This window comes from Rattus norvegicus, chromosome 4 (genome assembly GCF_021556685.1).
Source record: "Rattus norvegicus strain SHRSP/BbbUtx chromosome 4, alternate assembly SHRSP_T2T, whole genome shotgun sequence".
Taxonomy (NCBI): domain Eukaryota; kingdom Metazoa; phylum Chordata; class Mammalia; order Rodentia; family Muridae; genus Rattus; species Rattus norvegicus.
This window is the reverse complement of record NC_141537.1, coordinates 53,679,029-53,800,924: the sequence shown is the minus strand read 5'-3', so window position 1 is coordinate 53,800,924 and position 121,896 is coordinate 53,679,029. Positions and strand designations below refer to the sequence as shown.

General features: G+C 40.7%; 1 protein-coding gene across 2 annotated transcripts; it reads left to right on the top strand.

The window, feature by feature from the left end:
* Positions 1 to 234: 234 nt before the first annotated feature.
* Iqub (IQ motif and ubiquitin domain containing) lies at positions 235 to 62,906 on the top strand. 2 transcript variants are annotated; one of them, XM_087656501.1, is made up of 14 exons: positions 235 to 328; positions 5,282 to 5,676; positions 7,565 to 7,699; positions 9,718 to 9,824; positions 10,006 to 10,167; positions 10,254 to 10,426; positions 11,084 to 11,239; positions 17,752 to 17,962; positions 31,366 to 31,541; positions 50,736 to 50,906; positions 54,121 to 54,297; positions 57,610 to 57,858; positions 58,555 to 58,740; positions 62,109 to 62,906. In XM_087656501.1, the coding sequence occupies exons 5-14, from the start codon at positions 10,071 to 10,073 to the stop codon at positions 62,292 to 62,294; spliced, it is 1,782 nt and encodes a 593-aa protein (XP_087512627.1). In that variant the 5' UTR covers positions 235 to 328; positions 5,282 to 5,676; positions 7,565 to 7,699; positions 9,718 to 9,824; positions 10,006 to 10,070; the 3' UTR covers positions 62,295 to 62,906.
* Positions 62,907 to 121,896: the final 58,990 nt, after the last annotated feature.

Below are 121,896 nucleotides of genomic sequence, written 5' to 3'. Positions count from 1 at the left end.
GTTCATATTTGCATTTTTAAAGATGATAACCTGTGAGCTTAGACTGCTTACAGGACTGCCTTTCCAAAAGTGTGAGAGAGCTCCCAGAGAGAGGTTAACTTCAAATAATCTTAGGGTCTCGGTTCCTGGCAGCCAACAATTTCTACTTCTGGCTCCTCCGCTTTTGCTCTTGATGGCTGGTTCCTTTGCAACTGCGCGGGGGCGGTGCCCTGGCGGATGAAGCTGCCAGTTGCTAGGATACACCAGCAACAGAACATCTAAGCAGAAAGGAGCTGCTTAGGAGGACTGGGGAAACCTTTTGGTCGGTAATAGCTGTTTTCTTGAGCAGGTAAGAGGACACGTTTGGCAGCCCTCCCCTAGATGACCACTGGTTCTAAGTAGGGGTGAGTGACCCTGGGGTGCCAGACCTTGCAGGGGTGCCGATCTCTCTTGGACACGGGGCTCTCTGGTCAGAGGATAATGCTCCTTAACTTTACTTAAAAACAGAAAGCTTAAAAAGCGTCACACCTCTTTTGACCCCTCTCTGGTTACCCCCTCCCCACTGATTGATATTTTGAATGAGCAGGGTCAATATGGGATGTTTACATCACCCTGCCTCCTGAGCGCTGATGATGGTAACTCTCCTAGAGGAGAGGAGAGTGCCGGGTTCTGGCCCTGTGGAGACCATTTCCAGTCTGCAGGGAATTTGGCCTTTAGACTCCTTACCAGGCGTGCTGCTTTCCTCCAGTCATCTTCTCACCTACTAACAAAAACTTCAGTAGGCCTGTCCCATAGAAGATAAGACATAGTCTCTCTGCCTTACCAGCATTCTAGAGGTATTAGTCTTTAATGGGAAGAAATGAAATCATGCACTAGAGCTGAAGTGGCAGACGTTTTATATACAATCTTAATAGCTACTGAGTTTAATTTCTAAACCAAAGACTGAAACCTATTTGAATTATATATATAAAAATGAGGGAAATTCAGCATCCTCCGGGATGCATGCCCTTAGCCCTGGGGAGATGAAGGAAGGGGATGGCAAGTTTAAGGCCAGTCTGGAATGCACAGTGAGATGCTGTGTCAAGAGGTCCACGTCTCCATCAAATAGTGTGATAATCTGTCTTAATCATTGTTCTGTTGCTGTGAGGAGACATCATCACCAAGGCAACTCTTAGAAAAGAAAGCATTTAATTGGGGGCTTACTTACCGTTTCAGAGGTTAGTCCATTCTCATGGTGGGTGAGCAGACACATAGTACAAAAGCAAAAGGAAATATCACATCTGGATCCACAGAAAGAGAGAGAGAGAGAGAGAGAGTGAGAGAGAGACAGAGAGACAGAGAGACAGAGACAGAGAGAGACAGAGAAACAGAGACAGAGGCAGAGACAAAGGGAGAGACAGAGGGAGACAGAGGGAGAGACAGACATAGAGACAGAGACAGACAGAAACAGAGAGATAGGCAGAGACATAGAGATAGAGACAGAGAAGAGACACAGAGAGAGAGATAGAGGGAGAGACAGAACAGAGACATAGAGACAGAGACAGACAGGCAAAGAGCCATGGACTTTTGAAACCTCAAAACCCACCCCCAGTGACATACTTCTAACAAGGTCATACCTCCAAATTTTTCTAATTCTATCAAAAGGTTCTACTCCCTGGTGACTAAGGATTCAACTATAGGAGCCTGTAAGGGGCCATAAACATCTTAAATCATTTTAAACCTCCCCTCCACACAAAAGAAATATCAAAGGGCTAGAATATGGTGTCAAATTTTAAGAAAAGAATTTTATGGCATTTAAAGGAAATCTGCATGCCTTGACTTTTCACCTAATTACAGAAACTTCTTTTGTAGTGTGTTTAAATTTGTAAACAGGATGTAAATTTGTTGCAGTCCTACTTGTATAAAACTGAAGACACTTTAAATGTTCGTCAGTAGAGCAACAATAGAATATAATGTGGCTTACTTAGTTCTATAATGAAGTTACTAGACAATTGTTGAGAAAAATGAGGTAGAAATAAATGTTTTAAAACATTAAGTATAAAATGAGTAGGACCATCATCAATGTTTAAAAATGCAGAAAAGTTTATATATTTAAAGAGTTTATATATTTCAATTACAAACTCATTAATGAAAATTGTAGAATTACATTGCTTGATACTAAGAAATAAAACTAGAGTAACAACAGTAGAAGTTCATTTTACTGTTTATTCTCTCCCTTTCTGTTCTATTAGCCTAACTTTTCCCTTTTATTTATTTAATGTATATGAATATGTTGTAGCTGTCCTCGGACACACCAGAAGAGGGCATCACAGATCAAAATTAAGCAGACCCAAAATCTGTACAACTCAGTGAGCTTCTGCAGTGTTAGAACAGGCATTTGGAATGGAAGTCGGGGACCCTCACACTCAATTTGACACTTCTGGGATCAAATATATTTTATGTACTACTCCCCACTAAACCCCAAATCGTTCACAACAAAATTAGAATTACAAAATAGTTATTTTTAGATTCCCTTTCATGGCTTTTGTTATAAAAATTGTGATAAAGTTTATAAAGTTGAAAATTACCTTAAAAAAATCTTTCCAAATTGTAGCTGAGATGCTGGTGACACTGTTTACACTAGTAGCACCCCATCACTTCCAGCTCATCTCATATGTGGGCTTGATCATTTGCACGCAAAACCTGCGGCAGCGAGTGTTTATGCATATTTATGTGTGCAAGTGGAGTGTGTTAATAGACATGTGGGGAGTGTTAGGAATAGATATTAATTAGCAACTCGTCCTAGCTGAAGGAAGATTAAAACCTGCTGCGCGTCCTTTGTGTCATTCTAAACCATCCCCATGTTTCCGACGTAGAAATACATGAGTGTGAAGTTACTGTTAGCTTCTAGAGGTGACCACCTGTAGCATACATGGGGGCAAACAAATACTACCTTGTTCATGTGGATGAAATTAGCAGTCCCAAGAGCATTCCAGTCACTATGGTGCCGTCTGAAATGAAGTAATATAGCCAGAGGGTCCCTTGTCAGATTGGCGCCATGGTGCTTGGACTTTCAGTCTTCAGGACTGTGAGTTAGATTAGCTGCCTTTCTTTTTAAAACATCAATCTCGGGATCTTAGGATAACTACCTCGATCCCTCCCAAAGGGAGCACCCTGGTGACTTCCCATTAGGTTCCACCATTTAAAGGCCAGTCACTACCTTCCAGAATCATGTAAGGGCCAACCTTGCAAACACATGAAGCTCTGGGGTTAACCATTCAGTCCAAACCCACCCCAGTGTAGTAAGACTGCAAGAATGGCTACACATGGTACTCTTAAGGTTTTTTGTGGTAAACCAAAGAAAACCAGCTATTTGTTTGGGAAAGAGCTGCTGCTGCTGCTTCTTCTTCTTCTTCTTCTTCTTCTTCTTCTTCTTCTTCTTCTTCTTCTTCTTCTTCTTCTTCTTCTTCTTCTTCTTCTTCTTCTTCTCCTCCTCCTCCCTCCTCCTCCCTCCTCCTCCCCCTTCTCCTCCTCTTCCTCCTCCTCCTCCTCCTCCTCCCTCCTCTTCCTCCTCCTCCTCCCTCCTCTTCCTCCTCCTCCTCCCTCCTCTTCCTCCTCCTCCTCCCTCCTCTTCCTCTTCCTTCTCCTCCCTCCTCCTTCCTCCTCCCTCCTCCTCCTCCTTCTCCTCCTCCTCCCTCCTCCTCCCTCCTCCTCCCCCTTCTCCTCCTCCTCCTCCCTCCTCCTCCTCCTTCTCCTCCTCCTCCCCCTCCTCCTTCTTCTCTTTCTTCTCTTTCTTCTTCTCTTCTCTCCTCCTCCTCCTTGTTTATGGATTTTTTTCTTCAGTAAACCAAAACCCCAAAGTAATAGGCTAGGCTGTGGTCATAACCTCTGCGCTGTCTCAGAGTTAAGAGCAGGAAAGGACATCCAGGGTCTGTCTGTGGCAGATTTCCTCTGTCAGTGGGAAGCTTCATATCTTATCTGTTGATGTCAACAATTGTATATTTTATTCCAAACATACACATATATGCATTGGTATGTGCGCATCTTCTAGTATGGAGATAATTCGTTTCTAGTAGGGCGATAACGTTATTTCTTTTCCATAAGGATGGTATTTAAAATGGAAGACCCAGAAAAAGTTTTTACCCCTCACCATGACTGCTGGGTTTAATCTACACTGGGCAGAGCCATAGCAACTCAGCCTGTGGGTTGCAACCATCTCCTTTCTATTGATAGACTTCTTTCTGTCCTGGTCTGTGCCCCTCCTACTCTCAACCAGACCTTATGCAGCCTGGCTTTGGGATGACCTGGACCACACTGGGCTAAACACTGAGGCCTTGTCATTTTACTTCCCAAGGCCAAGTCCTTGGTTACTGTAACTTTGACTCCAATTACCTTGCCGCATGCCCTATATTTGACCTACATTTGATAGAATACCTATGTTAGGGGTCAGAGGTTGTTGAGGTCTCTGCATCTATTCGTGAGAGTAGAGCTAATGCAGAATATATATATATATATATATATATATATATATATATACACACACACACATTTCTTTTTTTTTTAAGATTTACCTATTTAATGTATATGAGCGCACTGTAGCTGTCTTCAGACACACCAGAAGAGGGCATCAGATCTCATTACAGATGGTTGTGAGCCACCATGTGGTTGCTGGGAATTGAACTCAGGACCTCTGGAAGAGCAGTCAGCACTGAGCCATCTCTCCAGCCCTAGAGTGTATTTTTGTTTTTATCCAGGGTACATTGGGTGGCTGGCTTTCTTGAAAAGTTGAATCCTTTCTATTGCCAAAAGCATAAATAGCACACCAGTTATATATTCCAAAAAAAAAAAAAAATCAGGAAGATCAGGTCCTTTCTTAAAGAGATGCGTCATTGAATAAGAAAGAAATAAGAAATAATATTTTCCACCAAATATTCTCAGAAAATAGCATATTCCAAATTCTATTTTTTAAGATTCTTGGTTATTTTGAATTTCCTGTAATTTTTAAAAATTAAAATCTCATCTGATGCCTATCACCAATAAGAAAATAAATTTTAAAAAATGTGTGTCAGTATTTTAAGTTTCTGAGAACTTTGTCTGCATATGTGTATGGGCACCACACGTGTAGCTGGTGCACTTGGAGGGCAGAAGAGAGCATCGGATGCCCTAGAACTGGAACTTCAGGCCTTTCTGAGACACATCTGTGGTGCTGGAAACCAAACCTAGGTCTGCTGCATGGTCAGCAAGTGCTCTTAACGAGCAACCTGTCCAGCCCCAGTGAAGAAACACTTAAATATGTAGTAACTTTAATTATGTCTTAATTTAGGAAAATGTCCGATACGGAGGAGAATGTCCTTGACTCCCCGGCCAGTGGTGAAGCGGCCGGCGAAGTCATCAGTATTCCTGGCCCTACAGACGAAGCAGAAGAGTCAGATATCTCACCAGAGCAAGAATACGAAATAGAGGGATTTACCACCGAGAGTGAGGAGACAGTGGAGCACTACAGTGATCTCAGTGTTTCAACCCCCAAATCTTACGACTCCAAACCCAGGGACGAGGTCGTGTCCCTTGGAAGTGCCACAGACTCTCATGAGCAAGAATACAGACTTGGAGATCTTGGAGGTGACCAGAGATCAGAAGAGGACGAGATGTCATTTCTTTATAAAATCAAAGCTATAAAGGAGAACTTGCAGTCGTCAGTGAAAGAGTGTATAGCCACAGGTACCAGCTGCCGCCACCAAACATTCTAGTTCCTTGTTTCATAGGGCAGCTTTTTGTTTCATTTAAACTTCAATGAAAAGGCTTAAAAATTCAATTTAAAATCTCTCTCTCTCTCTCTCTCTCTCTCTCTCTCTCTCTCTCTCTCTCTCTCTCTCTGATGTGAGCGCGCGCACGCGCACGCGTGTGTGTGTGTGTGTGTGTGTGTGTGTGTGTGTGTGTGTGTGTGTATTTCAAACAGAGTAAGAAGGAGCAACTTGTACGTATAACTGAAGTTTTCGGCTTGTAGATTGGGGTTAATTATTGCATGTAGCTAGCAAGATATAGCGTGGAACTGAGCCCAAACCCTCCTCTGCCTTTGGCATTCCCTTATACAACATGATGCTGCTTTTACATGGTTCGTTTTCCTGCTCGTTTTCTTTCTCTTTCTTTCTTTCTTTCTTTCTTTCTTTCTTTCTTTCTTTCTTTCTTTCTTTCTTTCTTTCTTTCTTTCTTTCTTCCTTCCTTCCTTCCTTCCTTCCTTCCTTCCTTCCTTCCTTCCTTCCTTCCTTCCTTCCTTTTTCTTTCTTTCTTGCTTGCTCCGCTTTGTTTTGTTTTGTTTTTGTCTGCCTGGTACAAACCATATATACAGCTCAGGAAAACACATTTCGGTTGTCTATTGTAGGTCAGTGTTGATGACACACGCAGAACAATGTGGACCTCATGGAGGCCGTGTCACGGCTCGATAAGAGCCTTGGGGGAGGGGCAGCAATGCAGGGATTGCATAGCTGCTGACTGCTCCTTTTCGTCTTTGCCAGTGAATGCCTGTGACAAGAAGAACATGGGATCTGATGTAACAGCAGTAACAGTGCCAGCGGGGAGGGGACAGAGATCTCCACAGTGTCATCCCGGGCACAGAATGGGTCCCCTCCAACTGTTAAATTCCTCAATTCAACTGAAGCCAAACTAGGATTTGTAACTTTAACGTAGAAAGCAGATTCATAACAAGCCACACTGGTGCAGAGTTGGAAACTTTATTAAAGATATTTCACTACAGGCTTTAAGCATGACGGTTAGAAGAAAGACACCTAGGGGTGAAACCAAGCTAAACCTGAGAGCGTGGGTGCGGGCTCCGGGAATTAGGTCCTAATTGATTGTCTTCATTTTTGTGGTTTTCAAGCAACACCTCAAAAAGTTGCTAAGAAACATCTATTTCCAGTTCTCTCTCTTTTGATTAGTGGGATTATAGGACGGCCCCAGAGATGCATTGGATGGGATGACAAAGTCTGAGAAAGCAGAATCAGAAGGAGTAGGATTCCATAACGGGACACGGTGCTTGTCCTTTCTTTGTATATGGGGTTTCTCGTGAGACTCCTAGAGGACTGCAGGTAAAGAGCGAAGCTGGGAGAAAGGCTGTAAGCAGTTGTGTCTCTACGTAAGCAGTTTGTGCTGGAGCGGGGTGGGGTGGGGAGGCGGTTTGCTCCGGTTTCCCCTGTCTTTCTATTCCACTTCAACAACAGCAATTTTTTTTATGAAATGTATGAAATGTAACTCTGGAATATAGAGAAGGCAGCTCAGAGAGGCCCAGCATGCTGTGTCTACACAAGGAGCAGGGCGAGAAGATGAAGTGAGCCAGTCTCACCAAACAGAACTCAGTAGCTCTCAATTTAGTTACTCCATGTGAATTTCTGGTGCCGTTCTGGATAGTTCAGTAATTCTTGACTTTGTAATTTATACCAAGCCTGCGGTGATATAATAATAATAATAATAATAATAATAATAATAATAATAATAATAATAGCAACAATAATAATAGTAATAATATTCTGTGTACTGCCACCCCTTCTCTAGATATAAGTTGCTGACCCTTACTGTATTTGATGACGATGTTTTTCTCTCTTTTTGTTTACAGTAAAAATTGTACTTATTCCTGCAGGCCAGGAAATTGTAATGCCTTTCAGAGTTGATGCTCCATTTAGATTCCTCAAGGAGCACTTTGCACACTTATTACGTATCCCCCATCATGTATTGCAAATGGCCTATACAGGTAAGTTTAAAGCCTAATGAGTTTATCAAGACTGTTCTGGCTTTAACTTGTAAGTCGCCAAAGATCTTTAATTTTAAAACTATCCTGATATTTCGCATTTCAGCGCTATATTGTGGTAGGTGGTAGTTCACTTAACACATTTTCATAAATGCGTCTTATTCTATATCCTTTGGATATAACTGAACATTTTCAGAGTCACATCCTCAAGTCATTGACGGACTAGCAAGGAAGGTGGGCATGAGGTAGCTATCAATATTTATCACGGAGATGCTTTCCTGGCAGTAGCCACCTACACTTGACGTTTACGGAGGAAGGAACCTGAGTGGCATTCCAGTCAATAAAAGCAACAATTATTGGAATAAGTCCCAAAGGGGTGGGGAAACTTGGTACTTTTAGGAAAGTAGCAAGAAGCTTTGTGTGGATGGAGGGGAATGAGGTTGAACAAGAGTGGGCAATGAAGAACTCATAGAGCATAAATAAAGGCAGTTCCTGAGTTTTCTATACGTTGAGGTAACTCTCACAATTACATTCTGCAGATGTTGCTGAGAATCTCTGCTTAAGCTCGTCAGTCATATGTTGTAATTAGATAACTTGTTTGTAACTGTGGTAGTCTGCCAGGTTAGCACAGCTAGTATGTTTATGTAGGACTCATATGAACCAATCCTAATGCTTTTATTAAAATAGTTTTTTTTACTGACTTATAAAGATATTATAAATAGTTTCCAAAAGAGCAAGTTTACCTCTAAATTAATTTGTAAGAGCTGGGGGGGTGGTATGATGGCACAACAGGTCAAGATACTTTAAACCTCACGTTTTGAGTTCTATCCCGGGAACCACATGGTGGAAGGAGAGAGCTGACTCCTACAAGTTGTCCACATCGCTCCTGTGTGACACACACACACACACACACACACACACACACACACACACACAGAATAAGTGAATAAAAATTCAATAAAAAGCTTTAAATGCCACAAGAGTGAATGAATGAACCCTGAGCGTTAAGATATATTGAAGTAGCCAGTCAATGGTTGGTGGTACAAACCAGGCCTGAGCTATGCATGACTATCAACAAAAATGGCAACGATGATCACAACGGTTGTCATGTTGAGTCCTTAAGCATGTTAGTCCTTCTCTGAAATACTCTGCTACAGGCTTGGTATAAGTTACACAACTACCCTTTTAAGGTAGTTTTACACCTTTTAAGGTACCCTTTTACACCATTGCTAAATCAGGTTACTGGAAAGTAAACTCAGGGAACCTCTATAAAGTCAATGTGCTAGTAAGCAGCCGAGTTTGGACTGTAGGATATCAAAGAGAGAAGTTTAAATATGGGCCATTAACTCAAACATGAAGCTTAAAATTGGATGCTCTACAGAGGGTAGAGATCCAGTAGAGGATAGAGACACTGAAGGGGCTCTACTTTTAGTGTTTATTCGTCTTTATAGTTACCACGACAACCACTGGGCAGTACCAAGTTCATGTCAGCACCAAACCGAGAAATGTGAGATTCTATACCAACCAAGCATCCTTCAAAACAGGTGCTTGCTTTATTCCACCATGAGGGCTGTAGTCAAGTTAAGTAGTCTGTGCCCCCTCTAGAGAAGAACACAGGAATGAGGCAAGCTTATGAAATGCGTGTCTAGGTGTGTCAGTCCATCTGGATTACGCAAACCTAGAAGGTCTTCGGGTGTGCTACCTTGCCTGAGTAGCCATGTTGCTGGATTAAAATTCCTCTACACTTTATATTTTATTAACTAGTAACCCCATACGTACTTACGATCCCATGATGCTTCAACAAGTTATATGAGTTGATTAAAGCAAGGTGATTGAAACTTCAATCCGTGTATTTTCCAATTATCTACAAAATATACTAAATTGCTTTTCACCGTAGTTCCTGTCTTGCGGACTTGTATGAACATTATAGCATGAGGTAGAAATCACTTATGTTACCTTTAGTAATTTACTGACATGTGTTCCTACGAGCAGCGTTGTTATTTTCCGTTTCCTTAAAATAGGAGCATCTGGTCGATCTCTGCATATAATGGTGACCATAGCTAACAGCATGCATTATATGCTTGAAAATTACTAATACAGTCAAATCGAAGTGTTCTCACCAAAGAAGGTAAGCGTGTAAGTAATGGCTCTGTTAGCTTCGTTTAGCCAGTTCACAGCATGGGCACATATTGATTGAAACATCATTTGTTACAAGTTTAGATCACGCAACTTTCCCCATTTAAAATAAAGAGTAAACAGAGACTTGCATTTCTCTGCCACAAAACACCCTAATATTTTCATGTTCCTAGGAATCAGTGTTGGGAATAATGAGTCCCTGATACAATATGGAGTCAAACCACGGGAAATCGTTCAAATGAATGTATTTTCCTCAGAACCCGACCAATATCCAGTCAGAAGAATAGAGGGCTTGAGTGAGGGCTCCAAGATCATAACGGTCACCATTCAGACCGGTGAGTCCTCTAATTTCTGCCAGACAAAGTGGTTGAGTGCTCCCCTGTGCTGAACTTTCCTGCAGCCTTGGCTTTCGTCTCCTTAGGCATCGAACGCTACGAGGAGGTAGCCGTGGAGATAGTAAAATCTGACTTCCACAAGCCATTTCTTGGTGGATTTAGACATAAAATAACAGGACTAGAATACCACAATGCTGGGACACAAACTGTACCCAAGAAGATTCCGGAAAAAGACAATCTGTTCTGTAGGGACACCCAGGTAACATTTTTAATCCTTCTGTTTGTTTATGTGTATGGCCATTGTATACTGGATTACCCCCTCGACTTTCTTCTTAATTGTGCCCCAATCTGCACAGCTTTGGGATTGACCTCACTGGGGTGACAGGTAATGAAGAGATGATGGGACATATGAGATCTGGTGAATCATGTGCTCTGATGGAGACAACCAGTGGCCCAGAGACTCGGTACATTTACTATGTATCACTGGATGGGCAGTCTACTGTGGAAGGCAGAGGTTTGCTTATTATATACAGCTGAATAAGGAGGCGTCTCATCTCTTAGGGGGTATCTAGGGGAACAGTTTCAGGCAGTAGCCATGAGAGGAGGAAGCTGGGAATGATATTTTCTTCACACCCCGTCTGCTTCCTTCCTTTGACCAATGGAAGGCTTTGCTACTGCTCTGATCTGACCTAGGGAAAGGCAGGCCATTCCCACGATATGAGGCACTGGGGTCCTTGCCCTACATTCACTCAGAATGCCGCCCACTCCCCACATAGTTACTATTAGGACAACTAAGATGATAAAAGATTAGTGCAACCACGTAGGAAAACACTCTCCACTTGCCGATGATTGTAAGATTTTTTTAACTATAGAATTTATGGAGTAGGTGCTTATTCTTAATTTTTTTTTACTTTAGACAGTTTTTCAGAAAAAGAAGCTGCAACAAACTATGAATACCACCTCCACTCAGATGACTAAAATCGGTGTATACGTATCAAACATGACTGATAAACTGCTCACGCCAGGAAGTTACTTTTCAGCTGCAGAGTACCACGCTCGAAGGTTGAACGCGGTAAGAAAGTGTTCGCTGGGGTGGGATGCTGGAAATTAGATGCCATGCCAATGTTCTCTGCGTATTTCCCAAAGCATAAGTGTGAGTCGCATTCTATTGAATATACCTCTACAGACATAACCAGAATTAAAAACTTAACTAACTTTCCGTCCCCTAAGGAACCTCCTCTGTTTTTGTGCAGCCTCTGGCCATTATGAGACTTCTCAACACTCTGTCTCTAACTTTTATGCCAGTACAGTCATATGGGGACTTCCCCAACTTACTAGGAGACAAGGAAGTTTGTCCTCTCTGATAAATATGTACTTGCTTCAATTTTTTTTAATCATGTGATGATCTTCCTTCCTTCCTTCCTTCCTTCCTTCCTTCCTTCCTTTCTTTCTTTCTTTCTTTCTTTCTTTCTTTCTTTCTTTCCTTCTTTCTTTCTCTCTTTCTTTTTACCATTTTCACCATTTCCAACCTAATTAATCTCTTACAGATAAATTACAATAGTATCTAACTATCATCTACCATCACTTGGGCATGAATAGAAATGACCTGAAATCAGGAATACACACACATACATGTACACACACACACACACACACACACACACACACACACACACACACACGTTCTGAAGCCAGCTCTTTTTCTACCCTAACCAGACCAAGATATCAGAAATGAACATGGAATACAAAAGCCTGTTAACGCTTTACCCCTATGGAAACTCTACCAAGGCCAATTCTAGGGTAGCTTACTACCTGGCCATATCAATGCCCACTGGGCCAACCTGATAGGGTTTTGACTTTTTAGACTAAACTAGGGAAAAGAGAGAGTTGCACAGAGTGTTGAGAAATTTCCTTAAGTGACGTTCTCTTGGCACTGTCAGTGCACAACAAAGCTGTTTGGAAATGGGCCAGCATCAGCTGCGGCAAGGACAAGGGTCTACTTCCTCCTTTGGAACAGCGAGAAGAGTTGTGACTGTGTCCATTCTCTGAAGATTAGCACCTCAGTTATAAACCAAGACTGTGTTTCTTTGTTAAAGAGTGTTAGATCCTCCAGGCAGGAGTCAGATGTTTCATTCTCACTGATCTCATTTCAAAGAGCAGAGTTCTTGACAGTTTATGATTTTAGAGAGAGAACAAAGTTTCTTAGTGAAGAAGGGAACAGTAGTCATTCAAAGAGAGGGGTTGCAACATGACATCTTGAAGGTGCACAGAGTCCTCGGAAGAAAGACTCTTTCTTTTTTTTTTTTTCCCCTTCAAGTGACATAACTTTATTTGTCTTTATTTTTTTTCTTTTCTTTTTTTTTTTTTTTTTTTTTTTTATTAACTTGAGTATTTCCCATATACATCTCGAGTGTCACTCCCCTTCCCGGTTTCCGGGCAAACATCCCCCTCCCCCCTCCCCTTCCTCATGGGCGCTCCCCTCCCAACCCTCCCCCCATTGCCGCCCTCTCCCCATAGACTAGTTCACTGGGGGTTCAGTCTTAGCAGGACCCAGGGCCTCCCCCTCCACCGGTGCCCTTACTAGGACATTCATTGCTACCTATGGGGTCAGAGTCCAGGGTCAGTCCATGTATAGTCCTTAGGTAGTGGCTTAGTCCCTGGAAGCTCTGGTTGCTTGGCACTGTTGTACTTTTGGGGTCTCGAGCCCCTTCAAGCTCTTCCATTTCCTTCTCTGATTCCTTCAATAGGGGACCTATTCTCAGTTCAGTGGTCTGCTGCTGGCATTCGCCTCTGCATTTGCTGTACTCTGGCTGTGTCTCTCAGGAGCGATCTACATCCGGCTCCTGTCGGTCTGCACTTCTTTGCTTCATCCATCCTGTCCAATTGGGTGGCTGTATATGTATGGGCCACATGTGGGGCAGGCTCCGAATGGGTGTTCCTTAAGTCTCTGTTTCAATCTTTGCCTCTCCCTTCCCTACCAAGGGTATTCTTTTTCCTCATTTAAAGAAGGAGTGAAGCATTCACATTTTGATCATCCGTCTTGAGTTTCGTTTGTTCTAGGGATCTAGGGTAATTCAAGCATTTGGGCTAATAGCCACTTATCAATGAGTGCATACCATGTATGTCTTTCTGTGATTGGGTTAGCTCACTCAGGATGATACTTTCCAGTTCCAACCATTTGCCTACGAATTTCATAAACTCGTTGTTTTTGATAGCTGAGTAATATTCCATTGTGTAGATGTACCACATTTTCTGTATCCATTCCTCTGTTGAAGGGCATCTGGGTTCTTTCCATTTTCTGGCTATTATAAATAAGGCTGCGATGAACATAGTGGAGCACGTGTCTCTTTTATATGTTGAGGCATCTTTTGGGTATATGCCCAAGAGAGGTATAGCTGGATCCTCAGGCAGTTCAATGTCCAATTTTCTGAGGAACCTCCAGACTGATTTCCAGAATGGTTGTACCAGTCTGCAATCCCACCAACAATGGAGGAGTGTTCCTCTTTCTCCGCATCCTCGCCAGCATCTGCTGTCACCTGAGTTTTTGATCTTAGCCATTCTCACTGGTGTGAGGTGAAATCTCAGGGTTGTTTTGATTTGCATTTCCCTTATGACTAAAGATGTTGAACATTTCTTTAGGTTTTTCTCAGCCATTCGGCATTCCTCAACTGTGAATTCTTTGTTTAGCTCTGAACCCCATTTTTTAATAGGGTTATTTGTTTCCCTGCGGTCTAACTTCTTGAGTTCTTTGTATATTTTGGATATAAGGCCTCTATCTGTTGTAGGATTGGTAAAGATCTTTTCCCAATCTGTTGGTTGCCGTTTTGTCTTAACCACAGTGTCCTTTGCCTTACAGAAGCTTTGCAGTTTTATGAGATCCCATTTGTCGATTCTTGATCTTAGAGCATAAGCCATTGGTGTTTTGTTCAGGAAATTTTTTCCAGTGCCCATGTGTTCCAGATGTTTCCCTAGTTTTTCTTCTATTAGTTTGAGTGTGTCTGGTTTGATGTGGAGGTCCTTGATCCACTTGGACTTAAGCTTTGTACAGGGTGATAAGCATGGATCGATCTGCATTCTTCTACATGTTGCCCTCCAGTTGAACCAGCACCATTTGCTGAAAATGCTATCTTTTTTCCGACTCTTTCTTTTCTTAGTCTGTAGCTGACTTCGTTAGTGCCATTAAGATTTCTAGCCCTTGGGTTTTTTCTTTTTAAATTTTATTTTTGAGATTACAGTATAATTGCATCTCTCCCTTCCCTTTCTCCCCTCCAAACCTTCCCATATACCTCACACACATACATACACACACACACGTACATGCACATACACACTGTGCGTGTGTCTTGTTCAGTTTGTATAATACTGCTTGTTATGTATGTTTTATTTTTAGAACTGACCATTTATTACTGGACAACCAATTTGTGTGCTTTTTTTCCCCCTAAGGAAGACCACTTCCCCTGTTCCCAGCTTTCCTCAAATGCCTATAGTTCTTTATGGGTTGAGGCCTTTTGGACTTTTCCAAATCTGTGTAAACTGACTACATGACTACTCCATGGTGTGAGTAAGGGCAAGTTTTGTTTTGTTTTGCTTTATCTTAGATATGAGGGATAAAACAACATAGGCATCAGGAAGAGTCCAGAAAGGGCAAAGAGAAGGTAGTAGACTGAACATGGTCAGTAGACTGGACCTGGCCAAGACAGAAGCAAGAACAGAGTAGAGAGACAGAAAGAATAGTGAGATACGAAGACAAAGAGAGGCCAGAGCATGGGAATGGAGAGCAATCAAGTGCAGAATATCAGGATACAGTTAATCTGGTCAGGGAAAGGGCAAAGTGGGAACTCTTTTGGAGGGAGAGAGAGCTAAGCAGAGAAGGATGAGGGTGAGGAGGAATATAAGGCTATATTTCTTGCATAGCAGAAATAGTAGGGTTAGAAGAATGGGCAGCTGGAGGTGGGGGGTGCCATGAACTTTAGAAGTTTAGGGAGAGGAGGAGGCTTAGTAACTTGAATATCTCCTTCAATGACTGTGACGTCAGTAGTCCTGAATGGTTAGCTAGGTTTCCAGTATCAGGGATGGTCATGTTGAGAAGATCTTAAGTCCAATTATGGAGGTGTGTGTGTCTGTGTGTGTATATGTGTGTGTGTGTATGTGTGTGTGTGTCTGTGTGTGTATGTGTATGTGTGTATGTGTGTGTATATGTGTGTGTATATGTGTGTGTATATGTGTGTATGTGTGTGTATATGTGTGTGTATGTGTGTGTATATGTGTGTGTATGTGTGTGTGTATGTGTGTGTATGTGTATGTGTGTGTATGTGTGTGTGTATGCGTGTGTATGTGTGTGTCTGTGTGTGTCTGTGTGTGTCTGTGTGTGTGTATGTGTACGTGTGTGTGTGTGTGTGTGTGTGTGTGACTACTACACTCTTATTGTTCCCACACTATGCTTGCCAATGGTGTGATCCATATGTAGGATCCACATCTGAGTAGGACTTTTGGTTATCTCCCTCCTTTGAAAGCTTGCATGGTGCCTTCTGATACCACGGAAGCCAGTCCTCAGGGAGGCAGCATTCAGGTGAGTTCCAACTCAGGGACTTTTGGGGCCTGCTTCTGAAGTGTATAGTCTCTTCAGCATCAGATTTACTGTCCACCAAGGGCAATAGCAACGAGCAAAGATCAGAGTACGTGAGGTAACCCAGACCTGAGGAGATGGATGTTGCGTGTTCTCTTTCACTGGAGGCTCTAGCTCCAAAGCATCAGACAGGAGGACGTAGCCTACAGTAACTATGGAAACTAAGAGAGTAAATCGGGACCACTGCCAGTGTCATGGGAATGGAGAGCAATCGAGTGCAGAATATCAGGATACAGTTAATCTGGTCAGGGAAAGGGCAAAGTGGGAACTCTTTTGGAGGGAGAGAGAACTAAGCAGAGAAGGGACGAGGGTGAGGAGGAATATAAGGCTAAAAGTGATCTGCAAGGGGCAGAGGGATAAAAAAGAGGCTCCCCAGGGAAAGTGGAGAGAGAATACAGAACAAGGGGGGAGACATTAATGTCTGAAAAAGCCACAAGTAATCGTTGTATTAGCCAGCTACTTACTTAAAAACTATAATGCACGCAATTCTCTCTCTCTCTCTCTCTCTCTCTCTCTCTCTCTCTGTATTTATAATTTTAATGAATTTTTCTAATCTAGGCTGATAATTCTCCCTCCAAAGAGCCGGAGACCACTGAACAACTGTCCCCCCTCCAATACCAGACACGAGAAGCCTTATTTTGAGGTGTTGTCTAAGGCTATCCAATAAACTACAAAAACATACAGCCCACTGGCATTGCCCTGGTTTCTTATGTAAGAGCAGGAAAGTCTTTGTACTATTTAAAAAGCTTCCACTGCAGCCTTAGATCACCCCATGGTAATACATATCCCATTTATTTACTGATTTTTCGAAATGTATTCGTTCTTTTAATATTGGCTGTTTTATGCTGACGTCTTTCCCTTTACTCTAAAGACACTAACCATGCTCAACCTGGTCTTGTTTCTGTCGTGTTTCACATCAGTAAAGTGGTTCAGAAGCTTCAGCTTTAGAATCCAGTGCAGAGCATGTTGGACGAGTGCTCTTGAGCACCTCTGGGGTGGCACCTGGGGGTTCACGCTGGCGGAGGTTTCCAGACAATCACTGGTGCCGTTAGCCTGGGCTCTACCCTGCTAACTGGTTTTACAAGCGACTATCTCCGTAAAAGTACATCGTTCTCGCTGTTCCAGTAGGCCCTTCTCTTTTCTTGGCTCTTTTAAAATGGACAATTAATCTTTGGTGTATACTTAAGCGAACTTCTGAAGTGGTTAGATAGATTCAAACAGAATGCTCTCCCCCTTGCCCCCCAAGGTTAATTTTTCCCGGGGACCCTGGGACATCTCTCACAATGTCATATAACTGTAGGGAAAAATATCATCTGGTTCAGGGAGACCATGGAGATTCCACTGGGTAGACTATATCTAGTGCAGGTCTACACAGGAGAACATTTACACAGAGGAAAATTTTTGTTAATGCTTCCAAATAAAATAATAGTCTTATCAGTTAGAGCCTCTGACCTGCTTTCTGATGATATACATGTGTACTTCCTGCTACGTGTTTAGAAAACACTATTCTGTTGTAAATATGTGTTTAAACTCATAGCCACTCCATAGGCTAGAAACATTTAACATTTCTAACTGCTGTAATGTTTACTGAACAACTCTTAGGCTAAAAACTTTCTATGTCTCCCACTACTGTCGAGCCAATAGTTAGTTACCCAAGGCCAGACAGGGAAGGAAAGCAGAAAGATGATTGGCCCTGGTTTTCCCTGTGGAATCTGTGCTCTTAAGCACATACAAATAGTCTTGGAGCAATGTATGGGTAGATTTGGAATCCAAAGAATAGTGGCACATTGCTCAGAGTTTTATATCACTGTGCAGAATAATATCTCAGAGAGAAACAGGGTCAGAAGGCCAGTGTTATTTTGTTGTGGAATCCAAGCTGAAACAATCCTTGGTACCTTTCTTTATGCTCGGATCAGCAAGTCAGTGACCCTTTCTGTTTCCTTTTGACTTAAACACAGGTGATAGTGATTCAGACTGCCTACAGGCGATGGCACGCTAAGTGCTATGTCGACAGCCTAAGACTACAAAAGAAAATGAGGTTGGAGTGGGAAAAAGAGGAAGAACTTAAGAAGATCCGAGAGAAGGAAGAATGGATACGAATGGACTATTACCGGAGGCACAATCCTAAAACAACCGAAGACTTTGAGCTCCTTTTCAATGCTCTAGAACGTAAGTGCCTCGGGAACTTTGAAGCACAGACAGGCTTGATGGGATGGAAAGAAAGACACCGTTGTCACAGGGAGTTCTCTTAGAGATCTGTTACAAAAATCTATAAAATTACATATAGATGTGTACATGTATATTTATGTACATATGTATGTGTATATTTATATACATACACATACACATGTACATATTTGGATATATATACACACAAGGACAGACACACAAATGCGTGCGTGCGCGCGCGCACACACACACACACACACACACACACACACACACACACACACAGACACGGCTGCCCTGGAACTCACTGTGTAGACTAGACTGGGCTCTGAGATCTGTTTGCCTCTGTGCTAGAATTAAAAGTATGCTCCAGCTCACTAACAAATGTGTTCTATTTGAGATGGGAATTAAGTGTCTCGAATAACAACACTGTGTATGTGGCTGTGAGAACCACGCAGTTCTAGTATATCCTTGCACTCCTGCTTTAGCCAATAGGTTAAAATGATTGCTCATCCAATTTTCTGATGCTTTGAGCAGCTTGTGAATTCAGAGTCATGAGTTGTTTAGTCCTTACACATTCTGTGTCATGGTGCTCTTTAGCAAGAGTCCTTTAACCTTCAGCGGCGGCGGCGGCGGCGGCGGCGGCGGCGGCGGCGGCGGCAGCAGCAGCAGCAGCAGCAGCAGCAGCAACAACAACAACTTTACCTTATTTCCTGTCTAGGGTGTGTGTTGGTTATAGATAAAAGCAAGGGTTTCCTTACTCCCAGTGTTAGGACCAGTGTCACCCTACTCAAAAGGTTTGTGCAGGCAACATGATGGAGGATAGAGAGTGAAGAAAGGGCACCAAGGAGGCGGAGGGGGATCTCCTGCCCTGGGTGAAGAGCCCCATGGCCTTCTCAAGTAATGAAATACACGAAGGTTGAGAACAAGTAAGGCAAGCGCTCTTACTTCTGGCCCTCCTCAGAACACGGGTACTCAAACCAACGTTCTTCAGCAGCGGGCATTCATGGGCATTCATGGGCATTCATGGGCATTCATGGGCATTCATGGGCATTCGGGTCAGTGGAATCAGCTCTACTGCACTGCTGGTGGCATCTGATGGTCCCCACTGCACCCAGGGTTTCCGTGTAGACTTCCTGATGCTCTGGTTATTACAGTCTTTCTGTCCCTTCTTCCACGATGCCCACGAGCCATAGTTGCAGGAACGGTGACAGACATGTATCTATTGGACTCCCCATGATCCTTGATGTGTTCGACATCATGTCTGGTTGTGGTTTTCTGTGATGTCTCCATTTTATGTGAGAGGGGCTTCTTGGATGGGGGTAGTAGCTACTCTTACCTGCTTTTGTGGTTACTACCTGTGTATGAGGATCAATTTTTAAAGATTTATTTATTTATTTTAAGCATAGCTGTCTTCAGACACACCAGAAGAGGGCATTGGATCCTATTACAGAGGATTGTGAGCCGCCTTGTGGTGCTGGGAATTGAACTCAGGACCTCTGGAAGAGCAGTCAGTGCTCTTAACCACCGAGCCATCTCTCCAGTCCAAGGATCAATCCTTAAATTGATGATACAGTAGAGAAGATTGGTAGCCACGTCTTGTTTTAAACCCTATAATCATAAGACTAATGTTCTCTTATAGCAGGAGTCTATGAGAATAATGTTTCAAATCATATATGAGTTAGGCAAAGATGTCATTATTCTGTCATGTTGATGGGCATTTGTGAAAAATATCAAAAAATACCAAATTATGCCTTGTTGTTAGTGTTATGTAGTACAAATCCCTCTCTTCTTGTAAACTTGTTTCCCTAACTCTGAAGAGAATACACAATTTCAGCCAAATCTTATTCAATAAAGTGAAAAGCACAGAATATGACACTTATGGAAATACATATGTGAGTTTCTCTTCTCTAGTGACTAATCTTAACCTGTGTTTAAATATGACTATACAAGAATTGTATAGAGACAATTAAAAAATAGAAATTTTTTACATAGGAAATTTATGTCAGTTCTACAGCTTAGAATTATGAATGAAAAGATTTAGAAGAGTTAAACAAACCGTGGGTGTCGTTACTCAACATCTGTTTCATGATCAGTATTTCTTGCCACTCTTCAATTTCATACAAGTTTTTCATGCTATTTCCCTAACTGCGCCTTGTAACTGCTGCCCTCTTGTGGCTCATAATGAGAATTGCATGGTTTGAACTGAAAATCGCAAATCCAAAGTTTTCTTTATAAAGACAGTCTTTTCTCAGAAGTAAAAGCAAAATGATATTTACCTAAGATGATAAACATTGCCATCTATTATACATCAGACAAGATTGTCTCCAGTTGATACCTGATATTTGTTTCTTTTTTATAGCAGTGTGGTAGGGCGGATTTTCACGAACTTGAATTTCCGTGAATGCCAAGAGCTGAAGGACATTGGTTTGAGTACCCGTATTCTTTTTTCAACATAATATTTTTATTGATTATTTTGGAATTTCATATAATGCACTCTGATTACACTCATTTCTCTCTCAGGTTTACACATCCTCTCAGGTCTGTCCCCCCACCCACATGACCACCCTCCCAAAAAAGAAGAAACACCCTCCCCGACCCCACCCCACCCCTGCTCAAAGTAAGTGCAATTTGTGTTGTTCATGTACTCAGTGGAGCATGGTCAAACTCCCATTGGCCAGCCCCTGAGTATCAGTTCCTAAGGAGGGCCTTGGGTACCAGGGCTCGTCTTGCATCTTTTCAATTTTTATGTAAGTAGAATTATGCAGAATGGATTTTTATGTCTGTCTTCTAGACTTCAATATTATAGTGTGAATTCTGTCTGTGTTATCATATGTGATTCAGGATTTCATCCTCATTTCTATAGGCTGTGCCATTGCAGAACAGGGTCACAATTATTTTTATCAGTTTCACTATTGATTTATACTCAGGCTCCATTTTTCAAAATATAAGTAGTGGCCTTTGTTGAAGAAAACAAGTGTGCATTTCTCTAGGGCTTAACGTGAGACAGGCATTTTCAGCTTTCGTGGGCTGGTGCCTTTCAAAGATCGTTCCAGTTTGTATTTCAAAGAAAAGTATAACCTTTAATTACTCCACCATCCTGTCTAATCTCGGGCATTTCTGTCTTCTTCATTGTGCTCCTTCTAGAGGATGCACAGCACTATTGCCCTGACTTATTTTCGCCTGAGAGCCTGAGAGATTAGATATCAGGATATCAACATCAGTGAAAGACATTCTGTTCCCCTCATAAGGATTTTATAGAAGAAATAGAGAACAAATCCTTGGCCCATGGACCACTCTGTAAGATCAAAGAAATAAAAAAGAAGGAAAGATAAGACGAGGCTAGTAAAAGTGTTTGTTATTTTTTATTTCTTAAAAGTGCTTCATTACTTTGAAGTAGTTCCCAAAAGGATTGCGAGAGGTATTTCAAGGGAGCCCTCTTGGGGGTCTTTGAAATACGCTCCTTTGGTTTGAGGAACACAGAGACTTGGTGGTAACCCCTGTCCCGGAAGGTTGGCGTCTGATTGCGTACGAGGCAGGATGCTAGGGATTTGGAAGAGAACATTGCTTGTACACGAGTCCCGGGATATTTTGAGCAGAAGCCCACAGTTGTCTATGAAACCACACAGGAGAAAGTCCTCCCCGGTCTTGGGTCAATTGGAGAAATAACGCGATTTCGTCAGTAAGAGGCTCAACGCGAACTGCCAGCACTCTTAGAAGCAGTTTACCTGGAGTTCAGGCATCTCTCTCAGGGCCGGTGACTTGGGGAATGGGTAGGTTTAGCTTAAGTGTTCCAGGGCAGTAAGCAGGAGTCGTGTCAGGCTGGAAGAAGAGGAGTTCTACTCAGCTAAGCCAGAATGCACATTCTCACCCTTCTCCCGAACACTGGGCAAAAGAAGCAGAGATTAGGGGAGCAAAGCTCCAGAGCCCGTCTATCCTTTCTTCAAACCTCCTCTGCGGGCTCTGTCCTTCACACCTTTGACATCTGTAGTCTCTGGATCAAAACAGTCCTGCTACTGTAGAGGGAGGGCTCACGAAGCTCAAAGAACCCACCAGCGGCTTACATCCCTGCGGCTCCTCCCGGAGCCATATAAGCAGGGTGTTATAATCATACAACAGTCGCTGGGCAGAGGAGGGGACTCCTCTAGTGTATCAAAACCTCCCACCGGTGCAGGGGACTGCCAGTCTCTCGGAGTCATCACTCAGGGTGCTAGGACATTTTGGTGATGCAGCCAGCCGCTCAAGTCGCTCAGGCAACTGTGATAAATAACTGGTCCCCCCAGATTTTGTTAATTTCTTTGGTCTGTCATTGTCCTTGTATCCAGGGCGAGTAGGCGTTTTGTAACAGCCTGTCTTTCATTCTTCTGGTGGTGTCTTGGCTAGAGCGAATGTCCTCACCTTTGATAAAGTTCAGTTTATCGATTTGTTTTTGTATAGATCATGTCCTTAGTGTTACGTATAAAACCTCTTTAAACTTGGGGTCACGTAGCTTCTCTTCTGTGTTTTCTTCTGAAGTTTTATAGGTTTATGTTTTACATTTAGATATATAATTCAATATGAAGAAATATATGAGTTACGCCTCACATAAGTTGAAGTTAATTTTGTTAATGCCTCGGTCTTGAGCGCCTGCTTGTTCTCTCTGTATTTGTTGAAAACACAGCCCTGTCCTCATGTCTTTGTCGATGCCTTACTCTTTTGTGGGCTCCTAAAAGCAAAATACTATAGGCTGTGTAGCTTACGAGCGATACATTCAAGGATGCGCTGCTTGTGTAGGCCTGAGTCATTAGTGCTTCGTCTTCATCTAATTAGTGAGCGTTCCATTACCTAGTCATTTCCTGGAAACCCAGACTAAGACCAATGCCTCGAGGAGACAAGTTCACATGTGAATTTTGGGACACACACACACACACACACACACACACACACACACTGACCACAGTCATAATCAGTCACTTTACTATACAGTATGTGTATAGATCGTTTTTTCTTTCTTTCTTTCTTTCTTTCTTTCTTTCTTTCTTTCTTTCTTTCTTTTTTTTTTTTTTTTTGCTGATTATCCCACCTCCGTCTCTGTCTCTTATTGACATGACGGTGTTGTGATTCTGTGTCTTGAAACTGAGGAATAAGTCTTCCCATTGTTCTTCTGTTCGTTCCGGTTCCTGTTTTTACACTCAGGTTTTGCAATCAGCTTTATTATATTAAAGAAAACGACTTGGCTGGGAGTTTGAACGGAGTCGTCGTGTTTAATCTATAGATACACACCGGGAAAACTGGCATCCTAACATTATCAAGCCTGCGCACTTGTTTCAATCTTTTCTGATTTCCTTTATCAGTGTTTTGCCTTTCAACATACAAACCCTTCAGACATTTTATTAACTTTTTCCTGTTACTTAATCGTTTTGGTATTATTTAAACAAATTCCAGCAGTAAGGTAAGGGTGTCATTTAGTGGCAGAATGCTTGCCTGGGTTAAATTCCAGCACTGGAAAAAGACATTTTAAATAAAGCTCCAGGTGCTTGTTTCTGCCACAGAGGAACACAATCGATCTATATACATTAATTTTATAGCCTCTGACTTGGCCAAACCCACTTACTCATTAATTGTGGATGCCTTCTTTCTTTTTATACAGACAATTAGGAACTCTTCCTTTAGGAAGTTTAAAAGTTTTACTGTCTGAACTAGTTAGTACTTCCAGTGTGAATAAGAATGAGAAGAAAGCATATTTTCTAATCCTAGAAAACGGGTTTGCCCATTTATTTGCATGTGTGGAAATCAATTTGTTTCAATGCAATTTGCTTTTAACTTTTTCTCCCTGAATAACCTTTTCTCCATTGGCATGATTTGCTTTTTCCTCTTTATCAGAAATCAGTTACCTGCCTACTTGTAGCTCTGTCTGCAAGCATCTAGGATCTTGATCCTGTCCCATTGAACCATCTGTCAATCTTCACACCTACACCATACTGTCTCAGTTGCCGTAGTTTTAGTTTTATGATTCTTTTTTTTTTTTTTTTGGTTCTTTTTTTTTTTTCGGAGCTGGGGACCGAACCCAGGGCCTTGCGCTTCCTAGGCAAGCGCTCTACCACTGAGCTAAATCCCCAACCCCTTAGTTTTATGATTCTTGAAACTGGCTATGATTCCTCTTGAGTGTATTTTGTTTTCAAAGTAGGTTTGACTATGCTAAGTCTTTTGCTTCTCTCTCTCTCTCTCTCTCTCTCTCTCTCTCTTTCTTCCTTTAACATTTTAAATGGCATATTGGCAGATCTCAGAAAGGTTTGAGGACCACAATCTATTAAGTATATTCAAAGTACAGCTTATGTTTAGAATGAGCCTGTAAATTTAAAAAAAAAGTCTGCTAGGAGTCTGAATTAGGGACGATTCACATTGATGTAACGCTAGGCAGAATGAATGCTGTTTATCACAATGGGCATTATTTTACCAGGGCATAGTGTTCAGCAAATATATTTCTGCATCACTCGAGTCCTAAATTCATCAAGGCTTGTCTTGTTTTCATACAAAATAGACTTTATTTTGAAAATGTTCTGTTGTACCTGAGAAGACTGTGTTGTCTGTTATAATTCGAAGAGGTGGTTGGTAAATATCAGTCACAACAATTTTGTTTAGAGTGTTGTGAAAATCAGTGTATTTACTAATTTCCCAAGTCTGTATTTACCAACTATCAGGAGAGAGGTATCTCAAGGCCACGCTTTCTTCTTGTCTTCTCTAATTTTCCTTTACTTTTCAATCAGATTTTGCTTGGTGTAGTTTGAATCTCTTGTTAGATGCAGAAATATTTAAAATGATGTGCTAATACATATACTAGAGACAGAATGAAATATTTTTTTTTTATTAACTTGAGTATTTCTTATATACATTTCGAGTGTTATTCCCTTTCCCGGTTTCCGGGCAAACATCCCCCTCCCCCCTCCCCTTCCTTATGGGTGTTCCCCTCCCAACCTTCCCCCCATTGCCGCCCTCCCCTCAACAGTCTAGTTCACTGGGGGTTCAGTCTTAGCGGGACCCAGGGCTTCCCCTTCCACTGGTGATCTTACTAGGATATTCATTGCTTCCTATGAGGTCAGAGTCCAGGGTCAGTCCATGTATAGTCTTTAGGTAGTGGCTTAGTCCCTGGAAGCTCTGGTTGCTTGGCATTGTTGTACACAGAATGAAATCTTAATCATTATGAATTTCATTATTTCTTGTATCATTGTTTTCTATGATAAACTTGGGCTGATATCAGTATATTCCTCTTTTCCCTCTCACCTTTTCTCCTTCCCTTTCTTTCCACCCTCCCTGCTTCCTTTTCTCCTTCTCTTACCCCACCCCCACACTCTCTCTCTCTCTCTCTCTCTCTCTCTCTCTCTCTCTCTCTCTGTTTTCTTCTGTTCATATCTTCTCCCTTTGTAACATAAGCTAGCTTAGAACTTGCGATTCTCCTGCCCATGTCCAAGTGTAGGTCTCAATGCCCAGCTCAGTTTTCTTTAGATCACTGTAGCATAATATACCTTCCTGTATTCTGTGACTTTTTAATCTTTGTGTCTTCATTTGGCTTTATCTTTAACACCTAATCAGATGACCTGTGCATTATCATTGGAATGTTGCGGTATAATTAAAAAAGAGCACGACTGGTTCCCCTGAGTCACCACTCCACGCTGGACCCCTGGTACTCTCTGAACCAGACGGTTGCTCACTGGCATTAGTTTTGTCACCATAAGGCCATACAGAGCTATCTTTATTTATCTCAGCTGCAGCTGGCTTCAGGGAGGCACCACACCATGTTAGCCTAGATACCTTCTGGCTCCAGCAGTCTCTCTGCTTCCATTGCTCGTCACCCTGGCCAACCCTGACCAGTCTGGAACTCTGGTTCCAGCTACCTGGTAATAGCAAGACTCAACAAACTGTAACCCAACAACCAGATTTTTATGTTAAATACTCAATGTACAATACATCCACACCATGAACTTACAACCAATTGAGAAGGATATAAACCACCCACCTAGATAAGATAAATTTGTCTACAGAAATCCATCCCAGCTACCTTGGCAATTCATGACCACCCGGATCTGGGTCATCCTTCTCAGTCTCCATTTTGATTCTCCCTCCTTCTCTTTCTCTCCCTACAAAAGCTTTGTCCCCACCTTATTCGTTTACTGCCCACTCATGGCCTTGATCTAATCTAACTTGGGCCAGCCCTCACTTATATAATGACATCAACCTACAGGAATGTTTGGATAGTAATTTGCATTTAATGTGTTATTGAAGCATTCATATATATATATATACACACACACACATATATATATATATATATATATATATATATAGTTTCTTACCATTTCTTCTATATTTGTCTTTATTTTAAAGGTCCATTTAATTTAGATGTTCATCTGTTTACTGTTGTGTGTTTAAATTTGCCTATCTTTCTCTACTACTTTTATCCTTTTATCTTTCAAGCTCCTCATTTGACAGTCTTGTTAGGCGTATGTTGTCCCCTTTCGGGCCATTTGGCCTTCCAGTTTATGATAAGAATTTTAAAATATGGGGTTGGGGATTTAGCTCAGTGGAAGGCCCTGGGTTCGGTCCCCAGCTCCGAAAAAAAAAAGAATTTTTAAAATATGTATGTACATAAACTGCCATGGGAGATAAACTATTGTAGCTCCCAAGACTTCTTTCTTAGAGACTGCAAGTTCAAATAAGATGTTTCAGAGTCAATATAGATAGTCACCCTAACTTGTCCAAAAATATAAACTTAAGGGACAAATCAACTTTGTTATTTCCAATTAACCAACCAAGCAAATCCATTTAACCAGTTTCTTTCATATTTTTTCCTCAAAATTATTTGTAGTTACTGTCTTCCTTATCAGTTAAAATTGCATTCCCCCCAAATTCTGATGTTGACATCTGAATTCCTTGTACCTCAAGTTGCTGTTTTATTTGGTGATTTTTTAAAAAAGAGCTAATAAAGAAAAATAGATATATAAGCATGCCTTACCATGATAAGAACTGGTGTGCCTATAAGAATATTTGTTTAGAATATCGGTAGTATATAGGGTGTAGCTTAGGAGAAAATGGCCACCAAAAGAGAGACTTCAGGAGCAAAGAAGGCTGGAGCATTTTGACCTCAGACTCACGCTCTCCAGAACTGTTGGGGAAATGGAATTTTGTTGTTTAACACATGAAGCTCTGTGGGTACTTTGTTGTGTCAGCCCCAGAAAACGAGCACAGCACTTCAGTGTCCTCGACTGTTTCATTGTCATCTCCAGGGAGCATAAGTCATATGAAAGGGGAGGATTCCCTCTTGACTTCCACACTCCCCACCTTGGTGTAGTTCAGATGACTCTGCCCTGTGACTTTCTACTACTCGTCAGTGGTTGGCACATTGTACTGATGTGTTTTATCGTCCAATGGAGAGCTTTTTCTTTTAATTAAAATTAAGACTCATTGTTTTCATTTCTAATTAGCTCAATAGTCAACTTTCATTTCAAACGTCATACCAATAAGCTAACAAAAACATGAAAATTGATTCTGTGTGAATGTGTGTCTGAATATACACGCATATTTCCAGATTTTAGCACGTCTTACGTATTGATACAGGGAAATAATATACCCCTCTTTAACATTTCCAGACTAATTTGTAGAATAACTTCATGACCTAGACTTAATTAGGCTCTGGATGCTTTAATGGAAAGCTGGGAAATAAAACAGGCTTCCTAATACCAGTCAGCTTTTATTTGCTTCCTGGGAGCAACTTCGTAATTCCATGAGATAAATATTCTCAGTTATTACTTCTACAAGAAAACAATTTCCCTTTATCCATCAACTGACTTTTGGTAGATGGGGTTTGTCATATTTCTTAAAGTTATTCTGGCTGGTGAAGCTACTTTTAAATAACAAACTCATCAATCACAGGTTTCCTGGACTTTCATAATATAATTTAGCTCTCAAATTTACAGTCCTTTTGACGAAGATAATTTAGCTTTTACATTTCAAAAATCCTCTTGCTGGATAGATTTAAGCTGTACAGTGTTTGAATAATGTATCTCTGATAAACGATAGAGTGGATTCCTACAAAGAGCTGGACCAGCAATCCTTGACCTGATTTGGGTGGTTTCAACTTGAAATATGAGAGGGCAAAGAAATATCCTGATAAAATTGCAAAGACACAGCATTGTAACATGCTGGGAGGCCAAAAAGCTCACACTCAAGTTCCAGACGCTCATTTTATAATTCCTACTGAGTATTAAAGTAAATCTGAATCTTTAATAAAAAAGCAAATGCTTTCTAACCGTGTCAGCTCATGTAAATGAAATACATGTTAAAATATTCCTCCAACCTTGTAAGAGTGTAACCACACCTGTAACACAGCAGTAGGGGAGTGCTTATGCTTGGATTATGTCTATCGAACAAGAAATAGACTCTTCTGTCAAGAGGTATATCAAACAAACTCTTAAATCCAATGGTGAGAAACGCTGGGCATTAGATGATGATAAATGGGAAGAGAAGCAGAAACTCTGTTCTTTTGTATTTATTTATTTTTTTACCACCCATACAATTAGAGAGAGTAGGAAATGTGTTAATTCCTTGAAGAGCAAGGTAAGGCCATCTCACTTTATGCACCCTAGAATCTTAGAGAGTTATGCTTACATAATAGCGACAGACACATTGGTGAGTATTTTTCATCGACAAACAAATGTTAGGATATTGGTAGGTACAATAACCATATAAAAGAGAAGGCTTATTAAAGAATAGGTTTCCTTGTGTGAGCAGAATGAATTTGGGGAGCTTTCTTAGAAATATCATCCTGATACTGTACTCACACGCAATTTCCATGCAGAGGGAAAAGTTTACCACTGAAGGGAAATCCTTGTTGTAAGCCAATTGGTAGGTTGCATGTTCAGAAAGCCATCGCAGCTTTTGATGGAAGAGTGTATCCCACACAGCTGACTTCCTGAGTTTGGATCCCTGCCCACTTTCTAGCTCTGTGGCCCTGGGCAGGTTGCACAGCACTGTTGACCTCAGTTTCTCTCTCACCAAGACGAGAGATGATAGCGCATACTTCATTGGCTTTTCAGGAGATTCAGCAAGATTCTATGTGTTCCGTGCTTACAAATAAACCAACTGCATTTTGTCTTTATAATGTAACATATGCTTACTACAGCTGTGTTTGTAACTGGTAGTTTCCCTTCACGGGAATGGCTAGAACATGATCACATGACTTTTGATATAAACATTAACTATAGTCAGGGCATAAAATGATCTTTTATGTCAGGTACTAGACTTTGAGTTTTTCCCTCTCGTTTCTTATATGAATGCTACATATTCTGATTTCATGTTGTTTCTCCCAGCCAACTTTCCATGTTTGAATTTCGGTGTCATTTTGTTTCAAGCATGCCTCCTGTGAGTATCGTGCCTGAGAGTACCATACAAGATTCCTCTACTTTGGGTGTTGGAAAGGTGGCCCAGGTGGTGAGGGATGCCTACCGCTTTCCTATAAGACTTGTCACCTATGTTGACTGGTCCACAACCACCTGCGACTCCAGATCTAGGGCATTTGTCAATCTTTTCTGGTCTTTCTGGACACATGTGGTATACTCACAAGACATATATGCACATAAATGAAAATGATTAGGAGAAATCTCCAAGGTTGTTCTGTTTAATCTCCAACAGAAATATGTAAATACAATCATTTCATATTTAAACATAACTTATTACCCATTATTTCCTCTCTCTCTCTCTCTCTCTCTCTCTCTCTCTCTCTCTCTCTCTCTCACTCACTCCAGTACAAACAAATACAGTTACTATTCTTTTCAACTATAATTTAAAACAGCTGACATTCTCTTTAGGTTTTTAAGGTATGGTCACTATCAAACACTTTCAAAAGCGACCTTTTTCTCTAGCTTCTACTCATGTTAATTAAGATTTACCACCCCCTTTTACAAAAATCACTTTGTGAGATGACACTGTTACAGTCCTTGGAACAGTGCTTGCAGATTCTGGGGACAGTTCACTTCCAATTTATTCACCCAAATAAATCTTCCTTATGTCTTTTGGGAATTCTGCCTGTCATTGACATATCAAATTCTTCTCATTTCTATTCCTGCTTTACATCTCCATCCTTTTCCCTCCTGCATATTTCTTGTCACTTCAGTTAGGAGATTGTGTGGAAGGCTGTGCAGAAGCCTCTATCTTGACAGAAATTTGACAGTCTATTTTGACTGGTGTGGTAGGAAACAGGGAAAGGTTGACCAAGATGTGAGAAGAAATTATGTCACATAATGTACAATTTAAAAATGAAAGTGTTTGTGTCTCAAGAAGGGAAAATGTAAGAGAGACATGACACAACCTTCAGTCACCCAAAGGGATGGCATGTAGCTCACGAAATTGGTTCCGTGGCAGGCAAATTATTCCTGTCCAAGTCACTGAGAGGAGGATGCGTGATCAAATGTAGGATTGAGCGATTTAATTTCTAAGGTATTTTCCTATCCGATGCTTCTGTCAGTGTAAGTCGGACACTTTTGAAATGTGAAATGAAAAAGAATTTTCTTCCCCACATTTACTTTATATAAGGATTTGACCAGTAGCCTTATTAAAAACATATCTCCATCTAGAAATTTTGATTGAAATTTGAGGTATGATGTAGAAATTCTTGTGTGACGATACAGGTCTGTATTCAGGTAGAATGAGTTTACTAAATTGTTTTCTTTGGGAATTTTATGTCTCGTGATATAGTCACACAACAGCATCGTTATTTATAGAGACCAATTCTTTAAAATTGTCTACAAGAGTATCATAGCATAAGGCACTGGTTTAAATACACAGTAAATGCAGTTAAATTCGGTGACTTGCTTTGGGGTTTTGTGAGGAATAGAAACATGATACAATGCATGTGGTAAGTAATATAAACTGTTCTGTATCCAGCTACTATTTTGGGTCATTAGAGCAGATACTAAGGTGGAATAAAAGGTAATCCAGAAAGGGCAGGGAGAGTAGAGGAAGTCAAAGGAAGCCTTTGGACTTGTAGAAGATGAAAAAGTAAATGGAAGAGGGTTGGTTGTGAAGGATGCAAAACTGTTAGGAATACTAAATGCTCTCGAGTTACAATTCTTTAGTAAAAGGCGAAAGATTTATACGATCTGAAGAGAAACCAGAGTATCGAGTTACAATTCTTATACATTATTCTAGTTTTGAGTGTTGGAGAGCAAGGACCTGCATCTGATTTCCAGGAATCACATAAGGTGGCTTCTAATCACCGGCAGCTCCAGCTCCAGAGAGATTGGACACATCTGGTCTGCACGGTGTGCACACCCACACACAACCGCGATTAAAAAAAATAAAAATAAATCTCTTCTTGGAAGAAAAATCTGCAAATTGTGACAACTCAAGAACCTTTCATGTCATCCCTCCAGTTTGGCGTCAAGAAGAAGTCACACAAGTTGAGCAATATTCAAGTGAGGCTGAAAGGAAAGCTGCTCTGTGCGAGCTTTTGGAAAAAGAGACGCAGATAATTGCTTCCATCGGGAGACATAGATACGTTGCTCAGTTGGAGAGACAGGATGTAGCTACACAAGCTTTTCTGGATAAGGTTAGTGAAGTTATTTTAATAGGCATGTATTTTCAGTTTAACCATGTGGAATAATAAACTACAGGAGAGACCTATACCACGAGAACGTCCATAAAATTTTAAAATTTATTTATTTATTTATTTATTTATTCTCCTTCCAGTCACCCCCGCCTCCTGAGAGTTCCACATCCCACACCTCCTCCCCACCCCTGGCACTCCCCCATCTCCACAAGGATGTCCCCACTCCACCCACCCCACCAGACCTCTAAACTTCCTGAGGCCTCCAGTCTCTTGAGGGTTGGGTGCATCTTCTCTGACTGAACCCAGACCTGGGTGTCCTCTGCTGTATGTGTTGGAGGCCTCATCTCAGCTGGTATATGCTGCCTGGTCGGTGACCCAGTGTCTGAGAGATCTCAGGGGTCCAGGTTAATTGAGACTGCTGGTCTTCCTACAGGATTGCCTTCCTCCTTGGCTTCCTCTAGCTTTTCCCTAATTCAACCAGAATGGGTAGCAGCTTCCGTTCATTGCTTGGACACACATACCTGCATCCAACTCTTTCAGCTGCTTGTTGTGTCTTTTGGAGAGCAGTCATGGTAGGTCCCTTTTTGTGAACTCCCCATAGCTTCATAGTGGGGTCAGGTCTTGGGCCTCCCCTTGAGCTGGATCCCACTTGGGGCTGTCGCTGGACTTTCTTTTCCTCAGGCTCTTCTCCATTTCCACCCATGCATTTCTTTCAGTCAGGAAGAATTATGCGTCAGAGCTTTGGCTGTGGGATAGCAACCCCATCCCTCACTTGATGCCCTGTCTTTCTGCTGGAGGTAGATTCAATAAATTCTGTCTCCCCATTGTAGGACCTTTCATCTAGGGTTCCCCATTTAGAGTCCTGAGAGTCTCTCACTTCCCAGGTCTTTGGTACATTCTAGAGAGTCCTCCCAACCTCCTTCCTCCTGAGGTGGCCAGTTTCCATTCTTTCTGCTGGCCCTCAGGGCTTCAGTCCTTTTCCCTAACCCAATACCAGATCATGTTCCCCTCTCCCCTCACCCCTCCCCTCACTTTTGGGTCTGAGTTACCTCACTCAGGATGACATTTTCTTTTTTTCTTTTCTTTTCTTTTATTTTATTTATTTTTTTTAACTTGAGTATTTCTTATTTACATTTCGAGTGTTATTCCCTTTCCCGGTTTACGGGCCAACATCCCCCTAATCCCTCCCCCTCCCCTTCTTTATGGGTGTTCCCCTCCCCATCCTCCCCCCATTGCTGCCCTCCCCCCAACAATCACGTTCAGTCTTAGCAGGACTCAGGACTTCCCCTTCCACTGGTGCTCTTACTAGGATATTCACTGCTACCTATGAGGTCAGAGTCCAGGGTCAGTCCATGTATAGTCTTTAGGTAGTGGCTTAGTCCCTGGAAGCTCTGGTTGGTAGGCATTGTTGTACATATGGGGTCTCGAGCCCCTTCAAGCTCTTCCAGTTCTTTCTCTGATTCCTTCAACGGGGGTCCTGTTCTCAGTTCAGTGGTTTGCTGCTGGCATTCGCCTATGGATTTGCTGTATTCTGGCTGTGTCTCTCAGGAGCGATCTATATCCGGCTCCTGTCGGACTGCACTTCTTTGCTTCATCCATCTTGTCTAATTGGGTGGCTGTATATGTATGGGCCACATGTGGGGCAGGCTCTGAATGGGTGTTCCTTCTGTGTCTGTTTTAATCTTTGCCTCTCTATTCCCTGCCAAGGGTATTCTTGTTCCCCTTTTAAAGAAGGAGTGAAGCATTCACATTTTGATCATCCGTCTTGAGTTTCATGTGTTCTAGGCATCTAGGGTAATTCAAGCATTTGGGCTAATAGCCACTTATCAATGAGTGCATACTATGTGTGTTTTTCTGTGATTGGGTTACCTCACTCAAGATATTTTCCAGTTCCAACCATTTGCCTATGAATTTCATAAAGGCATTGTTTTTGATAGCTGAGTAATATTCCATTGTGTAGATGTACCACATTTTCTGTATCCATTCCTCTGTTGAAGGGCATCTGGGTTCTTTCCAGCTTCTGGCTATTATAAATAAGGCTGCTATGAACATAGTGGAGCACGTGTCTTTTTTATATGTTGGGGCATCTTTTGGGTATATGTCCAAGAGAGGTATAGCTGGATCCTCAGGTAGTTCAATGTCCAATTTTCTGAGGAACCTCCAGACTGATTTCCAGAATGGTTGTACCAGTCTGCAATCCCACCAACAATAGAGAAGTGTTCCTCTTTCTCCACATCCTCGCCAGCATTTGCTGTCACCTGAGTTTTTGATCTTAGCCATTCTCACTGGTGTGAGGTGAAATCTCAGGGTTGTTTTGATTTGCATTTCCCTTATGACTAAAGATGTTGAACATTTCTTTAGGTGTTTCTCAGCCATTCGGCATTCCTCAGCTGTGAATTCTTTGTTTAGCTCTGAACCCCATTTTTTAATAGGGTTATTTGTCTCCCTGCGGTCTAACTAGGATGACATTTTCTAATTTCATCTATTTGCCTGCAAAACTCAGGATGTCCTCATTTTTTTGTTTTTTTGTTTTTTTTTTTTTTGGTTCTTTTTTTTTTTTTTCGGAGCTGGGGACCGAACCCAGGGCCTTGCGCTTCCTAGGTAAGCGCTCTACCACTGAGCTAAATCCCCAGCCGATGTCCTCATTTTTAATAGCTGAGTAGTGTTCCATTGTGTAAATGAACCACATTTTCTGTATCCATTCTTCTGTCCTGGGACATCTGTGTTATTTCCAGCTTCTGGCTATCACAAATATGGCTGCCGTGAACATATTGGAACATGTGCCCCTGTGGCATGGTGGGGCATCTTTGGGGTATATTCCCAAGAGAGGTATTTATGGGTTTTTAGGTAGGTCTATCTGAGGAACCTCCAAACTGATTTCCAGAGTAGTTGTACCAGTCTGCAATCCCACCAGGAATGGAAGAGTGTTCCTCTTTCTCCACATCCTCGCCAACAAGTGTTGTCACCTGAGGTTTTGATTTTAGCCATTCTGACTGGTGTAAGGTAGAATTTCAGGGTCATTTTGATTTGCATTTCTCTGATCACTAAGGACTTTGACCATTTCTTTAAGTGCTTCTCAACCATTCACTATTCCTCTATTGTGAACTCTTGGTTTAGTTTTATATCCCCATTTTTTGATTTTTTTTTTGTGGTAAGCTCTTGAGTTCTTTATATATTTTGGATATTAACCCTCTATCAGATGTGGGGTTAGTGAAGATTCTTTTTCCCCAATCTGTAGGATATCGATTTGTCTTATTCACTATGTCCTTTGCTTTACAGAAGCTTTCCAGTTTCAAGAGGTCTCATTTATCAATTCTTGATCTTCGAGCCTGAGCCATTGAGGTTCTGTTTAGGAAATTTCCCCTTGTGCCAATGAGTCCAAGGCTCTTTCCCTCTTTCTATTCTATTAGATTCAGTGTATCTGGTTTTATATTGAGGTCCTTGATCCACTTGGACTTGAGCTTTGTGCATGGTGACAAATATGGGTCTATTTTTATTTTTCTATATACAGACATCCAGTTAGGCCAGTGCCATTTATTGAAGATGCTTTCTTTTTTCCATTGTATATTTTTGGCTTCTTTGTCAAAGATCAAGTGTGCATAAGTGTGTGGTTTTATTTCTGGATCTTTAATCCTATTCCATTGATCAACCTTTCTGTCTCTGTACCAATACCATGCAGTTTTGGCTTTTTTTTAAAATCTCTATTGCTCTGTAGTAGAGCTTGAGGTCAGGGATGGTGATTCCCCCAGCCATTCTTTTATTGTTAAGAATTGTTTTTGCTATTCTGGGTTTTTTGCCTTTCCAGATGAATTTGAGAATTGCACTTTCTATGTCTTTGAAGAGTTGTGTTGGGATTTTGATGGAGATTGCACTGAATCTATAGATTGCCTTTGGTAAGATGGCCATTTTTACTATGTTAATTCTGCCAATCTATGAGCATGGGAAATCTCTTCATTTTCTGAGATCTTTGATTTCTTTCTTGAGAGACTTAAAGTTCTTATAAAGATCTTTCACTTGTTTGGTTAGAGTTACCCCAAGATATTTCATAATATCTGTGGCTATTATGAAGGGAATTATTTCCTTAATTTCTTTTTCAGCCTATTTTTCATTTGTATAAAGGAATATTACTGATAAATAAATTAATTAGTAATTTTATATCCGGCCACTTTGCTGAAATTGTTTATCAGCTGGAGAATTTTGGGGTCACTCATATCATCATCTGCAAATAGTGATGCCTTTAATTCTTCTTTGCCAATTTGTATCCTTTTGATCTCTTTTTGTTGTCTTACTTTTCTAGCTAGCACTTTGAGTTCTATATTGAATAGATATAGAGATAGTGGGCATCCTTGTCTTGTCCCAGATTTTAGCGAGATTGCTTCAAGTATCTCTATTTAATTTGATATTGGCTGTTGGTTTGCAGTAAATTGCTTTTATTATGTTTAGGTATGGGCCTTGAATTCCTGATCTCTCCAATACTTTTAACATGAATGGACGTTGTATTTTGTCAAATGCTTTTTCTGCATTTAAGGAGATGATCATGTGATTTTTTCTTTGAGTTTGTTTATATGGTAGATTATGTTAATGTATTTCTTGTATTGAACCAACCTTACATTTCTGGGATGAAGCCTACTTGATGGTGGTGAATGATGGTTTTGATGTGTTCTTGGATCCGGTTTGCGAGAATTTTATTGAGTATTTTTGCATCAATATTCATAAGTGAGATTGGTCTGAAGTTCTCTTTTTAGATAGGGTTCTTGTGTGGTTTTATAATAATTGTGACTTCATAGAATGAATTAGGTAGCGTTCCTTCTATATCTATTTTATGGAATAGTTAGAGGAATATTGATATCAGGTCTTCTTTGAAGGTCTGGTAGAATTCTGAACTAAATCCATCTGGTCCTGGGCTTTTTTTTAGTTGGGAGGTTATTTAATGACTTTTTCTATTTCCTTATGGGATATGGTCCTGTTTAGAAAGTTTACCTGCTCTTGATTTAACTTTGGTATGAGATATCTGTCTAGAAAACCATCCATTTTATCTAGATTTTCCAGTTTTGTTGAGTCTAGGCTTTTGTAGTAGGATCTGATGTTTTTTTGAATTCCCTCCATTTCTGTTGTTATGTCTCCCTTTTCATTTCTGATTTTGTTAATTTGGATACTGCCTCTGGGCCCTTTAGTTAGTTTGATTAGGGGTTTATCTATCTTGGACTCTCTCAAAGAGCCAGCTTTTAGTTTTGCTGATTCTTCGTATTGTTATCTTTGTTTCTATTTGGTTGATTTCAGCCCTGAGTTTGACTATTTTCTGCCTTCTACTCCTTTTGGATGAGTTTGCTTCTTTTTGTTCTAGAGTGTGTTGTTAAATTGCTAGTGTAAGATCTCTCCAGTTTCTTTACCAGTGCACTTAGTGCTATGAGTTTTCCTCTTAGCACTGCTTTCATTGTGTCCCATACGTTTTGGTATAATGTGTCAACATTTTTATTAAATTCCAGAAAGTCTTTAATTTCTTTCTTTTTAACACTGGGATAGTCTTTAGAATATCCTATATATTTGCTCTTTTACTACAGCTGACTATTCGAACTATGCCCTCAAATAAAGACTGATAGAGAACATGAGATTCTTATGTTCCTGACTAAGGGGATTTTGTTTAGGGGAGAAAATGTGGAGTGATTGTTTAAATTTGGAGAATTTTACACTCTGATAGTGTACAAAGTAGTAACGTTTTAGAATGTCTGGGTCTGGGGTACCCAGTGGTCACTACCTTGGTATTTAACTGGAGACCTATGTTTATGGTCTGGCTTACTAGTTCTAGTTGGCTGGACATTTTTGACCAATGACTATATAATTATTGAAAGGTAAGAAAACGTGCAATTAAGGGGGAAAGAAAATAATTATCCTTTTGTGGTCACACTGCCTGTTAATAATGAAAGCTTGTTTCCACAGTAACAAATTTCCTTTTGTAAATCTTATATTTCTAGAATGGAAAGCTAATCCATCCATCCATCCAGAAGACAAAAAGGATACAGTTTTCTGTGACACTTGTTGGTAGCAATTCTCCTTCTCTGACTCTTGTTATCTTAGAACATTTTTAAAAACTACATTGTTTATTCCTTTAGATGCCCTTCTGTCGTCTCATTTAGGCACTCTTCTATGTGACTTCAATCTTAGTGCCTTTAATTTTAGTTCTGGTTGTAGACTGGATCATTAGGAACCTTTAAATCATGCACCCAATTTCTCCTATCTCCTGCCTTTCGAAGATTCCAGGCACACACCTCAGGGTGATGTGGTAACCTGAACTCACCCTTACCTCTATATGAGCCCTGTTCTGTAGAGCTCATGTAACCTCTCTTTGTGAGTGCCTCAACTACTCACTTGCTCTAGATCAGCAGTTCTCAACCTGTGCTTTGGGACCCCTTTGGAAGTTAAAAAGCCCTGTCACAGGGGTCACCTAAGACCATTGTAAAGCACAGATATTTACATTGCAATTCATAACAGTAGCAAAACTATAGTTATGAAATAGCAACGAAAACATTTAGGGTTGGGGGGGTCACTACAACATGAGGAACTGTATTAAAGCGTTGCAGCATCAGGAAAGTTGAGGACCACTGCTCTAGATAGAAACATGTATGTTATTATTAACTTCTGCACCTGACTAGCAACCAGCTTTTGGCTGTTGCTGTATTCTTCCCTAATATTTCACATGTCCATCTCCAAACCTGCTTTCATTGACTTAGGGAAATGGCTCTGTTCTGCATCTTGATGGTGTTACATGTGTCAAACAGACTATGCCTGTAGGGCAAGACATCCACTACAGATGTCTGAATCTGATTGGAGTGCCTTGTAATCTTCCTGATACCATGAGGGTAGGAGGCCATAGTAGCTCCTCTCTTTCCCCCTCCCTGTCTCTCTAGGGAAATAATTATGAGGTAGAGTTGCCTTTCTTGTTTCTTGTACAATGGACACTGTAGAGTTCATGTAAACTTGCTCTGTGAGTGTCTCATCTACTCACTTGCTCTAACACAGCAGTCTTCAACCTGTGCATCATGACCCCTTTGGAGGACGAACAGACCTTTCACAGGGGTTGCCTAAGACCATTGAAAAGCATAGATATTTACTTTTCAATTCATAATAATAGCAATATTTAAGTGAATCTGGATATCCTTCTCATCTTGATTATTTCGTTTCCACATGAGGCCATGAACGTCTAAGTTCTCAGTGCTCTCTGTTCCATCACCCAATCGACCGCTAGAAAGACCTTCCTAGACACACCTGGATCCTGCCCTTCTGTATTTCCCTGTGGGAGCCATGATTTTAATCACCTCCTGTCTGTGCAGCCCCCTTATCCCATTGTTGTCTTATTATCATCTTTTTTATCTACTACATCTACACTGCCCCAGTCATGCTCAGTTGCTCGAAGGTCTCCAGAAAGACCACATACTTTTGATACGTTTTGCATCTGACTCAATTCTGTGTGATGCTTTCGCATCAGGCATGCACCTGATGGAGCCATTGTATTTGAAAGAGATGGATACACCTGCTTTATGACTAGGAACTGTGATTTTTCATGCTTCTAAGCAGTTTTTAAAATTATATCTGTGTGCAATTCATCAGTAGATCAAAGCCTAAATATGAAACTGACTCTAGAGTCAACCGATACCATTCTTTCTCATGAAGTACAGTATGCTAAGACAATTCTCAAAAGAACCTCATCCAAAATAAAGAAAAGATGAAGAGATATTGTTAAAAAGAATTTCCATGAGGAAGACCCTGTTTTGAATTCTAAATACTTCATAAAGAGTGGAATCCAAGGCCTTGAAGGACTCTATATTTAGTTTTAGTTGAAACTCATTTACTCCGACAACTGTGGGATCTATTGACAACGTTCTTTAAAAATCTCATACTGAACATGATTTCTCTGAATAAGGACGGACATGCTTCCATTAATGTAATTGGGAAATTGAAACAAATAGTTCCTACAGGTCTCATTCTTAATTTAAAAAAACTTTAAGGTTTATAAAAACATTAGTTAACTTGTAATTTATCACCTGGAATATTGACTTCTGCAGGTTATCAGACTTTAAGAACTGACAGGTATACTGATGTAAGGGAATTCAGGTCATGACATCTTAACGAAATGTTACCAGTGGCCTTCTGGCTTTAACATTTTGGATGCATTTTAACAAATTATATGAAGAGATCATTTGCATTTCTGCAAGAGAGATGATCCCTAGAGTTGAGACCATTCATTTCCCTTTTTTTTTTTTCATGCATCATTTCTCACAGTCACAAGCCCAAAGAAACCTGCAATTTATGTGAGCTGTGCCATGTAAATGCTTTTTCTCCATGCTCAGGTGGCCAACAGCTACTGGGATAGAAAATGCATCTGCCTCTCTCTCTCTCTGAGCTGTGCATTTAACAGGGGGTCACTGTGGATGAATAAAACCCTTTTGCTGTATAAAAGAAAAGTTGATCACTACCCAGTGGCTTTTTGGGGGCTTAACTTTGTGCTTAATTTGTACCCTTGGGGACCTGAGAACTAATTCAGGAAGAAGAAAGGAGCCATTCTCCCAGTGCAGCCATTTTTTTTTCTCCTGGGGAGGCCTGCTGATCTGGAAGCCTTTGTCCTCTCCCCACCTTCCAGTCCGTCCTGCTGTTCTTCAGTTGCTCTGTTCCACAGCCTCTGCTGTTTCATTTGTTGGCAGCTAAGTGGAATTTATTACGCTTCTATTTCTGAAGCCATTTAAGACCATGGTTGTTGTACATCTCTTATTATAGCGAAAGCATTCAAAGAAAAAGGAACCGTGGAAGGGAAATAAGCAAAGTTGACATTTTCCCTCATCAGAGGGGAGAAAAAAAAAACACCCTTAAGGCCTGAAATCAAAGAAGCCTGTTCTCGAAGATGAAGTTATCAGTGTTGGCAGAAGGACAGCCAAAGATAAAAACAGCTTTGCTGAACAGATTTATATATATCTTCTTTGTGCCAGCTTTTGGAAACTTGAACTTCATATGTAGGATTATCTGATTATATCATTCAGTTCTCTTAAATCTGGCTAACTCCTGTTTAGTCTCCTCTCTTCATCATAGACATAGTTTTCCTTTTAGGAGTTAAGTGCTTGATGGACAGCCCTTCCTTCCTGTCTATCTGAAGCATCAAGCATGCTCGCCCTCTAAATTTTAGTCATTTTCTTACCTTTCTATCTCACGAGACTTGAGTGCTTTTGACATCAAGATTGCCCTTTGTTTACGAAAGGCCCACTGCACTAACATACAGTAGACACAATAAATATTTGTTAGATGAATGGATAAGCACTGTAGACGCTTTGAGACACACAGAATGACTTGCGAAATTTACCTTTTATCATCTTTCTGGAAAATAAAATTTGAAAGCATAAAATTGTCGAGATTCAATGTCCTTTGCTACAGGTTACTGAAATGCAGACACAAGACACATGCACGTGCACCCACATGTGGGCACATTTGGGTGTTTATAACTGTAAACGGATTTCAAATGTGAGCAGTGCTATGGGTTCCAGCCGTAGTACTAGAGAACACCTTTTGGAAAATAGTAAGGTTGATTTCAGAGTTAAAATGTTAGAAGGGTTTGGACGTACATTTGAAAGAGTCTAAAACACTACTCTAGTATCTTGTACTCAATAGAACCACAAAAGACCTCGATTGTGATAGGCACTCATTTGGAAGTGGAAACAGTGTACTGACTGCCAACTTCTGATACATTAGATAAAGTTGATGCTTCAGCAACATGTTCTTAGAAGGATTATTACAAATGAAATAAGTTGCCAGCCTGCAGAGTAAAAGATATTGTCCTTACAAGTGGTAGGAAAGAAATTGTATTTTATAGAACCCTGCTGTGGAAATTAGCATATGGAGATGAAGATATTAGTTAGACTTGAGGATAATGCAGTATGAAATTTACCCTAATTAGTCTACATTTAAAAAAATGAGCTTTGAAACAAGCAGTGTAGTTGAGCAAAAATACACAATGTAAGGCTCTTTCAGTTGTAAAATTGCATTGTTTCTAAGTGATAACAATTACAGTATCTTATTACTAACCCATGTTATTTTTATAGCTATTCAGACAGCTCAACTCCAGCCTATCAGCTCTCTAATGTTACTTATTGTTCTGTTTCTTATAGGACATTATAAACCAGGGTTAGTCCTGTAGCATTTGCCAGATCAAAACTTAAACTAAGAATCTAAAGGTTATCAGGAATCTAGAGGTTATCACCTCTAAGAAACTTTTGTTTTGCTGACGATTTTAATGATACTGTTGTTTTGAAAATGTATTAAACATAATTGTAAGGGGGCAACTTTGTGTTTCTCAGTCTAACATGCAAACAATGGAGGTAAATTAATGTCATAACTAAAAACTTCTTTGTAAACGGTCATTCTAACTGCAGTGTGGTATCATTACAAATTTCTAATAATTTGCTCAAACACGTAGAGATTTCCCATTAAATTGAAAATTAAACCACATCTAAGATTTAAATGGTTGCAATTATGGCATAAATCAGGATACAAGGACCCCAAAGCAATGACTAGTTAGCCCACAAAAAACATCCAATATCTGAAAAGCCAGTAATTGTGATCAACACAGGCTTGTTTCTGAAGAACTGTAATCAGGCAAAGAAATAGAGCAGCTTTTTACTCTAAAGTAAAAGAGGAAAAAAGAAACACTAAGTTATCCCTGAGGGATATCTAGCTGAACCCTCTGCTCTTAAAGTCTTGATAGAAGGAGACGGATTAGTGCTAAGCACAGCGGCCATCCTTAAAAGCCATCCTGGAAGAAAAGGCTCCCTAGAGCAGATGAAAGAATCAGAGATGCCCACATTTAAGAGTCCCACCATTAAGAGTCCCACAGAAACATCAAGCTAACAACCATAACATACACGCAGAGGACCTAGCTCCGACCTGTGCTGCTTCAGTGTTTGTGAGCCCCTAAGAGCCCTACTTAGTTGGTGTCTGTGGCCATTGGGTTGCCTAGCCCAGCCTTGATATGAGGGTTTATGTCGTGTCTTATTGTATCTTGTTAGGCTGTGTTCAGTGGACATCCCTGGGAGGCCTGCTCTTTTCTAAAGGGAAATGGAGGATGAGGAGGAGGAAGAGGAAGAGGGAAGATGGGAAGTGGGGGTTGGAGGACAGGGAAGAGTGGAAGGAGGGGAGGCTGTGGTCAGGATGTATTAAAAACAAACAGTACAGCCACCCTGGCTCTATTCATTACACAGCTCAGACCCTGTTCTGTGTTTCTGTTCCATCATCCCAGGAATTCTTAGTCGAGTGTTAGGGCAAATGTACACTCATTTCCCACCCCTCAATTTAGGGTGTACACTAGGCTGGGGGTGCTGTATGCCATATTTGTTAATAGAAAGTGAGAATTTCTGGCAACACTTGGGTAGTAGTGATCATAGCACAGCTAAAACGCTTGTCCCTCATATGTGCGACAGATTGGTGCCCAGAGCCTGGGCAGCATTTCAACTGTTGCTCCAGTCATGTTTAAAAGGACACTATCTTTGCTTCTGATATATTTACATCCCTGTGTAGTTTACGTTATCGCCAGATTCCCTTTTTCTTTGTAAAATACTGGGGACTGAAGTTAGGGGTATATGCGTTCTAGGTAAGCACTCTACCACTGAGCTGTAGTCTAAGCTCCGGGTGACTTTTTAACACAGAATCCGTTATAAATACTGTGCAAATAATATATTGTTGTACTGACTTGTTTAGTGAGTAAGGACCAATCCCAAAATGGTCTATGTATGCTGTGCCCAGACACAGTTCTTGTGGTTTCGAGAGACTCTTCCTGAAGCTGAGGCTGGTCTCCAACAAACTGTAGAAACTGGCCTTGAACTCTTGTTCCTCCTGTCTCCACTTGTCAAGTGTTGGAATTACAGACATGTGGCATCATGCTCAAATGGACACTGTAGCTGAACTTTAGCTGCTTTGTGGGTTCTTTTTTATTCCACCCTTCTCTATCCCTTTTCAACCCTTTCAACCCCATAACACTGGATAAAGGATAGAGGAGAAAGGTTGACATCATTAGACTACATCCTACTATTAGGGCCGTCATGTTCCTTGGGAGCAAGTTTGATCTTCGACATCAGGATATCTAATTAATTCTTCTAGTCATTTCTTCTTTGTGCACGAATACTTAACAAACCGAGACCAACAGCAATCAACAGAAACCAACCCCTGACACTATTAATGATAGTCTGCTATGCTTGCAGATAGGACTTTTAGCATAACTGTCCTTTGCCCAGCAACTAATGAAGGCAGATGCAGAGACCTATGCCCATAGGTGTTGGGTAGAGCTCCAGGAGACTTATGCCAGGGGTAGTATTGGGGGAACCAGAGAGGTCAAGGACACCACAAGGAAACCTACAGAATCAACTATCCTGGGCCTGTAGGGGCTCACAGAGACTGGACCTCCAACCAAGGAGCATGCACATGATGGACCTCAGCTCCCTGCAAATTATGTGGCATATATGCAGCTTGGTCTTCATGTGGGGCCCATGGCAACCAGAGCAGGGGCCATATATGACTCTGCTGCCTGCCTTTGGATCCCTTTCCTCTAGCTGGGATGCTGTGTCTAAATCCTAGCCAGCACGTGCTGTCCCTTGAGTTTTTGATCTTAGCCATTCTGATTGGTGTACGATGAAATCCCAGAGATGCTTTGAATTTCATTTCCCAGACGATGAAGGTTGTCGAACATTTCTCTAAGTGTTTCTTGATTCTTTTGAGATTTCTCTGATTAGCTCTGTACCCAACTTTTTAATTAAGTTATTCGGCTTGTTGGTGCCTAACTTCTCTAGTTCTTTATATATTTTGCATTTTAGTCCTCTGTCAGAGGTAGGGCTGGTGAGGATCTTTTTCTATGCTGTGTGTTGCCATTTTGTCTTATTGACAGTGTGTTTTGCCTTTCAGAAACGTTTGAGTTTCATGAGGTCTTATTTATCAATTGCTGATCTTAGATCTGGTGCCATTGGTGTTCTGTTCAGGAAATTGTCCCCTCTGCCAATAAGTTCGAGGCTCTATCCCATTCTCTCTTCTATTAGATTCGGTGTATCTGTTTTTATCCTTGATTTTTGTGAACTTGAGTTTTGTGCAGGATGACATATGTATTTGCAGTCGTCAACATGCAGACATCAAGTTAGACCAGCATCACTTATTGAAGATGCTTTCTTTTTTTCATTGAATGGTTTTGTCTTCTTTGTCAAAAACCAAGTGTCCATAGGTGTGTGGGTTTATTTCTGGGTCTTTAATTCTACTGCATTGATCAACCTATCTGTTTCTACTCCAATATCATGCAATTCTTATTACTGTGGCTCTGTAGCACAACTTAAAATCAGGGATGGTGATACCTCCAAAATTCTTTTATTATACAGGGTTGTTTTAGCTATCCTGTTTTTTTTCCACATTAATTTGAAAATTCCTCTTTCATGGACTGTAAAGAATTGTGTTGTAATTTTGACAAGAATTGCATTGAATTTGTAAATTGCTTTTGGTAAAATGGTGATTTTCCCTATGTTAATCCTACTGGTCTATGAGCATAGGAGATTTTTTTCATTTTCTGTTATCTTCCTCAATTTCTTTCTTCAGAGACTTGAAATTCTTGTCATACAGGTCTTTCACTTGCTTGGTTAGAGTTACACCAAGATATTTTATATTATTTGTGGCTATTGTAAAGTATTGTTTTACTAATTTCTTTCTCAGCCTGTTTATCATTTGTATAAAAGAGGGCTATGATTTTTTATTTTAGTTAATTTTGCATCCAGCTACTTTGCTGAAGGTGTTTATCAACTGTAGGAGTTACCTCATAGAAATTTTAGGGTTACTTATTTATGGTATTATATCATCTGTGAATAGCAATCTTTTGATTTCTTCCTTTCTAATTTGTATCCCCTTGGTCTCCTTTGGTTGTCTTGTTGGATCTCAGAGGTGATGGGGCAGACCTCACGGCTGCTGAACTTGCCAGGGGACCCAGCTGGCAGGTGATTGGGGCATGGGGATATCACCTGGTTATCCTTGGTGGCAACAGGCTTCCAAGTATACAGGCAGAGCCGTGGCCTGGGAAATGGGATGCAGAGGGGACAGGGTAGAACTTGTTCTTCCAGGAAACAATTCTTGTAAAAAGTATTCTTTGATGCATGGTTAGTTGAATTTGAGGATGCAGAACGCATCTATTCAGAGATTCAATGATTCAGCTATTTCGCTATGGATACCAGCTTTCTGAAGAACTTTGAACTTGTTATAAACTTGTTCTATGCAAGGTCCTAAGACATAACTCCTGCATCCCCTTTCTGAGATGTCTGTAGGGGTCTTCAAATACTATGGATTACCACAACTGCTCTCTGAAAGTTGTCTTAATGTGTCAAGGCACTTGACCAAGACACATGAACACATACTCAAGTTAGAGCTAGGCAGAGAATGAAGTATACATGTTAAAATATATGCTGTTCTCCCTATGGAGTCAACGAGCAATTGCTAATATAAATTAAACCATTCTTTAGGCCAAGTAATATAAATCAGCCTCAAACTCAGTCTTGGAGATATGTTTTACTTTCTGCAGACTGAATAGTACCCCTCCACCACAAAGACTAACGGGGCACCCCCTATGCTGTGGAAGCACCTTTAAATGTTTCTAAGAGATTTAATTTTCAATGTGTTTATGTGCACCATGGGTGTGCAGGAGCCTATGGAGGCTAGAAGATTTGGATTGTCTAGAATTGAGATTAGAAGTAGTATGATCCATGACATAGGTACAGGGAATTGATCTGAACTTGGCAGCAGTGAACACTCTTCCATGAGCCATCTTCTCGGCCCCCAGGCTTGGTTACATGATATATTCAACAAGTCCAACCACATACTGCTCTGTCTTTCTTTCTCATCCCTGTCAAGGATGCTGGCTCCAGAGCAGGATACACTCTCTCCAGTCCCTAGTAAAATGTAATCCAGGGTACCATAAATTTAGGCCTAAACAATAGTCCTTACCTAGCATATAAGAAGCCCTAAGTTCAATCTTCAGTTCATCGAAGATAAATAGATGAATTAAAAAAAAAAGCTTTACTTTTCTATGGTCTATAAATTTGATTCTTTTCTGAATTTAATTTAATTATATTATTAATTTATTTATATTCCATATGTTGACACCCCCACCCTTTCTTGGGCCCTCTCCACGAGTTCTTCACCCTATCCTTCCCTTCCCCTTTGCCTTTGAGAGGGTGATTCCCCACCCACCCACGCACACACCTCACCCCTTCCTGGGGCATCAAGTTTCTACAGGATTAAGTGCATCCTTTCCCACTGAAGCCACACAAGGCAGTCCTCTGCTACATATGTAGTGGTGGGGGCTATGGATCAGCCCATCTTTGGTTGGTGGATTAGTCTCTGAACTCTGCAGTGTCTGGGTTAGTTGAAACTGTTGTCCTCGTATAGGGTTGTGACTCCCTTCAGCCCCTTCAGTCCTTCCCCTAACTCTTCCATGGGGGTGCCTGTGCTCAGTCCAATGGTTGGTTGTAAGTATCTGCATCTGTTTTAGTCAGCTACTGGTAGAGCGTCTCAGAGGATCGCTGTGCTAGGCTCCTGTCTTTAAATACAGCATGGCATCAGTGATAGTGTCAGGGTTTGGTGCCTGAGAGTGAGAGGAATCCCAAGTTGGGATGGTCTCTGTCTAGCCTTTATTTCAGTCTCTGCTTCATTTTTGTCCCTGAATTTCCTTTAGATATGAACAATTATGGGTCAAAAATTTTGAGGGTGGTTGCATGGCCCCATGTCTCAAATGGGGGCCATGTCTATCTACTGAAGATTCTCTCTTCAGGTTCCATCTCCCCACTATTGGGCATTTAGGCTAAGGTTATCCCCACTGGGTCCTGGGAGCCTCTCACATCCTTGGTGTCTTTGATTTTCTAGAGGTTTCTCTCCTCCCACCCCACACTGCTGCATTTTTCTATTCATTCTCCTGGTTCTCTGGGCTTCTCTCCTGTCTCACCCCAAACCTGATTCTGCCCCCATTTTCCCCTCTCCCTCTCAGGTCCCTCCTTCCTTCCACCTCCCAAGATTGTTTTGTTCTCCCCTTCTAAGAGAGATTGAAGTCTACACATTTGGGCTGTACTTCTTGTTAAGCTTCGTATGGTCTGTGAGTTGTATCATGGGTACTTTGAATTTTTTGGCTAATATGCACTTATCAGTGAATACATTCCATGTGTGTCCTTTTGACCTGGGTTACCTCACTCAGGATGATATTTTCTAGTTCCATCAGTTTGTCTGCAAAATTCATGATGTCCTCGTTTTTAATAGCTGAGTAGTATTCCAGTGTGTAAATGAACCACATTTTCTGTATATATTCTTCTATTGAGGGACATCTAGGTTGTTTCCAGCTTCTGACTATTATAAAGAATGCTGCTATGAATATAGTGGAGCACTTCCCTTGTGATATGAGCTTTTGGGTATATGCCCAGGTGCTATATCTGGGTTGTCAGGTTATTACCAATTTTCTGAGGAACCTCCAGATTGATTTCCACAGTGGTTGGATTAGTTTGCAATCCGACTAGCAATGGAGGAGTGGGATCTTTCCACATCCTCTCCAGCATCTGCTGTTACCTGAGTTTTTGATCTTAGCCATTCTGACTGGTGTGAGGTGGAATCTCAGGGTTGTTATGATTTGCATTTCCCTGATGACTAAGGGTGTTGGACGTTTCATTAAGTGCTTCTCTACCATTTGAGATTCCTCAGTTGAGAATTCTCTGTTTTTCTGTTCCCCATTTTAAAAGTTGGGTTATTTGATTTTCTGGACTCTTACTTCTTGAGTTCTTTGTATATTTTGGATATTAACTATCAGATGTAGGGTTGGTGACGAACTTTTCCCAATCTATAGGGTGCCGTTTCTGTCTTATTGATGGTGTCCTTGGCCTTACAGAAGATTTTCAGCTTCATGAGGTCCCATTTGTCAGTTATTAATCTTAGAACCTGAGTCATTGGTGTTCTGTTCAGAAAAATTTCTCCTGTGTCAATGCATTCAAGGTTATTTCCCACTTTCTCATCTATTAGATTCAGTGTATCTGGCTTTATGTGGAGGTCCTTGATTCACTTGGACTTGAGCTTTGTACAAGGAGATAAGTATGAATGGATTTTCATTTTTCTACATGTAGACTGCCACTTAGAGCAGCATTTGGTGAAGATGCTTTCTCTTTTCCACTGTATTATTTTGGCTTCTTTATCAAAGATCAAGTGTTGTCCATAGGTGTGTGGGTTTATTTCTGGGTCTTCAATTCTATTCCAATGATTGACCTGTCTGTCTCTGTTCCAATACCATGTGAGATATATATATATATATATATATATATATATATATATATATATATATATATATATATATATTTACTTTTAGGTCAGGTCCCCCAGAAGATCTTTTATTGTTGGTAATTGTTTTCAATATTCTGTTTTTTTCCATATGTAGTAGAGAATTGCTCTTCCCATGTCTATAAAGAATTGAGTTGGAATTTTGATGGGGATTGCATTGAATTTGTAGATTGCTTTTGGTAAGGTGGCCATTCTTACTATGTTAATCCTACTGATCCATGAACGTAGGAAGCCCTTCAATTTTCTGAAATATTTTTTGATTTCTTTCTTCAGAGATTTGAAGTTCTTGTCATACAGATCTTTCACTCTTTTGGTTAGAGTTACACCAAAATATTTTATATTATTTGTGACTATTGTGAAGGATGTTGTTTCTCTAATTTCTTTCTCAGCCCATTTATCCTTTGTGTAAAAGAAGGCTACCGATTTGTTTGAGTTAATTTTATATCCAGCCCCTTTTCTGAGTTTTTTTTAAATCAGGTTTAAGAGTTCTCTGGTGGTATTTTTCGGGTTGCTTATGCATACTGTCATATCGTCCACATATAGTGATACCTTGACCTCTTCTTTTCCAATTTGTATTCCTTTGACCCCCTTTTGTTGTCCAATTTCTCTGGCTAGAACTTTGAGCACTATATTGCATAGGTAGGGAGAGAGTGGGCAGCCTTGTCTAGTCCCTGATTTTAGTGGGATTGCTTCAGGTATCTCTCCATTTAATTATTTGTTGGCTGTTGGTTTGTTGCATATTACTTTTATTATATTTAGTTATGGGTCTTGAATTCCTGATCTTTCCAAGACTTTTATCACGAAGGGGTATTGTATTTTATCAAAGGCCTTTTCAGCATCTAATGAGATGATTGTGTGATTTTGTTTTCTTTCAGTTTATTTATATAGTGGTTATATTGATGGATTTCTGTGTATTGAAGCATCCTTGGGAGGAAGCCTATTTGATCATGGTGAATGCTCATTTTAATGTGTTCCTGAACTTGGTTTGTGAGAATTTTATTGAGTATTTTCGCATTGATATTCATAAGCGAAATTGGTCTTAGGTTCTCTTTGTTTGTTGGTTCTTTGTGTGGTTTATGTGTCAGAGTAACTGTGGCTTCATAGAATGAATTTGAGAGTGTTCCTTCTGTTCCTATTTTGTGGAATAGTTTGAGGAGTGTTGGTGTTATCTCTTCTTTGAAGGTCTGGTAGAATTCTGTACTAAAGCCATTTGGCTCGGGGTGGATTTTGGTTGGGAAACTTTTACTGACTCCTATTTCCTTAGGGGTTCTGGGCTTGTTTAGATAGTTTAAAAAACATCCATTTCATCTAGATTTTTCCAGTTTTGTTGAGTATAGGCTTTTGTAGTAAGATCTGATGATTTTTTAACTTCCTGTTTCTGTTATGTCTCTCTTTTCATTTCTGATTTTGTTAATTTGGATACAGTCTCTGTGCCCTTTAGTTAGTCTGGCTAAGGGTTTATCTTACTGATTTCTCAAAGAAGTAGCTGTTGGTTTTGTTGATTCTTTGTTCTCTTTGCTTCTAATTGGTTGATTTCAGCCCCAAGTTTGATTATTTCTTGCCTTCTACTCCTCTTGGGTGTGTTTCCTTCTTTTTGTTCTAAAGCTCTGGGTGTGCTCTTAAGTTGCTAGTGTAAGATATCTCCCATTTCTTCATGAAAGCACTTAGTACTATGAGTTTTGCTCCCAACACTGCTTTCATTTGATTATCTTTCTTAAACCTTAGTGATCTTTTCACTTATGACTGAGGATTGATTTCTAGTAGATGGGACAAAATGGCTGCTTTCCGTCTTTAGTTAATCATAATTGCAACAATAATATTATTTTCAAGTGTTCAGCTTCAAATACCTGGAGAAGACCTGATGGCCAAACCGTTGAAATGGACACACAGTTCACAATAAGAGCCAGAGAGCTGCAAAGCATCTACAAGTGTATCCTGCTGAAAAACCTCTCTCAAGATGAGAGGCTGGATATACTCCTGACACTGAAGCACACTGTGAAGGTATGTCAACTTCACCATCGGTGTAAAGATTAGCTGGATAACACACTCAGCAAGCTTCTTTTCATTAAGCAAATATACAACTATTAATAAATGCTTGCATACGTTAAATTGTATAAACAGCTAACTTCTTTTGTGTTAAGTGTGGGGATAGATATGCAATAAATGAATGGTTACCTAAAAGCCCTCAAAATCTGTGCTATGTTGATGACAATCATGTGCAAAGTCATGGGTACATTTTGCAAACAATTTCATAAATACTTTATGATAATATAATAAAATGTAAACATAGTATGTTCAAAATACAAATTCATCTTTATATGGCCATGTAACACAACGTGCCTTGAGAATTAAAAATACCCAGCAATTATTGTCTACATTTCACACAGTTTTCAATGAAAACTAATTTTAGTCATTAAAAATTTAACCTATTGTTATTGTTCGTGTGTGTGTGTGTGTGTGTGTGTGTGTGTGTGTGTGCTTCCTTCCTCTGAGTTGGGTAGGTGGAAGCCATATCGCATGCTTTCATTGCAAATGCTCTTACCCACTGAGCCATCCTGCTCTCCTGCTTTTTGGAGGTTGTAAAGCCACATTGATGTATGCTTGTTTTTTCCCCTCACACTATTAATTTTCTACTTTTAAATGAAAATTAAGATAGTGGATGATGCCATGTAGTCTGAAATTGACTTCCACATTAGTTTCGGTTCAGAAGTTTCCAGAGGCATGCTCAGGTATAGAAAGCAGATAAGACAATTGTCCTTGCTAGGAAGAGAAAAAAACTCCAGGGTTAATTTCGGACTCTTAGAACCGTAGCAGTCGCGATAGTTTCACCAGAATCTTGAAGTTGGACCCGCCTTGAGGATTTGCCCAGTGTCAGCGCAAGGGGTAGGACTGATCACTTGTTTCACTGAACTAAGGATTTGAGTTTGCCCTGGCCAACTAAACAAGTCTTCAGAAGCAGAGCTCCAAAGTGATCGAGTTGAGAGCTGTCTTCCCATGACTCACCATGAGGGGGCGAGTGAGAGCTTCCAATACCGCTACAGAACCCAGGTTGCTGCTGCTCTGACCTGACATCTACTTACTGCTTTGCAATCAGTTCCTACAATTTGCACAAATGCCTCCCCCCTTCCGATTCTCGGGAATAAAATTATAGTAGTGAGGTTAATGAACAAAGTACAGACTCTGCTGTACTTTCCGGCATCGCGGCCGCAGCAGATTCCCCTGTGTTTCTTCTTTTATACATTTTAATGTCTCCTCACCTTGGATTGAGAAGAATCAGAACCCAGATACACAAAGGTTTTAAGACACATTACAGAGTTAGGGAATTGGCTCACAGGTTTGTGTTTTTCTGCCCAGAGAGCAGAGGACATGCTGCCTTTGTTCTGGATTACCTTTGTAAAAGGTGGTGGTGGAAACCTCCTTAGATAGCAAAAGGGAAGCCAAGGTACAGAGGTAAGAAATAAGGGTCACCAAGTTCAGAGAGAGAGGGAGGGAGGGAGGGGGGGGAGGGAGGGAGGGAGGGAGAGAGAGAGAGAGAGAGAGAGAGAGAGAGAGAGAGAGAGAGAGAGAAGAAGAAGAAGAAGAGGAGGAGGAGGAGGAGGAGGAGGAGGAGGAGGAGGAGGAGGAGGAGGAGGAGGAGGAGGAGGAGGAGAGGAGAGGAGAGGAGAGGAGAGGAGAGGAGAGGAGAGGGAGGGAGAGAGAGAGAGAGAGAGAGAGAGAGAGAGAGAGAGAGAGAGAGAATGAATGTAGGAATACAGTAGAAATACTCCTACTTGACAATTAGGACCTTGTTGGCTAAACAGGCAAGGCATGAACTCCAAACACAATGCATGAATTTGAATTTGTTTAACTTAAGCTATCTGTATGTAAATTTATTTAGCAGTATTTTGAAGAAAGATAAAGGTATAAATGTAATTCAAATTCTGACTCTGTTCACTTGTTACAACCTTATATAAGCTACTTATGTATATGTGTCTACTCAAATATGTAGTAATAAAGACCAATGGATTTTAAACCTGAGTATACATTAGGATAACTTAGAGGTTCAGAGAGAGGAACACACATACACACACACACACACACACACACACACACACACACACACACACACCCCTACACAGAGATCATGAGTATGTGACTATATAAGTAAGGCACCATTTCAGAGAGCTAAACTAGATATTTAGGCATGAAAGCAGGATTAATGAAAAATCTGTTTTCTCCAAGGCCCTTCTAAAATGCTTTCCAGGGTGAGGCACCACTGATTTCAACTCTTCAACTTATTATTAATACCAAGTATGAGAAAGTAAGAAAGAGCATTGCCTTACAGTCAGTCCCCTCACCCGGTGTCTTTCCCACACAAACTGTGTTCCATCCAGGTTCCCCCCAAAGAGTGGAGTGGACATAAGTCTGTTTTACTGCTTAACAATACCATCGTAAGCCCCGAGCTCTCACGTTATGTTTAATTGTTCAAACCATCCAGTTTTAGTACTTTACTAAAAAAGTATTGGAGGGTATGACAGACGTGTGCAAAATACATAGTTTAGCAGTGTTGAACAGCACAACTCATCACTGTAAACTATATGTGTTTTGCACCCCTTTGCCACCTTTCTTCCTCCTTTTCGACTTCCTTTTGTCTCCTTGAAGTAATCACCAAGGGACAGCTATTTTCACCAGTGTCTTTTCTGTCTTTTCCTTGGTTTCTCTTAATGATTTTCACTCCTCTGTACAAGCCTATAAATAACTTGGCTCAGCATTTTCAGTTTTGACCGATTGTGAAATTATCCTGCGTGTACCAGTTCATACCTTCTTCATTTTGCTTACTTACTTTATAAGATTTAAACACTAAGATTTACAGCTATCCTATAGCTTACTCATTTCCATAAGGTCCATTAATTGATCAGCCTTTATATCTCTATCTCTATATCTATCTATCTACCTATCTATCGAATTTGCTAACAATTTACTCTAGTTGTTTCTAACTTTTGGCTACTGTGAACAATAGTTCTGCAGATACTTTTCTCAGGAGTCGCTGGGTTGGTTATATGTTGCCTATTATCAAACTAACTATTTAATACTAATTTGGCCTCTAACTGGTTGTGGCAATTTTTACTCCCATCACCTTTTAAAGTGTTTTGAAATGTGGATTCCAGTTTGTTTGGGTGGTAGTTTTAAAAATAGTGATTTAAAATAATTATACTGAGAACTTTTTCTTTTTTAGGAACATGAGTGTAAACTGACCCAAGAAATCCTAGAATTGATTGACAGAGAAGTTGACCTTATGATGAGAGGAGTTAAATCTCATAATCTCGAAGGACTCAGGAAAAGAATCACAACACTCTTTATTCACTATATCAAAACTCCTCTGTTTAACCCAGAAGTCGCAAAACACCTTAAGGTACTCTCCATACTGTACTGACTTTGAAGATCCTAAGATGTTAAATCATTAGTTGAAAGATAGTCTAAGTTTGTCCCTGCACTTTATTGAAAATCTAAGCAAGACTTTTTGCTGAGCTCTCCAGGCTTCTCATTCTGTAGACAAACTAAGCTCTCCTTTTAACCTCTTTGGCATGTGAATTTTCTGCCTCAATTCTTTTCTAAGGGCTGAACTGACTGTCCGGTTGTGGCGTAGTGTTGGAGGTGCTGTGGTCTCTCACACCCCCAGCCCTTGGACAAACAGTTGCCCCCACCTGGAATACTATGCTTAATTTGATCTTGCCAACTCTCACTCATTTTCAAAAATCAAACTCTTCATCCTCTCTCATGAGGTCTCAGAGAAAGTATGCCTTTCCATTTCTCCAATTCCCCCTACGTGCCATGTCTGTCAGTCTGTAGGACTTACCCAACTTATGGTAAGTGACTTATGGTATCAGTGACTGGAACCATAAAGACAGCCTGAAGAACTACAAATGGGGCTTGAATTTGAGTTACATTATGCCCTCTCATACCAGTATGATTAGGTCTCTGTCTGGAGCACGTGCATACCTCATTGTTTTCTTACAAAGCTATGTAAGACACTTTTAGTAAATTGGGAAGTTCCGCTAAAGAGTTATAGTGGTAAGATTATTTTTAGAATTATCATCTAGGAAGCTATCTTTAGAATGTTAGCGAAACAAAAAACCTTGTAATATAGACAAAATCTAGAAAAATAAAAAGCACTTACTGTTCATATTCTTCTTTAATTAATTAAACATGATTATGCTGTCCAGAAGACTGGGAGAAAAGTTTCCTATTGTATCACTTCAATTCTTCTCCTGTCTAAGTTGGTTTATAAATTTGCAGCAATGAAATGAGGATTTGTACTCTATATCATTATATCACGTTATATTACTGTTTCAGAAATTTCTTTGATAAAAAGTTCACCTCTTCCAGGTCAGTTTTAATAATACATAAAGTCACGTAACTAGCAATACATACAGTCCCAAGAAAATTTAGCCCTCACAGACAGCCCTGCTGTCAACTCTTAGCAGACATGTATTTTATTTTGATGGCTCTATTTGTCCCAGAATGCCTTGCAAATGGAATAATTCTCTCGTGGAATCACATGCAGTCTTCTAAGACGGGCTTCCTCCTACTCATTACATTTGAGGTTTGCCCATGCTCTGCTGCGTCACAGGCTGCTACAGTCCAGAAGCCGGAGAGACAGTCTGGAGATGCAGGAACCTGATTCTTTTCACTTAGAGGAACAACGCTTGTTTTCTGTTTTCTTACAATAGGTTTTTTTTTTTTTTCCCCATTCCGATTTACAACTGGGGCCTTAACTTATTTTGAGTTTTTTTTTTTTTTCTTCTTAAGCTACAAGGATTAGTCAAGTCAAAGTTTAACCTCATCAACCATTTTCGTAACTTTTTTTAAAAAGATAATTCTTCACCGAACTGTCATGACTCCTTGGTCATATATAACATCACTTTTTGAAATTTCTGGCCACCATGGGCTAGCTTGGAGTTGCCTACCTCCAAGCTAAAGTTTAAAGAAAGTTAAACAAGGTTTTTCAAGACATTAGCTGGAAGATTGTGGCTCCTGGAAGAAGGGAAATAAGTGAAATAAGCCTGTGCTGGTCACGTTTGATGAAGGAGAGCCTGCGCCGTGCTAGAGCACGAGGGTGAAGAGGAGGCTGCGGGGTCCTTAGGCTGGATTGAGAGAACGAGGCTGTCTATGTCCCTCACACCCATGTGACAGAAGCTTGAAGGGCACAGGACTGAAAATGAGTGGATTGCACAGGATAGAAGTTCACAGGACAACAGAGTCCCTCTTACATATTCATCTGAGTTCTCCCCCCCCCCCCGTGTCTGAATGTGAGGACAACAGGTGACGAGAGTCGCTCCTTAAAGGATAAATGGTAACAGCATTCAACACTTAACACAAAGCTAGTGACGTGTTGTCTGATCCCAAGGCAGAACGGAACACTCCAGTTCATGGAGTAACTGGCAGGCACACGGAGTGGACGGACTCAATATTGGGAAGTGATTAGCCCCAAATGAGGAGCTGCTTTACTCTTGATTTAAAAAAAAATACAAACTTAAAACCAAGACATTAACTAATCAAACCGCTATAAGTAATTTAACCAATCCTCAGAAAAATGTATAAGGCTATTAATGGGAATAAAAATATCCACAATTAAGGTAAACTTCGTAATGCCTACCATCCAAAACCAGATGAGATACATAAAATGTGATAAGTAAAACGTTACTTAAATCATTACTCAAATGACAAATGTTAGAATTAGCTGAAAACGACATTCTGTCAGTTCATAAGTTTTTATAGGTTCAGAAATTAAGTGAAGACATTCAAGATATGTCATAAAACTTCTGAAGAAGAAAACACTTGAGCTGGAAAACCACAGTTGATTAAATTAAGTGCAGATTGGTGACACTGATGAAGAAAACAGAAATCACTGAACCAGAAGACCACGATGGAAACTGTTCACACTGGCACATGTGGAGACAAATGAAAAGCCACGTGAACACCACCGAGCCGTGGGAAAAGTTCAATTACCTTAGCATATGTTAGAGGCTCGAATTTGAGTGAAGGATAAAGGAAACACTCTGTTAAAATAATGACCATCGTTTTTCTGAATTTGATGAACAAACTAAACCCCTTCAGGAGAGTCAGGAGAAGTCAGTGAAGCATGATGTACAGGGAACAAAGGGCACCAAGCCAAACCTCTGGCCAGGGAGAAAGAGCAGCTTGTACACAGTGGGACAAAAATAAGGACGGAAGCAGATTTCTCACTGGAAACATCACAGGGGAAAAGACAGCCAGACGGCCTCCGCGAAGCTCTCAGGTCAACCACAGCGAGATAAACGTTACCCTCTGCCTCTCCCACTTGAATTGATTTATTTTCCTTTCTTATCACACAGGAAACATCTTTCAATATAATACTGAATGAGATCACCGAGGGCAGACAGCCATTACTTGTTCCCAGTAGTAGATGAGAAAAATATATTTTAAAAAATGTGCTAAGAGTCAGTGATTTGATTTTCTAAAGACTCTCCCAACATCTGTCTAGCGGTTGGTGTGTAGCATAGATTTTTAATATTTTGGCTGGGAAAACCAATCTTGCTTGGAATTTAAGTCTCTCACACACAATAGATGTTTAAAAGAAAAATAAGACTTTTTAGAGTGAACGACTTCAGAATTAATTTTAAGCAGTCCTCATGCTTCTGCTTAGCACGTGTCTTGGATTTTTCATCTTTTTTCTTTCTATTAGGTCCCTCAAGACCCACTGAAGTTTTATGATAAGATTTACTTCTGCCACAGTTGCCAAATGTATTTGCCTTCTGTCGAGTTTTCCGTCTCACCCACCTCGCATCGTGTGTACCGCTGCCGGCACTGCATAAACCTGGAGAATGAGACTCAGAGGCGGGAATCATTTTTGAAATACAAGTGTTTACTTCAGCGGCTCTACTTCTCAGAAGCCAATTATGAGGATAACTCCCACATTGCTTATCTAATGCAGGTATGAGCTGTAAAAGGTGCTAATTATGAAATAGAGCTGGGGGCTAGAGAGATGGCTCAGTGGTTAAGAGCGCTGGCTGTTTATCCAAAGACCCAGGCAGGTTCCATTCCCACCACCCACGTGGCAGTTGACAAATCTTTCTAACTCCCGTCTGCGGGGAATCTGGCGCCCTCTTCTGGCCTCTATAGTCACCGCACAGACCACGCACTTGAAATTTATCAGAGAGGTCCTATGGGCTGTGGGAACCATATTAGGAGTCCCTAAAGCGGACAGCTATTGCATTTCTGAGCTTCGTGCAGAGATGTGTTCTTGGTGTTTACATTCTATATTACACTCTGAAAATTCACCGGTAAATCAGAAAGCACACCTTAGAAAAGAAGACAGGTGTTTAAAAAGAATGACAGCAAAGATGAGAAAAACATGCGGGCTATAAGAGACTGGCATTCCCAGTCAGGGAATAATATGTCTGAGATGTCTGATAGCAGATTTCATGTGGGCGATGTTGAAAGATGACAAAGTTTGTGCTGTGGCACCCCCTTCCCCCCCAAAAAAAAACCCTAAAGTCTTTCAGATGCTGTTCCCCTTCAAAAAATTTACTCATCAAGATTTAATTATTTCCCCAATTAACATGATGATATTTAAACTACTGACTCAGAAGGAAACAAAATGACTGTTTGAACTCCTTTTGGCCTATAGCTTCAGGATATTAAGTACTTGACAGAGAACATCTGGGCATCGCAGTCGGCCCTCAGCGCCTGGGATGACCTCAATGACCTGGTCATGGTCAGGTGGAACAAACACGTGGAGTGGTCGCCCTGGAACTGCATTCTGCTCACCAAGGATGAAGGCACAGCTCATCTCAAGCTAGAGAGCATCGAGAAGGTAAGACGCCGGACGTGGGGATTTTAGTTTAGCCAATCAGGTTGCAGCAGGGCATTTGGCGTGCCCTTTAGCATACCACTGCCAAACTGCTTCTGTTGAACCTACAGACAGTTATATGGCGTTATACAGAGTGACAACAGCAAAAGATGTAGACGGTGTGTATTGAAGATATGAAAATTAACAGGAAGCCAAAGTATATTGGGTAAAGATGAGGGATTTGACTATATAAACCTCTAGCATCATTTCGCTCTTACCTTACAAGTTCAAGCACATCCACTGCACATCGAGTTCTGGGAAGGACTTTGTCTCACTCACGTATTTCTATCCCTTTTGTACCTATAATAGCGCCTGCTGAAGACCAGGAGCTTGTTTAAGTATTTGTTGACAAGGATGTGTGTGTGTGTGTGTGTGTGTGTGTGTGTGTGTGTGTGTGTGTGTGTAGTGGGGGTGCATCCACTACAGAAATCAGTAGAGGTTCCTTGGAATACAAGTGATACAACTATCATATCATACAGCTATGGCACTTCTGAGCTTATGTCTGATGAGATCTAAGTCTGAACACCTCAGAGAGACCCGTAAACACGTGTGTGTGTGTGTGTGTGTGTGTGTGTGTGTGACTATTCACCACAGATAAGGTATAGAATTAACTTAGGTCCAATCAACTGATGAATGGATATACAAATGTTTATGTGGCTTGTGTGCATTAGAGTTTTATTCAGAATATAATGTTAAATAAGTCAGACTTGAAAAGATGAATAGCACATGTTTTCCTTCTACTTACGAAGTCTAAAATTTGAAAATAAAATTCACATAAAAGATGACGAGGAGCTCCTTGCAGGGAGTGGAGGAGCCCACAGTGGTAAGAGAAGCAGAGACGAGACGGGTGAGCACTGATAAAGTGCATAACGTGTCTGTGTGAAGACGTGGTCGTGGCATTTATTCTTTTGCATATTAATTTAAAAACATAAAGTCAAAAATAAGTACCTGCATCCTGAAAATTGCTTATTATCAATATATAAACATTGTGGAACCCAGACACTGTCCTTTGGTTTATTGGCAGGAGTCTGCCTAAAACATACTCAGTTGTCAAATTCTATTCATAACTTGGGGAGTCACACACATGGGATTCCACTCTTCCATTTGCTTCCACCTAACTAGGAGAGATGACAGCACCGCAAACCGTGACTACGACTTCATTTCAGTAACTCATAAGATGCTATCTGTAAAGCATTCTGATGAATAAAATTGAGGGGGCCCTGAATTATTCCTGAAGCGCTCCATGTACAGCACGTGCAGGTCTCCAAGAGCCGGCCCTGCTTTTCTCCCAATTTATTATATTGCAGAACCCTTAATTCCATCTAAGATGCCTCTAAAGGAGACAAAAGCAGTGGACCAACCGCAGCCATTTTGAACAGTGCTGTCCCAAGATGCTGCTGCTGCTTGTTTATTAAGGAAGGTGAGGGAGTGATATAAAGGGAGGAAACTGGATACAGTTTTAGCCTTTCCCAATAAATTTTGAGTTCCAAGAAGCCAGGCTATGAAAACGTTCTCTCTAGGGACTGAAAGAAAGCGCAGAAAGAAATTGAAACTGTGCTAAACGTTATATTTAGTAAACTAAGCCACTGCATAAATATTTAATCGCTGGAAGCACAGCCAATACTAAGCAATATCATTTCATCGAGGACCCACAATGAAATTGAAGTTCATTCCCAAGGCTGATATTCCGGTTCTTCTTCAATTAATCCGCACAACTCCTTTGTGTACCTAATCAAATCACTGCACTCTCAGATTAAATGCTTCATTCACGTGCATTTCCCGTCTCAGGACACCAGTCGCTTTTCATTTCTGCAAGTGGAGTAGAGGCTCTCGTCCTGACTCCAAACCTTTGCTGCTCTCCAGGGTCTCCGGTTTGTGCCTTACTGACCATTCCGTTCTGAATAGTTCAAGTCTTTGCAGCAAATCAAAGCATTTCCAGAATTCTCTCAAAACACAGACACATCAGCCCCCCCCCCCCCGCCCCTAGAAGCAACAAAAGAGCAAAGAGACAAACACAACAGCAACAACAAGAGAATTTGGAATGCTCAGAACCAGGGCAGTTGTACAGACCGACAGTGTGTCGGGGATGGGGAAGGTGGTGGTGATGGTAGGAAGTGTGTGCGAGCTCCAGGCTGCAGCACACCACCCTGTCGGCCTTTGTCAGCTATATATATGTATGTATATAATATTATATATAATACTGAACCCTGAACCATTGCCAAGACTCATCTCAGATACCTCACTGTTGCCCAGAGTCAGGGTAACACTACTGCTTGTTACTCAAGGTGTCCAGGGGCAGGTTTTATGCAAATTCCCAGCTGCTGTATACCTCCCCACCCTTGATGTCTGATGCCCCAAGGCTGGCTGGGCTTGACTTTTGTGCTCGCAGGCTGAGGGATGTAATGTTTCCCTGACCTTTCCCATTGGAGTTCAAGGCCACTACACAGCTCCCTGTTGGTGCCGATAGCCCCAAGGCTCGCTGGTGCTTTGTGCTTGCAGGGATGCAGTGGAGACAGATACAGATTCAGCATTCTCTACCGCATGCAGCTCTGTTCTGCCGTCTTCCAATTCTGTGAGCCCACTATTAAAAAACATCTCCCCATAAAACTTGCCGCCACCACCACCTCTGCCCTTAGTTGTTTTGGGGCTGTTGCAGGGCTCTGCAGACTGACTCATCACCCTTCAGAGACTCCATGGGTCTCTCAATCCTCCTTGAAGCATGAGATACATGAGTCTTTTTGAGAAATTGTCTTAACATGCTTTCCTGTAAGCTTTGCCCAAATGTATGTATGTATGTATGTATGTATGTATGTATGTATGTATGCATGTCTGTATAGGCATGTATAAAATTGTTGCTTGTTTCATGCCACTGGAATAAAACAGAAACCTGGGTACATCCTACCCCATACCAGGCAATTACTGTAAATACAAATGGAGGAGAGAAAGAATAAAGAAAGAACTAATAACAACAGTAGTTTGGAATGAGAGAGACAGGGGGAGACAGACAGAGAGAGAGACAGAGAGAGAGAGAGAGACAGAGACAGACAGCGACAGACACACAGAAAGATACAGAGAGAGAGAGAGAGACAGAGACAGAGACAGAGACAGAGACAGAGAGACAGAGTCAGACAGATAGAGACAGGGAAAACATAGAAACACTGAGTCCTGGTAGACTTGAAATTGAAGCATCACAGAACCTAAGCTCTGAAAGATAAGAGACAAAGTGAGAAGAAAAGTATCCTAGGTTGAATAAAGATGCTGAGACATGGTCATGTTTCATCTGGCAAAATATGTATGTATGGATTTTCAACTTCATTTTCTTTTATTTGCAGGGATATGGACGCCTTTTTATTCACAAGATCAAGCACAAACATATCTTGGCTAAAAACTATTTTTCACAGGTCCCAGTGCTGGCTTCACTTATACTTAAGGATGATGAAATAGAAGCTATCAGAAGTAAATACTCCACAGAGAATCCTCCTAAAATCATAGTACCCCATGGGATTGTACCTAATTAGAGTCAGGAATGTTGATTTGATGATGAGCATTTTTGTTCTCTACGAAGAGAATAATACAAAGGTCATGAACAAGGAAAACCACCTATGAATTTCTATTTCTATTATATATTTTACTCACAATATTTTGTTATATGAAGAGAAAACATCCGTATACAAGAACCCGTGTTAGGTGGTTTGGAGTCTATAAATTTGATACTAAGATTAATAGTTAAAGAGAACACTTTTATTTTTATCCATTTTCATTTGAGGAAAAGTGCTCTATAGTCAAAATACATCAGTGAAACAAAACCTTGGCTTAATCTTCTGTGAAAGTAATTTACTTATTTAACATATATTTTATGAGTATAATCACTCTATACGTAAGCCTGTATTTTGAGATAAGTAGTTGAATATTTTACTTTTATTGTCTACTTTTACCTGTTAACTGCATAATACAAGAAAAGAAACTGTAACAGATAAGCATAAATCTGCATCGCACGCCATGAAACAAGGCAAACAGTGGAAATGTCACGTTACATGCTTCCTCCGGGGAAGTGTTGAGATTCTGTAAGAAGCATAAACTTGATAAATCAACTGTCCACTGCTTCTCAATAAAGTAAGCAATAACTCTGACTCCATATCTGTCTGAAATATGTGGCGACGATGACATATCCAAAGGTGGCACACCCAAAATAGCATGATTCGAGAAGAGCTTATTTCCAGAAAGGCCCTGCTCCAAGACATATGTGATGTAGGGAAACAGAAGGAATCCAGGGCCACGTTTCAGATATACAAAATCTGATGGAGAAGCCAGGGAACCCAGAGAGAATGGAAAGGAGATAAGTAGGTCACCGAGAGGACTAGCAACCAGCCTGCAAAATTTGACCTCATGGACTAGAAAAGAAATCCTCAGTCTCACACCCCTCCTTTGCACCTACTACCTTCTCCATTTGGGACCAGAGGAAAAGATTCAGAGTTTACATGGCTCTAGAGGGAAGGGAAGCAGAGTTAATGGTTCAACAGACATGGAGAGCTAAATAGAAAGCACTGGGAAAGAAAAACAACAGAAGGTGACGATATAATTCAAACTAGCACACCTCGTGTCAATAGAACTATAAAGAAACACATTTTAGTCCAATTCTATGTAGATGGTGTTCTTTCAAGTCTAGTGATTAATACATTCATTATAAATATTTACTCTATAAATGTTTAATATTTGAGCAACACGTACCTAACATATCTACAATTTTTCCTTACATGGCTGTCTTAGTTTGGGCCTCATTGCTGGAAAAAGACTCCATGACCAAGGCAACTTTTGTAAAAGACAACATCTATTGGGGGCTGGCTTATTGTTTCAAAGGCTCAGTCCATTATCATCATGGCAGGAAACATGGCAGAGTGCAGGCAGACATGGTGCTGGAGGAGTCTCTGTATCTTGATCTGAAGGCAGCAAGGAGACTGTATATGTTCCCCACTGGGTGTAGCATGAGCACTTAAGACTTCAAAGCTCGGGGCTGGGGATTTAGCTCAGTGGTAGAGCGCTTACCTAGGAAGCACAAGGCCCTGGGTTCGGTCCCCAGCTCCGAAAAAAAGAACCAAAAAAAAAGACTTCAAAGCTCCGCCTACACAGTGATACACTTGGTGAACAAGGTCACACCTCCTCCAAGTAAGCCACACCTCCTAATAGTGCCACTCCCTATGGCCAAGCATCTAAATACTTAAGTTTACGGGGTCACACCTATTCAAACCACCACATTCCACTCCGTGAGTTATAACATAATGTAAAATGTATTTAGTCCAATTTAGAAGTCTCCATAGTCAACCATAGTCTGAAAATGTTTAGAAATCTAAAGTTCAAGTTCTCTTCGGAGAGTCATGCACTTTTTCAACTATAATCCCCTATAAAATCAAAATAGAAAGACTCTATACATCTAGCATATCATGCACAGGATGTACATTACCTTTTCAAAATACAGGGAAGGAAAAATAGTGAGGAGATACTGGACCAAAGCAAGACCAAAACTAGCTGGGCAAACTCCAAACTCTGAATTTCCACCTCTGACGTCAAAATGCTCTTCAGATCTCAATTCCTTTCAGCTTCATTGACTGTGATACACTTTTTCTGTTGGGCTGGTTCTGCTCCCTGTTAGTAGCTTTCCTTGGCAGATACCCCAAGGCTCTAGCATCTCTAGACTCTTGGGGTGTTCAAAGCAATTCAGGGTTCACCTTCACAGCTTCACACAGAAGATTCTCTGGACCTCCATGCAGGGACAACCCTGCCACATGCATTGCTTCAGTGGCTTTCTTTAGTCTTGGAGGGGGATTCCATGACCACTTCCACACAGTGTTCTCTCTGGGCCTCCAGGCAGGCACTCCTCTGATACACACATGGCCTCAGCAACTTTCCTTAGACTTGGAAGGAGATTCTTGACTCCAAAGCCAGAACTATATGGCCAAAGCTGCCAAGTTCTACTGCTTGCTGGGGCTGGAACATGGTCCCCTTGTTCAGTCACATCTTCACCAGATTTTTGTTTTCAATGGTTACCTTTACTGCCTAAGTTTTGCTGTCATAGAACTTCTGCAGAAAGGCTGGCCTTGAATTCAGAGATGTGCATGCTCTGTCTACTAAATGCTGGGTTTAAAGGCCTGTAATCGCCACAGTTGGACCTAAGCTTTTCTTTAATTTACTTTTCATTATAGATCTTAATAAACATGGCTACTAAGCCTAAGTCTGAATTAAACCTTGTTGATCCAGATCAAAAGCATTCATCATCCCACCTCAAGATCTAGATCAAAGGCCTGTGTCTTCTAGTCTCAAGATACTGATCAAAGACATATTTTCTTTATGCTTCAAGATATAGATCAGCTGTGCCCTTCTTTTCTGGATTGTAGTTCATTTCAAGTATAGGCAAGTTGACAATAGAGAAGAGCCATCACAATTCACCCCTTGTCACCTTGACACACAACCATATCTCCATAAGTCCAGATGGAAAAACAAACAACCAGGTCATAATACCATATAACATGATATGTGTCGCTGTACAACTGCAGATGCACTGTAGATTTAGAATAGGTGGCAAAGTCCCTTGAGGGACATCCTCTTCACAAGATGGTAACTTAGCTAGGTGGAATCTTGCCCCAGTTCCCCTTAATTCCACTCTTAATTCCATTTAATATCATTAGTCTGTTTATCTTCTTGAAGTCAGGATTCAGTTCCATTCTGTTTCCCATCATTATGACAAAATCCTTCAGAAAAACAATCTGACCAGGAAAGGTTTCTTTGAGCTCATGTTTTCGGAATTGTCAGGACGTGCTTGTTTTGCTTCCAGGGAGACAGAACGTCATGGAAGAGGAAATATACTATGTATGCTGCTGCTTACCTAATTTCAGTATATGGTTTGTGTGCGTGTGTGTGTGTGCATGTGTGTGTGTGTGTGTGTGTGTGTGTGTGTGTGTGTGTGTGTGAGAGAGAGAGAGAGAGAGAGAGAGAGAGAGAGATGTTGTTGTAAAAATATAAAAATAAAATGGTAATGTTGGTTGCGGACCCCCAAAATATCTGCTAGATATCTTGGCGGAAACACATCCCAGCCGCGCACTTTCCTACACTCAAACCTTCACATAAAAGAACACACAACACAATAATCTTTGACCCAATTGGTAAGATATAATTGCCCACTTAAACATACAAAGCCCGGTACCATCCATCCCTTAGGAACATTGATAACAACCTGTAAATACACAGAGCAGAATCTTAACATCACCTGCCATGGCTTTTCCCCTCTCTCCATCTGTCTCCTTTCTCTCTCTCTCCTAGTCTCCTCCTCCTCCTTCAAACTTCTCTTCTGCCCATCCTTCCTTCTCCTCTAATGACAGGCTTCCTTCTATCCTGTACCTGCCCCTCACTTGTACTTTACAAATTCAATGGGGAGGTGGTTCTGGTGAAGTCATCTGACTTCTGAGTACCTGACTAGGTAGCTGTCCTGGGGCAGTGGAATTAGCATCAAAATACAGATAACTTCAGGGCAAACCACAACAGAGAGAGAGAGAGAGAGAGAGAGAGAGAGAGAGAGAGAGAGAGAGAGAGAGAGAGACGGAGAGAGATGAGAGATACAGAGAGAGACAGAGAGACAGACAGAGAGACAGAAAGTTGAAGAGGAAATTTCTGGTTTCTTTGCAGATTCAGTTGTGTCATGTGATGTTTTTCTGGAAACTGTCTTATGAGAGGATGTTTTTCTGTGAACAGACATGTGGTGTTTATCTGGAAACTGCCTGGAAAAGGGGAAAGGGGTATGTGATATTTTGGTAGAGTGGATACTTGAGAGAACATGTGGTGTTTGGAAAGGGTATAAATATAACACAGCAGACCGCGGATAACGCTGTAGGTATTGGGTTTTCTTGCTATTCTTGGCTGGTCTTTGTTGGGCATTGCTGATGCTGGTCTTAGCTGACAACACTGTGGTATTGGTTTGCCTTGCCTTCTTTGCTGACTTCCTAGAGAGAAACGCATCAAAGAACTTATGATATTTCAGCAACTTCTTGACACTTCTGTGCAGACTCTGAGTGATTGGCAGAGCCTTGTGGTTTCTTCTGGATAAAGCAGCTGCTGATTTCAGTGAAATGAACTGCTGATATCCTGACAGCGAAGATTAGAATTGCCCCAAAGAACTATTTCTAAACACATTCACATTCTCTTTTGCCCTATTAACCTTTCCTTTCAACTACCTCTGATGGGTGGTGGACTAGAAGGGAGGTTAAAGCATTTAAGAATTTTGTTACATTAGGTTTTGAAAAATAAAAGTCTACTGAGAGAATTTCAAGGAATTACTTTTTCCATCCAAATCCCACCTCCTAGCTTCCTCCTAATAATGCCCTCCCATTGTGTATTCCCCAATGAATTACCACACTAATGATGCTAGATCACTCACTACTCACTCACTACCTAAACTACTTCATCAACTAATTACCAAGGCATTTCAATTTAGACTATAGTAGCCACTTTGATGACAAAGAATGTCATAATGTGAATATCATAAGTTTGAGAGTATTGGTGGAAAAAAAATGATAACTTGATAGTGACCCTCTCAAAAATGGAGAAGACAACTGTAGAGAGATTCCTTATATAGGGAAGATGTGACTTAAGTTTAAACTTGGAGTGTTGTTTTAAAGTTTACAGGGCACCATGCCAATTAAGTGTGAATGCATGGTAGATTTGTTGCTAAGGTGAAGATTTTGGGTAGGAAAATCAAGGTGTGGTCTTTTGTGAATTTGCCTGTACACTGGAGGATTGCTGTGAATTTGAGGTCAGCCTTGGCTGTACAATGAGTGAGTTCTAGGGCAGTCTAGATTACAAAGCAAAGCCTTTTCTCAGAAATTGAGAGTATATTGATCCACCCATCCCATTTCTGGATAATTAGGATCTCAAAGAAATATTCAAAGAAAGGTTCTTCCCTATTCAGTAAAACACTATCAGCAGTAACTAAATTATGGAACAATTTCAATGGACAATTTCTCAGCCTTCTAAGAAGTTCTGCAATATTCAACTATATTGATGAACTTTGAAGACATCCCATTAAGTGAAAAAAGTCATTCATAAAGGCAAAAACTGTATAAATTCCAACTCTATGAGGTATCTAAAATAATTACATTCAAACAAAGTGCAGAAGTGCTGTTCTCATGGGCTCAAGGAGGGAGTAAAAACACAGTCTATAATCAATGAGTATAGAACTTCATTAAGGAAAGATAAAATGAGCTCTAGATTTCAGCTATACCACAGTGTCCCTGTAAGTATTAATACAATATATAGCTAAAGTTAGGTTGAGATCTAATTGTACCAAAAATAAAATGAAAAGAGGCTCCAGAGACAGAATGATTTGGCTCTGTTGAAAATTATAACAATGATTGATTAGTTAAACACTGGTAATCAGAAGCAAAAGGATTAAAATGAGTAACTATTGGTTATCATGGGTAACTGCCATGGATTTGTTAGACTAAAAGAACAGAAATATATTTTCTTTCCTTTTCAGAGTCTTGAAGTCTTAGGGGTGTCTGCAGAATTGCAAGCTCTCTGGAATCTTGTTTAACTTTTGAGACCCTAGGAATCAAGTTCAGTGATTTGTAGATCTAGGAGAGCTTTCCGCTGCTGCACTCAACCTCTGGCCTCCTCTGGAATCCACATGGGACATCAAGCATTACCCCTGGAAGTCCTTGGTGGCTTTTGACACATCTTTGTCTGTGGGCTATATTTCCAAGATGGACCTCCTCACCTGTGCTCCAAGTGTCTCCTTTTATATTGTTGTGCCTTATAATGACACTTCTCATTTGATTTGGGACCTGGCCACCTAATTTAGGATGATATATCTAAAGATTTATTATTTCTACTTTACATACATAAATATTTGCAAGCATGTATGTCTTTGTCTGGAATCCAAGAAGGACAGGGAAGGTCATCAGATTCTTTGAAATGAAGTTAGAGGCAGTCGTAAGCTGCTATGTGGGTTCTGGGAACTGAACCCTGGTCTTCTACAAGAGCAACATGTTCTCTTAGCTGTTGAGTCGTCTTTCCAGTCTCTGATATCCTATCCTGATAGTCAACTTAGCTCTATTTATAAAGACCCTTTATGGCTTGAGACCTCATATGAACAACAATGCCAACCAACCAGAGCTTCCAGGGACTAAGCCACTACCCAAAGACTATACATGGACTGACCCTGGGCTCCAACCTCATAGGTAGCAATGAATAGCCTAGTAAGAGCACCAGTGGAAGGGGAAGCCCTGGGTCCTGCCAAGACTGAACCCCCAGTGAATGTGATTGTTGGGGGGAGGGTGGTAATGGGGGAAGGATGGGGAGGAGAACACCCATAGAGAAGGGGAGGGGAAAGGGTTAAGGGGATGTTGGCCTGGAAACTGGGAAAGGGAATAACAATTGAAATGCAAATAAGAAATACTCAAGTTAATAAAGATAAAAATACAAAATAAAAATAAAGACCCTTTATCCAAGACAAGGTTCCACTTATGATATCTGAGTGCTAAAATATGCAAATATCTTTTTAGAAGCCACCCATTATTACAACCATCTATAATTCGATTTACTGAATCAGAGCAGAAAATCTTTTTAGCACCGAAGTATCAAATCATGTGTTCAAGGCATTGGAATAGAGAGCTATAATCATTCCCAACGTTCTTGTGTGAAAGCCTCTTTACTTATAAATGAAAAGACACTAAAGAATGTTTACTATGAATGTTCATTCAAGTCTCCATTGACATCCGTGCTCTTTACCAGGAAGGAGTCCTTTGGGGAAAGGTAATGCCCAAAAGATGTTATAGAAATTGGCTTTGAAATGACTCTGATCCCTAAAGTCAAGCATTATGCTCCACTGGTGAGAGTTGTGGTCTATGGTAGATAGTTGATATATTGATTGGCCTAAGTACCTAGAGCAAAAGTCAATGGAAAACTACAGCAATCAAAGAAAGCAAGATCATTGGGAACCCAGTTCTTCAGAAATAAGGATTTTTATTTCTCCTAGCAGGTAACAAACTTTGACTGTTGTGGATGACTGAGGGGAAAGAAAATATGGAATAGTCAGTGGAAATAGGACATCATACACATCAAATAGGGATGTTCTACCATACTCAGCTAAGACTGGCACTCCAGCAAGGAAAAGGCATTGTAGTCATACAAGCTTTCTTTCTACTTGGGACACATGACTGAACAGACGAAATAGTATTGGCCCTGTCTGTAGAAGATAGAGATGCTAAGTGGAGCTTCTGACAATTCTTCTGGAGTACAGCAGGCTTCAAGTGTATGGGAGTAAGACCTTGCTCTTTGCTGCCAACAACCATCTTCCTTCCTCTGGTTGTCTTTTGGGTCATGATTGAAACTGAATATCTAGTCACTCATAATTCATGGAGTGACTACACTACTCATAATGCCCATAATAGACTCAATGTTGTCAGATTATCTTATCATAACGCTGACTATACACAATATCATTCCATGAAATCTGAAAATTGTTTATTGGCAGGTAGATTGTAGACAAATAGACGGATAGATAGTCAGATAATTCTTTAGACATTATGACTATCGATGTAGATAATGCCTTGTTAGTAGTGAATGTTGTAAGTAAATTGTATAAAGTAAGTAGAGTTCAGAGTTTCATGGCATCCTGTTCTTCTTTCTCCTTTTTAATTTCACAACTAGTAGTTGTGGTTTCCTATTTCCCCTTAGTGAATTTTGAAAATGAACTGTTTTGCAGAAAATGTACATGGCCCATCAGTAGAAAGTCTGGTTAGGGTTGGGTCTGCACACATGCTGGGTGTTTGTCTCCGCATGAGATGATCATGGAAAATGGAGAAAAAGACTTGAGGAGAATTCTCATGAGACAGAAGGCCAGTCTCTATATCTGGTCCCTATATTTTTGTGGAATAGAAAACGGATTTTGATAGAGACTCATAGGGATCTGTGACAGTGACTGCCAGGTGACTATCTGGCAACAACTGTTAAAAGAATGGCAGACATCTTAGGGTTAGGAGTTCAGGGGCAGGGGATATGCATGCTCCATATAAATGTATTTGAGGGGCCATTCGCTGAAGGGGAAGCTGCCCTTTGATATAAGGCAATGTCTTTCACTAGCCTGTCTGACAGAGCTTGTTAATGGGATTGACTTTGCTCCCATCACAGTTGCATGATTATTTATCTACAACACAGGGCAGTAGTAACCCACACGAAGATAACAATTTCCCATGGAATTCAGTATGCCATCTGGTGGCAGCTTTCACTGAATCTTTTCCTGTGTAGTTTGGGTAGAAATTTGTTCTCACTTATTTTTTCTTATTTGCTGATAGTATGTCTGTCCGTACAGTAACCTACAGAGAGTCTTGTTCACTATGATTGTGTCACATAGTGAATTGTCTTTAACAAAGAACTCATACTATTGAGAAGTGGCGGGGGGGCAGCAGACCTCTTTCGCAGAATTACTGATCTTAATTTGCTCATGTGTTTCTCAAGTATGTGTCTTGACAAAATGAAATAAAATAGTTCACTAAGAATCCAGTTACGGCACCACCTCTTTGACAACACCCTGTAGCTGGAGGCAATGTGTGGCTGAAACCTTGTGACCAAAGCACATAGTGTGCAATGGGCAAAGCTCTTCACTTTGTTTTTTTTTTTTTTTCCTTTTCCAGAATATCACACACCCTGTCTCTTGATTACTTATTCTGTTGCTATGATAATATCTTATCATCTGACAAAAGTAAGATAAGGGGAAAGGGTTTATTTTGGTTCACAGTTTGAGCTTCTATTCCATTATTATTAGGAAGCGCAACCAGCAGGACCTTAAGGCTGTTGGCCACTTTACATACATCGTCAAGAGACAGACATAAATACTTTTACTCAGTTCACTTTCTCCTTTTTAAAACAGCCTGGGATCTCAGCCCAGGGAATGGTGCCTCCCATAGTGTACAGGTTTTCACATCTCAACTAATATAGATAATCCCTATCCAGGAAGCCCAGAGGCCTGTCTCCTAGGTAATTACCCATTTCTTCATGTTGAAATTGATATTAACCATCACAACTGGCAATAAGAGTCCAGCTGAGATCGACCTCTTCCTCTTTTATGCCACACACAAGGGGAATTAGAATTTCTCAGCCCATCAGCCTTGGGACCAGTTGACTTGGAAAGTATTAATGCTCAGGACAGAACTTCCTTAAAATAACACAACAATATTTTCATTGAATTAGGATTTGGGACTCCAATGTAATTCTTTGAAGTGCTGATTATGTAACTATTTCCTTAGCTCAGGTTGCATCTTCTGTTTTCCACAGGCTGAGACATCCCAATATCTCGTTGTAAAAGAACATATTTTCCCCTTTTTTGGTTACAGCTTATTTTATTCTCATCATTTTACAAGTCAAAGTTCATGGGAAAGCAAAATGATAGCCCACATGGTGTGCTATGGGGTCCTGTTAGAGCAAAGGATGCTCTACTGGTTCCAAGAGAAACATATAGAAGAAATAACGCATCAGTATATCATAGGAATGTTCAAGCACCATTTTGGACTTCAAAAATTTATAGTTTACAGAACAGTAATGTGTTCAAGTATGTTACTGTCTCAGAAGGAGGCGGTAGAAAGAGTTCAGCCAAGGAAATAGTATATGGAATGATCTTGGCTTAGAGAAAACTTTGTCAATATTTTTAACCAACTTAAATGTAATTCACTGAATGCAGATATCCAAGTTTTAGTCTCGGTGATTCAGAAGGAAATTTTTAATAAGTGTTATGCATTCTTGTAGTCAGGGAATGAAAACACATAGGGTCAGCCATGGGCCACGTCTTTCAGATATGAACAGTTTGCAGAAGCGACAGAATGATCATCATCCATGGCATCATGAGAATAGCTATTCTATGATGTTTACGAAACCAAGGCTGAAGTCTCAGCTTCCTCACTCTCTTGTACAAAGCAGACAAAATACAATTCCAACACGCACATGGTAACATTGATTGTTCTAAGATTCTACAGAACTGACACTTATTGTAGACTAATGCCATGTTTCCCCCAAGTGTCCTCCCTTGTCTTTACTACTTCCGTTCAATATATACAAAAGCTACTGAAAAGGGACAGCATGGAGTTCTTTAAGAGGGGAAGTTTCCGGGTGTACCAGCTATGAGCAGCTGCCCATCCTATGGAGTTTCCGGGTGTACCAGCTGTGAGCAGCTGTTCAGCCTATGCCGTTAGAACAGTTACACATGTTAAAATGGTTTTTATGAGTGCTCTATGGCAATTCCTCAGCACAAACTTCCTCAGCTTCTCAAGAATTTTTTTCTTTCTTTCTACAAATGGATTGTTTTGGTCTCTCCTCCCCCTCAGCTTGGCTCCCTCCTAATGCTTGTTTGTCGGTCTCCAATGGTCTTCCTAACCTGCATTTATCTTTCCCAAATTAGAGGCAGCTGGGCAATTTTCGGAGACAACAACTCACTAATCTCTTTGCTAATTTGCAAAACCAGTAATTCTTGCAAACTTCAGGAGACAGATTTTCTTTCAGAACAAAGAACTATCGTCTTAAATGTTTTTAGACTTTGCTCTTTTACAAATATTCTGTAACAATGAATATTTTTGAAAAAAATAACTGTCCAAATAAACAAACATTATATGCACTTCTGTTTTATGTGTTATTTCTAAGTTGAGCAAAATCCACCCATCGGAGCTGTCTCATTATTATATGAAACTATTTACTTTCTATTATGCACAGCGAATACCTAGGAATGGATTCAGAAGTTGAAAAAAAAAAGCCTTTTTAGTTTGTCTTAGAATAAAGACTGTAGAATCCCTGGCTTCTGAAGAAAATCTTATTATTTTATACTAACAATAAATACATTTTTGCAATTATGTTGAATCGAGAAAATTCTAGAGATGTTAACAATAAATCTAACGTCTAAAATTTGTCTTCATCTTTTCCGTTATATCATTTGGCTCGTTTCCTCTTGGTCTGCCTGCTGTGTGTAGGGTGCATGCATCTGTTCATGTCTACGGTGCCCAGATGTGAGTATATGGGCGTATGGGCCCCTTTGCACGCACAAGGAGGCTAGAGCAGGACCTCAGCCACTGTCTCCAATGTCGCCTTGAGACAGGTGCTCACTGAGCCTGAAGCTGATTGGTTGGCCTAGGCTGGCTGCCCAGGCAAGCTCTTGGGATCTGACTGCCCCACCCTGTAATGCTGTGTTAGAGTCACCCCTAGCTATGAACATCATTGGTTGATCCTGTGGGTACTGGGGATTCAAGTTCAGGTGCTCAATATTGTAAAGCAAGCATTGTTAACCTCTCAGCTACCTCCCCATCCCCTTTGATTTGCCTTCCTAGCCCTCCTTTATAGTTTAGTCTTGAGTGGTTCCTAGGAAAAGATTCATTCAGCTAAAATGCCAGGCTGGGCATGCTTTTCTCCAGCGGGTACCTGACGATGAAGGAGAAAGCAACCTTATGTATCTGACGCATCAGAAAACATTTGTTTAAACAATATTAATGCAGCATATACACTATGAATAATAAATATAAAATCATGTCAATTGGAGGGAAAAGGACACAACTTGAAGATCATGTTAAGTGAAAAAGCAGACACATGCGCTTCAGTTTTAGTTTGCATTGGCCTGAGCTAGGAGCTTTTAAAAACACTCATTGTCCGTTTATGTTTGTACTTTTGAAGACCGTTCATTCATCTTTGTTTTCCAAACCATTATTTATCCTTCCATGCAACGTTTTAATACGACTCACGGTTCTATCTTTATGCCTTCATCTACATGCTTTTATTACAATTTATACACAGTATTAGTTATTTTGAATCAACTGTAATCATCCAAGCATTTAGCAATTATTTACCAAATACTTACTATAGCCACCATGTCCCAGATATATAGTGTAATGATAGTCGTATACCTATATGGGTCTTAGGAAGCAGATAATACTGAAATAAATGAAAAATATAATAGCCTATGAGAAAATGATATATGCTTTAGAGAAAAATAGAATGAAGTGTAAGGCTTCGAAATATGGGGTATGGTTGCTATAATGAGGAAGAGACAAATAGACTGCTCATGGGCATGGTAATGTTGGGCATATGTTAAATTCATATTTCTTGGTCAAGGTGATATTATTATAACAAATAGAGCATTTATTTTGGAGCAATTATGAATTTCTTCTACTTGAGAACTGTTTATTTACTAGATAGTAAACTAAGCTCTCTCTCACCACACCGTGTGTGTGTGTGTGTGTGCGTGTGTGTGTGTGCGTGTGTGTGTGTGTGTGTGTGTGTGTGTGTATGAATGTACAAGTAAGTTGTGTATTGTGGGAGTTTGGGTATGGGTGAATGTTGTTGAGTATATGTATGTGTGTGAGTATGTATGTGTGAGTGTAAGTGTATTTGTGAGCATGTTTACATGAGTGATTGTTTCAGTGTGTGTGTATTATGTCCCTGCGTGTGTATGTATATCTTTGTGTGAGTGTCTGTGTGTCTGTGTGTACGTGAGTGTGTGAGAGTGTGTGAATCTGTGAGGGGAAGAGAGAATTGTAAAGGAGAGAGAAGTGAAGTGTGAATATGTGTGGTGACATGATGTCTCTGGTAGGAGGAAGCAGGCCAGCAGGAGGGGGACAAAGGTGACAGCAGAGGGAGCTGGGATGAAAGAACAAAGTGTAATGACATAAATATGTAAAAAGTCCATGGTGAACAGCACAGTAACTCAAAAATCTGAAAAGTGATTAATTATACATCTTTAATTGAGTTGATCCCTCAGATTCACTCTGTGCACATTATGGTCCTCAGATTCACTATGAATTAAATGTGTATTTCTGAGAAGTAAAAATTAAGGCAGATTTTTATTCATATGCAATTATATGTGTAATGCATAATTTAATTTTGGCATAAAATGACTTCCTCTGAAATAATTTATAAGAGTATCATTGACTGAATTTATTAGATTTTAAAATTACTCAAATAAAAATGTTAACTCAAAGTAGATTTATTTTAGAAGTTTAATCAACTATAAATCTAGATGCAGAATGTCTTAAAATCATATCAATATGTTCCAGGACCACTGTCATTTCCCTTCCCACTCCCTGTTCTCTCCTGTTCTTAGGCTTGCTCTTAGACTGCCACATGGGAAAGGCTAAACATGCTTCAGCAAAGCTCAGACCTATTGGAAAGATCAGGTCTATCCATGAGAAAGCACTTCTAGTCAGAACACACAGTCACAAACCCTCAGAGGGTCTGGATTTTCATTTTCTAGTTGTCTTAGTCAGGGTTCTCTAGAGTCACAGAACTTATGGGTAGTCTCTATATAGTAAGAGAATCGGTTGATGACTTACATACAGTCTGTAGTCCAACTCCCCAACAATGGTCAGGAGCAGCTGTGAATGGAAGTCCAAGGACCAACAGTGGCTCCATCCCACGAGGCAGCCAAAAGAGAGAGAGAGAGAGAGAGAGAGAGAGAGAGAGAGAGAGAGAGAGAGACTCTTCCTTCTTCCAATGTCTGTATGTAAGTCTCCAGCAGAAGGTGTGTCCCAGATTAAAGGTGTGTACCACCATGCCTGGATCTGGGACTGGCTTTGTCCCAGGTGACCTTGAACTCAGAGATCTTTTTGCCTTAAGCTCCTGGGATTCATAGCCACTTTGCCTCAAGATCTCCATACCAAGATCCAGGTCAGAAACTTTATCTCCCAGCCTCAAGACCAGGATCAAAGGTGAGCGAGACTTCCAATTCTGGATTATAGTTCATATAGTTCACATAGTATTCATTAGGAAAGGAAATGCAGCCCAATCTCACCCACCCTGAGACGAGCCACTTGTTAGTATGTTTGGTTTTAATGTTTATATCTCCCCAGTGAGTATGAAGTCAGAGAGATTTGATATTTGGGAATATTTGAATATTTGCTTTAACTTTAGCTTCTGTTTGACATTCTCCATTCTCTCTCTCTCTCTCTCTCTCTCTCTCTCTCTCTCTCTCTCTCTCTTTCTCTCTCGCCACATATCTTACTCCTTTAGAAACTAATGTTTGAATTTATGTTATTGTTTTACAAATTGCAATATATTAGACATATAATAAACAAGCTATTATATATATCACTGTATACATCTGTAAGTTCTGTTACTATAAAATACACTAAGAATACAGTTTTTGATTCCAAAATGGTTCTAGAGTACTAGAGGTATAACAGTGAATCATCAAGTACGTGAAGACACTTTTTAGTTTGTTGACACCTACATTTAACCAAATCCTTTCTAATTCCTGAAGCCTCTCCTAGGAACTCAGAGAGTCCTGAAAGCCCATGGTGTGAAGATTGTGGGCAGCAACAGATATTTGTTTGTCTGTTTGTTTGTTTGTTTGTTTGTGTCTGTATGTAAATCTTTCACAGTTAGTGCAGGACAGAGTGATGATGCTGGTCGACTGCTCATAGCCTCTCTGGATAAACCGACATGGGATAGGGATGAGCCCTGTGATAAAAATCAACCGATTTTCAGCCTCTCAGAATACAATGAAGGATGACAATGGGAATAGTGATACAATTATGAGTTTGCTAATTCATTTGGGCAGAACTCTGGTGAATATGTATGGGAACAGATTTTAAAGGTGTCAAATAATTGTGGAAGGAACATAAAACTGGATTAGGCTGAGTTTGTTGATATGGGCTGTCTGAGTAGATATCTAGGTTTAATACAGAAGCTTGTACGGTTTGAAAGAAAAGGGGGGTGTCAAAAGCTTATTTGACTGTTTGGCTGAAAGGGGTCAAAAGATGGCCTACTGAAAAGGAATTGGAGATACCTGATATCCCTTGGGTGAGAATTGTTGAAGGGATTTTTAGAACTCAGGGAAACTGCAATTCTGGAGTGTGTACTCTTGGCAAAACCCAGCTCTCCACAATGGGAAGACCTAGAACACATGCCTCTCATGAATCCTACAAGACACAATATGGTGAGAGGGGCACCAGCACATTTGAAGTGCTTTGTTGTTGCCTCTTTCCTTGTGCCAGACCTTAAGGTTGAAGATATTGCTGCTCAGTTGGATAAATTAAATGCAATGGATTTAATTGGCCCCAGGGGTAGCAGGGACCAGGTGTCAGCAAGGCAAGGTGATCATTATTGTAATGAGCATAGACAATGTCTGGAGTGGCCCATCATATAATGGTCCGCACAGGCCAAATGAATTTTATGGTGATAGGGTCTATCTAATCAATCATGATGTTTCCAGGCATGAAATAGAAAAGAAGCCTACTGAGCTTGTGTTTGATCTGTATACACAGGAAAACCTCCAAACAAATGAAAAAAAAATTTCCTTTGGATCATGGCAAAAGGGAATCTTGTCTTATGAATCAATTTTTAGATGTGACTCAGTTTGCAGATCCAGAAATTCTTGAGTGAAAGTACAGTCGAGGTTTCTCTGAGGAAGGACCTTAATAAAATGCACACCTGTGGGAACTTGTCAGTCAACAAATCAACCAAATGTAACCCAAGATGATGCTAGGGCAGAAGGTTGCTCTTTGAAAACTGACATTAGGGCCCCATTGCCAAAGACATCTGGTATACAGCTCATTGAACCTAAGTTGAGCTGGTCTGGGCTTAGATGCTAGAAGGTATGCAACTGGCTATGGAGAGAGAAACCTGGAGACCAACCCACAAGCCCCTCCACCTGTAGTCTATCTTGCCAGAAGATGTGCTGTGGCAGTGATGGCACAAAACTTCTGGGAGTAGCTAACTAACGTTTGCTTTAACTTGAGGACCAAACCATGACATAGAGACCAGTCCCTACCTATACTGCCTAGAGGGCCATGAACCAGAGACTTAAAAAATATTAATAAAATAATTCCTAATGATAAACTGCTATACTTAAAGATTAGTGCCTTATCCAGTCTTCAGCAGGGAGGCTTTCTGTGGCAGCAGGTAAGGGTGAATGCAGAGGCTCACAGAGAGAGATTTTGCAAAGAGAGACTCTAAATTGGTGGTCTCCATTGAGTTCTTCCCTTCAGAAATCTGAGAACCCCATGGGAGAGGAGGAGAAAAAACTGTAGGAGTCAGAGAAGATGGAGGACACCAGGAGAACATGAACCACTGAATCCACAAAGCAGGGTTCACATCGCCTCACAGACACTGAAGTAACGAGCACAGGCCTGCATGGGTCTACACCAGGTATGGCTGTTAGCTTGGTGTTTTGGTGAGACCCCTAACAGTGTGAGTGGGTGTATCTCTGAATCTTTAGCCTGCCCTTGAGGCCTTTCCCTTTTACTGGGTTACTTTGTCCAGCCCATATATGAGGGCTTTTGCTTTGTCTTATTGTGTCTTGTTTTGTCATGTTTGACTGTTGTCTCTTGGAGGCCTGCTCTGAAGAGGAAACAGAGGGTGGGATACATCTAGGTGGAAAGGGGAGCTTTGTGTGCATGTGGTGGGGGGAGTTAAAAGGAGTGGAGGGAGAGGAAACTGCGGTTCAGGTGTTTTGTGTGAGAGAAGACTCTATTTTCAATACAACAAACAACAAAAGAACAAAAAGAAAAACATATGTAAAAGTTTTACTGTTAGTCTTTGCTCAGTCGTTCACTAGAGGGACCTACAACCTTTTATAAGATATTATGGTTTGTATACGCTTGGCCCAGGGAGTGGCACTATTAGGAGGTGTGGCCTTGTTGGGGCTACATGTATCACTGTAGCCCTAGGCTTAAGACCCTCATCCTAGCTGCCAGGAAGCCAGTATTCTGCTAGCAGCCTTCAGATGAAGATAAGAACTCTCAGCAGCTCATGCACCAGGCCTGCCCGGGTGCTTTCATATTCCTGCCTCAATGATAATGGACTGAACCTCTGAACCTGTAAGCCAGCCCTGATTAAATGTTGTCCTTATAAGAGTTTCCTTGGTCATGGTAACTGTACACTGGGGGAAATGAAACAATCAGACTCTCCAGGGTCTATTGAATGTTGGTCTAAATTAACACTAATTCTAGGAGATAACAGGAAACATTGTGGCCTTTCATTTAAAGTAGGGGCTTATTGAGGTCAGATTACTATGGGATTTTGACTGAAGTCTGATTCATAGTAGTTCCAATCAGTTTCCTATTTCATCCTGTGATAATTTCCTCTGTCCCAGAATGTATAATTGGGATAGATATAAGAATGTGCTCATTACAATAGTTATGATTACCTTGCCTCATATTGGTCCCCTGAGTGGTTATTATGGTTGAAGAGGTTAAATGGAAGACAAAGAAAGTCAAAACCAGTATCACATCTTTAAAGGAATTGCAAAATTTAGTGCACCCATCAAGGACTTAAAAGATGCGGGTGTGGTGGTTCCCACATTTCCCTTTACCTCTCCTATCTGGCCAGTGTAGAAGACGGACGGATGGTGCAAAATGAAAGTTTATTATCAAATACCCAGTCAGAAGGTGACTCTGATTGCAGCTGCTGTACTAGATTTTGTGTCCTTACTTGACCAAATTAACACCTCTCCTGGTACACAATATGTAGTTATTGATCTAGCAAATGCCTTGTTTCAGTACCTGTTCATAAGAACCACCAGAAGCAATTTGCTTTCAGTTGGCAAGGCCAGCAGTATACCTTTATAGTTTTACCACAAGGATATATTAACTTTACAGCCTGTGTCATAACTTAGAAGGGATATCAATCATCTCTATCTTCTACAGAGATCACATTGGTACACTATATTGATGATACTATGCTCATTGAACTAAGTGAATAGGAGATAGCAACCACTTTGAACTCACTGATAACACATACATGCATCAAAAGATGGGGAATTAATCCAACTAAAACTCAAGGACCTTCTACCTCAGTGATATTAGAAGTCCAATGGTGAGGGGGGCATGCAGAGATATTTCTTTTTAGTTGAAGAATAAATTGTTGTAGGCCCCACTCACCACTAAGAAAGAAGCACACAATTTATTGGGCCTATTTGGATTCTGGAGATGTACATTTCTCACTTGAGTGTCTTACTCTGGCCCATATACCAAGAAACTTGGAAAGTTGCTAGGTTATAGTAGGACCTGGGATAGGAGAAATCTCTTCTACAGGTCCAGGCTGCTGTGCAGGCTAATTTACCTCTTGGACAATATGATCCAGCAGATCCAATGGTACTTGAGGTGTCAGTGGCAAATAGGGTTGCCGTTTGAAGCCTTTGGCAGGACCATGTAGGTGAATCACTGAAGAAACCTTTGGAATTTTGGAGCAAGGCTCTGCAATCATCTGAAGACACCATTGTCCCTTCGAAAGACAGATCTTGACTTACTATTGGATCTTGGTGGATAATGAGCCTCTAAGTTAGCATGGGATACCCATCATGAGCTGGTTGTTTTCTGACCCACCAACTCATAAAGTTGGATACTTTATGAGCACTCTTTTATCAAATGGAAGTGGTAAATCCATGATTGAGCCCAAGAGGGTTCTAAAGGCACAATAAAGTTACATGAAGAAGTTGAAAGATGCCTATGGTTTCTCCTGCTATTACAATCTTCTGCCAAGCATGCACCTATAGTGTCTTGGGGGTGTGTTCTGTGATAGTTTGACCAAGAAAGAGAAGACTATGGCCTGATTTATTGATGATTCTGAATATTATTCAAACATTACCCAGAAGACAGCTGTGTCATTACAATACCTTTCTGGAACAACCATGAAAGACACAGGTGAAGGGAAATCTTCACTTCCTACTTCTGAAGTGGGGAAAACTTCAGGTGGTCTACATGGCCATATTTTGTTTGAATGGAGAAATAGCCAAATGTGTAATTGTTCACTGATTAATGGGCTGTGGCCAATGGATTGACTGGATGGTCAAGATGAAAAGAGCATGATCAGAAATTTTTGAGAAAGATATAGGGAGAAGAAGTATGTGGATAGATCTCTCTAAATGGGCAAAGGATGTGAAGATACTTGTGGCCCAGGTAAATGCTCACCAAGAGGTGGCTTCAGCAGAAGGGGAGTAGATAAAATGTCTCATTCTGTGGACAATGAGCCTCTTTCCTCAGCCATTCCTGTCACTGGCCAATGTGCCAAGGGCCATGCAGGAGGAATGACAAATGACTGTAGAACTCATGGAATGTAACCCATGGGTGACCACAACCTGATGTGGCATGGCCCTGAGGACAGTGTGTCCTGAGGACTTTATGCTATTATGGAGTTCCACTCTGCTGTACTCACTGCCCTCTTAAGCATTTTCTGTAAACTTTAAGTGGGTTTCCATTCCATCACTGGGCAGTTTCTCTGGCATTCACAGTACTACTGATTGATTTCTTTCAGGCATTGCTACTGGAGCAGATTGATGATTCTATCATGACCCTAGAGAAGAATTTAGAGATGTAGATTGTCAATAGTTGTTGGACGCTCCTGGGCCCCCTGCTGTGCCTTTCTGAGGCATGTGGAAGCCTTTTGTTCCTAACAAAGAAACACCCTGAACTTTCTGTTTGGGACCTGGACAGTAACGTTATTGAATAAATTCCTGTTTTTATCTTGAGGACATAAACCTGTTTTTCCACTGTGCTTCCTGGAATTTTCCACTTGGTAGACTTGGAGTATATATATTCTGTGAACTTCAATAAAGCTTTGGCATTCTCATAAAATGAATGACCCAAGTATGTGTTTGTTCTTAAACCTCGAAGGTCTACGCCCAGTTCTCGGTACCGTGACTGGGCGGGCACCATCAAACAGTGACTACCTCCCTCAGAAAACATTTGGAAAAATAAAGTTGTTAATGAAGCTAGGTTGAGATGCTTTTACTACTGGATCTGATGTAAAAAATCTTATGAAACAGTATGAAGTTCAGAAAGGCAGACTCTTATTCATTAAGCTAAGGATCCTTTATGTGGTCAGGGAACAAGAACAATGACAACCCTGGCTGATGTGACTCTCACTGAGGCTGGACTGCCGATGATAGATTTCTTATACCCATTTTTGGCCTCAGTTTTCTGATATGATTTATTAAGAATAACTGATGAGTAGATATGAATTTTGAGGATTTAAGGTAGATAAGACTGATTTTTATGTAAAAGTTTAGATTTGTGATTATTTTAAGATTCTTATAAGATTACTTTTAAAGATGAATCATAAAATAATTACTTCTTTTGTTGTAACCACAAATTTCTGCCTGTCGGTCAGAAAAACTGAGAAACCTATCTTGCTTGTTTACACTTTGTTAATCTATAACAAGTTGCTTGATTATGAATAATTTGTTTTCTTTACCTGTACTACGTAATGTTATTTCTTCTAAAGGTATTGGAAAACACACTATTTTTTCATAATCATTCACAAGAAGAAAACAAAAATGTAATCACATTGTAATTGTATACTGCTTGAAAGATTTTGGTGGAATATGTAAGCTATGGAAGAAAGAATAAAGAATGGCATGGTAAGGTAAGAGATGGTGTAGTGTGGCTGGAAAATTGTCTCTCCCACCCATCAACTGTGTGTCTATGTAAAGTTTGTATGAATGGGGGTTGGAACATTGTTCCTTCCGTCCCCCAATTGTGTGTATTTATGCATGTATGTGTTGAATACTTAAAGCCTGCTTGTTGGAGCTTTGCTCTAATCATTCTATGTGTGAACATGTATATGTCTATCTATAGGTCTGTATACATGTATCTATGTGTATACGTATGCATGCATGTGTATTTGTGTGTACGAGGTTATTAGACTCTGCCTTTTGTTTCAGCCATTCTCTGTGTGTATGTGTGTATGTGTAAATTTTCTCTCTACCCTTCTCTTTTTCACTGGGCCCAAGGAGTTAAAAGAGTTCATAGTTTCTATGCTGGCCACAGAGAGTGCCAGCCCCAGCAAGTTAAGCTTTGTTCCCTCAGGAAAAAAAAGTCTGCTGAGTAACTTCTCTAATTGCTGGCTGCCTTTGGCAGCAGCCCCTGTAGGTACCTGGATCCACCCCAGTCAGCGGCTCTAAACACTGACCTAACCACCCCCCCAATGGCTGCCTGCTTCGGTTTACACACCACATGAATGCCAAAGTCAGATTTATTGGCCCCAATGGGCCCATGAACAGTGCGTCCATGGTGACGGAGATGAGATTAGACATGGGCATGATGACATAAACTTCTATTGTCCAAGCCTGAACTGGCTTCAGCTGTGACTGAGTGTCAGCTCTGCTGACAGCACAGACCAACATTGAGTCCAAGATATGGCTCCACTCCCCAGCCTAACCAGCCAGTGACCTGGTGGCAGGGAGACTATATTATGTCCTTTCTCTGTAGAAAGGACAGCAGTTTGTCCTTATTGGAGCAGATATTTATTCTGGTTATAGATTTTACATTCCTGCATGCAATGCTTGTATCAAACTACCATCTGTCTTTGAGAGGATGTCTTATCCACTGTCATGGTATTCCACAGTTGGCTTCTGACAGGGAGCTCATTTCATAGCCAGAGAAGTGTGACAGTGGGCCCAAGATCACGGAATCCACTTGTTCTTACCATGTTCCCCACCATCCTGAAGTAGCTGGCCTGGTAGAAAGAACAGAATGGCCTTTTGAAGACATAGTTACAGTGCCAATTAGGTGGCAGCAGCATGGAGGGCTGGGGCAGGGTTCTCCAGAAGGCAGTATGTGCTTTGAATCAGTTTCCAATATGTGGTATGGTTTCTGACGTAGCCAGGATTCACAGGTCTAGGAATCAGTGGCTGGAAAAAGGAGTAGTTCCACTCACTCACTATCACCCCTAGTGAGCCACTAGAAGAATTTTTACTTCCTGTTCCCTTGACTTTAAGTTCTGCTGGTCTAGGAGAATTGGTTCCCACCGGGAGCCATAACAAACATTCCTTTGAGCTGGAAGCTCAGACTTTCTCCTGGCCACTTTAGGTTTCTAATGCCCTGAAACCAACAGGGTAAGAAAGCAATAACAGTGGTGTGTGTGTGTGTGTGTGTGTGTGTGTGTGTGTGTGTGTGTGTGTGTGTGTGTGTGTATTGATCAAGGTTACCACGTGGAAATTGGATAACTTTTATACAATGGAAGTAAGGAAGACTATGGAGTGCAGGAGGTCCTTTAAGGTATCTCTTGGTGCTACCTGTGATTAAGTCAATGGAAAACTTCAGCAACCTAATCTAGGCAGAATGATAAAGGGAACATATCCATCAGGAGTGAAGAAATGGGTAACTCCTTCAGGAAAAAAGCCAAGACCTGCTGTGGTTCTTTGTGAGGTTAGAGAAAAATTCCAAATGAGTAGCAGAGGAAGGCAGTTATAAATATCAGCTACAGCCATGTGACCAGTTACAGAAATGAGAATTATAATTGACATGAGTGTTTCTATCATATTTTTTAAAAGAGATTTATTTATTTAAAGTACACTGTCACTGTCTTCAGACACCAGAAGAGGGCATCAGACCCCATTACAGATGGTTGTGAGCCACCATGTGGTTGCTGGGAATTGAACTCAGGACCTCTGGAAGAGCAGTCAGTGCTCTTAACCGCTGAGCTACCTCTCCAGCACCACTATCATATTTTTTAAGAATTTGTTTGTACAAATATTTGTGTTTTCTTTTTCTCAATCTCTTTATCATGTGATGTAACATCAATTAAAAGAATATCACTGGTCGTCATATTTAAGTTTGAGGTACTGTAAGTGAATGTCCCTCAAGGGACATTGCCACTATTATAAATTTATAATATGTTTGTGTTTATATGAGGGATAGTTATGTCATGTTAGGCACAATTATGACATGGTTCTTGTTTTCACTTGTAAATTAATCACAACATATGGAGATATGATTGTATGTCAAATGTCCGGAAGAGGTGGACTTGTGATGGCTATTCTTGGTTGTCAACTTGACTACATCTGGAATTGATTAAAACCCAAAAATGGAAGTCACATATGAGAGGGATTTTTGCTTAATTTAAGTAGGAAGATCCACTGTTAATCTGAATTTTTGAAGTAGGAAGACATGCCTTCAATATGGATCTTTTTTTTTCAAAATGTATTTATCTTTAATTTGTCATAGTTACCTGAAATCCATCTTATATCTTATTTTTTTATTAACTTGAGTATTTCTTATATACATTTCGAGTGTTATTCCCTTTCCCGGTTTCCGGGCAAACATCCCCTCCCCCCTCCACTTCCTTATGGGTGTTCCCCTCCCCACCCTCCCCCCATTGCTGCCCTCCCCCCAACAGTCTAGTTCACTGGGGGTTCAGTCTTAGCAGGACCCAGGGCTTCCCCTTCCACTGGTGCTTTTACTAGGATATTCATTGCTACCTATGAGGTCAGAGTCCAGGGGCAGTCCATGTATAGTCTTTAGGTAGTGGCTTAGTCCCTGGAAGCTCTGGTTGCTTGGCATTGTTGTACATATGGGGTCTCGAGCCCCTTCAAGCTCTTCCAGTTCATTCTCTGATTCCTTCAACAGGGGTCCTATTCTCAGTTCAGTGGTTTGCTGCTGGCATTCGCCTCTGTATTTGCTGTATTCTGGCTGTGTCTCTCAGGAGTGATCTACATCTGGCTCCTGTCGGTCTGCACTTCTTTGCTTCATCCATCTTGTCTAATTGGGTGGCTGTATATGTATGGGCCACATGTGGGGCAGGCTCTGAATGGGTGTTCCTTCAGTCTCTGTTTTAATCTTTGCCTCTCTCTTCCCTGCCAAGGGTATTCTTGTTCCCCTTTTAAAGAAGGAGTGAAGCATTCACATTTTGATCATCCGTCTTGAGTTTCATTTGTTCTAGGCATCTAGGGTAATTCAAGCATTTGGGCTAATAGCCACTTATCAATGAGTGCATACCATGTATGTCTTTCTGTGATTGGGTTAGCTCACTCAGGATGATATTTTCCAGTTCCAACCATTTGCCTACGAATTTCATAAAGTCATTGTTTTTGATAGCTGAGTAATATTCCATTGTGTAGATGTATCACATTTTCTGTATCCATTCCTCTGTTGAAGGGCATCTGGGTTCTTTCCAGCTTCTGGCTATTATAAATAAGGCTGCGATGAACATAGTGGAGCACGTGTCTTTTTTATATGTTGGGGCATCTTTTGGGTATATGCCCAAGAGAGGTATAGCTGGATCCTCAGGCAGTTCAATGTCCAATTTTCTAAGGAACCTCCAGACTGATTTCCAGAATGGTTGAACCAGTCTTCAACCCCACCAACAATGGAGGAGTGTTCCTCTTTCTCCACATCTTCGCCAGCATTTGCTGTCACCTGAGTTTTTGATCTTAGCCATTCTCACTGGCGTGAGGTGAAATCTCAGGGTTGTTTTGATTTGCATTTCCCTTATGACTAAAGATGTTGAACATTTCTTTAGGTGTTTCTCAGCCAGTCGGCATTCCTCAGCTGTGAATTCTTTGTTTACCTCTGAACCCGATTTTTTAATAGGGTTATTTGTCTCCCTGCGGTCTAACTTCTTGAGTTCTTTGTATATTTTGGATATAAGGCCTCTATCTGTTGTAGGATTGGTAAAGATCTTTTCCCAATCTGTTGGTTTCCGTTTTGTCCTAACCACAGTGTCCTTTGCCTTACAGAAGCTTTGCAGTTTTATGAGATCCCATTTGTCGATTCTTGATCTTAGAGCATAAGCCATTGGTGTTTTGTTCAGGAAATTTTTTCCAGTGTCCATGTGTTCCAGATGCTTCCCTAGTTTTTCTTCTATTAGTTTGAGTGTGTCTGGTTTGATGTGGAGGTCCTTGATCCACTTGGACTTAAGCTTTGTACAGGGTGATGAGCATGGATCGATCTGCATTCTTCTACATGTTGACCTCCAGTTGAACCAGCACCATTTGCTGAAAATGCTATCTTTTTTCCATTGGATGGTTTTGGCTCCTTTGTCAAAAATCAAGTGACCATAGGTGTGTGGGCTCATTTCTGGGTCTTCAATTCTATTCCATTGGTCTATCTGTCTGTCTCTGTACCAATACCATGCAGTTTTTATCACTATTGCTCTGTAATACTGCTTGAGTTCAGGGATAGTGATTCCCCCTGAAGTCCTTTTATTGTTGAGGATAGTTTTAGTTATCCTGGGTTTTTTGTTATTCCAGATGAATTTGCAAATTGTTCTGTCTAAGTCTTTGAAGAATTGGATTGGTATTTTGATGGGGATTGCATTGAATCTGTAGATCGCTTTTGGTAAAATGGCCATTTTTACTATATTAATCCTGCCAATCCATGAGCATGGGAGATCTTTCCATCTTCTGAGGTCTTCTTCAATTTCTTTCTTCAGTGTCTTGAAGTTCTTATTGTACAGATATTTTACTTGCTTGGTTAAAGTCACACCGAGGTACTTTATATTATTTGGGTCTATTATGAAGGGTGTCATTTCCCTAATTTCTTTCACGGCTTGTTTCTCTTTTGTGTAGAGGAAGGCTACTGATTTATTTGAGTTAATTTTATACCCAGCCACTTTGCTGAAGTTGTTTATCAGCTTTAGTAGTTTTCTGGTGGAACTTTTGGGATCACTTAAATATATTATCACATCATCTGCAAATAGTGATATTTTGACTTCTTCTTTTCCGATCTGTATCCCCTTGACCTCCTTTTATTGTCTGATTGCTCTGGCTAGAACTTCAAGAACTATATTGAATAAGTAGGGAGAGAGTGGGCAGCCTTGTCTAGTCCCTGATTTTAGTGGGATTGCTTCAAGTTTCTCTCCATTTAGTTTAATGTTAGCAACTGGTTTGCTGTATATGGCTTTTACTATGTTTAGGTATGGGCCTTGAATTCCTATTCTTTCCAGGACTTTTATCATGAAGGGGTGTTGAATTTTGTCAAATGCTTTCTCAGCATCTAATGAAATGATCATGTGGTTCTGTTCTTTCAGTTTGTTTATATAATGGATCACGTTGATGATTTTCCGTATATTAAACCATCCCTGCATGCCTGGGATGAAGCCTACTTGATCATGGTGGATGATTGTTTTGATGTGCTCTTGGATTCGGTTTGCCAGAATTTTATTGAGTATTTTTGGGTCGATGTTCATAAGGGAAATTGGTCTGAAGTTCTCTTTCTTTGTTGGGTCTTTGTGTGGTTTAGGTATAAGAGTAATTGTGGCTTCGTAGAAGGAATTCGGTAGTGCTCCATCTGTTTCAATTTTGTGGAATAGTTTGGATAATATTGGTATGAGGTCTTCTATGAAGGTCTGATAGAATTCTGCACTAAACCCGTCTGGACCTGGGCTCTTTTTGGTTGGGAGACCTTTAATGACTGCTTCTATTTCCTTAGGAGCTATGGGGTTGTTTAACTGGTTTATCTGTTCCTGATTTAATTTCGGTACCTGGTATCTGTCTAGGAAATTGTCCATTTCCTGCAGATTTTCAAGTTTTGTTGAATATAGGCTTTTATAGTAAGATCTGATGATTTTTTGAATTTCCTCTGAATCTGTAGTTATGTCTCCCTTCTCATTTCTGATTTTGTTAATTTGGACACACTCTCTGTGTCCTCTCGTTAGTCTGGCTAAGGGTTTATCTATCTTGTTGATTTTCTCAAAGAACCAACTTTTGGTTCTGTTGATTCTTTCTATGGTCCTTTTTGTTTCTACTTGGTTGATTTCAGCTCTGAGTTTGATTATTTCCTGCCTTCTACTCCTCCTGGGTGTATTTGCTTCTTTTTGTTCTAGAGCTTTTAGGTGTGCTGTCAAGCTGCTGACATGTGCTCTTTCCTGTTTCTTTCTGCAGGCACTCAGCGCTATGAGTTTTCCTCTTAGCACAGCTTTCATTGTGTCCCATAAGTTTGGGTATGTTGTACCTTCATTTTCATTAAATTCTAAAAAGTCTTTAATTTCTTTCTTTATTTCTTCCTTGACCAGGTTATCATTGAGTAGAGCATTGTTCAATTTCCACGTATATGTGGGCATTCTTCCCTTATTGTTATTGAAGACCAGTTTTAGGCCGTGGTGGTCTGATAGCAGGCATGGGATTATTTCTATCTTTCTGTACCTGTTGAAGCCCGTTTTTTGACCAATTATATGGTCAATTTTGGAGAAAGTACCATGAGGAACTGAGAAGAAGGTATATCCTTTTGCTTTAGGATAGAATGTTCTATAAATATCCATTAAGTCCATTTGGCTCATGACTTCTCTTTGTCTACATCTCTGTTTAATTTCTGTTTCCATGATCTGTCCATTGATGAGAGTGGGGTGTTGAAATCTCCTACTATTATTGTGTGAGGTGCAATGTGTGTTTTGAGCTTTAGTAAGGTTTCTTTTACATATGTAGGTGCCCTTGTATTTGGGGCATAGATATTTAGGATTGAGAGTTCATCTTGGTGGATTTTTCCTTTGATGAATATGAAGTGTCCTTCCTTATCTTTTTTGATGACTTTTAGTTGAAAATTGCTTTTATTTGATATTAGAATGGCTACTCCAGCTTGCTTCCTCCGACCATTTGCTTTGAAAGTTGTTTTCCAGCCTTTCACTTTGAGGTAGTGTCTGTCTTTGTCTCTGAGGTGTGTTTCCTGTAGGCAGCAGAATGCAGGGTCCTCGTTGCGTTTTCAGTTTGTTAATCTATGTCTTTTTATTGGGGAGTTGAGGCCATTGATGTTGAGAGATATTAAGGAATAGTGATTATTGCTTCCTGTTTTATTCATATTTGGATGTGAGGTTATGTTTGTGTGCTTTTCTTCTCTTTGTTTTGTTGCCAAGACGATTAGTTTCTTGCTTCTTCTAGGGTATAGCTTGCCTCCTTATGTTGGGCTTTACCCTTTATTATCCTTTGTAGTGCTGGATTTGTAGAAAGATATTGTGTAAATTTGGTTTTGTCATGGAATATCTTGGTTTCTCCATCTATGTTAATTGAGAGTTTTGCAGGATACAGTAACCTGGGCTGGCATTTCTGTTCTCTTAGGGTCCATATGACATCAGTCCAGGATCTTCTGGCCTTCATAGTTTCTGGGGAAAAGTCTGGTGTGATTCTGATAGGTCTGCCTTTATATGTTACTTGACCTTTTTCCCTTACTGCTTTTAATATTCTTTCTTTATTTTGTGCATTTGGTGTTTTGACTATTATGTGACGGGAGGTGTTTCTTTTCTGGTCCAATCTATTTGGAGTTCTGTAGGCTTCTTGTATGCCTATGGGTATCTCTTTTTTTAGGTTAGGAAAGTTTTCTTCTATGATTTTGTTGAAGATATTTACTGGTCCTTTGAGCTGGGAGTCTTTACTCTCTTCTATACCTATTATCCTTAGGTTTGATCTTCTCATTGAGTCCTGGATTTCCTGTATGTTTTGGACCAGTAGCTTTTTCCGCTTTACATTATCTTTGACAGTTGAGTCAATGATTTCTATGGAATCTTCTGCTCCTGAGATTCTCTCTTCCATCTCTTGTATTCTGTTGGTGAAGCTTGTATCTACAGCTCCTTGTCTCTTCTTTTGGTTTTCTATATCCAGGGTTGTTTCCATGTGTTCTTTCTTGATTGCTTCTATTTCCATTTTTAATTCCTTCAACTGTTTGATTGTGTTTTCCTGGAATTCTTTCAGGGATTTTTGTGTCTCCTCTCTATGGGCTTCTACTTGTTTATTTATGTTTTCCTGGAATTCTTTCAGGCATTTTTGTGATTCCTCTCTGTATGCTTCTACTTGTTTATTAATGTTTTCCTGTGTTTCTCTAAGGGAGTTCTTCACGTCTTTCTTGAAGTCCTCCAGCATCATGATCAAATATGATTTTGAAACTAGATCTTGCTTTTCTGGTGTGTTTGGATATTCCATGTTTGTTTTGATGGGAGAATTGGGCTCCGATGGTGCCATGTAATCTTGGTTTCTGTTGCTTGGGTTCCTGCGCTTGCCTCTCACCATCAGATTATCTCTAGTGTTACTTTGTTCTGCTATTTCTGACAGTGGCTAGACTGTCCTATAAGCCTGTGTGTCAGGAGTGCTGTAGACCTGTTTTCCTGTTTTCTTTCAGTCAGTTATGGGGACAGAGTGTTCTGCTTTCGGGCGTGTAGTTTTTCCTCTCTACAGGTCTTCAGCTGTTCCTGTGGGCCTGTGTCTTGAGTTCACCAGGCAGGTCACTTGCAGCAGAAAAGTTGGTCTTACCTGTGGTCTAACCTGAGGCTCAAGTTTGCTCTCGGGGTGCTGCCCAGGAGCTTTCTGCGGTGGCAGCAACCAGGAAGAACTGCGCCGCCCTTTCCGGGAGCTTCCGTGCACCAGGGTTCCAGATGGCCTTTGGTGTTTTCCTCTGGCGGCCGAGATGTGTGCAGAGTGCAGTCTCTTCTGGTTTCCCAGGCGTGTCTGCCTCTCTGAAGGTTTAGCTCTCCCTCCCATGGGATTTGGGTGCAGAGAACTGTTTATCCAGTCTGTTCCTTCAGGTTCTGGCGGTGTCTCAGGCGCAGCGGTCCTCCTGCTCCTGGGCCCTCCCCCACGGGAACCCAGAGGCCTTATACAGTTTCCTCTTGGGCCAGGGATGTGGGCAGGGGTGGGCAGTGTTGGTGGTCTCTTCTGCTCTGCAGCCTCAGGAGTGCCCACCTGACCAGGCGGTGAGGTCTCTCTCCCACGGGGTCTGGGAGCAGAGAGCTGCTGGGGGCCGGGATCTGCCGGTGTGGGACTCCTGGTAAACACAGGGAGTGCCCGGTCCTAGAGGAATTTTGCCTCTGTGTGTCCCGAGTTCACCAGGCAGGTCATTTGCAGCAGAAAATGTGGCCTTACCTGTGGTCCCAAGGCTCAAGTTTGCTCGCGGGGTGCTGCCCACAAGCTGTCTGCGGCGGCGTTTCCGGTTCAATATGGATCTTTTGAGCTGAGAAAACCTACCTCTAATCTGGGCCACTATTTGTTGGAAAGTACGTGAAGATATGGAAGAAGGAAGCTATCTCCTTTTGCCTGCTTGTTCTTGCCATCTCTGGTTTTCATTGGCATTAGACCCTACTTCTTCAGGGTTCTAATGTATCCAGCGACATCCAGCCTGATGAACTGAGCAACTACTGGGTCTTGGACTTTCTGTTCATAGCCAGCCATTGTCAGATTATCTGAACCACTTCTTATTAGCCATTCTAAAAACTCCCATGTATAAATATATAAGATATATAAAATCTCTATCTATTCATTTGATAAGTTCTGTTACTTTAGAAAACTCCGAATAATCCAGGAAGGTTGCCTGAAGAAGTCTGTACAGGTTCTTAGTCTCATCAGGAAAAGAATTTGTAGACTGGTCCAGTGGCCAACAAACATTTTACTTAAAAGGTGAAGTAAATGTATGCACCCTGAAGAGCAGTGACAATGAGTAACCACTCTAGTGAGTGATGACGTCAGGGTGGGACAAGACTGTGCAAAGTAGAGATGAGCATTTGACGAATTAGAAAGGTTCACTGAGGGGTATTCTCATGGTGGTGTTTGATGATCTTTCCATTTGATAAAAATTAGACCTTAGGATTGTAAAGGTCACATTAGCCAAAATCACAGATGCTGGTAATTGACATCAGGAGTCATGTCCAGTAAGACCAAGTTTTTCTTAAAATGCAATACCTTTAGTGGTCAAGTAGTCCCAGTGGAAAGTCATGTATTTGTGATCTTGTGGAAATCTAAGGGACTCTACATGATCTTGGGTTTTGTGGCTGGTAATGATTTCAAAGATCCAGAGAGATGAAACTTTTTCTTTTTGATTAGACAGTAAATCCAACCTCTTTCTGAACAAGCCAAGGAGGGGAGAGTTTAATTGAAGTGTGTGGTGAGCACCCTGATTTGTTTTGTTTTGTTTTGTTTTGTTTTGTTTTGTTTGGCTTCTTGTCTAGGAGCTTTCTAATGACCCTGGGGTTTTGGACTTCCTTCTTTTCCCATTTATCTCATTTGGAAATGAGAAATGTAGCTCTCATGCTTTATTGAGGAAACTTGTTTTTGTAACAGATGGACACCATTACAGAAAACCACAACCAATCAAAATGCAGAGAATGAGTAACCGTGTGGTACCCAGACATGACTGATTGGTCCACAACACAGTTATTGCACACAAGGCTCAAGAAACATCTCAGGACAGGAAGCAGGAAAATTCTGAGAGCCAGAGGATCCAGAAGTCTACTGTGAGGTTGTGTCTCCTAGAATTATCAGGGACGCTATGGCCACGATTTTCAAAACACATGTTTGCTTAAATAATATCCAAGCCATGACACCAGCCACAGAAATGTTGTAAACCTGTGTAAAATGTAAGAATGTTATGGAGTCATATTGTGAAACACCTCTTTTAAGATTTAAAACTATGGATTACAGATTTAACTTAGTGTCCAGCAGTTACAGAACAAACCCCAAGGAGATAGTAGTGGAACATTCCAATCACCTGCCACAGGGTTAGCACTCAGGCTGCCCTGCCCTTGAATTGCTTCAACCAATGGTGATATCAGTAATAATGGCCCCCGAATAAAATACATCGCATGCTTTAGTCAAAAGCTTTTCACAGCTCAATTGCTGTTTGAGTCTGCTTATTTAATTTGTTTCTCCTTTGGTTTCACAGGTATCAGAATTGTGTTATGGTGTAGTGGCTGTGCTTGTATCTCTAATTCATTCTCATTAGTCTCCATACAAGTTTACCCCAAATCAGTCTCTTATACATCTAGTCTTGCCATGTGCTTATCAGAGAACCCTAACACAGAGTTTTACATATTTCCATTGTCTGATATAAAATTTTAGAGAATATGTTTCAGTACCTATTATTTGAGATTATATAATTTTTCCCTTCCCTTCCTTGAAACCTTCCCACATGCCAAATTTATTGGTATTTTTATTGTTATTACATGTATCTATGTATAACACAAATTTTTTTAAAGCCAGTTCTCATATTTAAGTTAATCAGACAAATTGGATATCATTTCTGTCAGAAAAGTATAGCTTACCATTTTACATGAAATTGTTTTTTTTTTAATTTAGAGAATACTTTATTAGTTTTTGTAATCAAACCCACGTATATAAGACCTTACATATTTAATACAGTGTATTACCCCTGTACAAATGGAAAAAACTTAAGTTCAACATTTCTAGACCAATATGGCTGTTAATTTCTGTACAGTGCCAACTCAACACAGTAAACGGGGATACTTTTTTTGAAAGTTGACAGCACAGGAAAAGTTTCAAAAAATTCAAATTATATATCTGTATATATATATTTATATTTATATAAAAAGACCAATAATAGCAGTGTGTTATGCATCAACAGCAGCAACAGCTTTTCCAGGTTCTGCAGTCATCTGAACAAAACTGTAGAGACATCCAGCACACTCCATTAAAAAAAAAAAAAGTAAAAAAACAAAACCCGAGAAAACAGCACAGTTCTGTTACTCTTGTGGTACCTGGCACCATTTTTTTTTAAATTAGCTTCTCAATCATCATCTGGAAAGAAAACATTCTGAGCAACATCATTAAAAACAGCTCTGATAAAGCACGGTCACTACTACGTATCATAAAGCAGGTACAAGCTATTTTACATCCACAGAGGTATGATACAGTACTGTCCTACATCTATAATACTAGAGGATACAATTTAAAAGGCATTATTTGAGACTTAATTCTACTTTTCCAGCAGAGGGCCCAAAGGATGGTGTGACACAGCTTTGTAAAGAAACATACTCTAGACAGGATTTCCTTTCACTAGTGGCACACTTCTAAGGATTCATTCTCTCCATGAATGTCAGCTAAAACCGTTATTAAAAAAATGAAATATCCCTAGAACAAAACCGTATAACCACCGGATTCACATGAAGATGACCTAGTGGAGACAAGCTGGACCTCACCTTACCAACAAGCTATCAAATCTGTTATGTTTAAACAGTGAGACCTCCAAGGAAGGAGATGCCAAGTAGTGCTTCAAAGCTTCGGACCACAATCAAACACAGCATCATTTTCAACAGAAGCAGAAGCTCATCTGAATATGCTCAATGATGCTGACATCAACATTTAATCATCTCCTCACTCATCCAGGAAGAGGGGGAGATCAGTTACTACTGTACTTTATTGTGTTCAACCAAATCACCATGTTACAAAAATAGCAAGCTGCCATAATAAAAAATAAGGCTCCTCTATCCAGCACCAGATAGCATCATTTTACTTTCAAGCCTAGAAATTGCACAGTTGTATATAAACCAACCGAAGATGAGGATTGAGAGTTCATCTTGGTGGATTTTTCCTTTGATGAATATGAAGTGTCCTTCCTTATCTTTTTTGATGACTTTTAATTGAAAATTGATTTTATTTGATATTAGAATGGCTACTCCAGCTTGCTTCTTCTGACCATTTGCTTGGAAAGTTGTTTTCCAGCCTTTCACTTTGAGGTAGTGTCTGTTTTTGTCTCTGAGGTGTGTTTCCTGTAGGCAGCAGAATGCAGGGTCCTCATTGCGTATCCAGTTTGTTAATCTATGTCTTTTTATTGGGGAGTTGAGGCCATTGATGTTGAGAGATATTAAGGAATAGTGATTATTGCTTCCTGTTATATTCATATTTGGATGTGAGGTTATGTTTGTGTGCTTTCATTCTCTTTGTTTTGTTGCCAAGACGGTTAGTTTCTTGCTTCTTCTAGGGTATAGCTTGCCTCCTTATGTTGGGCTTTACCCTTTATTATCCTTTGTAGTGCTGGATTTGTAGAAAGATATTGTGTAAATTTGGTTTTGTCATGGAATATCTTGGTTTCTCCATCTATGTTAATTGAGAGTTTTGCAGGATACAGTAACCTGGGCTGGCATTTCTGTTCTCTTAGGGTCTGTATGACATCTGTCCAGGATCTTCTGGCCTTCATAGTTTCTGGCGAAAAGTCTGGTGTGATTCTGATAGGTCTGCCTTTATATGTTACTTGACCTTTTTCCCTTACTGCTTTTAATATTCTTTCTTTATTTTGTGCGTTTGGTGTTTTGACCATTATGTGACGGGAGGTGTTTCTTTTCTGGTCCAATCTATTTGGAGTTCTGTAGGCTTCTTGTATGCCTATGGGTATCTCTTTTTTTAGGTTAGGGAAGTTTTCTTCTATGATTTTGTTGAAGATATTTACTGGTCCTTTGAGCTGGGAGTCTTCACTGTCTTCTATACCTATTATCCTTAGGTTTGATCTTCTCATTGAGTCATGGATTTCCTGTATGTTTTGGACCAGTAGCTTTTTCTGCTTTACATTATCTTTGACAGTTGAGTCAATGATTTCTATGGAATCTTCTGCTCCCAAGATTCTCTCTTCCATCTCTTGTATTCTGTTGGTGAAGCTTGTATCTACAGCTCCTTGTCTTTTCTTTTGATTTTCTATGTCCAGGGTTGTTTCCATGTGTTCTTTCTTGATTGCTTCTATTTCCATTTTTAATTCCTTCAACTGTTTGATTGTGTTTTCCTGGAATTCTTTCAGGGATTTTTGCGATTCCTCTCTGTAGGCTTCTACTTGTTCTCTAAGGGAGTTCTTTATGTCTTTCTTGAAGTCCTCCAGCATCATGATCAATATGATTTTGAAACTAGATCTTGCTTTTCTGGTGTGTTTGGATATTCCGTGTTTGCTTTGGTGGGAGAATTGGGCTCCGATGATGCCATGTAGTCTTGGTTTCTGTTGCTTGGGTTCCTGCGCTTGCCTTTCGCCATCAGATTATCTCTAGTGTTACTTTGTTCTGCTATTTCTGACCGTGGCTAGACTGTCCCATAAGCCTGTGTGTCAGGAGTGCTGTAGACCTGTTTTCCTGTTTTCTTTCAGCCAGTTATGGGGACAGAGTGTTCTGCTTTCGGGCGTGTAGTTTTTCCTCTCTACAGGTCTTCAGCTGTTCCTGTGGGCCTGTGTCTTGAGTTCACCAGGCAGGTTTCTTGCAGGGGAAAAGTTGGTCCTACCTGTGGTTCCAAGGCTCAAGTTTGCTCATGGGGTACTGCCTAAATCCTCTCCGCGGCGGCAGCACCCGGGAAGATCTGCGCCGCTCTTTCCGGGAGCCTCCGTGCACCAGGGTTCCAGATGATGTTTGGTGTTTTCCTCTGGTGTCTGGATGTGCACAGAGTGCAGTCTCTTCTGGTTTTCCAGGCGTGTCTGCCTCTCTGAAGGTTTAGCTCTCCCTCCCACGGGATTTGGGTGCAGAGAACTGTTTATCTGGTCTGTTTCCTTCAGGTTCCAGCGGTGTCTCAGGCGCAGGGATCCTGCTGCTCCTGGGCCCTCCCCTGCGGGAACCCAGAGGCCTTATACAGTTGCCTCTTGGGCCAGGGATGTGGGCAGGGGTGGGCAGTGTTGGTGGTCTCCTCCGCTCTGCAGCCTCAGGAGTGCCCACCTGATCAGGCAGTGAGGTCTCTCTCCCACGGGGTTTGGGAGCAGAGAGCTGCTGCGGGCCGGGATCCGCGGGTGTGGGACTTCCGGTAAACACAGGAAGTGCCCGGTCCTAGAGGAATTTTGCCTCTGTATGTCCTGAGTTCTCCAGGCAGGTTTCTTGCAGGGGAAAAGTTGGTCCTACCTGCGGTTCCAAGGCTCAAGTTTGCTCGTGGGGTACTGCCTAAGTCCTCTCCGCGGCGTCAGCAACCGGGAAGATCTGTGCCGCTCTTTTACATGAAATTGTTAATATGACTTTTGGAATATTGAAGACACATTATGGGCTATATTTTATGAAACCAACAAATAAAAATTTACATAATATAGGAACAAATGGAAGTTAATACTTCTGTCACCTTACATGATTCATGTTTTAAGGAGACTTTTATTATGAATATAATATTAATAAATATATAGGATGCTATTAGCTGCCTTTCACTTATGCATTGCCTAAGTAATTAAAATATTCATTTATTTACAATGCAAAAATCATGATAAAAGGCACTGTGTTGACTAAACCACTGAATTTGCATATATTGGGTTGATGTTCAGCTTTTGGGAATAATTACAAAGAATTATGTATGAAAAGTCAGAAAGAATTCTATTAACTTCAATAGAAATTATATTTAACTTCCCTGTATACTCAAAAGAAAAAAAAAAAGCCCTGTAAACTGCTCATTCCGCAGGTACCAGTATTTTTATGTATTGTTACTAGAGAATGGGAAGGCATAAATACCTCATAAGACGAAATAAGAGTGACTATAAGTGAAAGAATGAGTTTGCTATATAAAGAACATATATGTGATGTGTATCTGTGTTTTATTATATAGTTATGTCCAATAAGAAATTGTTAGAAAAATTGAAGAAAAGTTAATTGTTTTAGCACATTTTAATTTTATTAAATTTATGTTTTCCCATTAAATTTGCACTCACAAGTTTTTGGTGTGGTTAGAATGATGGTCATGTATCTCTCTCTCTCTCTCTCACTCTTTGGTGGTCCTCCCTGTTCTAGCTAAATGTGCTTTCTGAGGATGAATACTGAGAAAAATGGAAGACAAATGCATTACTTTTAAAAACTTATTATTAGCCTTTATGTGTATCTTATCTGTTTGCTTTGTTTTCACTCCCCTGAGCAATTTGCTGTTAGTATAAGGGTACTGGGATTAAACTATGAAGAGGTAAACAATATCAATATTATATGTATTATATATCAATAATATATTATCAAATATATATATATATGTTAGATGCCCTAATAAGCTCCAGGAATATCCACTTTTACCATTCTTGGCTCACATTCGTGTAAGGTAGAGGGAAAGAAGAAAATTATTTACGGTGACATTAAACTGCTTTTCTTACTCTTCAGAAGGTACTTCTCAATAATAATGCTTGCAGTTTACCCTTACTCAGTTTTAAAAAAAAACATTTATTTATGTATTTTATCTATGGTAGTTTTTTAATTGTGAGAGTTGTTACTCCAGGAGAAATGTCCTACAGTGAGATTCCTAATGACTAAGGGTGTCATAGAATAGGGAAAGTTATGGTAAGAGGAAGAAATGGAGTCACGTGACGCTGGGAAAGAAGGCAAGAGTACTTTACAGGGATGGAAGTTGATGCCTTTTAAGTCACCAGCCTCCTGCATCTCTTGAAAGTCTTCCTGTTTGCCCCTCCCTCTCCATCCTGGGCCCTGTATTTCCTGGTAGGAGATTTCATGTTGCCCTTTTCCCATCTTGTTTCTGGTCCTTAGTTACTCTTCTGTAAAGAAGAGATTTAAGCTTGCAAATCCAAAGTGCAGTCAGGGGAGACGTGGGAAAAAGAAATATAGATATAGACAGAAAAAAACAGATAACGGTGTAGATATCATTTTATTTATTGTGAGAAAATATTACTAATACACATAGAATAAAAAAAAGAATGACAACCAATTACACCACCAGAGCACGGTCCACAGATTCAGCTAACCTGGCCTCATAGGGGCTCACGCAGACTGCAATGACAAGCAGGGATCCTGGATGATCCTGATCCTGATCCTCTGCATGTGTTTTATGGTTGTGTAGCTTGCTATTCTTGTCATACTCTGAACAATGGAAGTGGGGTTTCCTCTGACTCGTTTTCCTGATTTTGGGGTAATTTTCCTCCTATTGGGTTGCTTTGTCCAGGCTTGATAGGAGGGTTTGTGTCTAGACATATTGTAATTTGTTATGCCATGTTTGGTTGATATCCTTGGAAGGCCTGCTCTTTTCTGAAGGAAAATGGAGGAGGAGTGGATCTGGGGAAGAGGGGAGGTACAAGGAGGGACTGGGAAGAGAGGAGGGGGAGAAACTGTGGGGACTGTAATATAGAGAGAAGAATAAACATTTTTTAAAAGGATGACAGCAAGGCAACAGTAAGAAAATGTACTCAGTTTTTAAAATGCTTGGCTTATTCTGATGTGAATATTTTGATGAATTATAACTTCCTATTGATCTAGTTGCTCCCAAGTAAGATGTCCATTAGAGTCACCAAAGGGACATTAAATATATATATCAATCCTGACGCGTGTTTTAGCCCTACTTATTGCCCTTCGAATTGGTGATATGATCTTGGAATATTTTGAGATGCGTGAACAATCATCACTTTTCTGTATATGAACGCCCCCACATAAGTAGCTTCAAGGTCCAGAAAACTGCAAATGCAACCTGGAAACACTAACGGAGAGCGACAGGGAAAGGAGGAAACCAGAAATTTCTAGGAAATAACTAATGAGTAAATAATGATAGATTTACTTCTCCTAAGCAGATGTAGGAAAAAGAACCAGGAAAAGACCCTTAAGTTTGCAGATCTCCTTCCATTTATGACTTCAGAAGGCTAGAGATAAGGGATGCTTAAACAGGTGTGGCAGAGGAGTCAGGGACAAGTTGACCAGTAAAGTGGCTTGCAGGGGAAGCGCCTGTCAAGGACAGTTACCACCTCAGTCAAAAGGCAGAAAGAGAGAGGAGACTGGGAGGGATATTGTGCTGTTGGCACACCACACCCCTCCCAAACATTTCTAGAGCTATGCCTCCTGGTAAATTTTGCCTCTCCTCCGTCATCCAGGAGGAGCACAGTTCCTGAGTCCATTCCTTGCCTGGTCCCATCCAAGCTGCGGTTCCCAGCGTCTTTCTCTCTTCTGCTGATTGCTCATGCTAGCACAGCTCTCTCCTCATTACTCACGGTTAACTTTTCCTCGTGGCTCTTCCCCTCATTTCTATAGACATGCTGATGATTCACTTGACATTTCTTGACCTTGGGTAGAACACAGCACAGGATTCTTCCCCCCCCCCCGCCCCCCGCTCCGACCCCTGTACAGCTTTATTATTCTGAAGCTGCCACAGGGCTCTGCCTCATCTCAAGGGGCAAAGCAGGTCGCTGGCGGGACATTTACTGTCTGTGCCTCCTGCTCTTCTGAGAGTACCAAGTCACAGTCGGCTCTTCCGGTAAATCTCCTTCTCGGAGGCCGACTGTTTAGAAAGAATATCCAACATGACGCGAGGCAAAGTCTTTTCCACAGAAGTCATTTCTCAAACCTCCGTTTCTCTATCCTTCATTGCAGCTATTAAAATTCACAGCAGTGACTGTGGACACTGCATCTTTGTGGGCCGGAGGTAAATTTAGGCCTTAATGGAGGATGTCACTCACAAAGCAAGATAATTTAAGGATGGTCTGTTTGCATTTGAATTTGAAAGCTCTGCAGCAGGAAGAAAGAAATGTTGCAGTGCAAATTTATGTACGGTCTGGCTTTTGAGAAATATCTTTAGAATCAACATATGGATCACAGAGCGCTTATAATAAGCCTGGATAATGGAAGATTTGCTTATTTTTATTTCAGTTTATTTGTGAAGATGAATTTATAAATTTTAATTCCCCATGGAGCCAAAATTGTATTTCCATGGAAGGAGGACATGTGTGGTAAAACAAGACTAGAAGCCAATTTTTCTTTCTTTCTTTTATTTTTTTTTTGTTTTGTTTGTTTGTTTTTGTTACCAAGCTTAAAGTTATAGGACAGTCTCATTTGACCTCTGGGGAAAACAATATTGAAAATTTTGAACAATGGTTACAATCTGGAAAATAATTGTTTTGCTCTAATGGTATGTCGTCCCCTAGGTGGGGTGACAACTGTAATGCTGACTTAATTTTGGCACATATAGGCATCGAGAGAGCTTAGTAAGTGTGGAAAGTGTTAAGATCACTTCCAAGTGATGTAGCCAAAGATAGTTTTTCTCCCTCTCTTTATGTACTTAAAATGTCATCATATCCTTCTCCCTTATGAACACGGCGTAGGCTGCACCCAAGGAATTTTCAATATCTTGTCATTTAATATCTTCAAGTGATGATGTTATAGTATTCAAATTAATATTACTTGAAACAGCAGTAATTACAAACATAACTAGATATAGCTACAATTAAACAAAAACCTAAATAAAATGAAGATGTTTTCTTCATCAAAGGCTTAGAAATAGATGGAGATCAACAGGGTAGATGAGCTCTAAGGCATCCTTTGGGACATGGGTCCTGCACAGTGTGACTCTTATCCTAGTGGCCCAAGATGGCAGCTAGAGAGACAAGAGGTGAATCATGTCAAAGATTCATCTGGGACGGTAGAGGGAGAGAAGAAGGTATAAGTGTTACCTTGTGAGATCTGGTCATGTTGTTGGGCAACATTTCCTCATTTTCTCTTGGTCTAGAAAGTAGCTACACGGAGAAGCCAGATTTAAGGAGGCATGAAAAGTATAAACCTTATTCTGAGGGATAGAGTGTCCCACTAAAGTGGGCGGTTTTCTACTATAGGAGAGAGGACAAATGTCTCTTAGAAGATAATTAATATGGTTTGCCATAGGTGATGTGTAATTGTTCTTGCTTCGTAATCCAGTTTCTGCACTTGTGTCTCTCCAACTGTTTCTGTCTGTGGAAGAACACATAGTAAGGACTAGTGGTAAATGACATCAGATGGGAGCCTGGGGACAATGACTGCTCAGCTTCAGAGGGATGGGACAGCGCCGTTCAGTAGCGGGCAGTATAAAAATCCACACAGCTTTATCACCAAGACAGAATTCATTGTATATTAATAGAAAACTAACCAATATATGGAGGGGACTCAAGCCAGGAGGTAGACTGACATGTGAGGACTCATATCATCTCTACTGTTTAAAAAATATGGCAAAAGAATGGACTTCTGTATAAAAATGTTCGGTGCACCAAAGTTCTCAATGTTTCTGAGCACAAACCTCCCGAACCTCCTGATTTAAAGGATTTGTTGCAAAAGGCTCCACTCTCCAACCCCATGATTTCTTCATTCCCTTGCATCTTTACTCGTATGGTTCGCAGCTGCAGGTGGAGACTGTTTGCAGGGTGAGTGCCATCCCAAACCACATGGAGACTTATCCCTGTCCCAGGCAGATGAAGTATAAAGCTAGCAACAGCTCGTGAGCATCAGTGAGTGTGACCAAAGTCACCTAAGGTGCCGGGGGACAGTGAGGCTGGCATGACATTCAGGAGGCAACTGCTTCGGTAACTTGGGATGGGGAGGACTTCCAACTCACCCAGAGTAGCCGAAGCAGTGTGTATTTATTTACACTGTTCAGGTTTAAGCATTGGAAAATAATTCCCTTTGAAACGCCATGCCTGCCAGACGAACCTCGCGTGCTTCTCTTTGACACTGTCATTTTGCCCTGTTCGTATCCTCTCCGTTATCAACTTTCTTCTTTTCATTAGAATTCTTTTTCACAAATATATTTTGATCATATTCTTTTTTTCTTCTCCCAATTCCAACCAAATCCTTCCCACCTCCCAGCTACCCAACTTTATATTCTCTAACTCTACATAAACAAAGACAAAAACAAAACAAAAAATAAAGATGAAAATAAAAAAAAACCAACCAATTAACCAACGAACAAAAAATAAATAAGGCAAAAAAAAAAAAAGAACAAATAAAACAAGACCCTCCCCACTTAAATAACCCAAACGTACAACAAAACAAAACATGAAGTCTATTTTCTTGGACAGCTACTCCTGGGCATGAGGCCAGGAGTGTGGTTAATATATCCATGCATGCCATTGGAGAAAGCTGATTTTCCCTTTCCCAGCACGTATCAACTATAAAGAGTAACTTGATTAGGGACGAGACTTAGTATACTGTCGTGCGCCCAATGTCTCGCCAGCAGGAATGACACGCAGACACCAGGATCCTTCTACAGCAAAGCGTTTATTACATCTTGAAGAGGAGAGACCTGAACCCCAGAATGGCGCTGCTTATATACACCCTAGCGCGGCGCGTCCACACCTGATTGGTCGCTTACCCATGATCTCATAGGCACGCTCTGGAGTGGGCAAAGACCTGGCACGAAGGCACTCTTGCACATGCACACACAGTTAACTTCCTAAAAGGAAGTCGGCTGGCGTGGTGGAGGCCAGCGCCATCTTGTAATGGCGAAAGCTATCCTGGCCTTCCACGTGGGGGGCAGTGGAAGCCAGTGCCATCTTGTGGTGGCGAATGTTATTTCAGCCCTCTACATCTCCCCCTTATTATTTTATTAATTAATAACAATAAATTATTGTCTAGGCTGGTCTAGGTCCCTGCAGTTACGTCCATCTGCTGTGGCTCCTGTCTTAGGTCGTTCCTCTATGTCACAGCCTTATCGAAGGGTAACCCTATCACCACCGGGCCCCGTGTACTGTGCATGAGGAAAGTTGCCCGTCTCTGGATACCACAGTGCTGTGTGACAGTAACTGTTAATGACCTAGGGCGAACTCTAAAAAGAGGCCAGTCAGAAGATGAGTTAGTGGGGGAATCATGATCACCCTATCGCGTGCAATGAGTAAACCTCAGCGATGTGGAAGGGCTGATCAAAGAAATCATTGCGTCTCTCTCATCCCAGTGCAATGGATCCACAGATCCATGGGGTGCAAGAGCAGAGAACTCAGATACCGACTAATTTTTGAGGAAAGATAACCAAATTTTAGGGGAGGCCCCTTGTTCAATGGCCACAAGTGCTTGAGTGATAACGGCCTTGTCACGTTTCTGTTGAGATCTGAGTTTGCAAACCAACCATAGCATGAACACTAATTCACAGCATAGGGCTGCACCAAACAGAGCCACTCCCGATAAGTAGTGGGCACCTCATTTGGTTCACCTCAGCTGTTACCACCAAGGGCTGTAGTCAAGCCGCTCCTATAATAAAATTTTAGAATTCCCAATTGTTAGTAACTACTCCAGAAAGTTCACCCACTGTGCTTGTCTAACAATAGATTGGGGGAGGATAACACAATGTCTGCAGCAGTAATGGCTGCTACAATAGCAGTGAAAGTGTCAAGGTCTTTTCCAGGACAGTTCAGGATCTCTGGAACAACCAGCAGGCAATTGAACCATGTCTGAGATCTGTACAACCAGGACAGACTTCCCCAGTCCACAGCAGCTTCACGCAGGTGGCATTCCTGTGAAGCTACAGTCTGCAAAATGACAACACCAGTTAAGGCAGCAAGAGTCACCAGGGAAATGAGGGGGGCAGTAACGGCTGGAGTCCAGTCTTCTCCAGCAAGCAGCATGCACAGAGGGTCAGAGAACAGGCCACAGTGGGACAGGACACACGCAGCGGTAACACTGACTGCAGCAACGCCAAAATCTCTGTGATGACAAAAGATGAGGGGGAATCTTCCATCTTCCTCTCAGGGCAGGAATGACTCCAGGGACCCGAACCACGAGAGCTGAATCTTCATGCTCCCAGTATCAGCAAGTCTCAGCAACCACCTCTGGCAGCTGGCATACTCTTGTTGCATCCTGTAGAAAAAACACAAACATTCCCTCTTCCCCATATAAAATATCTGGACAGGATCATGTCAATATGTGGATCTCTCTATTTCACCTAGGCAGAAGTATGCCTAGTTGTAGGGTGCCATAAACTTTGGCATTCAAATTTTAAAATTGAAATAAAAGGAGTATTATTAAATAATTGTATAGCATACATAGCATACAGGGATATAACTCCCCCTTTTTATTTATTAAGATATAAACTGTCTAGTATCATTTGTCCTCCCTCGTTAAGGGTTCCAGGCAATCTAGTTTGAGTTCTTAAATGGCCTATAAAGGAACAGTACTTAGTGCTCTTAACCACTAAGCCATCTCTCCAGCACCTCACAAGTTTTATTTACCTAAACATAAGCATTAATTAGAAATGCCAAATCCTGTAAACAAGGTCCAGTTTTAGCCTTATTTAGAAATCCCTGAGTTGGCAGGGTGAGGCTGGGCGTTGAAAGTAAGCAAATGGAGTCTTCCTCTTTTCGTGAGGGTATGTTATCAACTCCATTACCATTTTCAAAGTTAGGTATGAGCCTAAGGTTTAAATTAGTTGTCTGAGCCAGAGCACTGAAAGGACAGTGAGTTGTCAGACAATTTACACTGAAATCACTCACTGATTTTAAGTAGAAAACCTGTCTCTAATAAAGCATTAAGTAATTGAAATCAATTGTAAACCACAAGCCACACATTGGCTATCAGAATTGAAAGTTTGATTTAAAAACAGTGGCTAAACCACGGAATTTAATAATCTGTGTTGAAGCAACAGAAACTCAAGAGAATAAACAAGTGATCCAATCATATATGTAGCCTTTTCATTAGATGAACCACCTATAAATACACTAAGTGCATTTCCTATGGGTTGCATGCACAAATATACAGGAAGTACAAAAGCATGCAAAGAGTAAAATTATCAATTTTGCCTGAAAAATTTGTATATGTAATAGGCCAAATATCAGTATTTTGTAATAACCAATTTACTGTTGTTTGGAGTAGGATATGTTTTACCAGGTTTCTTTTTAAAATACTTCCATGACTCTAGCCTACAGTTCTGTATTAACACAACTGAAGCTTTATCTCCAATGTGGATAACAAAGACCTAAGTCCTCTAGTAGGGTGAGGTACTTAGCTAATTAACGTATCCTTAGAAGCTTAAAATTAGCTTCAAACATTCTTTTCTGGAGTAGTGCAACAGCTACTCCCCAAATATTAAAGCTCATTTTGAGAGCAAAGGTTTGTAGTAAAAATTTCCATATACATTGAAAGATTAAAGTTCTAACTTCTTACATTGAAGAAGCAACAAAATTACATAATATAAGGCTATTAGCCATTCTTAATGATATCACTCTATGGGCTCTCTAAAATTATAAGCAGGCTCACGAAATGAAAACTCAAAATCAATCCTCTAAATCTATCTTGAAATGGCAGTTGGAGTAAGTAAACTGGCTGTAATGTTCTCACAAGTTCCAAAACCTCATCAATCCTTCATGAATCCTGTAACAATCTCTACCTGTTTGATTTTTTCTTAATTAAAAATAAGTTTGAGTTAGTCAATGTAACACTGGCAATCCTTAATCACAATCTTTAAGTTCTCTTTGTAACACCAGAGCACAACCACAAGGTCACCTGAGTTCTGAGTACGAGATTAGGCAGCTGTCCTTGGGGCAGTGGGATTAGCATTAAAATACAGATAGCTTCAGGGCAAACCACAACTTTGGAAAGCAGAACTCAACTTCTAACAAACTAGCTTCTAAAATCTCTAAGACACTGAGTCTATCCTTTATGCTACTAAGTTTGACTATCAATTCCTACATATGAACGCACGATGGTGTAGTCTCCAATACCTCAACAAGGAGACATTGTCCTAAATTCTTTTAGAAGCCTGGTTTCTAGGATAAGAATTCCATAAAAATATTATCTCAATTTAGACCTGTTTCCCTAGGTTGGCTCATGCCACATGTTGTCTAGAAATGACTCCATCCAAATTACCAGCTCTATGTCAAATTTCTGTTACCAATATTATACAATTTTAACCATATCCAACAACTTGAAAGCCAATAGTCCATAACCAAGGCAAGTAGAGCATATTTACACATTTAAAACCAATCAGAAAGAAATTGAAGTGGCTACACATATCTTTAATATTTAGACCAAACACCATTTTTACCTTTTTAGCTATGATTTTAAGAGAAGCACCTTGTCACCTGTTGAGTCCAATAATCACAGTCAAAGATTTTCTAAGATTGACAGCCATCAGTTTTATTATCATAGAAGCTGTGAAGCTCCTGGTGTCTTTAGGATCGGCTAGTATAAACATTTAGCCACCCCGTTGGGGAGGTTGCCCAGCGGACTTAGGCTTCTAGCTACAGATGTAGGTTCCAAAAGCCAATTGAAACTGCTTTTTATTCATTGTTCCTTTCTTGAAACGAGTTAAAACCAAATCAAGGTGTGAACAACCAGCAGATAAAGTTTTTACCATTTTTTCTTTTGAACATGAAACATAAAACATTTAAACAACGAGAAGCAAGAACCACAGACATAAACTGACAGACATAGAGGCATCTTGGTGCACCAGGGACAGACAATAGACAAAGAGGGAAAAAACCAGATGGTGCTCACGGTGACTATCCACTCGAGCAGAGTTGATATGGACTATGGATTGTCTCAATTCCTGGACTAGTCCATCAACGTGTTGAAACCCAATTCCTGTAAGATACTGAGATATATTATCTGAGCATCACGACTGACATTCGCCAATGGTATGGAAGTGAAACACAGTCCTGAGTATTTCCACTCACAACCCAATTACATTAACTCCATCAAGCTGTGCATGGGCATTGAGATGTCCTTTTGTTTGATTCTCCTGAATAAATTTTCAGGCGGTCTGCCTCTATCAAGTCTAATCAGTATGACTCTGCAAAGCTTATAGAGCCTGATCACACCTTTTACCAGCACAAAGACAAAATTTTTCTCCCAAAATACTGTGTTCCTTTTATCTCCTTTTCTTTTCGTTTTTTCTTTAGAGACCTTTTCTCCCTCCGACATACTTTCTTGTTGCTCTGTAAGGACCCTCTGACCTGTCCTAACGGCTGTAATGGCTTCCCACACAAAGAAAAAATTAAACAAAATTACCAGCCTTGTCCACAAAAGATCCATAACTTTCGGTTTCTTCGCAGTGGCTCTCCACCTAGGCCCATATCTTTCTTCTTCATAGTGAGCTGCCTCATCTTCTAAATCCTCTTCCTCAGAGGGGCTAAGCTCGTCTGTTTCTGAAGTATCAAGACCCAAAGCCTCTAACTCCTTTACCGGATAAAGGCTTTTCCTTTTCGGGGCTTTCTCCTCCTTTCCCTGTTTCTCTCCCGGGGCGTCCTTTCCCCTATCTCTCGCTTCCTCGGATCTAAAGTCCTTGGAAGGGCCTTTTTTCTTATGTGCACCTTTTCTCTTTGAGCTCTTTAATCTTTCATCCCGCTCTGTTTCTGACATGCTGTATCAAGACCAAACATGCCTCTCAGAGCTTACCTCTTGATCTGCAGTTCTAGACCCTCTCCGCGAGCGGAGGCTCTCCTCGGCGCTGGCGATGGTGTGGCATTTGTCCTGGGTTTCAGCACCAAATATCGCACGCCCAACGTCTCGCCAGCAAGAACGACACGCAGACACCAGGATCCTTCTGCAGCAAAGCGTTTATTACATCTTGAAGAGGAGAGACCTGAACCCCAGAATGGCGCTGCTTATATACACCCTAGCGCGGCGCGTCCACACCTGATTGGTCGCTTACCCATGATCTCATAGGCACGCTCTGGAGTGGGCAAAGACTCTTGCACATGCGCACACAGTTAACTTCCTAAAAGGAAGTTGGCTGGCGTGGCGGAGGCCAGCGCCATCTTGTAATGGCGAAAGCTATCCTGGCCTTCCACGTGGGGCGCAGTGGAAGCCAGTGCCATCTTGTGGTGACGAATGTTATTGCAGCCCTCTACAGTATACACCTTCCCTTCTCAGTGCTGGGACTTGCATGTGCTGTCACAGTCTATGTGAGTTCACGTATGTAACAGTCCTGTTGTGAGTGTGTGAAACACTATTTCCCTGGAGTTACCCATCATCTCTGGCTCTTAGCGATCTTTCTGCCTTCTCGTCCATATGGATTCCTGAGCCTTGAGTGGGGTATGACAAAGACATTCCACATAGGACTGAGTGCTCCGTGGCCTCTGGTCCAGCTGTGGTCTCTATGTTAAACACCATCCACTGAAAGCTTCTCAGATGAAGGTTCAACAAGGCACTGACCTGAGTCCCAGGCTAGTGTGGACACGGGGCTCACTGATAGGGGTGGTTCTGCTAGTAAGCAGGACTTGCAGAGGAATGGAGAGATAGGCTGGAAGGAAAGGTTAAATGTGCGACAGGAAAGAACTAAGGGGACCCTACATTCTCACTAAGAGGTCAAGTCCTCAGGGGCTGGAGGTGTGCTGGGAGGAGGGCCACTATCAGTTTTGTGTACTTGAGTCCTCTTAGGTAACCAGTGTAGAACTGAGATATAGATATTTTCTTTCTTTTTTTGTGTGGTAATTATAGATGCATCATATTCTTAAAAACAACAAAACCAATGAAGTTTGGTTGAATTTTGCTTGCAAATAATCTAAATAGTTTCATGTTATCAGTTTTAAAAAAATCACCATCTTTTAAATAATGGTAAATTATTTTCTATATGGAAAACACCATTATGCTTCATATTAAATAAAAATTATTTTTAATTTTTAATTTTTAATTTTATTAATTAATTAATTAATTAATTAATTTATTTATTTTTTCTGGAGCTGAGGACTGAACCCAGGGCCTTGCGCTTTCTAGGCAAGCGCTCTACCACTGAGGTAAATCCCCAACCCCTATAAAAATTATTTAATTACCTAAACAATTACATGGGGGGAAGAGAACTACTGCTAACTCATCCTACAAGAAAACGATCTTTAAAAAGGTTATATTACATACAAAGCTTACAAAATTATAGTCTGCAGGACAGAATTCTCTCTCTCTCTCTCTCTCTCTCTCTCTTCCTCTTTTCTTTCACACATACAGAGGAGAGAGAGAGACAGAGACAGGGAGGAAGGGGGAGAGACAGAGAGGGAGGGAGAGAGAAAGGGGGAGAGAGAGAGAAAGAGAGAGAGAGAGAGAGGGAAAGAGAGAGAGAGGGAGAGAGAGAGAGAGAGAGAGAGAGAGAGAGAGAGAGAGAGAATACCTACTTGTATTTGAATATTTAAATATTGTACTTTGTACTTCTCAAACCTGACAACTCAACCATGGACCTTGTCGTGTCCGATTCAAGTGGCTACAGGTAGAGAATTGAAGAGAACCTTCAATCGATTTGAACCAGAAAGACTATTCAGATTATGCATATATTCTAACAAGCGTTCCTACCCAAACCACATGCCTTTCATTCAGAAGAGCTTTAGAACAAAAACCAGACAGTAGTAGAGGGTGAAATTCATTAACGGTGTTTTAATTTCGCTGGTGCCTGTGCTTATCCACATTAATAATTTATACTGCTATTGTAATTGTGGCAGGGCAAGCTGCTTGTGTTATGCTCCAACCAACCGGTCAAAGCCTTGCTAGAGCAGCAGCAGGTGTATCGCTTCCTAATTTAATGTCTTTGGTTAGGTGTGTGCTAAAGTTTAATACACTGAGGACATCTATATGCTGGTCATGTTGAGTAAGCATTCAGGAAACCCTGCTCAAGTTGGTTCATTGTCGTGGAGGATCATCCGTGCCCTGCTCTGCATTAATGCGGGAATCTGCATTTTTGCTGGCAACGCGCCTAGGAAAGCATGCCTAGGTCAAGCCTGCAGTGGGAGGGGCTGGCAGAGGATGGGCCGATGGGTGGGAGGGGTGGTGGGTGGGAGGGGTGGTGGGTGGGAGGCGTGGTGGAGAACTGCAGGTGGCCATCTGGAAGTTCTCTGGAAAGGAAAAGGGCTGTGCCTGCCTTCTTCAATCTCCTCACCAGGCCAAGGAACATCTGTCGTAGCCTCTGCCGGTTGTGTACACTTAGATTCCCAGCTCTTTTCTCTTCCCGATGTTAAATTTACTTGCTGTGTCATCAGTCTTATTTCTATCTCCCCCACTCCCTCTACCACCACCCCTCCGCTGGGAACTGACTCACCTTTCACTGCGCATGTTTCCAGGAGATTCCCCTGCTGTTACTGTGGGTGACTGTGATAGGAAAGAGGAGCTGGCTAAGGGATTTCACAAGTCAGTCATTCAGCCAGAGTTCTGGGATATATTTATCTTTAGCATAATTATTTCTGGCCATGGTATTTAGAAGAAAGTATCTGCCTCAATTTTTTTTTTCCTTTTAGTCCATTATTTGATTGATCCGATGTTAAATTTCTTTCTGGTGAGTCTCATGGGCATACCAAAAGTGTTTCCCATTGAACATAAAGCCAAAGTCATTTGCCAGAGGGCAGGTAAAATCCACAGCCTTTTCTTTTTTGTGTTCATCCATTTTTGCCTGAACTTCCTTAAATTTTAAACATCAGAGCCTGATATCTTAATATTAGTGTCTCTTTTCCTACACAGGCTTCTGATGTAGCTTGCGTCTTCCTATTTCTCACTCTACAAGACTGTCATTCTCATCCCTGTCTCTGGCAGCCTCCATTCCAGTCATGAAAATCATTATTGAACAATGCCTTGTATAATACTGACCACCTTCCTGCACTCGTCCACTTATCTGTTCATCCATTACTTAGTTTTACAGGTACCTACTGAGTTAGTCGACGGAGTGTGAAATGGGCCAAGTCAGATGAAGTAGAGGAAGTCTTGTTCTGATGCCCAAGAGGCTGCCCACTTTCTCAGTACAGATGTTGCTGTACCAAGTTAGCAACAGGATGCCCAGTATGAAGCAGTGAAGGACAGCTCCTTCCTAGGGCCAATGGAGAGTTTCGGCTGCTGGCTCTGTTTAGCAGTGATGACAATTCTCTGTTCAATGGGAGTCTTCCTCACAGCCTTTCTAATACATCCATCACCAACCCTCCAGATTCAGCTTCTTCCTTAGTAATCTCTAGAGTAGTTTATAGGTTCCCTATTGTATACTGACTAGGCGAGGGGAAGTTCTGGACTCACCAATCTTCACTAAAACCGAGCAAGAAGCCACATTCTTCTACCGTTTGTTTCTAAGTTCATACCATGTTTACACTGTCATTCAAGTTGAACAGCATCCTGCTGAATTCAGGGTTATTATATTGTAGACAAACACACCCAGATACTATCTATATATGTTCAATTGTAAGCAGATTAAACCGCAAGAGGAGCTATAAACCACAACACTGGTAACATAAGTGGGTGACCTGAGATATGTCCTCACTGTCTACATAAAAAATAAGGGGTCTAATAAACGTAGGAGGTGCTTTTGACTGTCTTTTCTTTAGAGCTATCTGGTATTTGTGGAAGGAAGTAAAATAATGTCTACACTTTCCTTGTCTCATTCACATAGATGTCAGATATCAGTAGATGTAGGCACACTTAACTAGCGTCATGGCCACAGAGTCTGACTGAATCATCACTTCTTCAGTGAGTACGGTTCTGACAGCAGAAAGATTTGTAGATGCATAGCAGGCAGGTGATCAAAGATGGAGGTCAAATTGTGGAAAGAGGTGAGTTAAACGTTTTTGGTGATGCACAAACGCTGATCAGCTTATTACCGTGATGAACCAGCAGTTAGTGGAACTAGCATACTTCTAGGGCTAACACTGCACATGAAGCTGAGGAAGGAGACAGCTGAATATATCCATTCTGGATTCTTCCTACTTGGTATTCTTCTTTCTCCTTCTCTTTTCCCTTTTCCTTTCTTTTTGTAATAAATAATCCAAATATGCAGTCTGTATCTACACTTGATGCAAATATAGAAAGTCTATTCATGTAACTCCTCAGGTGGAAATGCCTTTAGAAGTAGTTGGGAAGGAAAATTGTAAAATTCTACCAATACTTTTTAGGTCAAAGGGAACAAATAATGAGCTTCTACGTCTTTTTTCCTTTGCCCACTCCTTTGGTGTATGTGTGCTCCCGTGTGTGTGTGTGTGTGTGTGTGTGTGTGTGTGTGTGTGTCTGTGTGTCTGTGTGTACTGTGAAGTGTGCAAATGGGGAAAAAAAAGCAGGTGAGGTGGTAACATTTTTGATATTTTCAACTAGATTCATCTTAACAGACACTCAGAGAAAAATGAAAAGGGCTAGACTCAGAATGGGGTCAGCAGAGTGCTCAAGAGAGACTTAGATGGGAGACACATACAGAAACAGGATTAAGAAAGTCAATCTATGTTACAGAGGGCGGGGAAAGACAAGGCTGAGCATCAAGCCTGGCGCCTGCACTTATTATAAGAGGAAGAACGTTTAGGGAAGCAAAGGTATAGAAAGGGGGAGCCAGAGTGTCTTAAATGCCTTGCTGTTTCCTAGGTTTCTAATGAATTTTAACCATTCTCCTCTCTAATAATGGAAAAATCTTCCACTGAATTGGTTAGCTATGGTTTCTTGTGCTATATGCAAGTGAATTCGTCTTCACTCCTTCTCAGGAGCTCCCTGCACAGACTCTCAAGGAGGCTTCTCACCTGCAAAGGCTTGAAGCAAGGACAATAGATTTTATGAAATTCAGGAAGGCATAATAAAGACGATTTACTTCAAAAGCATTGAGAAGTCTGTAGACATGCCAAGGGAGTTTCTCCTACTGTGGGAATTGGCTATAACTGCTAATTTCCAGGTTTAGCAATTCTAATGCTCACAAATTACAGTTCTAAGTAGGGAAAAGGCAGGAGGCTTGTATTTGAATGGAAAATTTGCTTGCAAGATGAGAGTATTATGAGTAATGATGGGATGAGCTTTCAACATTTAAGCATGAATTTCTTTGACGTTGGTGTGGGAAATTATTCAAAATCACAACAAGCAAACCAATGGCTGCTTTTTGCATTTCTCTGAGGACTACATTCTGTGTAGACTTAGTTTTTGCAGATCTGTGGGAAAGGGTTTCTCACTTCTTTCACACTTCTGCTAGTTCTAAAGGTCAAGATCATGGCAAGATTTTTATTTGAATTTCTTATCCCCTGAAAGCTCCTTAAGAACACGGGTGAATAACTGTCTCTAACGAGTTTGAATTAACTTGAGGCTTTGTTTAAGTCATTAAAAACGTGATTACTAAAACTCAATATTCATAGCTTGTTGTAGTAGTGAATTCTTATAAATCCTACAATTGGGGAGACTGAGGCAAAAAGTTCTCATGTTCAAGACCAGCCTATAGTACACAGTTTATCTCAAATTAGAGTAACACACAAAAGCATGTAATTTACTTTGAGCAGTACAAGATTTGCAAAGCATAAGCAATAATGTCTTAGGCAGTTTTAACTGTGAACTTGATTCAACCCAGAGTCATCTGAGAGTAGATTGTCTTGTCAACACATCCATAGGAGATTGTTAATTCACACAGTAGGGCCTAGCCCGCAGTGGGCATCCCTACTAGGTGGTCCTGAACAGTATAAGGGAGGTTGTTAAATATAAGCCAGAACCAGCTACTAGCTTCCTCCATGACTCTTGCTGTACTTTCTTGGCTGTGAAGTGAGTTCCTCAGTTGGTAATAACACTATATACAACAGTAAGCCAATCTACCTTCGGTTCTTGCCTTGAATATTTGCCTGAACTTTCCTCAATGATGGGATATGATCTGAAGTTATAAACAAAAATAGACTTTTCCTCCTCTAAGTAACATTTGGCTTGAGTATTTAATTACCAGGAAACTAATAATACAGAATTGACTTTGTGATGTAGAAAGAAAGTTATGGAGAAAATAGTTTTGACAGAATAAAATCATAGTTACAGAATGTGCTTTAAGAAATAGAGGTATTCTTTTTCAATGTCACAGTATTTGAAAGAGGACAACTCTTTTTTTTCTTTTTAAGATTTTTATTTATTTTATGTGTATACACTGTAGCTGCCTTCAGACACACCAGAAGAGGGCATCAGATCCCATTACAGATGGCTGTGAGCCACACGGAGTTACTGAAAATTGAACTCAGGACCTCTGGAAGAGCAGCCAGTGCTCTTAACTGCTGAGCCATCTCTCCAGTCCAAGAGGGCAACTCTTAGTGCCCAAAATGTCTGTTTACAAGTAGAACATTCCGAATAGATTTGAGAGGGGCCCTGCAGTTGTTGTGACAGAAAACCCAACCATTTGAATAGATAAGAATGAAACCCCATTCAGATTGACTTTGTCAACCTTGGGAATCTAATGTCATGCAGCTCATTGTCAGCATATTTAAAACACAGTTCAATTTGTGAAAGGTTTCCAGGCAACAATCACTTCAATCAGCCCAGCTCCAGGTACACAATAAAGGCTATGGTGTGACTACATCAAAATTCTTTTATAAAGTACATGTGACCATGAGGGTGCATTCTATATCTATATCTAAACGGCCTAAAATCTAATGTGGTCTCAGGCAGATAGCATAGAGGTCAGCAGGTCACAGTGATGATAATGTCTTGGGAGGGTATACTCTGAGATTTGGATGAGGTCTGCCTCTATAGCAAAAAGTGGGTGAGGTCTGCCCCCACAGATACCAAAAATGTCACTAGTTGTTAGCAAGATTCGCCCTCAGTTTTCTGGATGGAATGCAGATTTTTGTCTCCTCCATTGAGAAGATAACCCTGCGTGATTAACACTCCTGGGTCTCCTATTGCTCTCCTGAAAGTATGAGGACCTCACTGCCCCCACGATAGATCCATATTGACCACCCTAAACAAAAGTCAACTCCAAATGGATCAAAGAATTCAACATAAAACCAGATACACTGAACTTGACAGAAGAGAAAGTAGGGGATAGCCTTGAACTCATTGGTACTGGAAAAGATTTTCTGAATATAACGTCATTAGCACAGGGCAAAGATTAATAAATAGGACTTTGTGAAGAAAGGCTTCTGTGTGGCAAAGGACATAGTCATTCAAATAAAGGGACAGTCTACAGAATAGAAAAACTAGTTTTTCTTACCAACTACACATCTGATAGAGGGCTAATATCTGAAATATGTTAAAACTCAAAAAACTATATATCAAGAAAATAAATAACAATCTTAAAATGGGGTACAGAGACTTCTCAAAGGAGGAACTTTAAATGACTGGGAAACTCTTAAAGAAATATACAGCACCCTTAGTCATAAGAGAAATGCAAATCAAAAACTACTTTGAGATTTCATCTTACATTCATTAGGATGGGTAAGATCAATAAAACAAGTGACAAATTTGTGCTAGCAAGAACGTGGAGTAAGGGGGATACTCAGTCATTGCTGACGAGAATGAAAACTTGTAGAACCACTATGTGGTAGCTCCTTAGGAAGCTGGAAGTCGAGCCATCTCAAGGCCCAGCTACACCACCATTGGGCTTATACCCAAGGGATGCTTCCTCCTACCACAGAGACATGTGCTCAGCCATGGTCACTGCTGCTTTATTAAAAATAGCCAGAGATTGCAACAACCTAGATGCCTGTACTAGCTGGTTTTGTGTGTCAACTTGACACTAGCTAGAGTTATCACAGAGAAAGGAGCCTCAGTTGAGGAAATGCCTCCAAGAGACCCAGCTGTAAGGCATTTTCTCAATTAGTGATCAAGGGGGAAGGACCCAGCCCATTGTGGGTGGTGCCACCCCTGGGCTAGTGGTCTTGGGTTCTCTAAGAGAACAAACTGAGCAAGCCAGGGGAAGCAAACCAGTAAGAAACATCCCTCCATGGCCTCTGCATCAGCTCCTGCTTCCTGACCTGCTTGAGTTCCAGTCCTGACTTCCTTTGGTGATGAACAGCAATGTGGAAGTGTAAATTGAATAAACCCGTTTCTCCCCAACTTGCTTCTTGGTCATGATGTTTGTGCAGGAATAGAAACCCTGACTAAGACAATGTCCCTCTGCAGAAAAATATATAAAGAAAGTGTGATACACTTACACAATGGGATGTTACTCAGCTCTTAAGAAAATGATGTAAAATTTGCAAGTAAATGGATAGAACCAGAAAAAAAATCCTTTTTTTTCTATCCATCCATCTGTAAATTTCATGACATCATTTTTGTCAACAGCTGAATAATACTCCATTGGGTAAATGTACCACTGTTTTTTTTTTTGGTTTTTTTTTTGTTGTTGTTGTTGTTGGTTTTTTTGTTTTTTTTTTACTTTTGTTGTTGTTGTTGTTGAGGAACATCTAGGTTGTTTCTAATTTCTGATGATTATGAGTAGGGCTACAATGAACATGACTGAGTAAGTGTCTGTGTGGTAGGATGAATATCCCTGGGTCTTATACCTGGATCTTGAAATGAATCAATTCCCATCTTTCTGAGGAAGCAATGCGTTCGTTTCTATAGTGGCTATACAGGAGTACCACCATTCTAAAAAACAAAACAAAAACGAATAAAAACTCCATAGCAATGAAATGACTCCTAATGACATTTTGCTGTACTCATCAATCAGTGCCTTGTTCAGCCATCATCAGAGAAGCTTCCTCCTCCTGAAGCACATAGGCTAAAACATAGAGACCTTGGACTACTCAGCCCTAAATGGGATGTCTTCACAAAATACCTCTCCCTCGGACTCAGGAAACCCTATGGAAGAGGCAGGAAGAATATAAGATCCAGGGGGACTGGAGGACACTTTGAAAACAAGGAACTCTAATAAAGCAAGACTGATACACACAGGAACTCATAGAGACCCAGACAACATGTGCAAGGTCCACAATGATTTGTATAAGATTGGGTTTTGGGGTTTAAGGGAGAAGCAGATAAATGCCTCCCTCCCTAACTCAGAAGTAATCTCTAATTGATAACCACCACAATGTAAATTTAGTTTTCTCGGAGGTAGACTCATAGGGGAGGCAAACTACTTTTAAGGGTGTGCTGCATGCCTAATAGTAGGTGGCCAACAAAACATGAACTTACGGTCATCTTTGGAGTGTCCCAGTCTTACAATCTCCAGTCAATGCCTTTGTTATTGTTTCTAATTTTATCTTATTATTTATTTTATTTATATAATTTTTCTTCTCTCTTTTTAAAGTCTTTGCATGCATACTAAGCTTCCAGTTAAACATTTTTATCGGATTCCTGAGTTTGGAAACAAGTGTGTTCTCTGTTTCTTATGCCTTTTTTTGAGCTCACCCAGTCTGTTTGCTGCTTTTGTCCAATTCTCTTGTGTTGGTTTTTTTCTTATATTATGTTTTATTTTGCTATATTGTAGGTTATTGTTTTCCTTTAGAAGCATGTTTGCTTTCCAATGGGAGACAGAAGGGGGACAGAGCGGAGTGGAAGTAGAGATGGGGAAGAACTGGTAGGAATACAGGGAGGAGAAATCATAATCAGGATATGTCGTATGAGGAAAAAGAGAAATGTATTTTCAAGAAACAAAATAGAGAGGGTACCCTTGGGAATTTGACTAATTAGTGGTCAACAAGGATGCATAATTTTATCCCATTAACAGTCTTTCCATGACAGCTGGACCCAAGGGATTTGTTAGTTTGAAAGTCATAGTTCCTAATGTGGTTGGGGAAGTTTGTTCTCTTAGGTGAATTTCTAATTTATCATAACACCAGTGTCTTCACTTCTAGTACCCTCTAAGCACACCTTTTAGAAAAGTGTTCTCTGTTTACAATGATCATAGAGTGAGCACAAAGGAGTTGGATCCTTTCCTGTCTTCTAACGTTGTAGTAATCCAAGCCTTAAATCGCTGTCTCACACACAGAATAACATTAAAAACCTCTAACTCCAGGCTCCTCACAAGTTCTCATTTGGCTGAGTTTAGACTTTAGTGGGCTAAAGTGAATTGCATCTTTTCACAGAGAAATTGCCTTTTTATCCTGCCATGTACTGGAGGAGCAGCCAATCGAAAGCACTGGAAGCTGATTTTCAACACGGGAGATTGTAGTCTCACACCAAAGTGGACTGGAGCCATAAGTCAAAAGTGACTATGCTTCTCAGAGCTGCTGGCTGTGAACTGTCAAGAGGAAGTCCCTTTCCTCGTTGTCAGCCTATCTAGAAGACACATCTTCTTCCCTGACACTTTGTATTATTATTATTATTATTATTATTATTATTATTATTAATTATCCTTTGCTTGGCTATTATTGTTATCTGTACAAGACACTGACTTCCGGTATACCATGTCTATCTGGAACTTTGATGTACCCTTCCAATAATAATATTTCCTGGTTTTATGTCCGTTTCATTAAACCAAATCATCCAAGGCCGGAATAGCCTAAGTCCCATGAGACATTGCCACTTTCAGAACAGACTTAACCCTCTAGATTTATAGACTTTTAATGCCACATGGGCTTTAGATTTCCTTTGTATTTCATTTTCTCATGGGTAAGGCTTTGCATTAAAACAATATTTATTTTCTTGGGTACTTTGATTTGAACCAGAGGGCAGTGAAGGCTGCTACTGCTGTTTCCTCTTCTCTTCCTTTTTGGTTATGCAGTCTTTCCTACTGCGGAGAGAAATGTCTTCATTTTGAGCTACCGCGGGTCGTGCCATTATTTCAGAAAACAAGGAAAGAAAGGAAGTACATTTTATAAGATGTCAGATATTTGAAAATGGTCTGGCACTAGTGCCATCTCTTTTACTAGAAAAATTTGTGTCTGGCCAGCTTTGCCAAAGGACATTTCAAGGATAAAAGCTTTGGCCTTTATCCAGGATAATAGTTATGCAGATGTATTTCTAAAGTAGAAAAAAAAATAAGTTTTTTTGAGGAGATACCATTAATCACTGACCACCGTGAGATGCTGTGCATCTTCAGGGTTCCCTGCCCAGCCGTTTATGATCCTATTATGCTGATATTGGTGAGTAGAGAAAGGTGAATGCCAGATTAGAAGAGCATTGATTAATAAAGACAATCATTCTTCCACATGATAAATCTCTGTCTCATAAAGACAAGCCAATTCCCTCTTCCTTTCTTGGTGCCTTTACAAAATGGTCGGCCAAGTGTTTCAAAATACAAATTATCAACGTGAAAGATCTGATGAGAGCAGAATGCATATAAATCGTAAGTGGCATTAGGATAGAGACGCTGGTATACATTCTCAGCGATGAGCGCCTTGTTTGTGGTCTGCTGGTTTATGTTTAAACACAGACATGGCAGCAGTTGGACAGAGTCCACTTCAAGAGTTTTATGTTTCCTCTGTTTTGCAAACTTCCTTGCTCCTATGACTCCATCCCAGGGGAATCCTGGGTTAACTGATGGGAACTGATCCTGGCTCTGCTATTTTTCTCTTCGCCAATGATTTTCTGTTGCTCACTGTTCAACCCATATGTCTCAGCAAATGTTGCAAAAGGATTGATGGGCGATGTGTGTGTGTGTGAGAGAGCGATCTTGCTGAAAATGAAAGTCTAAAATACATTCTGAGAAAAGCAACAGTAACCACATTTGGGGCATAAGCAAAGGTGACAGATGTTAGGATGGGGGACTATGGCTTTCATGCCTACAGAGCACCTTTCTCTGGGGCCAACATTATGTTCCTTTCTAACACACCATGTGTCAATGACTCCAAATTCCCTTTCTGTGACACAGTAACAAAAGCACTGATCCTCAAGGCTGGTATTGCTCTGGTTGTAACTGCTCTTGTTATGTACACTCTGCTCCATCTGCAATGCTTGCCTTCCTGGTTGGTCGGCGCTTCCACAGTTGTGCAGAGGCTCTGCGCTTTGATGCTCACAGGGTCTTGTGCTTACATGCCAAGTTGCTGCTCTCCCATTCTGAAATGAAAGGAAAGTCAGTGAGATGTTACCACTGCTTTGGAGCCAACACAAACCCCTCTATATGGGGTCAATATTACTCAGTCCCAATACACTACTCTCTAGATTGGGTCAATATTAATTACTGCTGCCTTTTTCTAAGGAAGAGACACTATTGCTCAATGCTAAGTTATTATTTATTTATTTATTTTTAGCCTTCACTAATTTTCTTGAAAGTATTTGCACTCATTCTGGGTTTGCTGTTGCTCAATTCCCCACAAACTTTTATGTTTAAAGACCTCTGACCCACATAGCTTTAGGGGACTGGTCCGGTAACACTAGTCAAATTTCTCTTTGAAATGTTTTCTAGAGATGTCGACTCACTGTACCAGGCCTGCTGCCTTTAAAATCTGTTCCCTCCTTTCTTGCTGGCAGAACAGAAGCTGG

What these genes read in the sequence shown, in the direction of transcription:
- Iqub (XM_087656501.1), top strand. Translation starts at nt 10,071, where the DNA reads ATGAATGTATTTTCCTCAGAACCCGACCAATATCCAGTCAGAAGAATA. An exon ending in TGTTCTGTAGGGACACCCAG is followed by an intron (nt 10,427 to 11,083) that starts GTAACATTTTTA and finishes TTTTTACTTTAG; the next exon opens with ACAGTTTTTCAGAAAAAGAA. An exon ending in AAGTCGCAAAACACCTTAAG is followed by an intron (nt 54,298 to 57,609) that starts GTACTCTCCATA and finishes TCTTTCTATTAG; the next exon opens with GTCCCTCAAGACCCACTGAA.